General features: G+C 41.4%; 2 protein-coding genes across 4 annotated transcripts; both read left to right on the top strand.

Moving 5' to 3' along the window:
- Window positions 1-36,706: 36,706 nt before the first annotated feature.
- LOC309442831 (1-aminocyclopropane-1-carboxylate synthase-like protein 1) lies at window positions 36,707-55,714 on the top strand. 2 transcript variants are annotated; one of them, XM_082059110.1, is made up of 15 exons: window positions 36,707-37,929; window positions 39,058-39,671; window positions 41,165-41,224; window positions 43,895-43,965; window positions 44,489-44,558; window positions 45,696-45,762; window positions 46,224-46,318; window positions 46,864-46,941; window positions 47,946-48,046; window positions 48,738-48,827; window positions 49,865-49,910; window positions 50,060-50,201; window positions 50,758-50,900; window positions 51,284-51,437; window positions 51,656-55,714. In XM_082059110.1, exons 1-15 carry the CDS (start codon window positions 37,293-37,295, stop codon window positions 51,952-51,954), a joined length of 2,667 nt encoding a protein of 888 aa, XP_081915236.1. In that variant the 5' UTR covers window positions 36,707-37,292; the 3' UTR covers window positions 51,955-55,714. The 2 variants fall into 2 exon arrangements, with proteins under 2 accessions (XP_081915236.1, XP_081915235.1); XM_082059109.1 differs by having other exon boundaries at window positions 36,708-37,929; window positions 46,221-46,318.
- A 5,041-nt stretch (window positions 55,715-60,755) lies between these two features.
- Window positions 60,756-139,097, top strand: EXT2 (exostosin glycosyltransferase 2). Of its 2 annotated transcripts, none has more exons than XM_082058521.1 (14): window positions 60,756-60,899; window positions 62,785-63,344; window positions 63,519-63,608; window positions 68,826-68,942; window positions 72,806-73,001; window positions 76,361-76,500; window positions 77,332-77,425; window positions 96,879-97,010; window positions 108,458-108,647; window positions 121,807-121,973; window positions 130,358-130,501; window positions 131,031-131,159; window positions 132,327-132,409; window positions 138,654-139,097. In XM_082058521.1, exons 2-14 carry the CDS (start codon window positions 62,809-62,811, stop codon window positions 138,790-138,792), a joined length of 2,157 nt encoding a protein of 718 aa, XP_081914647.1. In that variant the 5' UTR covers window positions 60,756-60,899; window positions 62,785-62,808; the 3' UTR covers window positions 138,793-139,097. The 2 variants fall into 2 exon arrangements, with proteins under 2 accessions (XP_081914647.1, XP_081914648.1); XM_082058522.1 differs by lacking the exon at window positions 60,756-60,899 and adding an exon at window positions 61,505-61,650.
- Window positions 139,098-144,179: the final 5,082 nt, after the last annotated feature.

Below are 144,179 nucleotides of genomic sequence, written 5' to 3'. Positions count from 1 at the left end.
TTTTGTCTTTGGACACTTGCACAAAACCAAAGACAGAACTTCTCTTAAGAAACTTACATTACAGTCTGGCAAGCAAAGATTCCTCATCATCATTTCCCGCAATTCCCTTGGTGGAAGTCAGTTCCCAAGGCAAAGGCAGTACACAGTGTGCGCACGTATTGCGGGTGGTAGTACAGAAATGAGTAAGCAAAGGATTGCCTCTTGCCCTGAGCCCAGAGCACTTGAACATGCTGTCCTGGTGGCAGGCACAGCTCAGAGGTGGGGGGCAAAATTTGCTCTTGCCCCACAGGCCAGAGCTGCTTTTAGCATCTGCTTTCCCACCCTCTTTCCTCCACCCTCTTGTACAGGGCACTTGGACAGAACACTGTTTTGCATGAGCTTCAAGAGACCTTTTAAGGCTGTGGGGTTTTTTCTTTATTATAGCTGCAATTTGCTGGTAAAACTTGTCTGAATTATGCAGGCTTTTCACAGTGAAACAGGTTCAAGAACCTCTATTTTTAGTCCAGCTCTAAACAAGTGCAAGAGTTACTCTCTGCTCCTCCCGCAGCCCTCTGTGGCCCCCTCCCTCACCAGGGCTGTCAGCTTTCCATGCCAGGTAGCTGTTTGATGGCAGGAACAGTCAGAAAATTAGACTACCTAGTCTCAAAAAACCCCATAACCTGCTTTTCCAGAATTGTAAAAAGCTAATCAATCCTCTTGATTTTTCACAACAAGATGATGTGCCATTAACTAGCAAGTCCAGGCTGCTGTTAGAACAGGATGTCTGAAAAGCATGCAGGCTTTTAGAAGTTTGTTTACCAGGAGAGAGCATGAGGTAAACGTAACCAGGAAATGCAGGAGTATTGAGGGGGGTGTATGTGTGTATGTCTGTACTGTTTACATAGTGATGTATTTGTGAACAATACGTTACAGATATTTAAAATGCACATTCCTTGATGTGAAGAACTGTACTTGAGAAATCACTTGCAATCATAACAAGGACTCTAGTTGACCTGCGGATACGTTAACCGCAGTAGAGTTTCTTACTCCTGTATCTGTTTATATAAAGCATGTATGTACTCTCCCTCTGTTTTATATACAAATTCACATGGCGTCCACCCCAGGAAGCTTCTGATTTAAGCTTAGCACTAAATGATGCTGACTGTGGCATGGGTACAGCACACAGGAGCCTGCCCTCATGAGAGACGGTGATTACCACACACCTACTGTGCTAATCCCTACCCTCGTGGCCTGTCCTCATTTGAGGCCAGGTTCAGCAGGGATCAAACAATCCTGCAGCACCCCTAAGAGCTGGCTGCCCCAGGAAGAGTCCCATGAAACAGGAATGTCAGGCTACACTTCAGAAAGGAGAAGGTTACCTCTACAGCACGCGCACACACACGTGCCCTATCCTAACCCCAACCCACCCGTGACCACCTCCTCCTCAAGAGCTGAAGGAAACAAAGGCCCTGCTGTAACTAGTTGGCTTGTGCAGCTTCCTTATATTCACCCCCTTAGAGAGAGAATTTTGCATGCTCTTCAAAAGTCATGAAAGCAATTCCAGCCTCTAGGTCCCCTTTTTGGCCCAGGAGTGGTCCTTGGGCATGCAGGAAATGTGCAGCCATTTTGCAAAGCCAATTTATTACTTGCTTCGCTTCCTGATGCTGCCTTCGTGGCTGAAGCTCCCTGGGCTGCTGCTCCTCTGGGCAGATCCCCATGGCAGACGATGGTGGCTTGAGAAGCTGTAAGTCCTGGGCAGGGGGTGATTTGCTTTGGCTGACTGTACTGTGTCCAGGGCTTCTGTGGGTCACTGTCACTTGATGTAACTCAAACCCTGTGGTTCAAAAAGCAACTATAGCAGGGCCTGTGCATAGCTGGTCTTGGGGGGGTGCTCCCTCCTTTTGCTGAGAAAGGGAGGTTTTAGCACATGGAGAAAGGTGTATGTGGAGGCTGGCTGCACTTGGAGGGAGGTGACGTGCTTCCTGAGAGCCTATGGCACTCACCTGTTTTCCCTTATGTGTAAGTTGTGAAAAACTACAGAGGGTTGAGTAGGTAAAACCTGTAACTGGCAAACCAGCTTCGCTTTCTGTCCCTGAAAGCCCAGAATGGGCCCTGTTCTCCCTTCTGCAAGGGGACCTGTAAAAGGTTTGCCTCCTGTTGCTGTCCCAAGCCGGCTCTCTTTTTGTGCCTCACTCTGCTCTTGGGCTCACCAGCAGCTCCAAGGCTGTTAAAGGAAACGACAGCCTTTTCTTTCAGCTCCCACAGCCCAACCATGTCCTGTGCCCCCCCCAGAGGGATGCACACAGTGGCTGGGAAAGAACCAGCAACAGGCATCGGCAGGGTGCAGCTCCCCTGCCCCGGGGCCAGCTTGACATGACACAACCTCCTGGGTTAGAAGTCCCAGGGGTGAGTCCAGTGCTGACGGTTGTCTCTCTGCTTCCTGCAGAGCAGTATGAAGGCATCTGTTGCTGCTTTTCTGCTTGAAATCTATTCATCTGCAGGCTGCAATGAGAACCAGCTGGTGGTTGTTTGGGATTTATTTTAGAAAAAAAAAGTCTTCTGTAAAGCATTATGCTGTTTTGAGTTCCTATTTCCTTTCCCATCTGTCTGAGCAACTAAGTTTGTAAATCTCCCACTGTCCGTGTGTCCTTACTCACAGCATGGCTCCTCTGCTCTGGGGCCCAGCGTGGCTCCAGTGGGCAGGCGTGAGGGTACGTTTCTCCCCAGACTATGTTCAGGGGGGCTTGTGCAAACTGTTTGTTAGTTGGGTGTGTTTTCGTCTGCTTATGGTTTCCGTTCTCCTGAGATTCCTAGATTTGAGTGAACCCAGAAATCTCAAAGCAAAACACCTCTGAAATGCCATCTGGTTTCACATCAAAACAGCATGCTTCCCAGCCATTTCTCTGCCAGCCCGCTTGACTCTTCCTTGCAGGCTGCAACTGTGAGTTGTCACTGGCACCAGCACAAAGTGGCGGTTTTGGTGGTATTCTGCACCCACAAAGCCTCTGCAAAGATACAGAAACACAAGGCAGAAGACCAGATCTCGAAAATGAGGCAGAGCATACCCAAAAACATGTAGCAATCTCTAGACTTTAGTTTTTACACGTTTCTTTGCTTTCTGTGTTTGATTTCATGAGATTACAAAATTCTACCATATTTGTTTAAAAGGAGAGGCCAGATGGTGCTCTCAGTTGCACCAAAATTAATCTGGATTTACTTACTTGGAATTTATGTCCAAGTTTTGCAGACAAGGAATACTACTTTGTGTCCTCTTTTTTGTTTTTCTACAAATGTCCTTTCTCTTTCCTTGAGTTGTTGGCAGTTACATGAAGGATTGTCTCACTGTATTTTTCTTCTTTATTAAAGGAATTGCGGCTTCTAAAAAGAGATTTCACTTCCGTTTGTAACTTCTAAGAGTAATTAAAATGTCTTCTGTAACAAAACGCAATTTGGTCTGACTTTCAGTACTTTTCAGTACTGTCAGTACTTTACCGTTCTTCCTGGTCACTTTTCATATTTTTAAGACTAGAGGGAACTTTATGATTATCTGTTCTGACAATGAATCTTGTCCAATAATTTCTGCTTCAGCATTTCTTGAGATACAATGTGTCTGCGAAAACAGGCTGTTTAGCCTTACAGTTCAAGACCTTGAACTGTGGAAGCTCTACCCCTAGATAAATTTATTCTAGGTAAATTGTTCTAATGGTTAATGGATTTTGTTAAACAGTGCTCCCTACAGCTCATCTGAATTTGCTTGGCTTCTGTTTCCAACCACCACATCAAATTATATTGCTGTTTTTTTTTTTTCTCTCTGCCTGATTAAAGAGCCCTAATACTAATCATTTCTTCTGTGCTGGTAATTATAGATGGTGCTCTAGTCATCGTTTGACCTTTTGTTGGATAAACTTGGATTGACCTTCTTAAGTTTCTTGCCAGAAGTATGTTTTCCAGATGCTGAATCTTTCTTGAAGCTCTTTCTTGAACTCACGACAATGTCTGTGTTGTTTTTAAACTGTGAACACTGACATACAACCACGTTTCTCTTTTGATGTAGCGTAGTAGTTTCTGCTGTTGTTTCAATGGCACTGTGTACTCAGGTAATGCCACCTCTCTGCTATTACATGATACTCTCCTGCCTGTATGTCCAGTAATCACATTTGTCCTAGTGACAGTATCATGTTAAGGGATTGTGTTTAACTGACTACATACCATGACCCTTGAGTAGAGTCAGATTTGTAATGATTTTATGGAGATGCTACTTTGCAAGCAACTGTCTTCCACTGTACTGTACACATGTAACCGTCACCATCCTTTTCTGCTGTATGAATTATCCCAATTTGGATATATTAACCACCATATTGTACAAATCAATTAGTCATGCTGGGCAGTCTTCTAGGTGGGAGCATTCTAGCATGCTCCTTGTCTTTCTAAGCCCACCATTCTTGTCTCAATGCTACCTGCTTTCTACGAGCAACACTAATTTGCAGTTTGCTGTTGTTATATGAGAATGCAGAGTAAGGCTGTAAAATGCCTCCTGATGTATACATACTGATATAGTTATCTACGTTAAATAAACTAGTCATCTTGCCAAATATGGGATCAAGTATGTTTTAATAAGGCCTCTTCCCATAACAAGATATGCACATTTCCCAGAATGGGGAATTTCTGTCTCTGCAGACACTAAAAACTGAACCAGACAAGTCTCTGAGCAACCTGACCACCTAATCACACCTGTTTTGGGCATGAGCTTGGCTGAGACTTCTGGAGGTCCCTTCTAACCCCAATTTTTCTGTAATTACATAATTTTGTGACTAATTAGGTTGCTATTTTTAATAATTGTCACTCTTCTCTACAGTCACCTTTCTGTGTTTCACCCTGCTCCAATTACAGGTTAACTGGAGTAGGCCCTGCAGATTTAAATATCTTTTATACCAACATCTGCTTAAAAAAAAAATATGGATAAAATAGAGAGTACTTCATTATCAGGTAGTCCTACTCATGCCAAATACAAAGCAAGTGTGCTTGCAGAAGATGTCTTTCTCCACAGGCTGATGACATTACAGAGAGTGTCTGTTGTGAGGTGTGTTTCTTGGGGGACATGCCTGGCACTGGGGTGCCTGCAGAGATTTGCCCGGGACCTGTCTTGTGTGCTCTGGGCAAACAGAAGCAACCAAGCCGGTGGCTGGGCTCCTGCTGTCCCTGGAGCGGGACTACTGGGCTGGCAGTCCCCAGGAGAGGTCACTCCTGTCTGCCAGAACTTGCCCATGGGGAGCTGCTTCCTCTCAGAGTGGGTCCTGTCCTTCACCTCCCTGACGTGTGGCAGTTTGACAGGAAGAGAAGTCAACTCTTGAAGGTGGAGGAAGTTGCTGCTCCTTTTCTCCCCAGTCTACCTTTCCTATCCTGGATGCATCCAGCAATACTAGGAATGTCAGGCATGTGACTGGCCTGTGATTTCAATAAGACCTATTTGATCATGTTTATTTTAATAATGAATTATTTGCAGGTCTTCCTGCTTTTGATTTCTTCACCTGAATCGCAGTTCCCTTCCTAAATACTGTAAATACCCATTCCCAAGCTTCTGTTTTATTCAAATGCTTAATGATAACTTGTGATCAAACACAGTTGTAGAATCTAACTTAGGCTGGAAATGATCTCTGAAGATCACCTGGTCCTTCCATCCACTCAAAGCAGCACCAACTTCAGAGCCACATTGTGTTGCTCAGGGCCATATCTAGTCGATTATTGAATATCTCCATGAATGGCAATTTCACAGCTTCTCCAGGTGCCTGTTGTACTGCTTGACCACCCTCATCAGGATTTGGGTCTTGGCTTACTAGAAATTTCCTTTCTTTGTCCTGTGTTGATGCACTTAATCCTGTTGTTGTACCCTTTATTGAGATCCTCTATTCTATTTCTGTCCAAGCCTTCTCTTCCATTTCCCACATCAGTCTTGCTGCCCTTCATGAAGTGCCTAAATTAAAACGTGCCAAGTGTGTACCTGCTGGACTTGAGGGAGCCTGGGGGCACTGCATCTTTGCAAGCGTGCTTTATGTTGAGAAATGTGCTCTGGTGCTAGAGAAGAGAAGTGTGGCAGAGGCATGAGGCAGCTGGGACCCCTGGCATTGCCCAGAGGGACCTCTAGGGTGGCCCAGGGACCACATGCCCAGGGCTGTGTCTGTGCAGCCCTTAGCCCACCTCCATGATACAGCTGCCACTGCTGCCTGAGCCAGGCATTGCGCTCTGGCCGCCTCCTGTGTTTGGTTCAGTTGTTTTGCATCTGCAAGGTTGAGTGGGTGGTTTGTAGTTTCTGTACACTCTGTTCTTTTGGTGGTTTAGTTTAGCCTATGTGTTTAAATGCAGGTTGTGCTTTGCAAAAGGGACATTACTGTCATGAATGGCATCATCCGTTTAAATATCTAGTTTAGCTTTTACACTAGAAAAATCTGATGAGATGCAAGCTGACATCTTCTTTTCTTCATCTAGTTAGAGGAAGTCACGATGTTTTTTTTCAGGGAAATCTTTATTCAAAGATCTGAAAGTGTGTAAACAAGTAGATACTTCCTCTGCTTTCCTTTGTCAGACTGTCAAAATTTTCCCAGGCCGCCCTGGTTTGTGGTTTTCACTTGTTATTCCTTCTTTTGGATGACAACAGAAAAATGAGTTGACAGGCATGGTGTCTGAGGCAGGCAGTTGCTCTGAGGAGAGAAACGCTTATCTTTAAAGAGAACTTTGCTGTGGTTTTGGCAAAGCTGGATCAGTGACCCTGCCACAGAGCAATGGTGACTTACTGGCAAGGATATTCATATTGCTAAAAGAGACAAAATGCCTGAAATAGCTGCTCTCTGGGACTGTCCTTTGTGGCTGGGAAGGTGTGCATGGATTTTATCCAAGGGATATAGGCTACGCTTAAACCTGTAAACATGAGCACGTGCTGACTTATTTATAAAGTCAGTTTCCTGCCAACAGTACAAATAGCATATAGCTTTCCAGACACCTAAGTATAGGTCCATACCTTTATTCTGCTCTCACTTAGCTTTTATTTCGGAACTGTAAAGTGTCGAGTCAGTAGAAGTGCAGGCTCAAGTCCAAGGTTGCTCATCAGTTTGTTATATTTGGACCCAGTCAGCAGCTTGAAGGCTGGGTGCAGGGAGATGATTAGGAGACCTGAAGTCTGTATGGTCTTTGACTTTTAGGATCAGGCCTTAGCAAATCACAGCAGCTAATAAGAGGGAAGAAGGAGGGTATGCCTGAGACTTGCATGGTTGTATTTTGTTGGAGCTTAAAACAGCAAAGGGTGGGGACCAGTGGCTAGTGGTGGTTGTACTGGTGTGTAACATGTCCATGCTGGCTGGAGTTGGTGCTGGAGACAGCAGTCAGTGGAGAAAGGGGCTTTTCTGGGTTCATGAGAGAAGAGCAGGGAGAGCCTTAGCCGTGAGATGGAAAACACTTGACTCAGGTGTAATTGGTCCCTACATTTTGAAAATCCATTTGGTGAGTTGGGAGAGGTACAAGCTGTGAAAAGAGAGAAGGAGGGTGTGGAGTATCAGAACATGAGGGCAGTGAAAAGGGAGTGGGAAAGCAGGATGGGAAAAGCTGGAGTGGTGTGGCCTCCCTGCAAAGGGAGAGGTCAAGTTGGTGAAAGATTGGCTGTGTCACTTTTTGAAAATTGTGACAATATCAAAGTTCTTCTAAATATTTGTTGTTCATTCAGACACAAGGGAACATGCAAGGAAGCTCAGGTCTGAGAGCTATGACTTATCCACTTATGTTGTCTCTTCTGCTTTCCTTCCTTCATCTATCAGCATCACACTATGGTTGAACAAAGGTGGAGCTTTCCAAACTGCTGCACCCAGTCCTGTGCAGAGCAGAGAGCAGGGGAAGAGCTGTGCTACTGGCAGCCACTTTGCCTGCAGCTTCCCCTCCCTGTTCCCATGAAAGAACCCACCATTGCCATGAGATACATGAGAACACAGGCATGCTGGAGCAGCCAGGCGTCCTCTGATCCAGGCAGTGGCTGATCAGTTATGTGCATGAGAAACTGGTGACTGAGAAAGGGTGGGAGAGTTGTGAGGATGGATATCAGGAGCAGGGATAGAGAGCGGTGCACTGTGTGGCTTTAGTTTCTTGAGGTAGCTGGTGAAGCGCTCAACAAAGTGCTATTGACACTGCTTTGCCAACATCCACGATAGATGCCAGTGTTGCCTGGGGATCATAGGCATGGCCATTCCTCTGCTGACCTTCAGCATCCTTTATGGGACTATGTATGGGAGGGAATAAAAGTCAAAGGTGCACATGTTCTCCTGTGGTGGATGTGAAGTTACAGATAAATGTTCTGTAGCCTCATAAGAAGTTAACCTGGCACCTACCTGACAGCATTTTGTCCCCGTAGAGGCAGGTGTTGGGTTGAAACTCCAAAGGCAGAGTAATGCTCTATTAAACACCTGTAATGGTGGTCCTAGACATGACATGCCCTGCTGAGCCCAGGCTGCATGGAGTGGGAAGTCCAGTGTGTCTAATGTCCCTCTGGAGTCTGTACAGAGAGCCCGGCTGTTGATCCCTGGGGGCAGTGGCTGCTATCTGGTAATGGGTCCTTTAAAAGGGGCACCCTGCTCCCTTGGGCGCACCAGCAATCAGCACTGCATTCCTGTAATGCCCAAGTGAATCTTTCACAGACTTTTTTCTTTCCATGCACGAAGAGACACCTTCCTGGTGTAGACTCACAGCCAGTTGCAGTTTGCAGCATGCATCAGCCTGTTATAGTTGTAACACTGCTCATGTATTTCCTCCTGTCACCCACTGCCTTTCCAAGGGGAAGCTGTGATAATGACAGGACTTCTCGTTCTTTGTCACAGAAATTGGGTATAATTGCTCCATTTCAGCAGCTTTAAGAAGTGCAACAAGGGAACAGGCTGGATTCTTTCTTAAGATATCTGTCATCTGAAGCATTTGGTAGATGGCACATCAGAGCTGGGAAATGACTCAGCTGTCTTTGTTAAAAGCAATCTTTGGGCTCTGGGAATAAAATTAGAGGGAGAGAGCTGAAGGAGGGTGTGGGAGGGGAAAGGAGACTGGAGCAGCAGAGACACTGTGTTCTGTGCTGCTGTTGTAGCCTGAGAGTTTCCTCTCACCAGAGCTGTATCTGAATCATCCCTTCAGTCAAGAAGCTATTCATCAGCCAGCCTCCCCACAGTATAAAGGCCAAGGTGTCCCAGAGGGGAGAGGTGTCTGGTGGGTGCAGGTGGGCTCCGCACAGCCACGCTGCCATGGTCAGCAGCACAAGGCTGCCAGGCTGCAGCTTCTCCATGTGTGTGAGGGTGCTGGGGAAAGCCTAGACCTTTGTTCTAGACCTCTAGGATCCCTTAAAGAAGTGTGGTGAGGTGAGCACTCTGACATCTGCTAGGTCTCATATACCTCTTGCTTTCAGCTTAGTGTTGAGCTCAGCAGAAGAACCCAACTTCCCAGCACTGTCAGAGCCCAAGATGGGTAGTTATTAGAGGAAAGCCTCTTTGAGAGGTGTGAGGATTGCCATGAACTTGCACGATCTGATTAAACTAACTCGCTGCTCTCAGCTGACACAGTGTAGAGGAACCAGAGTGGCCTTCAGGTGAGACTTCTGCCCAAGGCCAGGAACATCTCCGTGCTGGTGAGCTGCCTGGACTGACTGCAGCCCTGGTCTCCTGTCGCAACACTGGGAACATTCAGCTTGAGATAATACTAGCCAGGAACGATTTCTCCTCCTGGCTGGGCTCACAAAAACCTTGTTGTGTTGGTCTTGCCTGCTTGTGAGTCTTTGCAGGTCTTGTGTGACAAACTGCTGATGGCAAAACAAGCTGCTTCTCAGTGGGCGTAGCAGGGACTGGCTTTGTTTGTTTTTCCTGCTGCCAAGGCCTTGCTTATCTAACCTCCATTTCAGTCCTGTTCTGTGTGGAGATATTCTTATTTATGCAGCTGGGGCAGAGGCCCTTTTTGGTTTAACTCTTCTATGATTGAAGTTGTGAAAGAGAAAATCTCTCCTAGTGGCTGTCCTCCTTCTGCTGGATGAAATATGGTGCCTGATACAAGGACTGTAGAGACAAGCATGGGTCAGTAAAGCCTGCTATTCCCTGGTCACTAATAAGCCATGGTAATATCTTCAGTGCATTTACACATCTACTTAAAAGCATCTAGTGCAACTAATCCAGGCCTTCTTGATCCAAGAATCACCCCAATGATAACACCCAGAGGCTTCAAACCTGATATAAGCCAATAGCAAGAAACAATCCCTGCTCCAAAGAGCACTCAGAGGTATTAGTGCCACCATGTCTGGAGGACTCTTTCAAGAGTCCTCAGATGTGATCTTGGAGTGTGTCTAGAGGCCGTCTCCTGGGATGTCACCTGCTTGGGCACATTTTTTAGGCTACTCTGCAATCAGGCTGGAGCTGTGTGTGAGGGGACAGGTCACCAAGCAGGCTGTGCTCACAGCTGCTCTGATACCATGTGTGAAGATGTAGCTATGCATCTAGGAGGCCCTATCACTTTGTCCTGCTGTTTCTGCCTTTACTTTTGGTACCAGCACCCCTGATTACCAGCAATGACTATTGTGACAGTGGAGGTCTTCAAGCACTGATGTGACCTCATTGATCGTGGGAACCAAAGTGACTGTTTTTCTGTCAGGTCATTTGCAGAGCAACTTATGCCTGTTAGGATGCCTACTGCAGTGTGAGAGCTCAATGGCCCCAATACTGTGGCTGTACCAAGTACTGTGCATTCCTTGACAGTACTGTAAAAGGATACAGAAATAAGATTTCTTAAATATTGCTTCCTTTTATAGTCTCTCAATGCACTACTTTGTGTTTTTGTTTAAATACTTCAGGCTCTAGGTGTGTTTTGTTCAGCACAATCTGTTTGACACAAAGGCAAGTCAGTCATTAGTGGTTAGTTGAAACGTGTTTTTCTTTCTTAGCTGTTCTGTGCTTTTATGGACTATCCAGGTGTCTGTTTCCAAAACAAAATTGATCTCTTTGCCTCTCCTCTGAAAAACATCTACCTATGCTATGTTATGACCCCTCAGTAGTTAATGAAGTATTGTAGATCTGGCCAATGCTGTCTATTTAGTGTGGCCCAATGTGTTTACAAGTACCATGACAAATTGGTTAAGGGAACACGTGTGCACGATTTGCTGCAGCTGATGCAACTGGTGACAGAATTAGACTGTCCATCTGCATGCTCAAAGGATCTGCATTGATAATGTCCCCATGACAGCTCTCATGAATCCTGTATGAGGAGAAATTGTAATTTTGCAGGTATGCAGAACTGGATAGAGCTTGTTAAGAATGTTTCAACAATGATGATGCAGTTAAAAAATGTGTATGTGCTGAAGCAGAAGTGTTTCATGGAAACACATGAGCTTTCACAAACTGTAGTTGTCAGTCTTCAGTTGGATAACTAGCCTGTTGTATCATATGTTTGATTGTGGCATTGCACAGAAACACACCTTCCAAGGTTTGCCCTGTAGTCACTGTCCTGGCGTCCTCTGGCTAGCTGAGATGGCGTTTCTCTTGTCTGGTAGAAGCTGGAAACTTGGCTGTTGAGTGAAACTGAGTGACTCTTCAGTTTAATTGTTGCTCGCTCCCTAATAAATTTGCTGTCCCTATCCAGTGTTGAGCATCAGTGATATTGGAGAAAACAAAAAACAAAAAACAACTATGGTAATCTTATTCAACAAGTTACTGAAGTCCTGGGTTACATTTACTATTTTGGAAACACTGTGCATCGGTGATTCTGAAAATAAATCTTACAGGATTTCTGTCTGGTAGGAAACTTGCAAATCTTTTGTGTGTCTATTTGAAATTACATTTCAAGCTATTGAAAATTTCTATAGAAGAGGAATTCTATGGTTCAGCTAGCCTGAGATTGGACTTCCACATTATTGTTACTGAGATTTTGTGTAGATGTGGCTGGAGACATTGTGACAACCACTGTACTCCTGGATAGTAGTTGCTTTTATTGCTGCATAAAATACAGTGTATACTGAGTCTTACTTGCACATAGGCTCTGGAGACTCATTCAATGGAGACTAAGCACAGAACGTATTTGGCCCTTTCTAAAACTCTCGCAAGAAAGAAAATTGTTTTACAGGCTCTGGCTAGATATTGCTGTGTTCTGTCTCTACAGAACGAGTTTGAAGCTCAACAGCAAAAATGACAAAAGTTAATATTTTCTACATTCAGGAGATGTTACTTTCTTGAGAGTTTGATCACAGGTATATTTAGTGCTTAAAGGAAACCCGCCCCAGAGAATCCAAACCTCTAGGGAAGTTTGACTATTGCCTAGACATCCTATGGCCCAATTCTATGCAGTTTTATCCTGTTACAAACTGAAATCAAAGCTGAAATATTATGACTTTAAAGCCATGGCATGCCTACCATCTTCATTTCCAAGTGGCTTCACAGGATATTCAAATTATAGTAGCTGTGGGATGCTTAGTTTCTGTGCCACATTTTTGCTGCCCATAAGAAAGCAGAGACCGAGATCTTAATGACATGAATTCCAAGAACTGCAATCCTCCAAGATAAATGCAAAGCTCACCCACATCCATCAGAGCTTACCTTCTAGATCAAATCTTGGGTCAAGCTGAGAGGAAGGTGTTAAGGATTAAAGTCCTGACCTAGGGATAGGCCAACTGGGTTTGAGTTAGCTGCTCTGCTATCATCAGTTTTATGTGCAAATTTGGGCAAGCAGTTTTTTATCACCTATTCTTGGCTCCTTTTTCAAAGCGGGAGCGGTAGTACCTTTCTGTCTCACAGGGGTGGGAATACAGTACGGCTTGTAAGGCACTTGGTCATTACTGGTTTGGAAGTACAATAAATCCACTGGTTCTTCTGACTACACAGATGGTAAAGGAAACACGGTGAGTCGGCTTTGTCTGGAGCTGTGATTGAAATGATGGACTAGTCAGTCTAGTCTAAGAACAACATGTTCTGATGCCAGATCCCTGCTTTGGCCATCCTGTTGCTGTCTCTGCTATACTTGGCTTTGCGTCTGGAGTGCAGAGAATTTCCACCTAAGGGGCTAACTGGAGGTAGAAACCTCTAGTTTCTCTCCTTTACCAGCTGCAATTTGTTCTGGACCTGTTTCAGATGAGTTCAGACATTAGACTCTCTAATTCCTTCCAAAAAGCTTTGTTTTTGCTTTCATATACTGACAACATGCTGATGCTTGTCACTTGACTTGGCTGCATAGCACTTCCCATGACCCCAGTAAAATATTTTGGAAAGAATATTAAAACAAGCATAAACTGGCCCTGAAAGAGAGCATGTTTCAGTAAGCATGTGTTGCAAGCACTTACGTCAAGGAAGCTAGAAATCTGTGCAGAACATTTCTCTCCAAAAAAACCTTGTCATGAGGTAATTTTCTGAGGTTCTGACTGCTGATACAAAAGGACCTTGATGCTGCTTATGCAAGATCTGGTTGGACATTCTGCTAGTATTTACAGCACCCTCATTGATCCCACATATCAGTGGAACAGAGGAATCTTTGCTCCCATCTCTGGGAGCATTGCACATCTGCCTGGTACTGCACAACTCAAGGTTCTGCCACACAGTTGATTTGTCAGGTTCAAAGGTTACTGGCAAAGTTGCATATGGTCAACAAGATGTGTGTCCATCTTGGTCACTGAGCAAAGGAAAGAATAATTAATGAAAAGCTATGAGAGAAAGAAAAACCAGAAATATGTGCATGTTCCTGTTTTGTCCATCTTAGCAATTTTTTTTTAAAGATTGCAGTACCCAATTGCTCAAAATGACTGATTAGTTTAGGTAAAAATAAGCACATAGTTTCAGCTATCTATGGCTGAAGTGCAGACTGACCTATTTTTTTTATGTTTCTGTAAGAAGATGTTTCATTTTGTTCAGGTTGGGATCCTAAGCAGAACTGGCTCCCAATTGCTGTCAGGGTTTCCAGTCCACTCACTAGGGCAGCAGAGCCTTTGGTGTGAGAGACCCATGTCCAACCCTCCTTCTGCAAAGACTGATGCTCAGGCAGCTCAGTCACCAGGCTCTTGTGCTATGCTGTCTCCTTCATGTGCTGTGATAGAAATGGTGGTTTGGTTTCAAAAGAGAAGCCTGAGAGACACATGTAGCGAATCTGACTCTTTGGTGACTGGGACCGTCTTATGGGAAGGGTAATGGAGGCAGAAAAAATACATGTTCTGGCTCACATATATAAGATTTGAACTTGGGATTCCCTCAGACACAATAAACAACCAGTACTAGGGCTGCTCTGCCCTGATTAACAGGGCCCTCTGGACATCTCTAGTGAAGCTGCCCTACTTCATTTCTAGTAACTCCTGAGGTCAGAGTAAGTGTGGTTCCCCAGCCAGCTGCCTAATGCAGCCCATGCAGTACCACTTTTCTTCTGCAGCCCTGGGAACAGTCCCCACTCCCTTGGGAATCCTGCCATTTCATCTGATTCCTTTGGCTTTTGTAGCAAATGCCTCCCAAGGGAAATTATTAGTTTTCCACCTAATAAAACATTTTGCTTAATTTGAATGTTTTCAATTTGCGATATATTTGAAAATATGTCAGTCTCTGGGGGATCCACAACATCGTTTTCCCTTTTTTTTTTTTTCTGTTCCAATACAAAATTAATTGATTAGTGCCTCAGCCCACCTCTGCTTATGCTAAAGGCAAGGTGGAGGAAGTATGGCAGCACTATCTCCGCTTCTCAGTGGAGAGAGCTGTGCAAAATGTGCTCAGGCTGAGGGCACCACTGTGTCTGGAGGCCTATGACAGAGGAGCATCCACTAAAACCCCAAGGGCTGCCTGTTTGCTTCCCAGTGAAAAACAGTCACCCTGCAAAATGAGAGGCGAGCAGCTCACAGGTTCAGGGCTGTCCTCAGATGAACGGGTGAATTTCACACCACCATCTGTCCTTTGGGCACCTTCCTCTCTACCAACTGACAGCTGAACTCTTCAGATCATGCACCCTGAGGCTGCTGAGGTGCTGCTTCTTGAGAGGTATCTGTCTTGCTTGAACAGTATGGATGATCACAGTTCCTACTGTCATGACAGTGACGTTCTTTAGGCACCAAAGAAGGTGTCCAAGGAAGGACATGGTGAGGCTGTGGCCTTGGTTACTTCCCTGCCCCTGCAGCCACTGCCTCTGGCTGTCTTGTTTCCCAGCAACTCTGCCTGCAGGCATGATGCCAGTGTGTTATGGGGATACCTTCACCTCCGCCTCCAGTGTCAAATCTCGGCTTTTACTCATTGGTCTTTTCCCTCCTCATCTGGTCCATGATAACGCCTCTACCCTCCTCATGAAGGTGAGACAGAGGGAAGGAGGAACAAGCTGTCTTCTAAAAATGCATGAACATAAAGCTGCAGCCAAAATCGCTGTTTCCAAGGGCATAAAAGCTGTAATTTCTTTGCCAGTGCACAGTCCCCATCCAGAGACAAAGCCTCTGCAAAGCCCTGCTGGCAACCACTCCAGCCAGAGACATCTGCGTGGCACGTCCCTACGGGGGGGGGGTAGAGCGGAGGGAATGGTACATCTTTACTCTGCAATTAAGGCTCTCATTTTCTCATTTTTATCCTCTTCTTGTGGAAGCTGGCAAAGCGCTTTGCTTCTTCCCATCTCCCACCCCCTCTGCAGTGCTTTACAGAGCTTAGGCACTCCCTCTCCCCTCTGCAGAGCAGCTGTCACTGTGTCCCCCTGTCCCCAGCTGCTCCAGCAGGGCTGGGTGACCTGCCACCCTGCCTGCCTGCAGGTGAGTGATGTTTTCCTTGCTTTCCCAACCGCTGCTGGGAGGCACTATTCAGCACAGGACCCTGCTGCTGGGAAAGCCATGCGTGCAGCCCTGCTCTGGGGCATAATGCGAAGGCTTCAGTATGATGTTTGCTTTGTGGTTTCAGAAGGGCTGCTTTTCCCCACTGAGCAGCTCAGCTGTTGTATACAGGCAAATGTTGCTTTTGGGATATTACTGATCTTGTGTGATTGAATGATTTCACAGAGAATGAAATCTGGACAGACCCTGGGAAGAAGTGAGATCTGCTGCACTTTGCTGTCCCATTACACCAATGTGCATTGCAGGTTTTACCTCTTCTCATCTGAGATATAATGTCGTACATCCTTCATCCTTCTTCCTAGTGCATTCATGTGCAAAGATCATCTCCAAGCAGAGCTGTACTTCTCAGTGTCCTAAACAAGGAGTCACCAGCAGAATGAGTCACTAGTGCAATTTTCCATAGTTTAATCTAAAATTTTAGAGCCTGATTTCATTATTGTTCCTTACATTGAGTGGTTTCTTCCTGCATGCTGAAGTCAGCAGTATTACTTGTGTCACTTGGGTGGAAGTTTTTTTTTAAAAACGCAGGTTGTTTTAGGTCAGGATTCAATTGGGGGAGTGAAGTACAGGAAGAAGTGCTGGACAGGTAAACAGAGCTGGTGATGGAAGATGCCTTCACACAACCTTTCCCCTTTGTGTGTAATTTTATGTTACTTAAGCACTTTTAGGAACTTCTGCAAGCTCCAGGCTGGAGCAGACAGGCTGGAGCAGACGGGCTGGTGTGGAGTGGAGAGGTGGGATTCAGTGGGCAGCTGAGAAATGCCATGTCTCTCACGGAAACATGCAGTTTTTCAGAGAGCAGTGAGTTGGATGTAGTGCTGTTCTTTACATTTTCTTTCCTAATAAATCCTTGCTCAAGAAATGGAATAACTTCCCCAGACCATCAGAGATGAGTACTCCAGGTCTTTGAAATTACCCAAGAACCCGAGTCCTTACCTCACATGCCCCAAAACAGAACTTTGATACTTCCCAGAATCACAGATCATTCCTTTTGTCTCCTTTCCTTTCTTCTGCTAAAACAAACCCAGTCCTTCTGCAGGATTTCTTAGTTTCTTGGCCAGTCTAACTCAAAAAATATTATTGTACTGAAGCTTTCAGTCTTACTGTATTATATGATTTTTCTTTAGTCATATCTTTTTTTTTCTTTCTAGTTAAGTCACTTTTATATGCGTATTTTTGCCATATTTGCAGACTTGCTAGCATATCTGTTTTGTCTCTCAGCCAAATGGCAGACACAGCTCAGTTCTGACAGTCTAACTTAGTCCTCTCCCGTTTGTTTTTCTTCTCTGAATTCCCACTTTGACAATGTCTTACTGGTAACAAGCTACCCGTAATAGCATGAGAGTATCCCAGAGGACATCATCCACAGACCTTAACCAGAAAGATTGTCTCTCCTCTCCTTTAAGACATGATATATTTTCTTAGATTCTGTCAAAAATCTTTTGCAGAATAGCATCGCTACCGCCATTACTGCAGATTTGACTTTTTCACAATTTGCTGAGGAAGGTTTTGACCTGACCAGATCTAGGGCAAGAGACCCCAGGGACAGCAAATTGGGTCCTGGACCCCTGCTGCACTTGTGCCAGAGTACTGGCAAGTCAGGTTGGCTGCTGTGCTCCCCAGTGAGCTCTGTCCTACTTCTTTTCCTTCCTTTATCCCATTTTCTCTGTTCTTTTTCTCATGGCAAAAGTGGTTCAGCCCCTTTTTCTTGAGTCAGTAACTTTTTTTTCCTTTTAATTCAATTCCATCTTCCCATGCTGCAGAGATTTTTTTTTCCCCACGCTGGCTGTGATATCATTCTATACGGAGACCTTTCTTTTCCTGTAACCCCTGAAAGTGTGGGTAAAAACTATAGCATATATTGGAATATTTTTCTAAAGCATATAATGATAAAAAACTGTCAAATTATTACCAGAGGCTTCAATGTTCTAATTTTCAAAGCAATTAGATAAAAGTGTAGGTCAAGAATATGCCTGTCCCACTTCTTCATTTTCTACTTTCCTTACATCCTATTTCTGTAGCTTTTAATTCTCATAACAGATAATCCATTGGGAGTAAGAATGAATCCCTTGAAACTAGTGTACTTGGAAGAACTGGAGTAGATTTTCTCTCCACAAGCACTAGCTTCACCAAACTGCAAAATCTGTGTGAATATTCTCTCTGGCAGCCTATGTGACCCATAGGACTTCTCAGAGTCTTATTTGCAGTAGAAACTGGGGAGTCTAAAGCCTGCATTTCAGATTGAATGAGTCCTAGTCGTTAAGCTGAGGCACAGGGGTGATACAGAAGAATTGCCCTTGCACATTATCCCAGCTACTTACAAACACAGAGTGGTATTTTCTGTGAGGCATCTCACATCAAGGTGAAATCCGGAGTGAAGGGAAGGAGAGCAGAAGTCAGTCAGGGGAGAGACTGGGTCATCAAGAATACATTAGAAAAGGGAAAACTCCCACCTGGATCAGCACAGAGCAAACAAGGGATGATGAGGGGGATGAGCTCCTCTTCCCAGGTCTGTGGGCAGAGCAGTGGTAAGCTGGGGCTTGGGCAGGTCCCCTGGGGACAGCAGCTGTCACTGCTTCCTCTTTGGCTCTCTGTGGACTCACAGCTGGAAAAGTCTACAAGCTTTTCAGGCTCAATCTGCTCTCTGTTTATGCTGCGAAATGCTCCTCAGGGCCATACACGCAATGCACCCATTGAAACACAGAGTCTTCTGCAGAGCAGATATATGCTGTGCTACACGGGACAGGTAAAAAGCTGCCATCTCCTGCCAGGACGTCTGCTGCCTCAGAGCATCCCTGAAAATGCAAAAAAAGCTCAGGTCAGGGGGTTGTTCTTGTTGTGGGTTTGAAAAAATGTTTGTTCTTCACAGTGTCTTCTGTGTTCAGGGATATCACACAAAGCTGTGAAGCTGTACACGGTGCAGCACCCTCTACAATATTTACCAGGCTATAGAAAGCTCAAAGGGTTGTACAGAGCAAATATTCCAGGCCAGGCAGGTCCCTAAGATGGGGCTGAGCTCGCTGACTTCAAACCCTGATCCGAGGCTTCAATTGGCTTCATTATCACTCTGACATAGTTGTGTCTGGAAGGGGGCTTTGGGCAGATCCTCCTTGCTTGTTCTTACAGAGATCAAGACTTTCAGGTGCCTGTCTGAACAGTGACCTGAAATTCTGGGTCAGAGCCTGCCTAGCGATCCAGACCACCCATGGAACAGGGAGTGAAATTCCTGATATCTCTGGCTGTTTGAGCTGCCTGAATATTTACCAAGTTCTCCCACACAAAATCCTCTGAGAAACAAATTAAAAAAAGGCTCCGGATCTCTCTGCTCTGCACGTTTTTTCCTCTCAAAACAGTCAGACTTGATCAAAGCATAACACAGTTTGACAAAACATTTGTCAACTTCAGCAGACCTGGCCTTCACTGCTGCTTGTAATGAACCCTGAAAGCAGTGGTGCCTCAGCTAGTTCCAGGCTGGGTTTGCTCAGCTGCTGGGTTCATAACAGCCTAAGCCAGTTGCGTTTAATTGCTACAGACGCCATACTCTGTGCAGTGGGACACAAAGTAGAAATCAGGCTTTCACTCCCTTATACTCTGAGCAGACGAACATGAGAGGAGTCCAATATTGCCAGAGAGCAGAGGGTTTGGATGGGAGTCTCATGGAATTTGCAGGGGGAATTCTGGTGGAGCTGGGTTTGCACAGGGCCCAAGCGCATTCCTGGTACAACGCTGTTGACGTCAGTGCACCGTGCCTCGTTCAGCCTTGGATTCTCATTAGTTTTTTCTCCTAAGATCATATTGCCTGGCATCTGGTTTGTGCTTTTGTTACTGCAGCTGCTTATTGGTCTGACTGCTTCAATAATCCCCCCCAGTTCCTGGAAAACCCACCCGCAAGCCTGTCTCTAGAGCCATGTGATTGCTCTGTTAAATACATGCTTCCCAGATTGGTTCCTTCTCCCCAGACTAATTCATCTCAATAATTATCCCCTTCATTGGTGCTAGTTTGTCATGAATGCAGAAATTTGGTCATTACAATTTGTTCTATTCTTGCAAATTCCATAGTCATTGAATAACGATGAATAGGAAAAAGTGTTTTGTTAATTCAAATTCGGCAGTGAATAGTAGCAGCCCTTCTGATGGACCCAGAATGTGAGGCTGTCTCTCCCAAAAATGTGAGAATGCAGCAGCAGAAAATTAATCTGCTTTGGGGAAGTTGGGGGCGAGCCTGCCCCATTGTCCCCTGCTGCAGCAGGTACCGCTCACAGGCACTTTCCTGAGCAAAATATTGATGAATCCTTGGGAGATTTTCTAGTGGGAAGGATGACAGAAAACCACTGGGATCTAAAAAGAAAAAAAAAAAAAAGATTTCTCTTAGTATAAGTGTTTTAGAAAATGAAATGTCTGCCAAGGTGTACTGCACCTTCTCAGTGCAGTGTCAGTCCAGCAGGACCCAAAGGCAGGAACTGCCACACTGGCTTAGACCAAGACCTCATCACTGCCCACATCCTCTTGCTTCAGAGGACAGCATGTTATTAAAATGGACACTGGGTAGCACCATGTTAATAAACATTTTTAGCTATGGAGATTACTTGCATAAGCTGCTTGCATAAGTTTCCGCTGGATTTTTTGCATTCTCACAAGCACTTTGTCTCAAGTGAGTTCTCAAGACAAGGGCCGTGTCTTTCAAATTCCTGTGGAATCATCTGTGCAACTGTGCTCTGCATATCATAACTCAAAATACTTTGCTTCAGCTCTGTTATACTAGCGAGTGGCAAGATCTGTGGGTGAATGGGACAGTTTTACACTTGGAGCTGCTTTAACTGGATGCTCTCTGGGTCTTATATTTTAAAGTGAGGTCATTAGGTATGCCTAAATGATCTCTTACACAGTTATGCATGTCTGCCCTCTCATATCCCTGCTTACCTGCTTTCTTTCTCTTCTAAAAAAACCCCACAACATTTATTTGGATCCCTCTATGTTTTTACATGGAAAATTTTCCAATCTTCTTAGTGCCTCCTTTGTCCTTTTCTATTTTGAATTGGCTGCCTCTTTTGAAAAAGAAAACCGAACACAGTTATTTCAGAGGATGGACTACTATAATTCCTGTAATTCTATTGTATTTTCAGTATTATCTTTTTGATCTTTTCAGCATGCCTTGAGATTGACTGGTTTTGGTCACTGCTGAAACTTGAGCAATATTTTTACTGAATAATTTGTAAGTGGTTTAATTTTGGTTTTAAGTCACCAGTAAAGACAGTTGGCCTGTTCTCCCATTGCTTGGTTCTTTCTGCAAGTTAGGACCTTCTGAGACTCTTACAGTTGCCTTTTCTTGAAGTCAGGGGTAAATAATGCCAGCTCTAGTTCAGATACTTCCATGCCAAAAATAATTACTTATGCCAGATTTCAATCTGCTGTCTTTTTGATGAAATGGATATTTTGAATTTATCTGGATTAGCATTCCTTTCCTAATACCACTTAATTATGGGGAAACTGAAAAAAAAAAAAAAAATCACCTATTTATGCATCTCTGAGAGCCACCCCTACAGCAACTCATAGACATTCCTGCTTTCCAGAAGGAATATGGCTACAGTGAGGTTTTGGTTTAATGGAAAGTTAAAGGTATAATTCCCTGAAAGAACACAGCACATTGACTCCAAGTCTGTGAAAGCAATGTTATCTTAGGACACCTCTGGAATAAGAGCAGATCCTTTTTCTTCTGCCATCTTACTCTTTCTTGAGGCCTTAGTGATCAAGTTCTCATGTGCTGCTCTTTCATGGCAGATCTTAATCACGTTCTTAGCGGACAGTTCTGCTCCACCCAGAAACCACCACCACTGCTGATGTCTCCTTGACCATGTCAGAAAGAAAAGTGAAACTTTAAAGAGAAATGGGGTTAACTCCCTCTGATCTGTAGATGAAAATTTGCTTCCTCTTCCACTTGCCTTAAACACTCAAGATTAAAAGAGATCATTTTGTTATTAAAGCAAAGCTATTAACTTTAGGGCTTCTCTTGGTAGGTCTCTGTTAGGTTTCTTCTCCAATATTGTGTGAGATGCAAAGTAACTTTCGCTAAAAATATTTGCTGTGGTTAACTGTAGACAGGATCTGCGAATCCAGAGTCAGCCAATGGTGGGAAAAAAGACCAGTGAGAAGTGGTCATGCAGAAATGAAAAGAATTCCCATGAATGGAACATTTCCCATAAAAGGTCACACACTGTTACCTGCTTATTCCCATTGGTCTCCCTGGCAGGCTTGAGGCTGTGCTGAAACATACAGCATTTTCACATTTTTTTCTGTGTATCGTTTTCTCCTCTTCCTCTGTCCCTTCCCCCCAACTTTAATATTTGGATTTGAGTTAAAGCTGGACACAGTGGGAGAGAAATGTGGGTTTCCCCCTGCTCTTTCCCTCTGATCTCTCATCACTTATTTATGTCTGTAAATGTTTTGTTTTATTTGATGTACATTTGCCAAAGAAATGCCAGGCCCAGCTCCAGGCAGTCTCACTTCACTCTTCCATCTTGAGACATTCCAGACCTGAACAGCATGAGCTTTCACAGCTAAATATTTAGGAGACAGTGATGAAGCTGTGTCACCAAAAAGCTCTGGATATCCCTCAGAATAAAATGAGATTATTTAGGATGTTCAGAAAAAGGTGTATCACACCTTTTATTATGAAGTTTTGGAGCAGACTGGGAAAGGCCTGTACGTAAAACATCAACCATTGTGATGAACACAGCGTCTCACTTGGGTGTCCTATCAGAAGTAAGGTAACACCATGCTCAACTCATCTTGAAATGGTTTGGGAGAGGGAGGACAAACACTGCACACCTGCTTCCAGCCTCTGCCCAAGACATGAGCTCAGCAACATCAAGCATTCCTGCCGCTTGTTTCTGGGTTACAAGCAAGTATCAAAATAGGGCTGGTAGCTACACAGACATTCAACATCTTCGCACCAGCCTAGGCCCAACATTTTACCTGTTAGCTCATCAGTCTTATAGGAAACATCTGAGGCCTGGTCATATGTGAATAAATATTCCCAGTGGATGAGAGGGAGGGAATGGGAGAGAGGGAGAGCTAAGCCAACATCTTGACTGAATGCAAATGGAAAAGTGAACCAGGTCTGCATTGCCAAAGTCTGGAATTTTATGTCAACCATGAGATTGCTTTTACTTTTCTTAATGCCCCAACTCCATGGAAATCAGTGTTTATTCATTCATATCTAAATAATGCATTCCTAGCTCTTGTGTTTGTAGAGTGGAGCTAGAAGTAGAGTGAATCTAAACTCGCTAACATCCTGAAAAAGAACACCCATTTTATTATTATTTCTCAAAAACTGGAGCTTTAAGGCAAGTCTCCTGGAAAAGGGAAAGTCATGATGACTGTTTTTTGAATGTTTGCTAACTCAGAATACTGATAATACAATCTTTGGTGGAAAACAGATGCTGGTTTTAATTTCTGGTTTTATTAATTAGAATGGGGGATACACAGACATCAAGGAATTACATATTTTTATATATGTTAATATACACATTTTTCCTTAATTGAGCAGCTGATGGAGAAAAATCTATGAAAGCTGTAAATTAAACTTCTTTTCTCCCTCCCTTATTGCAAATTTTTCTGTAAATAACTACAATTTGTTTTGGACCAGAGGTCAGGCCTTGACCACTTAATCAATGGATCACCTGTGCTTTTTCCTCAGCATCACTTGGAAGCATCTGGCGGGTTCTCCACGTGGGACAGGCACGTGGCTGGTACCTGAGTTTCGAAGGGAGACAGCAATGATCTCTTGCTTCCAGTGGTTTGGAGCACAAGAGACAGCCTGGTGAGACAGCACAGTTCAGAGCTGACTTTTGCTTTGGAACAGAAGGTCTTCCACACCAGCGCCTTCCACTCCTGGAGACATATAAGTGACAGATGATGCTGCCTCCTGGGTACCAAACAACTGCTGCCATTTAGCAAAAACCCTACCTCAAAGGTTGGTAATGCAAATGAGATTTGGGATGGTTTAGAACTAGCTACTACTGTTAAAGCAGATTAATAGTAACTTAGACAAAATCTGCTGCTTTCTGAAAGAAGTATCCTTTGGTCTGCAAAGAGGTTCGTTTTATGCTAACAGGGAGACCTGGTCTGGGTATCTGTGCTGTCTCTCTGAACATAAACGTATTCTGATTTCTCTCTGTATGTTTGAGCTTGGTGAAGCTTAAAGAGTTTCATGAAGATAGAGTAAATAGAATCCTATCTATCAGACTTGAAGCAGCCTGGGCATAGGCAGAAAGCACTTCCACATATGCTGCCCCTGCTTGCCAAAATATTTCTTGCTTTGAATTGGAAAGAGGCAGGTTTCCTTGTGTGACAAAGAGCCTGCGTCAGTCATGAACACTGGGCAGGCAACAGTCTTAATGTTTGGGTATGGGTTGTTTTTTTTTTTTATGTTTTGTTTGTTTGTTTGGGTTTTTTTGTTTGTTGGTTTGTTTTGGTTTGTTTTGGTTTTTTTCCTCTGAGGTATTAATAATTTCTGAATAACTGGCTTGAAATTTGACTAATTTCCTTCATAAAAGTTACTGTAATTTTGGTCATTTCTGAGCCAAAGTGGTTGCAGCCAAACTGCAAATGAGAAAGCAGAGGGAAGAAGATGGTGATAACACACACATTTCAAAGGGAAACTTTGTGTGCGTCATCTTTGACAATTACCCTATCCAGTTGCAATGGTTCTAAAACTGCAGAGGAGAAGTGGTGAAGGGACATGGAATAAATCTGGCCAGTAAGATAACTTTTTAAAAGTAGACTCAAATCTTAGTTAAATTAAAGCACAGTCTCTTAAGGGTGGGGAAGATACTCCTAGAGTGTACAGTCAGGAAATAACAGGACAGACTGAAAGTCTGAGAAATTGGGAATGGGTTGTGAAGCCTTTTTTTTTGTAAGTCTTTGATAGTACTGTGGGTGAGATCATGTTTCCTCTCTCCCACCTGTCCTTGATTTACAAAGGATGGAGGCCGCCACTACAGTCTTAGTTCTAGACACCTGACTCAAGTTCAAGCCAAAAAGCTCACATCTTTAATACTGGTGATCTCCATTTCCTTTCCTGTGTCAGCTAGGCTGATGATGAGCCTGGACATGTTCCAGTAGTCTGGATGAGACATTTGGGTGGAACTGGCCTCTGCTCAGTTTCTGCTGCTCAACTCCCATGGCACAAAAGCAGTTCCTTTTCTGAAGTCTTGCCAGATGCATTGAAGACTAAAATAGAGGCTGAAAAAATTTCTTTCATCTCTTGTAGTTACCCACCAGTTTCAAGCTGTGCAATGATGGCAGGGCAGCATGAGGAAAGTTCCCTTGGTCAACTGAGCATGACACGCTCCTTCTAGAATATGTTCAGGGCATGAGTACCCTAACTCAGTTCACTGACACTACACTTACCAACTATTTCTAAAAATTATTTACAAAACTAGAGTAGATTTTATTGCTCCCACCACGTATCATATTTGGAAAATGATGTCAGCAGCAGAGATTGGCTTTCAGCAGGCTTGACAGTCCCTGCAAAGGGTGATTGGCCTCAACTTGCCAGAGTTATTAGCATTGGAAAGAGGGGTCTCAGAGTATTCCCTTGGGTTCTGGGATGGGAATTTGCTGTGACAGGTTAGGAGGCTATCTCTGCAGAAACCCTCTAGTCTTTGCAAATCTGAAAGCAGGGGGTGACAAACTTCCTTAGCATTGGCGTTCTGCAGAGAATTGACATCTGATTGTTATTGACACCTGGACCAGTGAGTAGCTGAACAGCTTGTCACTTGAAGATCTAGGAATGTTTTTATAAATGTCTTTAGAACCTTTTGTGAAGTTCCCTAGAATGAATCACTGTTTAACAACAGCTCAGTAAATATCATCATTAAAATGACTGAACAGAATACAGTTTGAACTGAGATTGAGTTCTCAAATAAAAGATTTGCCAAAACCTGCAAAACAAACTCTGTTCTTAATGCATTAAAACCCCCTGTCTGCCTCTGAGGAATCAGATTTTCAGAAATTTCTAGCAATAGCTGTCATTTCTGAGTGTTCTCTTCCACCCCAGAAGGCTCACGCCTGATGACCAGAGGACATGCTGCTCTTTAAATACTGCAAGGAGGGCATATGACCCCAGCCAGGGGTGCAAGGACATGGCCTCTGATCAGGAAAACCTTGCAAGGGGGGGTGTGATTCTCACACATGCTTTTCTGAGAGCTTCTTGATGTAATCTGAGTCTAATGAACACATCTGACAAAGTATACAAACACAAAATAGAGCACTTCCTCAGCCTTTTTCCAGAGTTATAACTGCAGCTGTGCCCAGGATCCTAAGGCAAAATCTGATTGACTGTCCCCCAGCCCATTTCTATTTCTGCCCTCGAAGTCCACAGGTAAGAGCAAAATATTAGTGTCTTACTCCAATTGTGTTTTGCTTCATTTGTAAAGTATGGAGAAATATTTTTGTTTGCTTTAGATGATGGATATGTTTCATTTCTCAATTATCCTAGTTCTGGATAAACAATGTTGCTGTCATTGTGGGACACTGAACTCTGAAGACAGCCAGCACCTCTCATTGGTACTTCTCTGCACATGTTCTTTTTGACTTCTGACAAGTCACCAAATTGCTCTGTGCCTTTCTTTCCTAGATGTAAAGTGAGAGCTAGCTGTATGACTGTGTGGTAGGGTTACAGTCATAAACATGCATGAGACATTTGTCTGTTCTACAATAGAAAACAGGACTGGGATGACCAAAAGCTACATTTTTAAGAGTAATTTTTTTCTCTCTGCCAACTTTGTTGGAACTGGATCAGTGTACTGGGATGACTGTTAGTCAACTCACCATTATTTGGCTGATAGGTGAGAATATGCTGGATATTGGGACGGAGAAGCTGCATGCTGGACCAAACCAGCTCAGGACCGGTAGATCTAATTAGCTTTGTGGCAGCCTCCTGGATGGGTGTGTGCACCACTGTGATGCATGGTAATGCAGGGAGTGAGAAGAAGCTGTGGGGTCTGGCAGAGATGACGAAGTCAGATCCAGCATTGCACAGATGTGATTGTTGTGCTTTGGGGACTGGGTGGGCTCAGGAGCAGCACTGGAGGGAACAGACCTCTGGCAGATTGGAGCTGGCTTTGTTTATTACCTCTCGGCACACAGTGCAATCCTGAGACTGCTCAGGCACTGCTTACATACGTGTCTTCATGTTCATTTGATGAAGTCCAGCATTGAGGGAACTGGTTGAGACAGCTGCAGAAGTGTTAGGAATTGTTTCTGAGATGTCTTGGGAAATGGATGAGATCCCAAAATGTAGGAAAAGGGTGCACATAATGATGGTCTTTGAAGAAAGGAGAGAAAGAGATGAAAATAACTGGTTAGTAGTCACTCCAGTTTGACTTCCTGGAGAAAGTGGAACAAATGAAGTGTGCATAAGTATATAGAAGATAAAAAGATGATAAGTCACAGACATGCAGGCCTGTCAGGAATAAATCCTGTCAGAGCAGTCTGCCCTCTTCTTCCTGACACAGTAACCAACCAGAGAAGAAAAAACAGATGCCTTATATTCTGAGTTGGGTAAGGTTTTTCCGTGCTCCTTCACTCAATACTCATAAGGCAGCTATGGGTATACAACCTAGGTGAAACTCATGGAATGTGGGTGCACAGCCCCATGGAAAACCCTATTCACCGAACAGCCGTTGGAGCTTGGCACCAAATGGGAAGGGAGCAATGAGGGGGCTGCAGGGTCTCTCCCCTGTCTGTCAGTCTAGTCATTAATGGCTTTGTAGGTGCAACAGAGATAATGCTTATCAAATGTGATGACAGTGTCATGCTAGGGGGCATGAAAGCACACAGGAGAACAGGATCAGAATTCAAAGGGGTCTTTAGGTGCTGGATGACCAAATGGAAAATTATTTTATACAGACAGGAACAAAAGAGGTATGAATAATCCACTGCACAAATGCAAGGCAGGCAACAGTTTGCAGGACAGCAGTTAGGGAAGGTTTTAGAGGTTATAAGGGATCACAAAACAAATGTTTCAAATGCTTTGTTACTATTGAGAGACCAACATTATAGTAGGACAAAAAGTCACGAGAATAGTCTCTGAAAGAGTCTCCTTTGTATACTTAGCACTGGTGGGGTTTTGGCTCAAATGTTATGCCTAATTGTGGGTACCACATTTCCCAAAATTTTAAGAGAGTTGACAGAAGAAAAAAACAATCAGAAGCCTAGAGAAGATATTCTCAACTTTTTTTTTTTTAGTTTGTTAGAAAGAGAAGGCTGTATGCTAACCTCTCATCTTGCCGCAAAAGAAAGAAGAGTTTTTTTGTGTCAGGGGTAGATAGGACAAGAATTCTTTCATACAACTTATATTGTAGCAGGGGAGATAAGGGTTAGGCAGTAGAAATCCCTTCTTATGTCAAATGTAGTGAAGCACTGAATAGGTTGCTTAGGGAGGCTGGGAGTCTTTTATGGGAGACTTCAAAAACTTTGCATCCTCCACAGGTTACATTGCAGTAGTGCTGCCACAGGTAGAGATGGAAATAACAAAAGAGAACAACACAGGACCCAGATAGTATAGCTGTGAAAACCAGATAAACCTTTGGGCAAATACGTTTCTCTCCCAGTCTCTAGCTATTGGTAATCTTGCTGTGGAACAGATCAAACAATGCCCCTGCCAGCCTGGGCCAGACAAGTGACAGAGGCAGGAGAAATTGCCCAATAATAAGAAAATAATTTCTTGGCAGCCCTTTTAGGGACAAAGGTAGCAGCAGCACCTGCACAATTTTGATTACTCTTTCTGCCTTATTTTATTCTCCAAATACTAATGATAGGTTGCAAAACTGTCAGGACAAGAGGATCTTCTCTCCAGCTTCAATTTAAGTGTCTGGGGGCCACCGGCTTTAAAGGAATTTCAGGTTCTGGTTCTGAGTCCATGTGGGGAATTGGAAGGATTTCTAGGCTTGGGAGAACTGACTTTCACCTCCACCACTTCCATGTTTATTTCCCTGACCATTTTTTTTTTCATACATACAGTGCTCTGAAGAGAGGATACTCTTAGCAGCATTGACAAATATCTACTTAAAGGTATCAGATCCTTGTGCCATTCTAACTTCTGGTCATGTCTCCTTTCCAGACTACAGTCAATCCAATGGGGTTGTGTGAATTCAAATGTTAGCACAAAATTTCTGCTAGTCTTACTTAAAAATTTATTTCAGGCATCTCAAAAACCTCCCTGTCATTCACTCCCTTGTACAGCCAGACAGTGATGATTTCCCCAGCCAGTCCTCAGGAAATTTGTATTAAAATAGTACTTAATAATTGGAATTTCTTTTCTGGGCCACATCAAGTTCAGATAAACATAGCTTAGCTGAATAAGGCACCAATGAGTTGTACAGATCAGGCAGCTGGTGTTACACAGTTCAGCAGGACTGATGTCCCACAGAGTCTCAGGCTGTTTCCTGAGTATGCTGGTAGTTACACAAGGGCAATCAATGTTCCTAGGAGCAATTACTGACTTTTTAAGGGCAACATCACTGAAGCTCTAGCAGAAGATGGGGAGAATAAAGGAAGGAGAACAGAAAGGTCTCCAGCTGTCCTGAACTGACTGGAAAAAAAAAAAAAAAAAGGGCTATTTTTTAGCAGTTACTAAGACATGATAGATTGATAGATAGCACTGACAATATGTGAGGGGAATATTCCCTTCTGAGGATTATACTTGGTTCAGGAAAGCAGCAGCTGAGCACAGCTGAGCTGGATGGGTGCTTTGATGCTGCCTTCACAGCTCTCAGTTCAAGGCAAGCAGTGACATGAGTTTTGTGGCCTCAGACACAAGGCTACCAGTAAATGTTAGCATCATTTGTTATTCTCAGGCCTGGCAGAGCAGAAAAGAAGGTCAGGATGAGGACGATGATCTGCTGTCAGTGCAGCGAGGCTGGAGCAGAACAGCTGCGGGGCTCCAGCATGTCAGGACTGAGTTGTGCTGGCAGAGCCCCGTGAAAACCAAGGACACCCATAGCAGGGAGTGCTGCAGGCCAGCATGACAGCTCTGTGGGAGTCTTCTTTATGTACATGGTTTCCGACTGTATATAAGTACTTAAATTCTCCTGTAATTGCAAAAAACTATGCTGACGCATCCCCTTCCTCCCAACCCCTCTCTCAGTTAGAAGAGACTCTCTGAATGAACAAGTGTTTCTGGGGGCATGTTGGAAGTATCTTGCTTGTGTTTTAGTGATGCTAGAGGAAATCAGATCTCATTTTCGGCTGATGTAGTTATTTCAGGCAAAAGCAGTGTAAACTGCTTACTATTATAAATGAAAATACAGAAGAATTCTCACCCTTGCTTTTATCTAGAAATTTAATCTCGTCTGTTTTCTGCATCAGACCAAATATGGAGGTCTCTGTGTCTATCTTTAGCATCAGAGAAGGGCCAGTTAGCTGCTCTTTTCCTTGCCTTTGGCTTTTCTCTTGTGAGGCAAATGATGACAGATGCTGAATATGCCTTACTTGAAACTGCAGGGACAAAAACTTATAGCAACTGAAGGGCACAGTATGGCCAGCCACAGAAGGGGAAATGGGCCGATACCAAGTTTTATGGTGTCATTACTTGGGGCATTTTAATCTTTACTGTTAACCTTGGTGATGCAATTTTGGTGTTAGCATGTCCTGATTTTGTAGAGCAATATAGCAACACATACATCCCTGCAGGTTTTTACTGTGTTCCCAAACATATGAGCTACTGTTTTAATGTTTTTTCAGGATAAGGAATAATACCATCAAAATGCACAACTTTCTGTAATAAAACCTGTAACTTTACCTTACCAAGCTGAGATTTTTGTGATCTGTGGATGTGAGTTCAGAGGCCATAAAAGGGCCAGAGGGGTTCTTGGACCAGTGTCTCTGGGTTCTGAAATGACCCATGTTGTTTTCTGGCAGCAGAGAAGGAGAAAACATTTGCATGTCTCCTTGCAAAGAACTTGCAGTACTGACCAGAGCCAGCCCCAGAAGAAGCAGTGGCCAACAAAGAAAGAAAACAGAACAAAAAAAGTATGATTGGTTCATATAAACAGCATGTCAAGGGGGAAACAATTGAGTGCTCATTTTCCAGCTAGAGCCAGTACCTTCTCTTTGCATCTACTCTGTTTAACATGGCTTTTCCCTGCAGCCCTCTTCCAGTATCAGTGACCATGAAGAAGCTGCAAGCAGAGGTCCCTTTGTCAGCTGCCACACTGTGTGTCCTTCATGGTGAGGCCTCCCAGGGTTTCTTTCTCTAGGGCAATCCAGAATCTCTGTGCTTTGGGGAGCAGAAAGGGAAGGCTTCAACCAGCCCTGCAAGGAAATAGAGTGTACATGTGAATCTGCAAGTGACATGTGCCTTTACTTGCCATGGCCATCAGGTGTGTGGTAAGCTTTAGTAGAAGGATGCACAGAACATGAAGCACCGTGAGAACTTTCTCATATAGTATGACATATAGTATGACAAGTGTCAGTGTCATGTGAAAAATTAAATTTATTTGCCCTAATGGATGTATTTGGTTTGATTTCTTGCCCAGAGCATCAACCACTGATACTTCGGGCTGAAGAAGAAATCATAAACCCCATCACTCCCTAGTTAACTGTAGGGTGTTCATCAGTTTAGCAGAAGTGCAATCCACTCCTGCTCTGAAATTTGTCACCATCTGTAGCATAGACTCTTCTTCAGTCACAACTTACAGAAGTCATATTATGACAGCTGAATCTACAAGAATGTAGGTATCTCTGAAGAAGAGAATGGGTCCCTCTTCATTTTAGTCTGTCCAGACCTGAAATTGCAGAAGTAGGCTTGGTCACAGGAATCTGGATCCATTCCCTTTCTCGAATTCCTCCAACACAACAACTGAGACACTCATTAACTTTCTCTGTTTTTAATCACGGGATTAGCTGGTACTTAAAGCACACCCCCAACCCCATCACTGTTTCCTGCTCCAGGGAATACCAGTAACCAACTGCATGGGAGGAGTGAGCCAGCCTGGCTCTTATCAAAGTAATTTGCACGGAAAGTAGGAAAACCACAGTTTCTTACTTGTGTGGATGTTCCACTGACTGTGAGGGTGCAAAACACTCAGCATCTAATAGCTCCCTCTGTCTGCAATGGGACATGTCCTGTGAGTCTGCCCAGAGTTTCACAGAAAATGTGATGGGCTGTTAAATCAGTTAAAAAATTGACACACACATACACACACTACCCTGAAAAGAGAAAGGCAGTCTCATAAAATCTGTGTGCTTCTTCTGCAGTTTTCCGTATCCAGCTCTGCTTTACAAAAGATTTTTGAAGACTGTCCTACTGCCCTCTGGGGGCTTTTCTGTAAAGTACGTTAAACAACCCTTTGGGCATCTGTTAGGCGCATGAGTCCCTCAGAAACTTTAGCTTATTTTCTCTCATCTTCATGTGCTGAAGTTTTAATAAAAAACGATATCTCAATTTAACAAGGCAAACTGTATCCCCACGCTGGCTGCCAGTGCAGTAACAAGCCTAAGAGAAGGCACCTGTTATGGTTGTTGGGGCTTGCTTCTTCTGAAAGACAGTGAGATATAAACTTGCCTCTAAAGAAAGAGAGAGAGATGGAAAAAATAGTAATGAGTTAGGAAAAAAGACCCTGGTACATATGAGGTTTGATGCTTTATTTCAGTGATCATTTTGTGGTTTTCAGGGGCTGGGCTGAGGGTTTTTGCAGGAGGATTGAGTGTATAATCAATATTACTAGTAAGATCTATACATCAAAAACTCTTTGTGAAGCAGAAAGGGTGTTTTCCAGCACTTCTCTACAATGGTCAGTTTTTAAAGAGTATAAAAACTGCTGCTTGATGGCTTCAGCTGCTCGGTGCCCCTTGGTAATCTGGGAAATGAAATGCAGAACAGGCAGGGCCCAGGGATGGTCTTCTGTACCACCTCTGGCAGGGCACTGACTCAGATCCAGAGAAACTAACAGAATTAAGAGAGTTAATTGATTTGTTGTGGTTTATCCAAAAACATGGCAAAATCTGATACTTGCTTATACTATCTACCAAACTAGGGAGATGTAAGAATGTTTTTGTCTCAATGGTCTATTTGGACTTTAATTTCTAAGCTCCAGTTATTGCAAAGAATTTTCACCACAGTCATCTCTTAGGAACTAGACCTGAGTCTGCTCAACTCATCTGCCTCCCAGTCAGTATGAAAACAGGCACCATGTGGTTTCAGCCACAGTGCTGCTGGCCTTCACCTAAAGCTCTGCCAGCAGCCACTACGTATCCAGGGAAAGTAACCTCCCTCTGATCCACAGCATTGCAAAAGCCAAAACAGCATCCTGTTCCACGTCAGACACTGTTGAAAAGAGTTGTGTTTTACCCAACTGCAGCTGAAACTTCCTTTTGCAACAAACTGTGGAGAGCCATGTACTGAACTTTTGGAAAACAGGCCTGCTGGGCAACTAACTCTCCCATTAAACCTCTTGCTGATGCATTGCTGGCCTGCCAAAGGCCCCTGCTTGCATGTGCTCCTTCCCACCTGTGGGTTTCCACGAAGACCCAAAGAAGGTTGCAGACCTAGTGTGGCCTGTGCCAGCTGGAGGAAGGCAGCCAGGGCAGGAGCAGCCTCTGCCGGGACCTGCCTCCCCTCTGCGCCCTGGCTGCCTGCCCAGGCAAGGGGCCTGCCGAAACACCTCCATCCCACCTCCTCTGCTCCCACAGGGTCCAGGGCATGAGCCAAAAGGCCAGAGAGGTTTTGCTTTGCAAAGCATCAGCTCAGGGTGTGTCAGCAGCGGGAACTGCCAAATGGCCTCTCTGCTGGGAGAGGATGCGAACGACTTTCTGGGAGAGGGGTAGAGAGCAGAATGACTGTGAAGTTGCTAACACAAGCTGCTGCATGAAGGTCTCTCTGATTTTAAGGGTTTTTCTAATTATTAAAAAAAGCTGCTATAGTTACAACAAAAGAATTTATTGTTACCATCTGACATTTAACTGAGTTGCAAGGTCTCCATTTGCTTTTGTGAAAGTTTTCACAACCAAAAGCACCGTGATGGTTATCACTTTTCCAAGCTGAAGGCCTTCTTTTCAACACACCACAGCTTGTAAATGTGCTGTAAATAAACAGAAATTTTGGCTTCCAGGGCTTTCCTTTCAGTGCTGTCTGTGACCATGCCATTGAGCTAGATTCCAAATTTAATGAAAATTTATTTTGAATATCATTGCTTATGGCCGCTAGCAGGAGAGCACAGTCCCCTGCTCTTATGCCCTGCAATGTGTAGGGCAAACACTGTTGCCTAAGATTTAGCTGATCGTCGACTAGTCGCATCATTGACTTGGAGACCTATAATCAGCTAAACTTAACAAAATAGTGAAGCTTAACACCATTTCTAAAGGGAGCATTTTCAGGATTGCATGTCACATCTTGTTAGAAAAACAGTTGTGGTGCGCAGTTTGTTCAGGGAAGGAATGCCCTGCAACTGCGGCACTTGGCTGTCGCCTGCTGAGACAAAACTGAGGCATGAAATTCTCTGACAATAAGGAAGGTATTCTATGACAACATTCCTGAGCTTGAAAAGGAGAGAGGGATTTTTGTGAAATGAGTGTCTGTCTTAGATACACCAAGCTAGGTGGCACCTACACTTTTATCACCAAAACAGGTGTACAAAACAGTTCAGAAAATAGTGTCTGTCTTTTTAGTTTTGCAGTTCTCAGTGGCTTGCACTGTGTACATTTCAACACCATCACTCCCTGCGCTTTGGGAACACAGCCCCTGCTAGTTCTCTTTTCTATCTGAATTGGAAAATCAGCTCAAACAACTGGCAGCTGAATTATCTCAGCAATATAAGACCCTATGATATGTTTGTTCTTGATGCCATACATGCGTGACTTATATGATTCCAAGGGAAGCTTTGTTTTAATTTTAAAAATCAAGTTTCCACTTCATACAGCATAAAAAGGTGGAAACAACTGAACCATGAACAAGATTTAGTATTATTGTTTTACATAACAAATCTAGGTTCCATCCTTTTTAATGCTTGTATTTTGAAATGCTGGCTCTGCCTGAAGCCAGGGCAAATGTTGAGTGACTTTTTAGAATGTTCTACTGCTGCCTGGCTAAGTTATGGCCCTCGGGTATAACAGGCTGCAGCCAGGCTCTTAGGCTTCTTTGAAAAGCTTTTAAAAAAGACTAATCCATGCTGCCTTTAACCTATTTATATTTACTACTATACTTCTGTTATCAGTGTCTTTATTCATTGTTGCCTTGGTCTTTGTGTATTCCAGTACTGAGTCAATGTAAATGTCCTTATATAATTAAGTTTGCATTCTTAGAACATAGAGTGCCGTTCCCATAAAAAACTCACACAAAGAATCACAGAATGTAAGGGATTAGAAGGGACCTCAAAAGATCACCTAGTCCAATCCCCCTGTCAGAGCACAAACACCTAGATGAGGTTACACAGGAATGTGTTCAGGTGGGTTTTGAGTCTAGGAAAGTAAAAGCACATCTTTCTTACAAGGGTTTGTAAAAACTCTAGTTAAAGAGACCACTGGAAAAAAATCCAAAATACTATCTGATCATAAGTTGTTAGGAAAGGTAGCATCATTTTTAAAGCCGTCTTGTCTCTTCACCCTCCCCCCCGCCCCGCCGACAGCATTCAAAGTATTTACCAAAATATAATAAAGGTCAATATTTTTATTGCCATTCCACAGACTGAGGAATGGTATTATAGAGGCTGTGAATGACTTATTAACAACCAGAGGCAAGTTTGTAAGAGTTAGATTAAAAGATAGCTTCATCACAGCACTGTGTGGTTTTTATCCAAAGGGAAAATCCCCAACCTAGTATGTGCTTCACAACCTGCACGCTTGTCATGAGAACTGTGATACAGGATAGGGACACACTGTGTTTTGTTCTGGTTTTCTCATCCATTACTGTTTTATGTTTATACTTGCTGCCCTAGGGCTCAGTCTTTATCCTGCCAGGCTCAGGTCCAGACTGAAATTTCCAAACGACAGGCTACGCTGAAAAACGCTGTCCTGCAGCAGGGCTTGAGGCCATCTTCATGGCTGATGTGGCAGGACAGCTCTGTGAAGACTCAAGTTCTGCAATTACAGATCTCTCTAGGGAATTTGACCTGGTGATATTGAGTGAAAGTAAGAAGTCCTGCATCTGCTCCCTGAGTCCTCCACCCCATTCAGGGGTGTTGCTGTGGATGGGGGTACTTGGAAGGATTTGAACCACGCAGCTAACCAATGGGGGTGGTAAATAGAGGAGTGAACTTATGTAATGTCTGGTCCTTCTATACCTGCTGCTCGGGTGTGGGAGGCAAGACAGCCAACCTGGATGCAAAAGTCCTTCGCTGGTGTCCCAGGGACTGCAGGCAGCAACCTGTTCCCGTGCCTGTCCTCAAGCCCCGTCCGAGTGACCCAGGGGGCTGCTGGGGACAGCCGCTACCACCACCGGCTGATGCTTCATACCCCTCGCGCCACGCAGCTCTACCCAAGCCGGGGCCACGCCCGCACAGACCGCCCATCACACACCAGCCTCCACAGATCCCCCAACCGCTCCGCCAGTGAACCGGGCCCGGGGAAGCAGCTCTGCGGGGGCAGCGTGAGCGGGGTCGGCCTCTTCGCCGACGAGGAGGTGCCCTGCCCCGCCAGCACCGCTACCGAGGGCTCCCGCCTCGCCCTGTGCGGCAGCCCGAGGGATGAATGCGGGCGAGGCGGTGCCGAGCCGTGCCTGGCAGCGCTGGGCGGGGACGGGCGGGCGGTGAAGGGCAGCGGGGCGCCTCCCCCGGGCGGCGCGGCTGTGGCACGGCTCAGCTCGGCGTGGTACGGGCCGGCACAGCACAGCACGGCACAGCACGGCACGGTGCTGCCTGCCTGCCGCCGCGCCGGGGGCGGGAAGAGGGGCGGGGCAGGGACCCCGCGGTGCTGCGCGGAGCCCGGCGCGGACCCGGGAGCGCAGCCAGTGCCCGGCACGGACTAAAGTTATCCCGGAATAAGGCTGCACGCATGTGCGTCACCCCGGATGTGAACATGGGGCCCGGCTCCCCGCTAGCTCGCTCCGCCCGGCTCTAGCGGATGGGCTAAACCGAGCCGTGCCGGGGCGAGCCGGGCCGTGCCGGGCCGGCGGCCGTACAGTCCGGTAGGGGCGGGGACGAGCAGGGTCGCCCGGGCGCCCTCGAGGGCCAAGGTGCGAGAGCCCCGTCCCGGCGGGGGGCCTGGCCCCCCGAGCGGGGGTGGGCCGGGGACCGGGGCAGGGGCAGGTGCGCCGCCCGGGCGGGGTCGGGCCGGGCCGAGCGGCGGACGGAACTCCCGGCGCAGCCCGCCCCGGGTGTCCCCGCCGTGCCGCCGCCGCCTTCCCCTTGCCCCCGGACCCCCTCGATCCCCCTTCCCGCCGCTGGCCCGGCGGGGCTCGGCCCGGGGGGGCTGGGCAGTGCGGGGGCTGCGCCCCCGGCCCGCCGGCGCCCCCGGCCTCGTCCCGCCGCCCCGCGGCCGGGACCCGGGAGCGATGGATTTTCGGGGCAAGAAGTATGAGCGCGGCAGTAACTGGTCGGACCCCGAGGTGGTGGAGCTGCTGCAGCTCTGGGCCGACGAGTCGGTGCAGATGGAGCTGGAGAGCTGCTTGCGCAACCAGCACGTCTTCAACCGCATCGCCGAGGTGCTGCGGGAGAAGGGCATCCACCGGACGGGCGACCAGTGCCGGGAGAAGATCAAGAAGATGAAGCTGGAGTACCGGCGCATCAAGGACAACAGCAAGGCCCCGCGAGGCGGGCGGACGTGGAAGTTCTACGAGGTGATGGACCGGGTGCTGACCAGCCGGCCAGCCCTGGCCTACAGCTCCCTGAGTGGCAGCATGATGGCTCAGCAGGTGCTGCAGGGCACCATAGTGGAGAGCTACCACCACCAGTTTCCCTCCTCGACCCTGCCCTTTGGACACTCCCAGCACCCTGAACTGATGGAAATCAAATGTGAGGAGGTGAACTCTGATGAACACTGCTTGACCCCAGAGCCCCCACCGTCCATGTCTTACCAGCAGGGCTCCCCTGAAGAACATGAGATGGAGAGAGCCTTTTTGGAGAGGGCCCAGAATGACTCTCCCATCTCCAGGGTGGAGATTCCCATTGAAACCAGTGTTTCACCTTCAGGTAGGGATAGCCTTTTACATTCCAGCATAAGGTTTCTGCCTGGTTTCCCAGAAAGATTATTTCTCTCATCTGGTTTTTGCACTGGTGTTTGGATCCTTATTTTTCAGTGTCCCAAAAAAGCTTTAAAGGAGAAGGCTGGTATCTGCAGTCGTAGTCTTCTGACCATTCCCAAAACATATCTTGCTGCAGATAAATAACATCTAAAATTACTGCACTAGGCTAAATATTGTATATGAAGTCCAAAGGGATCCTGAATTATGGCATGTCTGCCATAAGCCAGCCTAGGCATTTGAGCTACATTTCTGCGAATAATGCCGACAGTGGGAAAAAAAGAAGCATGCTTATTGGAAAAAAAAATGCATGCTTTTTGGTATTATTTGAATATCAACAGGGCTGTCTGAGGTCCTCATGTTGAATTATATCAGGAGACCTTCTTCTGCCATGGCTACACTATAAACCTGCAGGTGAAACTTTCATTTCATTCTTTTAAAATATTTTCAGGATCTAATCTTCTAGGACAGTCAGCAATGCAGACTATTTGGGAATCATAATTTCCTGGTTTTCTAAGCATTCATTAGGACTTGGAAAGAAGATGGTTTTGAAAGCCACCGTCGGAAACAGCTTATTGGTTTACAGGAGATGAGACTCCTGCACTGAAAGTGCAGTTGGTGGTTGCTTGGCTGCCACAAAGGGAAATCCTGGGGATTTCAGACTAGTCTAGTACAGGTTGATGGAGGATAATGGCATGATGGGGAAGAAAAGAGACAATAGCCAGTGTGAGGTTAATGTCTGAGATCTGGAAGAAATGCTATGTCCTATTTGCTGTGGTGATCTCCTTGCTGCTCCAGTGGAGGGAACTGACAATCATTCAGGGTAATTCAGAGGCCGAGTACAGAGCCAGGGCTGGGGCTGGCAGTGTAAGGAGGAGCCCAGCGTGTGAAGTTAAAAACAAGCTTCAAAGTCGCAAACTTCAAGATGTACCTGACAGGTTTTACTTTGGTTTTCCTGTAAAACCCTACAGTATTATCGGTGTTTTCTAGGAAAGGCAGGAGAAGGCAGCAAAGCAAGTCCACGCCACATTACTGTCTTTGTGTTTAATTTTTCTTCCTTGCTTCTGCATATTGACAGGTTTCAGTGAGCCCAACATGGCAAACTCATCACGGATCCAGAATGTTGTTCCCCGGCCTGGCTTCTCTGCCTTGCATCGGCTGAGAAAAAAGCGGAAAGGCCAGCGCGTGAAGGATCCACTGGATGATCTCTTGCTGAAGACCCTGACATCTCAGCGGGCCATGGAAGAGCGCTTTTTGCAGATGGAAGAACGCCGATTTCAGCGAGATTTGGATGTGGAGGAGCGTCGGATGCAGCTGGAGCAGCGCCGGTTTGAACTGGAGCGGGAGCATGAGTTCCGCATGTTCAATGTCTTTGCTCAGATGCTCAGCATCCTAAAGCAGAGCCATAGTGGCTCCTCCTCCTCCGCTGCGATTCCTCGGGGCTTGGACTTCAGCCAGGCACTGTCTGAAATGACTGGAATGGGAGGAGGAGGGGGCAACCCACAAGAGATGAGGGCTCGGCTGCTTCCGGAGAGGAGGGTTGACATGCACGGCCTCTGTAACCCCAGCGACTTCCACAGAAGCCCCTACCTCTCAGCTCGCGGCAACATTGCCAACCTTTTTTGTGGCTCCACTGAGGAAGGGTACAAAGCTTATCATGCTGACAAGTATGATGAAGACAAGAACCCCAATGTGAGTGAGAGCCTCAAAGTGTTTTTCCTGGTTTTGTTGCTAGGAAAAAAACTTTCATAGAGATTTGCTGACAGATCTGCTAAAGGTATGGGGTTTTTTTGACCTCACCTGGTACACAGTGGGTCAAGTTTTTTGAGGAAGAGAAATAAAAAGTAGCTTTGCAGATCATCGATATATCAAAGATGAATGTCGCATTCAGTTCAGGTTTGCATGCTCTGTATTCCATATCAGGCACCAGTAGCAGTAGTAGACCTTGAAAGATGGAAGAAATCTGCAGGAACAGAGGTCCTCATCACCTCTGTTGCTCACTGAAGACCATCTCTGATTATGATCTCATTATTGCAAGTAATGGGTGCAGGAAAACAAATAAGTAGTAGACTATTTTTTGTTTGGTTGTGTTTTTTTTGTTTTGTTTAGATTACCTTTAACTAATGCTCAGCACTTTTTCTGCCTGTTTATGCTGGGCTGTTCAGTTATAAGTAGCTCATCAGACCCCTCTTGTGGCACAAAGGCTGAGTGTTAATACTTCATGGCATTTTATTATGGAGTAACAAATATAGCAAATATAAGTAATGATTTATATGTGGATTACTTTTAAATAGATCCCACATTCAGACACTGAACTACTTGAAACTTTAAAAATATTTTATTATTAGCCCTGACTCTAGTCACACCGTGTTGGGAGGTGAAAACTAGGTTTAAAATAGAAAAATGCAGTGAAGTTTTTCATACAAGGAGCATTATGAGGAACAAACTGCCTCTTCTACCAAATGTTGTCTATGTAGGAGGTAGGTTTTTTACAGAAATAACCTACAATTGGACTTGTGCTTTAGTAACATCGTAAACGTGCAGTTGCTTAGATTTCCCTTCTCATTAAAAAAAAAAAAATTATCTTCCAATAATGAAAATCTGGTAGTAGATTTGAACTCTTCAAGATCTAATGGAGTGCTAAATAAGCAGGGCCAAATCCTAAACGTGGAACTGTAGGATCATCTTGCCAAAGGGAAAAATTTAATGTTTTAACCACTTTTCATGACTGCATGTTTATGTGGTTTCTGAGAAAATCAGTGAAGTGAAATGGTAAGGACAGATAAATGCTTTTAGATAAAGAAATGTATTCAAAACTTTGTTTAAAACTGCTGCAGAAGGGTAAGCCTCAGTTTTATCAGAATTGTTTTAGGGTTTCTTTTGTAGTTAGGTGTTTACTGGTGAGTGAATTCAAGATTAGGTAAACATATTCTGTAAAGAATTATAAACTGTTGGTACACATTCATTTACAGACAGTTTCTTGACTAAGAAGCTGAGGGCCTGGTGTATATGTGTAAACACACGCACATAGATACACCTTGAGTTATATATGGTGAAGTTTATGTGAGCTGTGTTTTGACTTTTCCTGGGTAAGTTTTTGGGAGATAATTTAGTGAAGTGATAGCTAAGGTGACGTATGCACATGTTTTTTGTGTCTATAAACAATAAATGATTTCTTTTCCTAGGGTATAATAAACTTTGGCACCAGTGAGAATAAACTGTGCTTTGACCTAATGTCCAAGCGGGTAAGTCCTATTCCAAAACGAAATACTGAATTTAGTGCATAGTTCCTCCTTGGTGCTTGCACTTCCCTGCAGTTATTGCTGTTGCTCAGTTTTCTCTGATAAAGTTTGTCAGTGTGAATATTTTATTTGTTGGAAGTCACTTTTCGATCTGGCTATTTGTACATTTATTGATGTTATTTTTCTGGGAGGATAGGAGCAAGAGTTTTTCTGTTCCTCTTCACGATGCGTTTCCCTTTGAGGGTGTACTTGGCTCAGAAAACTAAATTAAAATAAGATGCATTTTATTTTCTCCTGCTGACAGTAGTTAGTTTAATACAGATGTTTTGAAATCAGTTTTGAACTTTACTTGATTTCAAGGATCTTCACATCTGTCCATTATAAAGTCACTCGTTTGGGACACCCAGTTCTGAACTCACCCGCGGTGTGAGGGTGGCAGCAGTGAATGGTGGCAACTCTTGACATCTCTCGAAATCAGACTGGGTCAGCTGCCATCTGCTCCCTTGGTTCAGTTGCACCGAGGCATGAAACGTGGCACAACTCAAAAAGTAGTAAAAGTCAAAAAACCACAACAGAACAGTGCTGTAGAGGAATGTTTCATGGTTTCCATTAGACCCAGTGCGCAGGTGCAGCCTGTGAGGCAGGCAGGCGGGTGTTTCTCCCACCTGGAGATGTCTGTGGGGAGGGAAGGTGGCTCAGGGTTGGACAGTCGGCCTTTGCAGTTTGAAGTTTGTGGTTGCTCCCGTTCCACCAATTCCCACCCTCAAAATGTTCCTTGTTTTATTTCTGCCTGCCACTCCACTGCCTCGGGGGGACGCTACCCCACCACTCCACCTTCCAGCTAAAAGAACAGGTAAGGCAAGGCTACTGCCTGCACAAAAAAGACGCCTTCTAGGCTGCGTAGGTGGTGCCTTCCTTCCTTCACTGTCCTTTTCCCTTAGAACTAACACCAAGCCTGCAGTAAGTAGTGCAGAGGGAGATGGTAGTCAGATGCAGCTTAATTAGCCTTATTATGAAAATGAGCTAAGACTTTGTCGGCTGTAGTGAGAGGAGCCATCACGCTTGTGGCATCACGTTGAACAAATATATTGTTACTACCTTCTCCGTCATCACAGCCTGGAGTTCCAGTGTGGACTCACTGTGTGCAGCACCAGCTGGGATTGTAGGGAGATAATTTGTTGCTATTTGGGATGACAAATACTGTGTCCACTGGATAAAGTAATATATCAGGTTTCTGTCTTCAACTGTTGATGCTTACATTACAGAATATTTTGTGGTGTGAGATCTCAGATGGTCTTAGTTTCAGTTGGCCCATCTGGTTTCCTTAGCCCTTAATGCATTACCTCTGAGGGTTTTCCTCTTTATTATTATATAGTCATTTTTGGCCAAGTCTGCTTATACATTTTATGTTGCATCCTCTAGAAAAGTTTAGGAGAGAGATCTAAAGAGGCACAGTTCTGTGCTCATAGGCTTCAAGAACATCTACAGCTGAATAAAGAAACTTTAGTTTTATAATATCAGGTTGTAATTCTGCATGGAATAAGGACAGTGTCTTTAAACCCCAGAGCTTGGCACCAGTTATTAAAACACCCATACAGAACATTTTGGTTTTGTTATTATGTGAGAAACTCACACTGCATGTTGCATTTCCCTCTTCCCTTTCACTATCACCTACTTGTCGTGTCCTCCCACCCTCACCTTTTTTAATATTAACTCAAAGATTTGGTTGCCATTAAATAGTTGGAAGGTATGTTGTGTGTAATATTTGTTTATTCCATTTCTGTTTATGTAAAATGTCCTCTCTGCTGATATCACAGCTGTGCTTTCCCATGCAACTTCATAGAACTGGATTATGTGAAACACTGATATTTACAACCTTGAAAATTTTGAGATAAGAACAGTGTGCATACTTTATCTAAATATAAACATTTAAAAGGGCTCCACAGTTGAGGTGATTCTGACTTTGAGATCAGAATGAACTCCCAATAAGGAACAAAGTGCCTGCCCTGGGAAAGAAATACGAAGAAGATAATTTCATTTTTCTCCTGTCTTTTGAAAGCTCCCATTGCACTTCAGTACTTATCAAAACTTATCAGAGTTATAGATCCAAGTGAGCTGCAGTAACCTGGAACTGAGATGTAAATGAAAGCTAGAATTCATTTAAAAAGTTAGTATACTGAAAGTTTATGAAAGAAAATATGTGTCTGGCTGTGATTCAAAATCCTTTCTATCTCTTTCTGACAGTCTAGACCTGAGCTTTCACAATTGGGACTTCCCAGCTGAAAGCTTTTGTCACCAGAGCTGAGGCAAAACTCTCTTTGGGACTTTTTGCATTGCTTCATTTGCTGAGAAAGTCTTCTGCAGGCATCTTGGTCATGAGCATTGTGTGTATTGCCTGTAGATCTCCATGCAGCGAAATTTTGTCTTCGATGACTTAGCAGAAGCCCATACTTCACATAACCCGAAGTTATCGCTGATCAGTTTGCTGGTCTTTGCTTCTCCAAGCTGCATTCATTTAGATGGTCAGTGGCTTTCTCAATCCAGTTTTACAACTGTTGAAGTTGCATGTGTGTGTGTGTCTATGCAGGTGTATGCCTGTACTTGGATCCAGTCTATCTCTATGCTTCCAATATGAGTGACTGTGCTTTTAATGGTTCTTCTTGTTGCTCACAGCTGACACAGGCTGATATGAATCTGATGGAGCCTCTACTGCTTCAGTACCCCGACTGGAAGGGACATATGTTGTAAGTCTTATCTTTTCTGTAATGCTTCTCTTTTTGACTACTTACCTGATAAGCAGCATGGATGAATACAAATAGCTTCTGCTACACTCACTAGTTAAAACTTTTATAGGTCATTTAATAATATTTTTCTTTGCAGAACTGTAAATCAGCTGCCCTAGCAGTTCATCCAGTTAAAAATCCTGCTGTGTGAGAGAAGATGCAAGTTTTCTAAAGCAAACACAGTTTAAAAAGCACTGTATACTTTACCAAATCAGATAACTCCAAACAGTTCTCCAAGCATAGTGAATGCTTGAGGACTTCAGTCCTTCTCTTCTGTGCCTTGATTAAAGCTCATCAGAAATATGTGCACCTTTGCTGTGTGTAAAAGTCATGTCTTCGGCATGGGCCTGAGCTATCCTGTTTTCTAGCTATTTTCACCAGACTTTACTGTGTCCTGGCTTTATTTTTCTGAGATGTGCACCTGGGGAAGCCCAGCCTCTTGGAGAATAAGCTGAATCAATATTTGCTTTTGTGTCTTTCTCAGTTTACGGGAGGAGGTGGCTCGATTTTTGACCTATTACTGCAAGGCCCCTGCACCTCTTAAGGCAGAAAATGTGGGTAACCCACTTTCCATTGGTGTCTATTCTAATGTATTGCCATTTCTTGTCAAACAGTTTCATCTTTTTTTTTTTAATTTGTAACAAATGATTTATTAAGATTTCATCATGCAAATGGGATTGATTCATAGCCGTTTTAGTAGCTCTTGATGTACACTTCAGCCAAAATACTTTGGGTCTACTGTATAATTGCTTCACTTTGTCTTATATGTCAACTCCTCATGCCAGTGCTCTCAGGGGGCTTTACGTTTTCATCTCTTTATTCGGCTCTGGGACCTACTGTGCCTGTATCCCTCAGCCTTGACAAAGAATGCCCATTGTTTCAGTTGAGTTTGATTTCATCCCATTCTACTATTAAACCTCAGGACAAAAATCTGTAATTGAGCCCAGAGTAGTTTTAGCCTGTAAAAACAGACCTTTTCAAACTTTGCAGCAGTTTTGTAAGGAAGGCATCGAGACCCAAAACTCTGCAGGACTTGTTGACATGGGAAGGATGTGGTCTGGGCACAGGCAGCAGTGGAGCTCAGAGACTCAGTCCTGCCTCTGTCGAGTGCTGGAGGCAGCAGGAGCTGGTGCAGATGTTGCTTTTCCGGCTGCAATAATTCAGCAGAAGCCCGTAGTTCATGTGAACTGAAGTTACCACTGATCAGCTTGCTGATCACTGCTTCTCCAAGGCAGCAGATTCTGCCCAGTACTTGGAGTGAAATTCATGGGACCTGTGAGCATCCCTCTTGTAGAAGCAGGAATCAAACCTGCTCCTGTACAGGACAGTGGTTGCAACTTTCACACTAATTCGGCAGGAGGCTGGAGCTGCTGTTACCACAAAGAGACAACAACATATATTAGCTGATGAAAAGTAGTTTGCTTTTCTAGCAGTTCAGGACTGCTCCCCAATATTTTTCTAAATTGCTTATTAAAATCAAGAACAGCACCCAGACAAAGTGTTTCTGATGCAAAGAATGGGATTTAAGTTATTTCTGTCAGAAATGGCATTTCAGCAGTAAAATTCTGTGAACATCCATGCTAGAGAATTGGGGAGAAAATATATTTCAGTTATATGGTCAGAAATTATTATTTTATAGCATTTTCTTTCTATGGACAGATTTATCACTAGCCTCTCTCTTTCTTCTGTAGGTCATTGTTTTAAATGGTTGTGGCTCTTTATTTTCTGCATTAGCTACAGTTCTTTGTGATCCAGGGGGTAAGTGGATGGTTGGGAGATATTTTTAATGTTTATTTTTGCTGGGAAATTGTGTGTTACTCTGTTTAAATATTATTTGACAGAAGTGAGGTAGTGGAATTGGTGTTGGCCTACTGCAAAGTTCTTGTTTCCTGCAAGACTGTTCTGTGAAATTCATCATTGCCGTGGTCTGCAGGTGTCACGCACTCACACTTGGTGTCTTACCCTGTCTGCCTTCACTGTTTTCTTGGGGCCCTGTTTTAGTTTGTTAGGTTAAATGTGGGCTATACTGATGTTATTTGGGTTCTTGCAGAAGATTAAAGAATTAATGTAAAAATAAGGTGTAGAAAAAGGCAGTAACATTATGGTGTTTCCAAAGTGCACAGATGTAAAAAAGCTTTCATGTTTAGCTGAAGTACAGTAGAAGAGAGAGAAGGACTGTGGCCTGTTGATAACCACGTTTGTTTTCTCGGTTCCAGAAGCTGTTCTGATTGCTACTCCCTTTTATGGTGGTATCATCCAGAGTGTCTTCCTCTATGGTAATGTCAAGCTGGTGTATGCCTATTTAGACAGTAAGGTAAGATGTGAGGGAAGGGAATGCCAACCTCTGTAGTTAAAATATAGTTGATACTGGAAGGTGCCAAGCTTTGGGAACCTCTGAAAGCCGTCCTCAGAACAGGCATAGGCTGCAGCCCATGGGCGTCTTCCCTGTTTATCGCTGAAAAACTGGACACACAATTTGCAAGAAAGTTGTTCAAGACCATAAATCTGTATTCCAGTCTTGTATTTTACTCTGAATAACTGCTCTTGAGAGGAAAAAAAATAGCCATTTTGAACCTTGGAGACAGAAGTATGTACTGTCCTGCTTAAGATGGTTCCAGGCGTGGAAGAGCAGATGGAGATCTTGCATTGGTTTAGTTATTCAAGGATAACCAGAGAATTCTCTTGTGTGTGGCCAGCCTGTGATGAACATTTCTTCAATTTATTTACTTATTTATTCTCTCTGTAGTTTTAATCTCTCTGGGTTTTTATTTTCTTTTGGGGAACATTCCTCAGGGGATTGGCTCAAGGCAGATTCTATTGAAATAACTTAGCCTTTTTTATCTTCGTGATGTCTTTCAGATAACTGGAACAAGTACTCGGCCTTTTCAGCTTACAGTGGAAAAACTGGAAAAGGCCTTGCAGGATGCCAGAGCAGAGGTGAGTGTAGCTGAGCTTCATATTACCAGTTAAGTCTACAATATGTTTGAAATGGCAGGTCCCAGAAGTTGCCCAAAGATCAAGACATTTTCAAAACCTAGCACCTGGCTTTCTGATTGTCCTTGTAGACCACCTGAGATTAGGCTGCTTGCAAACTCGGGGGCAGTCTTAGGGGGAAACTCTTGGTGTTGTGTCCATCCAGTTTTGGTCGCAGCAGAAAGGATAAACTGGGAAACAGTGTACAAAGCACTGGAACTCATTCATATCACACAAAAAAAAAGTACTTGGGCTTGCATTGAAAGGTAGGGACTACTCAGGGTTTCTCCTTCAGGAAGGCCAGCCGAGTTACCTGAAAAGTGACTGCTCTACACAGTAGTGCAGATGAATCCACTAAGACCACCAAGAGTTTTTGGAGGAGGGAGAGAGCTGCAAATATAGAGGACAAATGCAGATGAGTATTGCCTTTCTGAAGAGTTAGTCTGTAAATTTGACATTTTCCTAAGCCCTATATATGTTTAGCTGCATATTTAGATCATTACTGGCTCTGACTTCTCCCTGAGTGTACTCTCAATGAGAACAGTTTGCATCCATATCACCTAAATTCCTATCTTTCTTGACTCATTCATGGGCAATCTTCAGTAATTTGTTACTTCCCAATTACTGATACAGCTCAGAGAAAGCTCTCTTCCATGCTGAGAATATGTGAGAGCATCTTTCTCATTAATTGGTTGATTAGATGGCAGTGGTTGGGGCAGACTCCCTCTTTTCAAAATTGTAGATTCATTCTATAATCTTTTCCTCAGTTTACTTTGGAAATTATATAATTGTTAAAAAATCTTAGTTTGTGGTTTAAAGTTTTCCCATACAAATCTAATCTTTGAGGTGAAAAGTGAACGTGGAAGCTTAAGGGGAATCTTGTATCACACTCACTGCTGAAGTAGAGTGGCTGATAATTTATCCCATGATGGGTACTCTCTTAATACTGCATTACTTGTGTTCTGCAGGGTGTCACTGTAAGGGCCCTAATTCTTCTGAATCCCCAAAATCCCCTTGGGGACATCTACTCCTTGTCAGAGCTATGGGATTACCTGGAATTTGCCAAAAGGTATGTTGGTTTGAAAGGCTGAGGCATCCTGAGTCAGATACAGCTCTCAGAATCTGGTGGATTGCTCGCTGTTCCTGAATTTATCTGTAAATATCTTCTAATTCAGGCAGTCTGTTCTTCACACACAGTGGTGGGCTTAAGGGAGGAGAGGGAAATGGTGGGGACAAGGAAGTGTGGACCATACAGCCATCTGGGGTGGCAAAGCAGCTTGCATCAAGGAATGCAAGCTTTATTTATTGGTAGTCCTAGCAAACACCATTATGCTCTGCTTCTTTGGTAGGAAACTGAGTTCCTTTCCTTGCAATTTCTCTATATGTGCAGAGGAAAAGAAATAGATGAATATGGGCTTCCAGCTTCATCATGGTTTGTGCATACTCTCTGAAATTTTTCAATTCTGAGCAGACGATGGTACAACTTATTCTAGATGGGTAGTACATGCAGGAGTTAGCTTTCACTAGTGCATTGAGAATGACTGAATTTTTATATTATTATATGGTTGCAATGTGTGACATGTGGATATATCTCAATGTACGCATGATAGACCTTATGAGTTGTGAAAGAAATGCTTCTGTTGTGCAAAACTTGATGTCCCTCTTCTGTGTATAATGCAAGTCTTTGCAGTCCAGAATTTATCTCTGCTTCTAAACCAGAAGCATCCTTCTTTTGTAATCTCCATTTTGTCCTTTTGCAGACATGAATTGCATGTGATAGTAGATGAGATCTACATGCTGTCAGTTTTCGATGAATCAGCCACGTTTCACAGTGTCCTAGGCATGGACAGGTAAAATCAGCTCCTACTTCCCTGGCCATCTTCTAGTGACGGTTCAACATGATGCCTTGCTGAGCACTTGTGACTGGAAGTTAAGTCATGAGCTAGCAAATTCTGAATCTGCCTTAGGCTGATTTATATTTTTTGTAATTTCTGAATGGCAAATGCATTTTGTCAAGTGCAATCTAGCAAGTAAAAAATGGTAGTTGTGGTACACTTTTCAATGTGTGCTTTGGTATTTGCTTGCCACAGTTCCCTGAACTGGAAATAGATGTTACATTTGTTAAGAGTGAGGCTTTTCTTCCTACGTAAACATTGTTACCTTGTTCCCACATTTCTGTTGGTGCCTGTGAAGACTTTGTGTTGCTGTTTACTTTCTGCTTTTTGTACAATAGTCATGGATCAGAGCACTATTACAGACTGGAGAATGGGTTTTATTAGGTATGAATGTAATGAGATGAAAAATTATGTAAATCTCACCTTTAAAAAAATATGGTGTGGTTATTTTCTTTTCTTTTCTTTTTTTTTTTTATTTTTTTATTTTTTTTAATTTTTAAATTGCTAGTTTATACCAGTGGTACTATCTCTCTTTTTGTGCTATCTTGCAAGAAAATAAAATACACTTGATTAAGTGTTAGCTCAGTGTTGCTGGGCTTGCATGTACAACATTGTGAGAGAAGAATTTTATCTCCTGCAAAATATTGGGGTTTGAAAGAAAGAAAATTACTTTAAATTCTTGGCAAATACATTGGCACAGGCCTGCTTTCTAGCATTATATGTGAAAGCTTCATAAGTGGAGGAAATCTGCACATGAAATATAGCACTTGCCAGTACCTGTATATCTGAAATATTTAAAAGTCCTGTCTAAAACTACTTCCTAGCTTCTAAAGTTAGGTTGGATTTGAATTTTCCCTGCTTGATTGATGTTCCATGCTGCACTGTCTGTCGTTGTGTAATGCTGCCTCTCTGTTTCTGCAATGCTGCACTGGTCATCCAAAAGCTTCAGCACCTATGACACTAACTGCCCATCTGCATCCTTCTACATACAGATTGCCTGATCCACAGCGGACTCATGTGATGTGGGGAATAACCAAGGTGAGCGCTGGTTGCCCCCATGTCGCAGCTCCCTGGCTGGCATGGCTGGCCTGGTGTCCTCAGGTTCCTCCTGCTGGAAAGAACAAGGCAGCAGTAATAGGATCCTGGTCTTCCTGTGCAATAAGGTCATCTCTTTGTGCCTCCTGCAGGATTTTGCTGTCTCTGGGATTCGTTTTGGTACTTTATATACAGAGAACCAAGATGTTGCTAATGCAGTGGCTTCTTTGTGTTATTTCCACGGGGTTTGTGGACCTGTCCAGCACAAAGTTGCACAGCTGCTTAGAGACAGAGGTGAGTCAGTAGCTTCATGTATGATCCTCTGCTGTTCTCTGTATTTTGGTATCTGGGGGATCTCCTCTTCTTACTTTCCTGAATGTTTGTACAGCTTAATTGACAGTCTTCCATAATCCTGAAGCTGCCCATGTAACACGTGGCTGACAATTCTACAAAAAAGGAAGATTGCTGCAGAGCTCCTGATCAGCAGAATTAGAAGAACAGCTTTGAAGAAGTGTGATAGCTATTTATATAGAAATAGACAGTGTTGTGTAGAACCAGCTGGATTTCTAGCTTTGTCCTAGATGGAGTGCTACTAGTCCACAACAACTAAGAGCTATGAATGTAGGGAAGCTTCCTCAGAAAGGTAAAAAAGATATTATTCTGTATAGACGTGAAACTATTATATAGTTCTTGCCCCCCTTTTTGCTTTTTGAGGAAAGAGGAAACAAAAATAGGAGGTGAAGGGTGAAATGGAAAAAGGCATTGTGAGTGTTTTGGAATCTTTGACAGATCTGAATTCTTTGTGAATTTGTGATTTGTTTTTTTTTCCTTATCTTCTCCTTCTGGTCAGATTGGATCAACCAGGTCTACCTGAGGGCCAACCACGCCCGCCTAAAAGCTGCCCATACATATGTGACAGATGAGCTGAAGACACTTGGGGTTCCTTTTCTCAACCGCAATGCAGGCTTCTTTGTCTGGATTGATTTCCGAAAGGTTGGTAGTCTTAGGAAGGGCGGCTTCTCCTGGGATGAGGGCAGGCACATGGTGCAACTGCATCTAGAGGAGAGTTTTGTATTGTGATAAGTGTCTTGTTAAAGCCCCATCTGTTTTCTGATAAGCAGAGGGAAGGGCTGCCTGGTACTTCTGTCCATTCTTTGCCTTTCGTCTGTCTGTGCATTTCCCTCCTTGCAGGAATCTTAGTGCTCTCAAGCCACTTTCCTCCCCATTTCTTCCTTTATATCACAACTGCTGTACTTCAGAGGTAAAAGGTGTCTCCCCTGGCCTTTGCAGACCTCATGGGAATCACAAGTTCATGAGGATCTCAGTGAGTTAGCCTATGTGTTACTAACCTCTGACCCTTCTGCTGACTCTCCTAGTACCTTAGGACAGGCACATTTGAGGAGGAGATGCTGCTCTGGAGGCGTTTTCTGGATAACAAGGTCCTCCTGTCCTGTGGTAAAGCCTTTGAATGCAGTGAACCTGGATGGTTCCGCATCATCTTTGCTGACAAGACTCACCGGCTACAGTTAGGTGAGTAGTGTTTTCTTCTCTTTTTCCTCTCACAGGAATTTCTGCAGCACTGTTTCCTCCTCTCCTTAATCCTAAACTTATGCTGTTATTATTATCCTTGTCTTCTCCATTTTTCATCCCTTTCCTTCCATGCTCCCATTGTTCTGTATCTGACAGATCTGGGGACACTTGTGGCTTAAACTAATCCACTAGCATTTCTCCTCTTTATACGACTGCAGGTATGCAACGGATCCGCAAGGTTTTGGAAGAGCGGGAGCGGGAGATACTGGCTGAGGAGAAGGAGCAGCCTTGTCAGTCAGATCAGGATGGCAAAGCAGACAGCACAAATGAAGTCATTTTTGTGTCTCGCCACCAGGAACCTACCTGTGCTGGTAGCTCCAACCTTGGTGACCTCATTGGCCTTCTGCAGCAACAAATGCGTTCATCCGACTGGCTACAGAAAAATACAGCTGAGCAGTTTGCACAGGAAAAGCCAGAGATCTACGAGGTGTTCAGCAAACTGGTGGGGAAGCAGTAGGGTTCAGTGTGCCCTCAGGGGGTTTCCTGAACAGTGACTGACCCAGGGCCCCTAACAGCTCAGCAGTGACTTCCAGCAAATAATATATTTTCTGTATAGCAAGAAAATAACTTTGTAAAACCCCTCTTCTCCCTCTGGTTTGAGATCTCTAATTTGTATTATATAGGTGGATTCCTTGGACTGGGGTGAGGGTAGGGAATGGTGGGGGTCGTGTTCGCCTGCTGCCCCCTGTCCTGCAGCATCATTGTATTTTGTATTTCATTTCTAATGAATATGCTCTTAACTCTCTTATAAGGTCCCGTGGTGTCATTTTTATGCTTCTTATTTCACTCCTTCCAGGGAGAAACTTGAGGTTGTTAAAATGTGTAAAGTCTCCCTTTTCCTGAATGATGATCAGATGTAACCAGCTATTTCAGGGCCAGAAGATGATGACTGCTTTCGCAAAGAGATGTTTGTAGGAGATAGAACCCAGTGTCAGCCCTAACGTAGCCTCAGCTAAGGGTGAATAAGTATGCGTATGGGTTCACCTGCATGCATGAGGCTCTTAGGACTGCGGTCATCTAGTCTGAGTTCTGTAAAACTTTTCATTTTGAGTTGCTTTCCAAGTCTAACCTCAGATTAGGCAGTATCCAACACCCTCAGTTGGTGAAATGCCCATTTTGTTTCTGTCCTTCTTCTTTTGTATTCCTATAAATAAAGAGCATCTGTTTGCCTCTTGGCACAGTGTCCTCAAAAGAACTAAGAATGGAGAGGCCATTGAAAGTAGATGTTCTTTCTGCAGACTTCCTATTCCTGGAAGTCCATCCCTTCTGGTTAGCAGTGAGGTGTATTAGCAGTACAATGCAGAGAATGCTGCTTCTACCACCATGCTAGGTCTACCTACTTTAAGCCTACTTGAAGGCTTCTAAGGTAATACCTTCCACTGTTATCAGGGTAATTAAGGTATTTTTTTGGCTATGTTTGTCAATTTGCAGGGTAGTTTTTTGACTAAACAATGTTCTTCAGTTTCTTCCCTCTCTTTTCTGTTTTAAAATACACTGTTTCTTGTATGATGAAGTATTTAAGTTGGAAAGCTTCTTTGACAGATACAAAGCTCTTGAATATCTGGTACTGTAAAATTTGAGGTGCATCTTAAAGGAATTTAAGCAGTTTTTTTCTGCCTGTGTATTAATCCAGAGTTCAAGGACATTGCCCATGAAAGCTGATTGGAAGTCTGCCTTTCTCCTCCTGTGATTTGTTCTAATAGTAACCAAGTTTCATCCTGACAACATTATGGAATCTGTTTATATAATGAGTTAAGAGAGGTGAAATATAAAATTTAGGCTAAATTCTGTGCTGTTCAAGCAGTTGGAATTTGCTGATCACAAGTGAAGAACTGTTACTACTCTTCTGATCAAGCCTCCAATATGAAATTGGAAAGGCAGGAAAAAAATCCTTGGTCCCATGAAATACGTGCATCTGGCTTAGATTTCTTCTCTGTAGGTCATTTAGGAGAAGCGTAGTGTTGAGAGTTAACAGGAAATTGAAATTATTTTTTGGTTCAATCTTCAAGTAAAACAGCTTTCATTGTATAGTCACTTTGTGAGGTGGGATGTCAGTGACTGGAGACTCACAATGGTACTGTTGTCACTCTTTTGGTTTTGTTCTTAGGCATTGTAGATTTGGGCAGATGGGTGTGCCCTGATAAGTGCCAAAAGCATATGTCTTTGTCATAAAGCAAATTACCAAGGCATACGTAGCAAATAATCAATGTGAGTGCACTTGGGTGAGGTGATGGTGGAGAATTGCCTGGACAGTGAGAAGGAGAGTCTGACCAGTGGCCGAGGAGAAGATGGTGCCGCATGTGGCGGCTGTTAGAAGCAATCAGTCCCTCTCTGACACCAGGGATGAGGCAAGTGTTGGGGAGATGATTAGTAAGATCAGTGTAAGAGGTAGTTACAAGCATCATATTTGCTTATGAGTTGGCACTTGTCTGTGTACAATATTTTTAAGTGCATTCTTTGATTATTATAATTTATTTTCCATTTGCTATTGGTTGTCCACAAATAGAACTATAGCACAAGATAGTTCTCCTTAATGGAATGGGAGGTGAGATGTACAGCCAAAACACAAATGGATTTACTGGCTTGCCCTTGCTTATTTATGTATCCTAAGGAAAGCTCTTCGAAATGAAGAACCAGGTAACACTGTGCAGGCATTGAAGTGTTTTTTCAGGGGATTCTGATAACAACCCATGAATTACTCATTTTCTTTTGGTGTTCTGGTCACCCCTATAGTTGGAGTGTGTCAATATACAATAATATATACAATAATAATGATTAGTATAATATGTTTTTCACCCACGTATATTTACTGCTCAGAAAGCGGGTTTATTGTACTGTCTCTGTGGAAGCAGCTACTAATGCACACCTCTCTGTAGGAAAGAGGGTGAAATACACTTTCAGAATCCTCACAGCTAATATAACATGGCCCGCAGACATTTCCATCTGAGCTTGCTGTAACTCAAAATAACAGGACAAACACACACTTTGTTGCATGGAATATTTTCCATGTTTTTTTCCAGGTTTAAAACCCATCTGAGGAGCTCTCCTCTGAGGAATGTTAGCTTGGTCACAGAAACTCAAAATATTACTGGAAATGAGGCTAGAGAGTAATGTGATGTTAGAAGTCTGCTGTTGGAGTAAGTAACATTTGTTTTGACCACACAAACCCCATAAATTTTGAAAATGGCCTTTACTGGTTGAAAAGAATTGGTAAACATTTAGAAAGTCTTCTGTGTATCTATAAAGAAGTTAGATTGACTCATTTGCTGTAAGAACACCCCGACAGAAATAATGCAGGCTCTGCCTGTACAAATTGTTTGTTCCTTCTGCTGTCTCCCTGTTAGATGTTTTCTCTGCTCACTGTTTCTCATCATTATTATTAATGGTCTTTTAATGTTTATTTGTATTTCTGTATGGCATATGTCTACAGAAAACCGAAACAGGTAGAGAATTTAATAAGGACTCTGTCTCTCACCCTCCCCCCCACCCCAATTTATTCCTTTTACCAGTTTGTCAAGTGATAGACAAACAGGGCAGTACCTGAAATGATGAAGCCAGTCAGATCTATATTTTTAAAAATTGATGCACTTTGTCTAAGACAAGAAATGCCATCAAAGATCAGTATAACACTGTCCCTTCATTGCTTGTGCCTATTATAATTAAACAAGATGATAAAATCCACCTTGCATGCAATTTGTGTGTTCAGGTTATCATTCATTTGAACACAGAGAGGATCCTAGATGATTTCATGATCATTGCCGTGTTCCAGTCTCTCTTTTTCTTTTTCCCCCCTTTTCTCTCGACTCCAGAGAAATGATCAGTGTTTTCAGGTTAGAAGTGGGAATTCCTGCACATCACAGCTCTCAGTCATAGAAACTTCCCTAACATACATTTCAGGTCTACCATTGCTGTGTCCATGCTCGTGGGAGGTGAGAATCTGTGAATCTCCAAATTATTAACTTGTGTTATGCCACAGTTAAGCGAACAGCATAGGTGGGGCCCATTCTAGGTAAATATTTATGAAGGATCATGCACGCTTTAGGAATTAATCTGTAAAGATGAGTTTTCCCTTACAGAAATTTAATATATCCCAAGCCAAATATCTGCAAGGGAAAATATTCACTGAAAATTTAATAGTTCTCTACCTTAACTGAAGAAGGGCAGCTGCTCAAATGTACTGTATGATAGATTTTTCTCTAAATAAATGCTAATACCTCGGTTGTTCTCTTTCTCTATTAGAATGCATCCAACGGAGCATACAGCTGGGCTGACTGCTGTGTGCTCCCCTCGCCCCCCCCCCCGTTTCTTAAAACCTTAAAACCCTTGGGCTCAAATTATCATTTATATTGACAATTTCTCTGCAGTCCTCCTCCAGTTACTTGGTTACAGAATCCCTCTGTTGCTCTTGTGCTGCTGGCAGAATGGTGACTTCATTTCATCGGAGACATGGTGGCACACAAGAGCTGGATAAAAAGCCTTCTCATGGAGGAAGGTACATGAATCATCCCCTGAAAATTTCTGGATCTGAAGTATCAGTCATGCAAAAGGGGTAAAGCTGCTTTTGCACTTTTAATTGCATATGCAGCTATTTTTGTAACATTGGCTTACCTAACAGGGGGCTGTTTTGGTTCTTTCTGAAGCAGCTCAGACCATACCATGAAGAACAGGCAAGATAACCTGCAAGGATACACATACAAAAATATGCATATTCCATCTGAGAAAAGCAGAGTGGCAAGATACACTCGTTCTTCATTCCAATTAATGCTTTATTTATTACAGACTTACATAAAACACTGGCAACTGTCCAATGACAAGATCCTAGATTATGTGCAGCTGACAAATGTACTAAAGAGTCTGAGATGGTTATAAATACTCTACTCTTTGTCCTCAGTTTGCCAGGATTGGTTATTTTTAGCAAATAGCCAGTCGACCTTATCAAAATGAAGAATCAAAAATAGTCTGGAAAAACACTGCAAGGAAAGGCTATTTTTAGCTCTCTGTCTATTCCCTACTGCTATCCAGCAAGATCTGATGGCACAGCTCATGCACGAGTGCTCAGTTATTCTAGGCAAATGCTTGTCGTGACCTGTTCTTTCCCTGAATACCTCACTGCAGAAAGCGTTCAATTGATTAAAGATTAATGCATCTGCAAACTGTGACAGCTGAAAGCTTTAGAGAGGGGAGAATATGCATCGACGAAGCGTTTTTATCTGCATGTCTCTGCCACGTTATAGTTTCTTTGAAGGGAACACTTGCCAACCGCATTCTCCTCATGTCTCACATCCTCCAGTGGGAGCTGCAGCAGCAGACCTCCAAAGTATATTTATATTTCTTTTTCCTTTCAATTCAGGAAGGCAATAGGGGAAGTAGAGTTACATCAGGCAGATCACTGTATTGACCAGCACCACTAGTAACAAATCAGCAGCACTGGGGGAGTACAATGGCCCGTCTCAAGAGATCAAACCATGCAATTGGCTGCTAGATAAAGTTTATTGATCAGAGTAATTATAAACTCAGCTGATACAAATAAAGGTATCATTTGGTTATAAGACATAAATCAACAAAGTGAACCAAGGCAATGATCTGGATGTTACAATATCCTGCTTTCTCTTATACTAGAAACTCTTTAATCTAGTCCGTTACCTTATATATTGGTAGTAGCCATTAACAATTTTTTCAGAAGAACTATGATATTTTAGTTATGTTATGCCATACCTTGCAAATAAGGTGGAAAAGATGTCCCCAAGGCATTAGTTTCCCCCTTCACATTTGCCTTTTAAAATTTTCTCCTTTTATTACAAAGGCATTTTCAGAATATGCTGCTTCCAGCACTGACTGCATAAGGTGTAGCATAATTTCACATGCAGTTGCTTTACATGTCTGGAGACATAGTAGGAAAAGGCTCTCTGAGTGTTTCTTTCTCTTCTGTATACTGATCATCCCAGCAGAAAATACATGATGTTGTATGCGACAGCAGGGAAATGTATGATGTGATGGTAAAGCCCTTAAAAAGAAATTCCCATATGACCCCCAATGAGTCATCTAAGGCTGGATGTAAAAGGGCAAAGGAAAGAGTGGTAAAGTATCTGATTTCTCTTATACCTTTATAGAAATTGATAGCCTGTTATCCAGTTGCTGATGAATATTTTTACAAGCTATAAATGGCAACCAGGAGTCTAAAAATAGATGGTGCACTGCAGACTTGTCTGGCTTAGCTACATCACTAGAATATAAACAGGCTCCCTGATGTAGTTTCAGGGAAATCTCTATCAAAACAGGCTACATTCTCCATTTTTCTTGCTATTTTGAAATAAAATAGCTGATGCTGCTTGCACTTCTTTAATTCTAGCTTTTAATAGCATTGCACTGCTCTCCAAATTTTCCTATAGGGATGAAACCACCATGAAGCCTCTGTGAATGTTGCAGCTGCAATTGATGCGATGCCCTTTCTTCTCCCCGGCAGAGCAGGGAGGCAGAGGAAGCGCCTGCGGGCACTGCCTGGACTGGCTCAGGCTGCGCTTGGTGGCGCCCGGCCCCACGTGGACCTACCACTGTCCCCGTCACACGGGGCGGCTGCAGACCCCCCTCCCCGGCCCGGTCACATCCAGGCACGGCCCGGGCTGATGAGCCCCATGGCTGCAGAGATCTGGCGCTCATCCCAACAGCCCCAGCATGTGAACAGTGCCCCTTCTGATTCACAAAATGGGGCATGGTCCATTCACCATCTGGAAGGAGAGTTCCTGCCTCTGATTTATGAATGGGGCTGCTCACAGCATTTTCTAGTTGATGGGTTAAGACCAGAAACATCATGTGCTCTAACAAATCCTAGTAACTTGCCCTAGGAAGGAAGAAAAAGCTAGTAGCAGTGCTCAGAAAGGATGCTTTAAGATCTATGAGTCCTTTCTGTTGATGGCTTTGAATGTCATAGACAGGATGAAGAAGGTAGCAGTGAATCTGAGGAGCATCCTGCATCACCTGCATCACGTGCGAGAAGAATTGGGAGAAAGAAGAGAAAGCACTGCAGTGACAGCATTTCTCCTTGCTTGTGGGAGTTCTGAGCTGTCTGTGTGCATGCATGTGGATGGCATTGCAGAAAGCGGGTTTCCCAAGGGCAGGTGAAGTGGAAGAGGGTCACTACTGACAGCCAGGACTGCTTAAGGACACTGTACTCTGTGTAAGACAGTGGGAGAGAGAGAGAGACTAATTTTGGAGGTTTAGAGCAGGGATTGGCACTGATCCTTTCACTCATCCTTTCACAAACACACATTATAGGATAGTACACCATCACCTCACCACTGGACGTAAGATACAAATATATAAAAATGGATATAAGAAAAATAGAAGAGGCGAATAATACATTTCAGGCCAGCAAAATCTGACACTCTGAGACACATGTAGTAAGAGTCTTTTAAAAAACCCAGGATTACAGGACAGATCGAGAGTTGGCCTGTCCTGTACCCCAGGCAGCAGCAGAGAGCAGGCAGCAGACTGGGGATGCTTCTGGCCCAGAAATCATGTGACTGAAGGGGCTGCAGCAGGAGAAGTTAGAATGGCAGGATGTCACCGAGCCCTGTTAGCTCAATGGCTGTTGCAAAGTTCCCTGGAGACCTGCAGTTTTAAAAACAAAGGACTTGCTCCTCAAACAGCCCATATCTGTCCTCAGACTAGCAAGAGAGGACAGCCAATAAACAGGTGAGAACTGTTTACAGGTGGGAGATGTAAAGTCAGCCTTGTTCCCACCTCAGTGGCACTGCTGGTATCAGCCCAGATGGCAGGGAGAGGTGGAGAACATGGGTGCTATGTGCAGGAACACTACACTGCTACTGCTGAAACACCTCTGCTGCATGGTTGCCATGTGTGTGGTTCAGCTGTAGCATCTTACTTTATTTTTGCAAACGATCAGTTTGTCTACAGACCAAGACACCCCCTGTTCTTGAGAATGAAGCCAGTTGTCTGTGATTCCTGCATAGCTGGAGTTCTGTGCCATACGTTTGTCCTGCTCTGCCTTCTGTCAGAAGAGAGGTTGGTTCAAGTAACTCTTGAGAAGGATTTGGGGAAGGTGTGGGGTTTTTTACCTCACTGAAGTAGTGGGATCCAGCAGGCTGGGAGGTGACACATGACCCAAAAGGGTCTGTGAGAAAGCCCAAAATAGTTTTGGAAAAGATGCACAGAACTGAAAGGGACCCAAGAATGCAAACACATGGAAAAACAGGGCAGTGGTGGCTCATCAGTACAAACATTGCACCCCCAGATAAACATTGACGTTGTCCCAGGACCCTTCTGACTAGAGAAGTGCCTTGTCAGCAGGGAGAGGCCTTTCCAAACCCCGCAGCCAGGCTTCAGTCACTGAGGGGGGCTAAATGTTGTGCAGTGTTGAAAGCAAAGTCACCAACAGTCAAGAAATCTCCCCAAAACATAAATCAGGCTTGGGCATGGAGCTGGGGCGAGGAGGCTGTGCCATGTGCAGGGCTGTGCATGGGTGCTGAGGCTGCAATGTGAGTTTGGGGAGGAGGAGAGGGCACAGCCTTCATAGGATCATAGAATGTCCTGAGTTGGAAGTGACCCACAAGGATCATCGAGTCCAACTCCTGCCCTGGCACATGACAGCCCCACAGTTCACACCGTGTGTCTGAGGGTCTTGTCCAGTCTCCTCTTGAACACTGTCAGGTTTGAGCTGTGACACCTCCCTGGGGAGCCTGTTCCAGTGCTACACCACCCTCTGGGGGAAGAACCTTTTCCTAATATCCAACCTAAACCTCCCCTGGCACATCTTCCTGCCATTCCCTCGGGTTCTGTCATTGGTCACCAGAGAGAAGAGCTCAGCCCTGCCCCTCCTCCTCCCCTTGTGAGGAAGCTGTAGACCACGATGAGGTCTCCCAGTGTCCTCCAGGCTGAACAAATCAAGTGACTTTAGCCGCTCCTCACACAGCTTGCCCTCCAAACCCTTCAGCAACTTCGTAGCCTTCTTCTGGACACCCTGCAGTAGCTTTATATCTTTTTTAATACTGTGGCACCTAGAACTGCACACAGTTTGAAAATGCTATTTTTCTTCCCCTAAAAGGGCTAAAGCCGCCGGTGAATTCAAACGGGTGTCACACCCCGGCCCCGCCCCGCCCCGCCCCGCCCCGCCCCGCCCCGCCCCGCCCCGCCCCGGAGCCTCCGGGGCCGCCCTCTCCCCCTTGCAGACGCGCCCTCCCGCCGCAGGGAGGCGCTCTCCGCGGGGCCGGGGCCGGACGGCGCCTCTCTCCGGCCCGGCGGGTGGGGCTGCCTGGGCCGCGCGTGCGCACGCCGCGCCTCGGGCCGGGCGGGGCAGCGGCAGCAGCGGCCGGGAGAGCCCCGCTCGGTGGGGCCGCCTGCGAGCTGGCGGCGCGGGCCGTGGGGCCCGAGCGACTGCGGGCGGAGGTGAGTCTGGGCGGCAGGTGCCGTGCGGGGAGGCTGGGCTGGGCTGGGCTGGGCTGGGCTGTGGCGGGCGTTGCTGGCAGCCCCGGCCGTGCCGCCGCTCCGGCGGGCCGTGTCTCCTGCGATCTCGGCGCTGCAGGTGGCACGGCAAGCAGGAGGCGAGGCGGGCGGGGTGGGGGCTCGGCTGCTGCCGGTGGTGTCCCGGGCAGTGCGGAGCCGGGGCATCCCGCGCCTCCCGCGACAGGCGGCTGGTTCCGCCGCTGTTACCTCCCGGTGGTTTTCTGCCACCTGTTATCGGCTGCTTTATCTTGTACCTCTTGCTTCTCATCCCCGAGTGCTAGCAGACCTCCTCTTGTGCCTGCAGGTGGCCCAGGAGGGTTGTGTGCGGTGTGGAAGGTGTGGAGCGGTTCCGTGGATGGAGGGTTACGCCTCATTGAGGTCCCCCCCGGCTCAGGTCTAGACAGCTGTGCTGAGTGACTCAAGTGCTTGCAGCAAATGCATGATCTTTGTCATAATGCCAGTGGCTCTGGCGCTCTGTCAGGAAGAGGAAATAACATGGTTAACTATCAGAAATGTATGGAAAGTTTTAAATTATGAAACGGATACTAGCGTAGCATTCTGGCATCTGCCCTGATAACAGCATCACACCTGAATTGTCTTGTACCATAGGTTTTAAAAGCTGTCTCCAGAATCCATGAGAGTGACTGATAAAAGTGGAATATTTATTGGTGTCTGAGATTATTTTTGTGCTTCTGTAAGTACAGTCACTTCATGCATTAGCCACCCCATCCTAACAGTCTTTTGTCAATAACTGCCATATAAACATAACCCAGTTTGTTATGAAGACCATTTAATGCCTCATTGATACTTCTTTTATTCATATTTGTTGTCTACTGTACAGTTGATTGTCAAAGCAAGAAAACATCCTATTTGTCCAAAGGAAAAACACATAATTATGCCATCCACATTCTTCTTCAGGAAAAATATGCTTACTAGATTTAAAAAGCTTCCACTGTGGAGAGTTCAGGTTGGATTAGTTGCAAACCTAAGCAGGTTTTTGCATGCAACAAGTAACTGATTCTTCAGTCTGTAGTTAATATAAATTGCCTCTTGCTGCAACCACGATTATGTGTGTAAAACCTTTTAAGAAGCATCAAAGATGATGGCAGTTGTGTGATTTTATGATACTTCATATTACATTGTGTTTTTCACTACAGGTGTTATTCAGACTACAGTGAACTATTATTTAAATGCTTAATGTGGCTGCAGTGGCAGCTCATACAACGCTTTTTTGCCCCAAAAGACATATTGACAAAGACGACAAATTAATTTCTTTTTCTGGCCAGAAGCAGTTTAGCATCGTTCTAGTTGGATATGGTGGGGCTTCTATAAAATTGTGTTTGAAAGCACCTTTACATTACAAGTGGTATCATGATCCTAAGTTCTCTATGATGCCTCATGATAAGCCCATTGCAGGGTATCCATGTTGTTTCTCTTTACTTGTAGATGAGCATTTTATTTTTTTATTAGTATTCACTATGAATACACTTAGATGGAGTGGCACCTACGAGGACTCACAATGTCTGTAGTGTTTGAGATTTCTTCCTCCCCTCACTGCCCAAGCCATGTCCTTTTGTCACTTGTTAGCTGGCCAACATAATTCTATTACAGCCAGGCCCATCAGATCAGCTTCATGTTGTCCTTGCTAAGTGGCAGTTCTGGTTGGCATCTTATGTTCCAGCGGCACATGTGAGCATCTGAACAAATTTTGCTGTAATCTGCCGAGGCAAAAATCCTTGAAAAGGCTAACTCGATGTTTCTCTGCATTGTGATAACGATGTATGTCTTCCAGAGTTGATCCTAAAACCTCTCTATTTCTGTTTTGTAGAGACAAGAGATAATTGATTCCATTATGTGTGCGTCAGCCAAATATAACACACGGGGTCCAGCCCTCATCCCAAGGATGAAAACCAAGCATCGCATCTACTACATCACTCTCTTTTCCATAGTTCTGCTTGGCCTAATTGCCACAGGAATGTTCCAGTTCTGGCCTCACTCCATTGAGTCGTCCAGTGACTGGACCATTGAAAAACGCAGTGTCCATGATGTGCCTGTGGTCAAGCTTCCTGCTGATAGCCCCATTCCTGAGCGGGGAGACCTCAGCTGCAGGATGCACACCTGCTTCGATGTCTATCGATGTGGCTTCAATCCCAAAAACAAAATCAAGGTATATATCTACTCACTGAAAAATTACGTGGATGAATACGGGACATCAGTGAGCAACACCATTTCCAGGGAATACAATGAGCTGCTAACTGCCATCTCTGACAGTGAATTCTACACTGACGATGTCAACCGGGCCTGCCTTTTTGTGCCATCCATAGATGTCCTCAATCAGAACGCGCTCCGTATCAAGGAGACAGCTCAGGCTTTGGCACAGTTATCCAGGTACTTGTTGAAACTTCAGTGTGTGAATTTAAAGAACACAAAGTGGAAAAAACAAAGGTTAATGCTGGAGGGGAAGACGCAACGAGTCAATGTAGAGCTAGACTTTGATGGAATTTACCGTCTGTGTGTAGAGAACGCCTTTCTAATTGTTGTCTGTTTCTTCTTTTGCCTTAGGTGGGATCGAGGCACAAATCACTTGCTCTTCAATATGCTGCCTGGAGGGCCACCAGATTATAACACTGCCCTAGATGTTCCTAGAGATAGGTATGTGTTTTGCGGTGTTTGAGTGCACAGGTCTGGCTTTAAATGCCATTGAAGAAGCAACAAGCTCAGAAGTGTAGGTGATAACAAAGGATGTGCTCCTTAACCTTTACGAAGCTGGAATACAACTTCATTCCTTCTCAAAAAAGGGAAGTAGAGAAGTCCCTTTCTTGTATAGGACAAGTGTTTGCTCCTGAAATCTGATGGTTTAGCCCCGTCCTTAATTTTGTATGGGATGTAGCTGGCAGAGTTTGCTCTTAACTGTTGGGTTTGCTGTAAGGAGGGAGAATCTTGAGGTTGGATTTGTATCTTGTGTATTACCAAACCTGAATGCTTCACAGAATATCTCATTGGATGCAAATTAGAAGTTCAAAGATTGATTGTAGATGAAACTTTTTGATGATGCTTCAAGGGCATCTTAATGCAGCTGCTATGCTTAACAAAACTGTGGTGAATTTCAATAGTTTTTGTTATCTAAACAATTACACTGTGTTAGTAATTGGACAAATGCTCTTAGTTACTCTCTGGCAAGTGTGTTTTGAAATTATTTGTCAGAAACTTAAAAGGTGTGAATCTTGAGCTTAATTTTCACTTGCAGAATAGTTTACTTTTGGAAGAGGAAAGGAGGTTATAAGACAAAGGAAATTGTTGTAAGAGTAAGACAAACTTTTTTAGCTTAGATACTGTTACTGAATATGTTTCTACTAGATTGTCTATATGTACTTTGTTTTGCTGAGTAGCTGGTGTAACCAGTCCCTCTCTTGAAGATCAAGGTTAACTTCTGCCAAATGTCAACAAAATCTTGCCTGAGGTATGGAATCTTTGCTAAAATGATTTTGTATGGAGTGTATCTTGATTTCTTTCCACCAGAGACAATTTAAAACGTTCTTCAGTGCCAGAGCAGAACATGCTTTTTCTGGACATGTTCAAAGAGTAAGTTTACTGACTGTAATTACATCACTGACCATGAAGTAAGGCTTTAGCTTTTTACTTAGAATCATAGAATAGTTTGGGTTGGAAGGGACCTTTAGAGGTTATCTAGTCCAATCCCCCTGCAATGAGCAGGGACATCTTCAACTAGATCAGGTTGCTCAGAGCTCCATCCAGCCTGGCCTTGAGTGTTTCCAGGGATGGGGCATCTGCCACCTCTCTGGGCAATCTGTGCTGGTGTTTTACCACCCTCATTGTAAAAAATTTCTTCCTCATGTCTAGTCTGAATACTTCATCTCTATATGAAATATGTTATAGGCATGTGGGTTAGCCGAAAGAGGGCAGTCAAGCATCATTTTTGTATAACCAAACCTGTTAATGTGTTAGTAAATGCTTGTATTTGATATCTCAAGATTTATGCTTCTTAAGGAGAATTTTCACTTGACAATGCTGTTTAATGGAATGGACTCCTCTGGGCTGTGTGTTTGTGGATGTGTGTTTCTATCAAAGAAAGAGATTTATTAATTGAATGCAGTAGATTTCTTACACTGCACAACTTTTATTTTTTTTTGTCAAATGTTTATTTATATTTGGCCTTATGTGTCTTAGCTTAACATGCAGGAAATACATTATTTTGGTGGGTGTTTGTTCTAAGTGTTTGTCATGCTAACATGGAAAGACGAGTAATTTGAATTAAAAATCAAATTTTTTTTGGCAAACAGCTGCTACTGCTGTAGCTTGCCAAACTGACTCACCCTGCAGCTGTACAATCACCAGCTGTAAGACAGAGAGGCAATAACAGTGCTTGGGACAGAGAAAAGGTAGAAACTTTTTTTTGTAGGCAGCAACAATTAGACTGTACTCAGTGTAGTACAGAACTTGTACTACAGGTCACAGGCGTAAACACTGTGAATCTGTGAAAAAGTCAGTAATGTGGACCTGGTCCTGGAAGGGCCTGAGTCGTGCAATATGAGCTTACAGGCTGATTTTGGAGTCCTCTGGAGATCTTAGTTCATGTCCAACAGAATAAGCGAGCTGGGTGTGTTCTCAATATGAGAATGTCCGCACATGTTACAAGTGGGTGAAGGACAGTTGTAGCATCATGTAGTGAGAGACTGCAGGCCAAGAAAAAGGTGTGCTGGCAGAGTTGACCTGCTTTTGTACCAGTACCCCACCAGAAGGACTGGATTTGTGGGATCGTGTGGATCGTTGGTGAACTACACAGGTAATATTTGTGAAGTTTGCACAGGGAATGTGGCCTGCTTTCTCTATTTGATACATTTGATACATATCAGAGATCATACATAGCTCAATGATAGTGGGTCATGGGTTTTGATAGAGTTGTGTTCTGTTGATTTGCTGTAGCACATTAATCCAGGTAAAATAAGACTTTATGCTCAAGGAGGAGTTCAGTTATAAGGTATTTTTACATCTGGAAAAATCTTTAGTGAACCTACCTCGCTAAAGGGTTGTTTGTTCATGAGATCTTTAAATCCAATTTTCAAACAGAGTATAAAAGCATTTTATTCCATTTTTTTCAGAGATGGAAGTCTGCCTTGTGGGCATGGAGGCTACATTGCTGGTATTAGCTGCCAAAACATATGTAACCTCCTGACATAAAACTTGAAAAAAAAAAACCCTTCGTTATATGTTAATTTAGTGCTATTGAATTTGGTACAATAATGAGGATGAAAGGATTTCTTTTGCAAAGCTGCTCTGTAGCTCTAGAATGAAATGTATGAATTATGATACTTTTTCGTTCTGGTTCAGTTGGTGAATTGGGTTTCAGTGACTTGTGAAGTTTGGCAGAAAGCTGCTGCTGATGGAAGCTGGGCAGAAACATTTGGAATACAGAACAGTTGGGGCACTATCTGGAGACAAAGGAGGATCAATATCTGTAGAAAAAAAAATATCTGTAAAGTGGTGAAAAGTTGCTCAGGAACAGGCTCATTCCTCACTGATCAGTGCAATTTAAAGACTGTTTGTCTTGAGTACATTAGGAGTTAATATCTCTACTCTGTTACTGCCCCAAACAATGAAAATCTGAGTGGACTTATTTAACTGGTGTTGGTTCCCTGTGGGTTTATTTTGGTATAAGTCTGCATGACACACACCTGCTTTCTGAAGGCTGATGAGGTGCTGTCATGTTTTCACCAGATCCAATTAAAACAATCTGGTTGTAGTTTCCCAATTAGGGGGGGAATAAAAAAAGAGGAAGGGGATATGAAGTGCAAGAACAGCAACACCCAAGCCAGCTTTTTCTCCCTGCTTGTGAGTGAATTAATATGGGTAAGACATGGAATATGCAGCTTCAAGGGTGAGAATGAGTCATAGCATTGTACGTGTCACCAAAGGGGAGGTATTGGAAGGGAATCCAAAATCATCACTTGATTAGGAACATAAATTCTCACTCAGCACACACTTGATTTATCATCCTGTTCTTGAGTTGATTTCTGCTTCTACCATAGTTTGTGTTCTGAGTGAAGAGTAATAAAGGCCAAGTTGTTTTGATTTTGTAATTGTCATCAAGGTGGAACGTGTCTGTAATGCAGAGCTTGAGATTTTCAAAGAGTTTCTTAAATGACATGACTGCTTATTTGACTACTTGGGTGAAGTCACATGTATGGCAAAGTGGGATTGTGGTGTTTGAACACTGAACAACTGTGCTGCGGGTCAGAGCAGGAAGCAAAGTACCCATGGGACATCTGATGGGGGTTAGAACAGGCAGAACATACAGGTGTTTATCTGGGATGTTGTGTTCTGATGGGAAAAAATGATAGGTCTTGCATGATAATTAGGTATAACAATAAACTCTTGTATAACAGCTGTGGAAAAGCTGCTTCTGCAAACACTATTCTAAGGATTTCATTCAGTGATACCTGAAAACAAGCGTATCAGCTAATGGATTGTCAGTGCCTCTTCCAGTCTTGCCTTAACTTTTTGCTCTGATGTGTCTGTTCTGATTACTGATGAGACGTGTCTGCTCTGATCTGAACTGTGACAGTATGCAAGCTTGGGTTAAGGTTTTTGGCTATAATCATACCTGCTACAGTGGGTATACCTTCTCAAGATGGTTTCTGTAGGGCCTAGTGTAGTGGTGTGTGTTCTGCTTCTTTCCACAGAAAAGGAGAGAAACTGGAATTGGAGAAATATTTTTCTCCAAATTGCTTTGTATGGTACCTTAAGCAGACCCATACCTGGGGCAATTTAAAGTACAGCACGGCCTGCTGTTTGGTGACAAAGGACTGAAAGTTTGTTCATCTGTTTGAGAAGTCTCACTAAAGTAGCTGAATCCGAGCTTCTTTTCAAAATAGGATTATGTGTTCATGGTGCCACTTGGTCACTGGAGATGAAATGGCAACTAAAAAGCTGGTGTCCTCTACTAGCATATTTCAAAGAAGCCTGATTTGGGATAGGAGATAGTAACAAGCCTGTTTTTTTTTCTGGCATTGTGAATGATGCATTGCTTTCTTCTGTACATGTTGCTCTTTTCTGTTTCTTAAAGCTCTTGTGTGTGGCAAAAGGTTGTCCCATCTAGAAAAAGCCACAGACAATCAGGGTCATCTTGTTTGGATCTTAATTTATCTTTCTTGATTCCCGTGCTCTCTAGCCCATACTGTCCCAAGCAGCCTCTATGGTTGGAAGTTAGTTTCAGAACATATGGCGTTCTTGTTGTCATGTGTTTTGTTTATAGCATTTCTTGTGTAATACAGAAATGAAACAAATTTCACTAGTTTGTATGATCACTTTGAAAATACAGTTGCAAATGACTCCATTTTATTTTCTAGCCTGAGAAGTGGAGAGACACTGTAAGCGGCCAAAATATTGTGTTATTCTGCTTGGAGTTGTATCTGAAATATAGCTTTTCTCTAACACTTTGAGAGCTGAGCTATACCCTATTGTAGTTCAGGCATCGAGGAATATGTTAACTAGTATAAATACTTAAGAATATATTTATTTGAAATTGACTTAGGACATCTAAGCTTGCAAAAAAAGCAGAATTATCATAATGACTGCAGTAGATTAAGTTTCCCTATATTAATGCAAAAATTCTTCAGTGATCATACGCAACTGTAAGCACTCTGACTAGATCCAATCTAGCAGTAAGACCAGTTCATGAAAAGTAAAGTGAACCGAAAAACTGCGTGAGAAATGTCACCAACAAAAGCTGAGGGGAAAACCTCAGTGCATGCATCTTCTTGATGTTCTGGTAATGACAATCATTAAATTGCACTCAGAGTCTGAATGGTGTATGTACTCTGTTTAAAATTGCTTTCTGATATTTTTCAGAGCTCTGCTGGCTGGTGGAGGCTTCTCCACATGGACTTACCGGCAAGGCTATGATGTCAGTATTCCTGTTTACAGCCCATTGTCGGGGGAAGTGGATCTGCCAGAAAGAGGACCAGGGTAATACAGTTCCCATGAATTGGGCAAACTATATTCAATATTGTGTTTGTGATTGCTGATGAAATATAAATATAGCTGCTAAGTTGATGGTGGTCTTGGGCAATTTTGTAACAGTTGCTGTGGTCATGCCTGGCTTGTGCTATTAAAATTTATGAAGATTCCGATGCTAACAGCCTTGGCTTGTCTGCCAATGTGTGTTTTAGCTATGAACTGAGGATTTTTTGGAGAGTAATTCTGTTTTTTTCCCACTCCAGAAACTGAGGTGTGAAATATGACAGCATGACAATGTTTCTAGTAGAGCTAGATTCAATATTTCCAGTCAGCTGACAAGATATTTCGGATATAAATAAAGCTAGGTGTTAATATGTTTGGTTTCTCTAAAGTAAGGCAGGGCAGTAATTCAAAGCAATATAGATTCCCTAATAAAAGATTGCTTTGGACAATTTATTTTAGGATGCTTAAAAACAAAGCAATAGCAAAAGATCACTGTTGCAATGATAAATGAAGCGTGCTGTGCCTCTGTTGTGACTTTAAAAGAGACAGAAGGGATCATGGGGATCAACACAAGTGCCTCAGATGGTATCAGCCAGTGCAAACTTTGAGTAACAGGAGCGAGGATGTCATCTTTACCTCTGTATGTCTTATGGCCACATTCTGTGTAAATCAGTTCAGATGTTTTTGTGGTTCTGAAGTCCTTTCAGAATGACATTGAGAGTTTGGAACAGTAGAAGCCTGTACATACAGCTCTGAAGGGAAGAAGTTCTTGCAGAATGAATCTTAAGGAGGTTTGTGTGGTTAGCTCATGAAAAAGAAAAACAAGAGCTGATTTGATTATGAGAATAGTTGTACCCGGGGCTTAGAACACTGACTTTATTTTTTCTTTTTTAAAGTAATGGAGTAAGACACAAACACTAACAACCCCTGCACCCTTGTAGTTGGAAGTAAAGCCAGACAAGTAGGAAAAAAACCACCATTTTCAACAAGGAATGTAATTAGCCATTAAAATGAGCTACATGGGAAAGTGCTGGTTTCTCTAATCCTTTTGTATCTTCAGAACAAGAGTCGGTAGAAGTCTGGAAGACATGTTTTAATTGATTATGGAAGACTGTTCTTTTAATATTTCATGAGTGTCTTAATTACATAGCTGAAAATATTTCACTGGAGCAAAGTCTTACCTCTGTGATGGTTTAAAAAATGGGCAGACTGAGGCAATGGGGGTAAATGACTTGTCTGCTGATTGTGAAGGTAAATTTAGAAGTGCAGAAGCTGTAGGTCCTCTTTTCTGACAGCTTCCTGTAGAGAATATGAATTGTGAAAGTTGAAAACTGTGAAAGGGTGCTGCCACTGTTGGACACAAAAAGGTATTGTACTTTGCCTTCAGTTGTCTTCTCCTCTGGTAAGAGCAATGCTCTTGCAGTCGCTCTGGGCTGCTTCGAGTCAGATATCGCAGTTAATTACAGGAGAAACTCGTGTGGCAGCAATTTGCTTTGCTCACACTCCTGATGTTCCTGCTTGTGATGCCCCTGGACCAGGCCAGTGTAGGGGCACCTGTTTGCATTGCAATTGATTCGTCATAGAGCTCAGGTACTATTGCAGTCCGACACAGAGTGAAAGCTGCTTTGTGCTTCTGTCTGGAAAGCATGGGTGTGCTGATAGGCTTCGGCATGTACAGAACCCATTGTAAAGAGAAATGCATTCAAATTGTTCATGTCCCTCTAGTCACCTAAATGCTGTCTGGTTTTGGGTTGAATAAGAGAAATGGTTATGCAGGAGCTGATGCAATGCACGAGGCTGTGCTCAGTGAACGTGTTGGAGCTTCCATGTTCTTAAAGTTTGTTGTTTGGCTGGTTTTGGGTTTGGTTTGTTTTTTGTTTATTTGGTGGTTTTGTGTGTGTGTGGTTTTTTTTGTTGTTGTTGTTTTGTGTTTTTTTTTTTTTTTTTTTTTTTATTGTTGTTTTTTTTTTTTTTTCTCCTGTGTGTGATGAGCAGACTGCAGGCCCTGGACTACCATCTAGTGGCCAGTTAGTCTTGCTCATGGAAACGCATTGACAGGCCCGATGGCTTTATGCAGGAGTGTGACAAGGGATCGATGCTCAGAATTCAACTTGCTAGGGATAAATTATTACATTGCACTACACTAGTGTGCTGTTTCCTGGGAGCTGGGACCTACTTTCTTTTGTAGCACGATTTGATAGCTAGATTTTAAGTGTCATAGGATGATGACAGTTTCAAGGCAAAATTTGGTTTTAAATACATATACAAACCTGCATAATTTTTAGCCGGTTATAGGCACTTATTATCGCTCATCTGCAGCAGTATTTCCGTTTTTTAAGGCAAATCCTTTTTTGTTTCTTTTTTGTTATATTTTTTTATTACAGAGTTGAACTGAGGGGTTTTGATTTACTCTCCTTTTTAGCTGGATAGTTTAAAATATTTTAAATCTATCTCTGCTAGAAAACAATATTATATAGAGGTGCTGGTAGCAAGTCAGTAGCGGCTGGAGGCTTGGGAAAAAAAGTTTAAAAAAAATTCTATGCAAGTCTGATCTGTTAATTGGAGCAACTAAAGTGACCAGTGTGAAAATGAGTAGAAAAGGTGAGAGGAGCCACAGGAGAGATCTGACTTTTTAAAGTGTATGTTTGTATGTTGTGTTTTCAGAGCTGTAAATTAAAGATAGCATCATGTGGGGTAGAACTGGAATCTCAAGTGCAGGCCTTGTGTTTCCTGTGTTCTTTTGGCAGCATGAGGGCAGGCACTTGCTGTGTGTTCCTTTCAATGGGAAACAGCCTGACTTAGCTGACCCATTTGGAAAGGAAAACAAAGTAGATGAGTATAAAAATTAAATGCCATACTGTTTTCCAAAATTAACATAATTTTCTGAAGCTGTGAGCACTTGATTTGGGACAGTATTCTTGTGTGTTTTACATGCAATGGTAATTAGTGCCTTGAAACGCTTCAGTATTCATAGAATCATAGAATAGTTCGAGTTGGAAGGGACCTTCAAAGCTCATCTAGTCCAACCATCCTGCCATGAGCAGGGACATCTTCAACTAGATCAGGTTGCTCAGAGCCCCATCCAGCCTGGCCTTGAATGTCTCCAGGGATGGGGCATCTACCACCTCTCTGGGCAACCTGGGCCAGTATTTTACCACCCCCATTGTAAAAAAAACTCTACTTCATGTCTAGTCTGAATTAATTTCTAATATTAAGGCATGCTTTAAATATTCATGGAATTTGAAACATGGTGGGACTTGAGAGTGAACGGGAAGATGGACTTTCAACTTTGTCCTGAAAATGTTGCTTTATGTTGTCCAAAAGGGACAGGATTGAATCAGAGATAGTGAGGTGAGCTTGTCCTGTTGTTGCTGTCACCATATCAAGACTGAAGAAGCACAGGGTAGCTGAGTTGTCAGTTCACTGACTTTTTTCAATTAAAATTGATAAGAAAATACATGGGAGGAGAAACTAGCAGCAGCATTCAGTGTCCTGTCTACTTTGTTATAGTACACAAATACGAAACAAAAGGACAAACAATTCTGGCATCAGTAGCAAGTTGTTTTAATATGTAGCTAAATAACGTTTATTTCGGTCTATAAAAGAGGTTATAGTGCAAGTGTGTATTCTAATGTATTAAGCACTCTTTCCAAGTACAAATTTATTTGAAATCGTAAGTAATGCTGAGCCACTTACTATCCGAGATTTAATTACAATGCATCATTGCCCTTTCCAGCTCTTTCTGAAAATATGGTCTTGACAGTGTGTCCACATTTAGTTAGTCTTGCTCTGCTTTCCTGGATGGAAGGAAATGTGTTCTAGACCATCTTGGAATTAAACTCACAGGTAACCTTGCTGTGGGATTTCAGTCCTCGCAGGTATTTCATTCTGTCATCTCAAATGGCTCTGCACCCAGAGTACCAGTCTGAACTGGAAGCTCTTCAAGCTGAGAATGGGGAATCAGTGTTGATCCTAGACAAATGTACCAATCTGTCAGATGGGGTCCCTGCTGTTCGCAAGCGCTGTCACAAGAATCAAGTTTTTGATTATCCTCAAGTGCTCCAGGTAAGGCTGTCTCTCCTGCAAACTTCTCTTCCCCTTGGTGATTGCCTTAGCAGCGGAACTGCTCCTCTTCAGCCCTGGTAGGGTGCTTCCTTGTGTTTAGTTAAGGTGCTGGCTATGTTTTGAAATGGTGTAATTCATTATGTTAGCTTGGATACTATATTCGAACTTTATTATTTTTAAGAGGGCCAAGAACTATGTACTGAAACTTTTATGCAGACTACACTGCAGTTTGAAAACACTGCTTATATATAGATCAACTTAATAAGATGGGTCATCGTAGTCTTCTAGCTATACATGAAAATGTCATGTAAACTTAAAGAATGATACAAAGATACTACCAAATCCAGCTGCAATGGGAGGAGAAACTTTTGGAGGCCAGACAAAATTGCTTACTTTAAAATGGAGGAAGAACATTGGAATCTACACCCTCCAGAATAACTGGAAAAATGACCTTCCGCAGACATGAATTTGGAATTGATTTCTTACAGTCCAAGCCTTGCTAGGTGGAGCTTGGAACAGAGGATGGCTTTGTCAATTGGAGGGAAGATTAAAATGAACTTCAAAGACTTTATGCCTGGACTTATTTGGGGGCAAAAAAGAGTACTACATTTAAGGAGAGTTGGTCAGATTATATTTTTTATATGCAGCTTAGTAGTTAAACCCTACAAAATTCTCTGTATAGATATGACAGACTAAGCTAGAAGACTTGTCAGCATACAGCTATGAAAACATCTAGGTGAAATGTCTTTCATGGCCTTGGCCCAACTTCCAGAGGCCTTTTGATGTGTGAGTGAAGATAAAACTAGATAGCGTTCTCAGACCCCTGTGTCTCTTGGCAATTCACTGACAGAGAGGTGCTTTGGCATGCACTATGGTGAAGGGAGTTATGCCATAGGCCACTGTGCTCTGTCTGTGGCCACCAGCACATAATCTGTCTTTGAACTTCGCCAAATGATGATAAAATAACAAACAAGCTGAGGAAAGGCCAAGTTTCCACCCCTTCTGTTATGTTTTGTAGGAAATATGTTTAAAATGCCTTGTGGAGGAGGGGGAGAGGGAGGAAAGGGTCACTCCAAGTCCTAAACTTCTAGCCGAAGGAAAAGAAATATTTATTTGCTTTATTTCTTTAAATACAGACTAGATTGCTCAAGGATAGCAAGTCAGGGAATCTATATCTGTATCTATATCTTGCTATATATGATTTTATAACTCAGAAGAGAGCTGGCACATGCCGAGATCGTTAAAATACTTTCCTTTGCAGAGCCCCGCATCTCCCCTTGGAATGTCTGGCTGATAACAGTGATGATGCGAGAAGATGTATTTATAGTAACCTTTGTCTAGACAGGAAAAATGGTTATCTGGGCAGATGAGCATGTGTGTCCACATGTGGGCTTCTGTTTTTTTTCTCTCCCAAGCTAGAGACTAGAGTCTCTTCCACCTGCTGCTGTGTGATCTAGTGAGTCAATGGTTAAAATATGTGTTCATTCTCTCTGCTCCTTCCATTCCCTGCACCCTCTTTTCCTTCTCTTCCTGTCAGAGTTGGGGGAGGGGGACTGTGATTCCAGTTCAGACTTTCCAGCACTGCCTTTGCAGACTTCCTTGTAGCCAGGCTCTGGGGCTTCTAGGTTGTTAAGTCTTCCTGTTCGCAAGTCTTATCTTGGAGCCTTTTAGTGCTCTATGGGTATGAACACAGCTCTCACAATTGCTTTAGGAAACAAGTGAAGAGCCAGAAAACCCTCTTGTATTTCCTAGTTCCATTTTGATGTTTTGCTGCCTGCTGAGCCTCCTGGCTCCTTTTCCTCAGGCCACAGAACACAAGTGGGAAAGATGTTTTCTTATCTGTAGGAGCCCCTGCATCAACTTCAGAATTTCTTTCTTAGACCTAGGGATAATAGTGACTTGGGCTTCTTCCTTGTTTGTGTAGCTGAACTCTACAAGCATTTATTTTGCAATCTTGAATCTGTAGCAAGGTTCCTCAGTGGCAGTGAGAACTGAAGTCCCTATTTACAGGGTGAGTGCAGCATAATCAAGAAGTCTGCTGCAGTTTAAACTCATGACTATTTGTCTCGTTTGTTGTGGACCTGAGTAGGCAGATTATATTCTTACTTTTTGCATCAACTTTTTATATCTTTGGAGCTCCCTTTAGCCAACTTCCTCCTGCCCTTACCCCTTCAGAATAAGTAGTATCAATATAGTCAGTCTTTCCTTGTAGATCATACTTTCAAGGTAAGTAATCATCCTTTTTTTTTTTTACCCCTGGAAGTGCATTGCCCAAGACTGAAGACACTACTCTGAGGTCTTTTATTGCTGAGAAGAGTGAGCGATTCCTTCAGCTCTCTTATATTGTACTTTTTTTTTTGCGTTCTAATACAACCTGTGGGTGGAGTGGTTTGTTTTTTCAACAACACAACGTTGCCGACACATGAATATCCTTTCTTTTTCCTGTCCTTTTGTAGGAAATGTCCTCTTCTGCAAAGTGCAAAATCCAGCCAGTTACTTCATGCTTTATATTTGTGCAGTTGGTTATTTTTATCAGTGTTGAACACTATATGTATCAATAATTTTTTAGTCAATTTGTGCATATAATGTCAAACTAATCATGTTATCCATTATGCTTGCTAATCCTACAAAAGCCTAGGTATTTGATCTAATAAGAACGGTCTTAATTCTGCTACTTGATTAACTGAGGGATCTGTTGGATACTGTTGTACCTAGGAAAGGATATTTGGCCATCACTGTTTTACCTGTGAGCCACTGCTAACTGCTTTATACTTAGAGTTCTATAACTATAATTTATGTAACTACAAAGCCTATAACAGCTTTATCTAGCCCATTCTGTCTGAATTTGCCTATGAAAATGCTGTCAAAGATGATGTCAGAGGCCTTTTGATGTTGAGATATGACATCTGTTACTTGCTATCCTGGAGCTGGATTGCCCTATAAAGGAAGAAAATCAGGCTGACCGTATACAGTTTGTACTCAATAAGTTCATATTGATTGTCGCTCCTCTTGTTAGGCTAAACTTTCAAAATGTTTAACTTATTTTTACCCTTGAATTTTTTCAGTTAGAGAAATCGGCCATTAAAGCAAAGCATAGAATAGCCCCTTTTAGCTGATTTCTCATCTCTCCACTCATATTTTTGAGTATCTGAAAGATAAAGTCGCGCAATTATGTTGACTTAGCTAATAATTCAGAATACGTTGCTTGCACAGAGCAAGCCGGTTTTTCTTTTGACTGTTTTTTTTTACGAGGTGGCTGGCAGGAAAGCATAATGCATACATGCACACACACACTTATAATACAAATCTAACATTTTCTTATTTTCCTCATCTGTGTGTTGGATACCATCTGCTGACAGGAGTCTACGTTCTGTGTTGTTCTACGTGGAGCCCGCCTGGGGCAGGCTGTGCTCAGCGACGTTCTTCAAGCTGGATGTGTCCCCGTCATCATTGCTGACTCCTACATTTTACCTTTCTCTGAGGTTCTGGACTGGAAGAGGTCTGTATCTTCACTATAGTACATCAAACCACTGCATAAGAGACTTCATTGCATTCAGCAATTTGAATAAAATCTGTGTGATGCGTCAAGAGTACTGGGGATTACAGGGAATAGAATATAGAGTAAGATACATGCAGTGTTTGCCCTTAATATATTACGCATCAAAAGTCGGAGAGGAAGACAAGTGAGGCAGAGATGACAGCGCATTTGGTTATCCTGTAGCCAATTATATTTCTTCTGAAACAGACTTGCTTTATATTGTATTTGAATTCAGTGGGGGCTGGTCTGCATCCAGGCTGTTTTAAGAAAAGTATATGCTAAAAATTGCATCATGTAAATGCTAAATTCTCTGTATTGTATCATGATCTCTAAGTTCATCTGAGACTGAAAGGTAAATTATTTATAACTGAGTACACTGTTACTTGATCTTAGGTTGACACGTACAAAAATTACTAGTTTGTATGCGTAGCACTGTATATTCTATTGCTGTTTGGTCACTCCAAACATTCAGCTAGCAGCAAGTCATTGGCAATCCAGATATGAGAATTCAGGATTTCTGGGTCTCCTTGTCTTCCATGTTTATTAAATTGTCTGTACAGATGAGTTTAGACTTTCATGGCATTATCTGTGGGCAGACTGGCTGGTATTGTGAAGGAACTGCTACATAATAATTAGTTACACTGAGAGAAGACTGTTTCTTTTTGCTAATATCTTCTGAATGTGTCTTATTGGAATACGACAAAATTCTGAGTTTGAAAAGCTGTCAACATCTTTTATTGCAGAACTTCTTTCTTCTCATCTTATCATTTGTTTTCTTATGTTTGTGTATAGGGCCTCTGTTGTCATCCCTGAAGAAAAGATGCCTGAAATGTACAGTATTCTGCAAAGTGTCCCTCAGCGACAGATTGAAGAGATGCAAAGACAGGTAAAATAATGTACTGTATTTAAATTATTTTCCTTTATTTATGGTTGGAATGTAGGTTCACACACCTGCCTTACTGTGAAATTGGTTGGAATGCAGAAGCATCCATTGTACTCTCACATTGATATTTTGGTAACTCAACCCTCTTCTTTCTTTATGCTAAACACACTGATTCACCCTTACTTTTCAATGTTGTATCTCTACCCATCACTGGTGCAGCTAAATGTGTTGAACAGCAGCTGTTGGTCAGTACTACAGTACCCATCAAGTCAGGAAGTTAAGAATATTGTGTATGATTGCAATTGCAGGAGAACGCTTCAGTTGGCACATTTCAGTTACTCTGAGTGGATTTTCTCCCAGCTGCTATGTTAATATACATGCTATTGGGAAATATATGACAGGATCTTTAGCATCCACAGTCAGCGGCAGCTCTCCTGAAATGTGAAACTGAATTTTTCACTATCTGCTTGTTCATATAAAGATCATATGGTATTTGCGATGAGTGGAGACTGACAGTTTCTACTAATGTAGTCAAACTCCACTTTCATTAATTTCACTTTTTCTTGTGTCATCTCTGCTTTCTTAACATACCCTGGGATGGAATCTCTCCCTGGATGCAGGTGTACTGCCTACTATCATATATTAACACGTTTCTGATGAAATCACTGTGTATTTTTATTTCTTTTTATTCTACATGGTATTTAAATTGTATGAAAGAAGTTCAGGAGTCTGGCTTTATCTCAAGAGCAGCTTTGGTTTGTAGATAAATTTTAATACCTCAAAAAATGAGAGAAGCATTAAGCGGAAAAATGTTTTAAATATTTAAATTAAGTTGATAATTCCTGTGAAAGGGAAATTTTACTTATTTGGTGACTGGAAGAGTTGATACCGTGAACTGTCCGAACTCGTGAATGAAGTCCGTGTGGGCTGGGTGTATGGTCAAAAGTAAGTGTCTTCTAGTTCACTCCATTTGGTGCCGATTCCTGTGTATTAACTTTGCTGTTATGGACTCCGCCATCATCAGTTGCTTTAGTTCTAGAGCTCACATGTAAAGTGCAAGCTCAGCAGATAACGATTGTTAGCCATGTGAGGATTTTCACAAAGTATGAAGAGTTTTGTCCTCAGGTTAGGAGACAGGATTCAACTATGTTGTTGTTTTGGTGTCTGGAATATATAGGTGACATTTTTGGGCTGGAGAAGAAGAAAGATGTCAACATAGGTTGTAAACTTGTATCTAGGATGTTTTGCCCTTGTCACCTTATTGTACCTGACCAAATATTGCTATAAGGTAGGGAGATACTGTTACTGTTTTTCATGATGAGTAACTGAGGCATAGAGAATGTAAGAGCTAGGTATGTAGGAAAAAAGTAAATTATCTGATCTCAGGTGACTTTTCAAAACACATGGTATTTCTGTCATTGAATTTCTGCAAAAATTGTCAAGACATGTTTCTGAAATTCCCTCATACAACCTTAGTGGCAAAGTCATCTTTTGTGTAGTCCTTATTAAAAAAACCCAAAGCATGGTTTTTCAGGGTGTAGCCTACAACACTCTAGTTACTTCTACCTAGACAGTGCAAAAGCTGCACAGTGTATATTAATGCTGGGTACGTGTGGAGGAAATACTCTCAAATTAACGGGTAAACCTTTTCATGCCTGAGCTGGGTTGCCAGCTTCACTTCATTCTCTATACAGAGAGTCTGCAAATATCACAGCAACCATCAGGGGTCTCCTTTCTCTTTAAGTCCCTTCACCAAATGCACTACTATATTTTGGTGAGGCCCACTGGCAGCATCAAGTTGTCACCAGGGATGGCAAGTGAAAAAGTATCTTTGTTGTTACAGCTCCTAGAAACGTGATTATTTTTCTTTTTCTTTTTTTTTCCTTTTTTTTTCTTTTTTTTTTTTTTTTCTCTGACATGAATGTAGAAATGTTAACAGTAGGGAGCTTTGCTCAATAAAGCTTTAAAGCTGATATTAATAGTCTGTTAAAGCATGTATTGATTTTTCTTGTTTGTTTCACTAATATAATCAAATACTCAATTCAGGATAGTGTTCTCCTTCTACAGAGAATGCACTTGACAAAAAACCGCAAACAGAAACAGAAAAAGAAAACCCCGAACATTCACAATGAAACAAACCAACAAAAACCCCCTTTGATTCAGGCGATCTATAAATTACCTATATTATCTATAACTCCATAATATTAAGTTAAATTAGAAGAATATTTTAATACCCAAAATGTAATTCTAGTCTGTGTCTGCAGTGAATTTTTGTGGTGCGTGAAATTCTGTGAGGGGAGACAATATGTTTTTGATAAAGACTTGTGAAACACACTTTGCCAGTACCTGCTGATAAACATACTTTTTCAGTAAATTAAGAAACCAGTTGACATATTCTGACATGAGTGTGTTTGAGATCATCTTCTTTTTAGCCAAATAGAACAGGTCCTTGCTCTAAATTTCTCCCGGTTTTTAGTAAGATGAAACATGCATTCATCATACCTATCAGACTTTCTGGGTCTGATAACCTTTGTGGGATTGGAGCCTTGCTGTCCCACTACTGTGGTTTCAGTGGTTGTCTTGATTATGACATAATTCTTATCCTTAGTTGGAAAACCTCATAATTAAAACAAATTTTATTGTAGATGTTAACTTGCCAGTTTTCTTTGTTGATTAGGTACTCTCTTTGTATAGTATTTTATTGCAGCTGATTCTCCGGAGATCAGGTATCAAGGTTAATGTGTGTGTTTATAAATATACACACACACATATATGTATATATAATTTATTCCAGGTTGAAAAAGATTATACGTGTTTAATGAATAAACTTTTCTCTATGCTTAATTTTTGCTCTGTTTCTGGAAGTACTTCTAGCCATGCATCTGCTGGAGAAGAGAGGAAGGGTCTTAAAGAGAAGTTGTTACATTTAAAATATGTAAGAACCTGTATTTGAAAATACAGCTTGTATATTTGAAAATATAGTTTGTGCACTGATCATGAGCATCGCACAATGCTGTAATGAAGAGGGTGAAATACAAGTGCTTTAGCTTTGGAGTTATCATCTGCTTGGATCTACAGCGGGTATGACCTGGGCTGTGATTTCCTATGACGCAACTTTGTTTTGCACAATTGTTTTGTCAGACAGTACATGGTATAAATCAGGAAAGAGGTTTATTGGTTTGAGCAGAGCTGGAATGTGGGAAACCAAAATTAATTTCTACTGTTGTGCATTACGCCTGATTGTGCTGAGACCTCTGGAGATTAGCCATATTACCTTATGCTTTTATTGTTCAAACTTACAGAACACTTTCCCCTCAGCAATTCCTGGTTCAGGTCCCTGTATTTTGTCATAAAAAGGAGTAGTTTCTGTGCTCATGGCCTAGTTGTGAGAAATGGTTACATATTTCCAAAACTACATGTACAGCCTATGTCCATGAAAACTGTAGACTAGCATATGATAGCTCTTGTAAACTCCAACATACTGACCATCACAAAGAGCCTCTGCTGGTTGAGCTGCTAAAATTAATAGCAGTCTGGATGAAACTTATGCATCTCTGGGATTGCTGTCTTGTCTGTTTTCTACAGTAATGTTGTCATTCTCATTTTCTTTGAAGCTTCCTTGAACCATCCCCCTCTCAGAAATAGTTCCATATGGTGTCTGAAACCCTGGCCGAAGTGCCCCGAGGCGAGTCGATAAGCAGCTTAGCTGTACAGCTACTGATCGAGCAGACTTCATGCTACACACTTATTCTTTCATATTCTCTGCACCACAAAGCAGCACCCAGGTAATAGCAAAGTTGTAGAAGTGGAGGGACAAGAAATAGCAGTAAATGTAGTAGACCTCTGATAGAGAGTGAAATTTGAGATTTCCTCTTGCTCCTGAAGAAGAATAAAATAGGTAAAGAAAGAAAGGAAACAAAACGAAACTTTGCCGGTATCTGTTTATCCTGTGCCTTGTATAGTTTCCTTCCCAACAGTTTTTCAAGTGCTTTGCTTTGAAAGCCTGTGAATCTCTGGAAACATATATCACTGCTGTAGCTGATACATAAATGTCTTTAACTTGTATGAAAGTTTTTCACAACTTATATCTGAGTCTCTGTGCCTTTTTTCCCTTCTTTTCGTGAGATGAATCTGTCCATCTGAATATACAGACATTTTGTAAATGCTTTTCCTCACTAAGTATCAACAACTTGGCTTGTTGGTAGGCTTGTAAAGGCATAGGATCAGAGTATGAAAGTACTCTGCTATGGGAATAGAAAAGTTATTCCTCTGTTTATTTAGGCATTCTTTCTCACTGAATGGATTTTAGGTAAGGAGTTTATTTTCAAAAGAAGGTTTTGTGTGCCTGTTCCATTTTGACTTTATAACACTCCCCACCTCCCAAAAATAAAAATTTGGGTTGATATCTAGTCTGGAAGACTCTATGACTTTGAAGAGCTAGTGTTCTTGAGTGCAGGAATTCTTTTCATCCTAGTTTCCTAGGGAAACAGGGGTATGATCGCATTAAACAGACATGCTCTTTTCTCTTCTGGTTTCTGTTATTGTCCAGTTTTGACCCAACTTACAGAGAGACGGAGCTCTTGGAGATAAGAAATTCCATAAAATTAAGTAGCTGTGTAGAAGATGAGCACCCCAGAAGCGCATGGTTTTTAAGGAAGAAGTTGCAGCTTCACCTAACATTAATAGAAAAACGCCTTGCAGCCACCCCTTATGAATGATTCTGCTTTGGGAAAGGTTTTGTTTGGAACTGGCACATCTTAGGCCAAAGAAATTCAGGTATAGCATGACCAAATGGTAAAGTGACAAACAAAATTCACTTAGATTAAAGAAAGGGGATATGTGAAAGGAAAACCAGCTTTCTCATAGGCAGTGATGTCTTGTCAGCTAGGTACGGTCATTGGAAAAGAATTCTTAGAGCCGTAATTAATAGTTATGTGGAAAAAAAAAAGTTTATTGGTCAGTCATGGTCAAAACAAAGTAAAATAAAGAATTTTTAGAAAAGTAGTGGAGAACAAATGGAAAATACTGTGTCACTGCACAAATCTGTTGTATGTCTGCACCCTGAATGCAATTCATAGTTACGGTGCTCCCATCTTTAAAAAGATATCATAGACAAGGGTGATCAAAGATTTCAAAAGAAGAGTGATTGAACGTGAACGCTCTTCATCTTGAAAATGAATGATTTGGGATAAAATGAGGAGCAAGAATATGATACATAAGTATAAAATAAGAAGGTCATGAAGAACACAGAGAGACGTGACTGTAAATTGTTTGATACAGTTTGATTTGGTGTTCCCTAGGAATTGTATAGTTGGGAATCTGGTCTAAAAAATAAAAAAGGAGATGATCTTTTCCCAGAACTCTAGTAGGTAGTCTGTGGGACTCACTGCTTCGGCATTTGGTATGGGTGAAGAGTTTTTATTGGTGTAAATAGTAAATGAAGAAATCCAGAGAAGGAAAATCTGTCAGAGATGAATGCAAAGGTGTCCCTCTGGCTTAGGAAGTTCCTGAGTTGCAGACTGCCGAAGGCACGAGAGGACTTTGGGGCGGTGATGCAGCTTCAGGACTCAGGTTTGATATTATAATGCCTTTGGAAATAACCATGTCAGATCATCAGTGTTGTTTTAAATGCATCTTAACTTCAGTGGTTGCCAAACACTTCAGTGAGAGAACGTTGACCCTGGTGTAAAGTTTCCTCCTTTGTATGAATGGACAACTCACTTTCCTGAAGCCCCACAAGATACTCTTGTCAAACAGTGGCCATGCAGCATTCTTGATTTAGATAATCACGATCTCTCATTGTTTCAACCCATGTGGACAATTAAAAGCTGAAAAGGGAGGTAAATGAAGTTTAAAAAAATGTGGGTAGAAAACATGTAGTTTGCAATGTTTGTTCCCACAGTTGGAATACCTAGACAAGCTATTGTGTTTTTTCTAGTGCACGTCCCATGTGCCTCAGCCCTGACCTGACAAAAAGTTCGGACTCTGGGTCAAACAGAGCTGAAGACACACACATAAATCAATGACTTGTTTTAGTGCCACGTTAAAACAACATGAGTGGCTGGCTTTTCTGACCCCTCCTCTCTTTCATTTAATGTGCTGCTTTGGCTCTTCTTTAAAGAGGGCTCTGTAGAGTAATTTCAGCTCTTATCAGCTTGCTGACAGCTATATGAGGCTTTCTGCTGGCTCCAGGCAATCGCTGCCGGCGTGTGAAACATCCCATTCTTGCAGCGAAATGGTCCTGGCTAGAGTTAAAGCAAATGGGTGGTGGACTTTTCCTGTGGGTGGTGCAGCTCACATGAAAGGGATGGGATTTAGTTCTTGTTAGCCAATTAAACAGAACTTCATTTCAATATCTGGACACTGGGAGCTCTTTGAGCATAGTTAGATTTTTACAAGTGCTTTTAATGAGAATATTCAACTTCCAGCTGCAGTTCTTGCCCTGACAGGGAAGAGCTTCTGTCTCGGGTTCTTTAGACTCGTCATTATCAAATTTAAATGAACTTTCATCTGTCTGCCATTTGTAGCATTTTAAGGAGTGTGATTGGAGAGGCTAACCCTGCTTTAATCCTCCCAGAGTGCTTCAGTGGGGCTCTGTGTCCTCCATAAATGTCAGGCCTGGACAATTTGCTGTCTTATCAGATGCAGTGAAGTTAGTTCCAGCCCTCTCACCCCTCCCCCAGAGGAGAGATTTGTTGCTGCAAACAGCAAAGGAAAGAGAAAACTTTTTCCTGGCTTATTGCCAGGATCACCAGGGGAGTTGCAGAATCCTTGGCATTTATATATGAGACTTTCATTGCTTTCCCCCCTTCATTTGTTGCAGAGAGTATCCTTAACCTATCTTTTTTTTTTCTTTCCTATTGTCTGTTGTGCCCTGTTACTTTCCAGGATCAAGAAAACTGGTTTTGTGCCTCTCGTATTACAGAGTGTTCTTCATGTCATTTCTAAGAGCTCAGAAGTTTGAGAGCAGTCAGCAACTAATAATAAGTCAGCAATTAATAATTTTTATAGGATGCAGTTGTGCTGCCTTTGTATCTAGATTTGCATCCTCTAAACAACAGTAGGATAAACTTCAAGTCTAAGAGGGAAATTATGCTATTTTAAGACAAAATTATTTTCTGGTTAAGATTAGATTTCAAGAGTCTATATGTTGTTGCAAAGTGGGCTTTTGGTGCTTATCCTTTGCAGATTGCTATACACAGCTCGGATATACTACAGATAGATCCAGATGATCCAGAAATTGGAAAGGCATGTACTTCTTTTAGAAAGAATGTTTGAAAATATTTTGCCATGCATGCGGAGCAGTTAGCTGCAGATAAGTGGATGATTAAGCATCTCTCCTGGTGTGTCACTCATTCTTTGTTACTCTGTGCTTTCCCTCTGCTGCTGCTTAGTCTTTACCACATCACATTTCTGTATAAAATTCACTTATCCCTTCATTATTGAAAGTGTTACAACTTTAGCATTTACGAATATAATATAAGTACTCTGCACTGCTCTGGTAATTGGCATGTGAGTATATTAAATATTAGTAGTAAATACACGTTGGTCTTGTATTCATTTTACTGATGCATGGATAGAGATATAATTAATTTGTACAAGGTTAATAATATTAGTAATGGAATTTAGAACTCCTGGATCCTGTTTCAGTGACTAAGTCAAATGTATCTTACAACAGAGTAGGAAAGTTTGGCTTTTAAGTTGCAAAGGTTTTACATGTTCTATAGAAACAGTCTGCTGCCAGATAACCTTTAGGTGGCTTTTCCTTTAATTGTTGTCTGTAAATTGTGCAGAAATATCTAACAGTTTCTTGGATGCCTGTCTATAGGAAAATTATGTAAGTTTGTTACAAATGGAAAAGTGGGCTGTGCTAGGGATATACTATAATGCCCTTTGGCTTGCAAATGGTGTAACTTGCATCTGGGGATTGGCTCCTTCTTTTCCCCTCTGCTCCTCTTTTTTTTTTCTCCCCATTAGCTGACAATTTTGAATGCTCTTTAGAAATGAAAATGGCACCTTACATATTAGTTGTCTTTGAATACATATTCTGTGTTGGTGACTTAGACCTATACAGATATTCTGGAGAGGAGGATTATAAAGGGCATTCATATTCCCGGGTACTAATAGTGGAGTAGGGAATCATGGATAGAAGTTGTTAGGTTATGGATAAGCTTAAGAAATACGGTTTCCTGCAACTGGACCTAGCCAGTAATGGAACTCTGGTCTCAGGGTGTCCACAGAATTCTTCATCTCGGTTCCCCCACACAACACCGTTAAATGCTTCCCAACGCTGTAGCAAACAAAAGCAAAAAATATCAGTGGTGCCTGTTGAGACACAGGGAAGAACTCTCCTGATCCTGAGTTTGGTGATTGGGTTAAGCCTTAGTGTGAATGCAACAGCCATCTACCAGCTGTCTGAAATGCTGCAGTCAGCCGGCAGCGCCAAGGCTGGGCTCTGCGCTCTGCCTCTTGCCACTGTTTTGTTTCTGAACTGTTTCCACCTGTGTTTAGTAGCCAGTTCTTCAGGGAATTTCCCAAGACGTGAGTTCCCTCTATTGCAGAGGCCACGTTATCTATGAGTCGAGGGGAGAGGGAAAACAACTCCTTCCTCATGTTTTTAATTGCTTAGATGAAGCAAAAGTTTAATACAGAATAAATATGCAAATGATGATCAGTGGCATACTTTCCATCTTTTTTGGGGGGGTAGCAAGGGCTTCTTTAATAAGCTTTATCTTTGAGATTACTGTATGAAGGCAAATTTTGTAAATAAGAAAAGCAAAGAATACTCTTCAGCATGCTATTTCAGTTGTTTGGCAAGATAAAATAAATAACCCTTGTTGATGTCTATCTATTATTTTGTTCATGTAAAATTATTTTCAACCCTATTCCTTTTCAGTGTGACCACCACATAGTATTATCACAACCAGCAATTATCAATTAACTTCCCTACTTCATCAGACAGCTATACAGCCATGCAGTTTGAGTCATGAAGTATGAGGTATTTTTACATAGCTTGAGCTTACTTATTTTTAAGGTGGGAGGAAAAAAGCAGCACCATGTCCTAAATGGAGTTTTCCCAATAGATATTAAAAAACCCCCAAACACCTCAAACAACAAAACACCACTGCCAGTCGTTCAGCTTTTATCCTCATAGAAGTCAGCAAGATATATCTCTGTTCAAGCAATGCTGACAGTAACATCGGTGGTTAAAGTTGTCCAGTGTTGAGAACTCTGTGTATGGGAGTATGTATATGTTTATGCTTGTATAAAATAGAACTATATAGCTTACAGGAAATGGAGTAAAACATCTCTTCATCAAAAGGGCAAGTTCTTCCTGAAGTTGAGGTACATGGTGATTTTTTAACTGCTGTAATATGGTGGTAACCCTACCTAGTTTTTTCTTTTGCTTGCTTCAAAAAGCTATCCTTTCATGTGTGTGATTGGCACTATGCTTGCTTTGTGTTTAACTTCTCTAATCAAGGGAATTTAAGCTTCTGTTCTCCCAGCATTAGTACAGCAGTCATGGGAAATCTCAAACAAGACAGATCTTGTTGCAGCAGTTGACACAAATAAAAGCAGTTGTGCTTTTATTTATTTATTTTTGATGCTGGATGCTGATTAGAAGTTTCCAAGCATCCTTTAGCCATGTTATAAAGCCAACCAGCAGAGAGCAGGGCAGCTGCTGAGGAAGGGAGATGCCAGCAGACATAGGACAAGATCACAGTGGGAAGCATCAGTGTGTGTAACTCAGAAAGCTGGGAAAGGTGTAAACAGATCCCCAGTTTATCTGTAGAGTGGGCTCTCCAAACACTGTTTTATTGGCCAGTGGCTCCTGCTTTACTAACCTCTAACCTCTGCAAAACTCAGAGGTGCTGCCCACCAGCCAGCCTTGTCTTTGAACCCCCCTTGGCTCCTGCCACCTCAAAGGCTTGCAGTCAGATTCCTCTGTTTTGCTTGGGACCTCGCCTCTCAGCAGGATGCCCGCAGCAGGGAAAACCGATCTACCCTGAGAACATAGACATATTTGAAGGCAATGCCCCTGGGACTAGAAACCTATTGCTTTCAGTTTCAGGAGCTGTCCATCATTTGTCAAGAAATGTGGCTAAAACATCCCCCCACCTGCCAGCTTGTGGTCATACAGTAGTTGAATGTTCCCTGCAGTTACATACATGTATTTGTTTTCTATGATTTTCTAGACTGCTGTTGAATCAGTGATAACATAAGTCTAGCCCACTGTAGATCTGTTTTCGTGTTGTTGACAGGGAGTGTGTAAAGATCAAACATCATAGAAAGGATGATACAGATCCAAGTAATTTTGGTGACACCTCAGGTTAGGTGTGCCTGCCCCTTCACAGCAACAGCCTGGAGTAACTGGATTAATTTGGGAGCCCTGAAAACTCCTGGGAACTGGAAAGAAGAGAGTAGGCTATTTTTTGTGTCTTTACATCGTTGTCAGTGATGATTATGTAGATACAACTATCTGGAAGCCACATTAGGATATATATTACTCTTACAGCTGTGTTATTTCTGTGGTGTCAACATGTCATTTGCCTCCAAGTAAGAAGACAGAACTGAGAGCTCTTTTGGAGCGAAGGAAATTCAGTAAATGGTGGCCATTTTTACATTACATGTTTTTAAAGCTCTAAGTGCTTTATGAAACTTTGCTTTTTTTCCTCATTCTGCTGCTTTATTTGCTGGCCCTGTCTCAGTGCTTTGTTTTCCCAGCTGCAGCTGAGAATTGGGGCAGGTCCTTGCTGCTCGTAGTGTTGCTATCTGCTTGTTGGCTCCATCACTGAAGTGTATTTTGGCAGTGAATTTGTAGGGTGCCAGGGCAGAAAGTCAGGTTTCCTAGCTGGTGCAATGTTGCCTTCTGCAACAGAGTTGTGAGGTTGACACACTCGTTAATCAAAGAAGCAAGTCTGAGGTGCAGAAATAGATGGAGGAAGGTGAGAACACCAGTGCTAAGTGGTATTTTTATCTATTCAAGTCTTGTGTTCTTGCTATCTTTAAAACTAAGTTACTATCACTAGGACAAGGAATAGTGGAAGTCTATATTTTAGGGGTCAAGATAATGCAGGATTTCAAAACCATATAAAATGTTACCATTTCATGAGAGAGAATGAGAACTTGTCTGTTGAAAACAGCTTCTTCTATGTCATATATTTGAGCCGTATTTTAAGCAGAACAAGGCTCTTGTTCATAACAGAAGATGGAAACCTTAAAAAAAAAAAAAACACAACCACCAACCAAACAAAAAACAACCAAAAACCAAAACAGCATCCCCCAAACAAACAAAATCAACCCCCCATAAATTATCTGAAAGTATGGAAGCAAGACTCAAAATGTTAACTTTGACAGATATGCTTCAAAGAACCATTGCCATATATGCATGGTATGTGTTGTTGTACATATGGATTGCTATAACTTATACAAGTGGTTCTTTTCAAAGTGCCAAAGAGGAGAATCTGAGGAAAACGGCAGTGCAAGAGGCTTAAGATTAATATCTGAGCTTGCACTAACATTTTCTTTTACCTTTAGCTCTTATGAGTCAGCATTTGTCAAGTGGTTTACTGCAATAAAACTGAGAGCCAGTAGAAGTGAGTTACTCCCAAGTGGCTGGTATCTGAAGAGTAAGACTAGTGTTTTGAACTCTGACCTGTATCCCCTTATGAATCGGCAGCTTCAAAAAGAAAAAGAAATTTGAATAGTGGAAAGATTTAGTTTTCACTCTCTGTTGTAGCTGAAGTAGGCAAATGTGCTTGTTTCATGGCTGAAATTACTACAGTGGATAATATTGACCCAGGTGATTAAATCTACCTACTGCTTTACTTCTGAAGGGATTTTTTTTTTTTGAGGCTGAATTATAATAAAAATTTGCACCACCAAATGTCCGTCTAGAATCTCTTTCTTAAAATATAGCACTGGCATGATACACATTATTGTTTTACTTGCTCATCCTGCAGAAGCATCTTGTAATTAAGGAATATTCCTCTATAGGCCACTCAAGTCAAATAGATTAAGAGAATATTTTCAAGGCTTTACTTGGGGATAATGCATATGTCAGAAACAAGAGTCAAATAATGGAATGAAAATTCAGAAACAATGTTAAAAGAACAACTCTATATACCCTGCATTGTGTTCTACTGTTTTTCCCTTGTAGAGAAAATTCTAGTTTGAGGTTTGGGAAAACTTGATGTTAGATTATGGATTAGTCTTTATATGAAGTGATCAGACACCCACAAAAGTGCAGTTCCTTGCTACTCCCATTTTTTAGCCTTAAAGGTGGCATGCTAATGTTATAAGCACTCTTCATAGAATTCCTCCACTGCTGCTTTGCTTGGATAGGTCCTCATTGACAAACAGACACAACACAACCAGCTTAGGATGAATTTGAAATGTGCTTTTAATCTGATCTTCTATAAAGCGTGAAAATCATTCAGAAAACTTTTTGGTTTTAGGCAAGTTAGCATGATTTTACCAGTATTCAACTGATTTAATGGATTAACTCTTAAAATTCATGCATAGTAGTCTGTGTATGGGGACAAGAATCTAATTTTTACTTTGATTGTGATTTCTAAAGGGGTTTTCTCCAGTTTGGGGTAGTTCTACTGGCACCCCAAAAGTAAGCCAACTTTTCAGAGCATGGCTATCTTTTTTCTGTAGCCTAAAACACATGAATTATTTTTTTTTTTAATGTAGCCTACATTCTTGTTTCTTTTTATTTCAAATCTTTGTGCCTCTCTGGGAAAATGAGAGGGCCTTCAGATTACTTTCGAAGACTGGGCTTCCAGGGACAGAAGGATCATGGCCCACTGCTGGCCACTTACTGTGGCCTCTCATGCTCCCTTAATAAGAAGGGAACAGATTGTTCAGGAGGTATTTTAAGGTACCAGAGCTCTAGATTTCTCTCCGAGTAACCCTGTTGTTTTTACCTGTTGATTACAAAGAGAAGATTGGGCCAGCTAGCCTTAGGTATATTGGACTTGATTGTGTGATATTGCTAAGGGTCCTATACCAAATAAACACTTTTTTTTTTAATCCTGAATTCTTATAACTTTCTAGAAACAATAAATTACTGTCTAATTCTTAATAGTGTAAAGTGTTCTAAAGGTTTCTTGTAAACCTGTGTAAAGAAACAAAGGTGGCACTGGTTTTAGCTGAGCCAGCTGGTATCATCTTTGCTGAAGAACTGCGTACTAGAAGGGATACATGTGACCAGCAAGGAAGTTGTTGGAACAGCGAACCAGCTGTAGAAATGGTAAGACGATTCAGAAAGAAGGGGGAGTTTACAATTCATAGGCAGAAAAATGTGGGAATTTGGGGTTAGAGGGGCCTCAGTCTGAACCCAGAATTTGTCTTGGGAAGCTTTTTATAAAATGCTTGTTTCTCCCAAAGAGGAACTTATGCTCTCTTGAGTCCCATTTTACCTTGGGGTAGGGGGAGTAGGGGGCTTGAGAGTTCAAGCTTGTTATCTGATTATTATATATCATCAGCTATCCTCTTATGCATCTTTAGTAAGGGGCAAATAAAAAAAAAATTTGGTTTACCTTGAACCTGAGTAGCCTATCTAATCCTACTGCACAATGGAAAGAGGTTATGGGGGAGTGTTGCCTGTGACCAATCATAGTAGCTTGCTTGATGGCAAATAACTTGTTAGGTCTCAGTAACTTTAAAAACATTTGGTTATATTACTGTATCATGTATTTTAAGAGCCTGAAGGTCTTAGTGGACAAACGTCAATGCCCAGAGCTATTAGATAATGAAGGTACACATTTTAGCAAAGTGTTGCCACAGTCAGTTACTTTGGTAGCATTGATTAGCTATTAGTTTTTTTACGTTAAGGTTTCTTTTTACAAATAACAGGAGAATAAAGTTAATTTTTTCATGTTTTTCTAGAATGGTTAAGTCTCACAGCATCTCTGTGAGTTGAATATTACACATATTGCTGCGAGGCTGAAGCAAGAAATCAAATGCAGCAGCTAGGCCCCACTCTTTTCTTCAGCAAAATTCCCTAACCCAGCTGCTCAGGGAGTAAAAATCAGGAACATCAAGAGCCATTGAGGAGGGAAGGCATTTAAGTAGAGTGTGAAAATAGTTATATATCAAGGCCTCGTAAACCTTTTCGAGGCATTTTGGAAACACTGAACTCCTGCAGTGGGGCAAAATCTGACAGCATCATGGCGCCTGACCTAAAAGCTGAGAAAAGTGGTGGTGTATGGGCAGTTAACTTTTACTACTCTTTTGCAAATCTTGTTGTTTTTTTTCCCTTTTTGCTAACTTTACCAACTCTTACCAAATCATGGGCTTTCAAAAGACATGAGGCTAGAAAGTACCTTTCATGGACTGTTTTCCCCTTGATGTAACTGTTACAGAAAGTATTCCTTTCCTTGCCTCATGCCCAGTGTTTTTCTTTTCACAAACTAATCAAAAGATTTACGTTGATCGGTCTTGCACTCTACACTGGAGCACCATTAGTGGCATTAACACTGGAACTTATAAACATTATATGAATGGACTTTGTAACCTGATGCTATGCTGGCTTGTAAAGAGCTTATAAAGAGATGCTAGGCCCCCAAGTGTATTTATTTCTAAGGAAAATAACACCTTACCTAAATAAATGTTACTTTCTGTGAGTAGGCTACCCTGTTGCTGTGTGCTGCTGCCTGTTGTCTCCTATGAAAATAACTCCAAATGCTTCCATTGCAAGCTCTTGCCTGTACCAGTATGTGCTGAGTATTGTCAGTTTAGTTTCTTCATAGTCCACCTAAATAAAATCCTGGAACTGTAAACAAGTGGAATTGAACTTTTGGGTTGTATGCTTGCTTACTTGGTTGAAGGAATGCAAATTTCCCAATCCATCTACAATTTCGAGGAAGAAAACTACACAGTTTCTGAACTTTTTTTCTTACAGATGTTGCTAGGGTTCCTCGAAGTGTGCATATGTATTTGTAGAAATAAATTAATACCTCTACATTATATTAAGCAATTTTAGCCTTTGTATAAAGTGGTAGGTTTTCATGGCTGATCTCATGAGGATGCAGCAGTTGAAACTGGGGTTTGCAGTAAGGAAGAGAAACAACTTAGAGCTGCCTACTGGTATGCCCAGGTTGGTGACCTTTGTCTGCAGAGCTCATCTCTTGGAGGGAGAGTTTGCTCTCTGATTCCATCAGTCTTTGGCTTTTGTGGTGAGGCTGTCTTGACTTTGTAAAATTTTCTGCAGAGACTGAATTCAGGGAAATTAGTTTCATGGGGAATCTGTTGTATTTTAAGAGATCCCAGCCACTTCCAACCCATTGGGCAACTCAATAATATGTATTTCTCATTCCGAGTCAAGTCATTCAGTACTCTACATTTGACTCTTCCACACCTTGGGAAAATTTATGTAGACATTTAGAAGCTGTATTTCTTAAATACTTGCTCGAAGTTCCTGGTAAGCCATACACCCAGATCCCATAGGTTAACATATGTTCATCTGTGTTGTTTTGGCAGTTGTACAAAGTACGTGTTTGATCTTCGTTTACAATTTAGAGTGCCTGCAACCTAAGCAATATTTAGATGTATATAAAGTTAGCATTCTCTACAAGTCTGTGGTTCACATAATGTGTTTCCTTAGAAAATTCTGAAACCTCATCAAATAGACTAGTAGAGTAGTAGGAGTTAGTTTCAGTTCAAGTTGAACAGAATGGTAGCTTGACTGTATCATAGTTGTAGGCTGGATAATTAGTGCTGTGTGGAAGACAAGATCTGTAATTATGGATCATTTATTTCAAGATCCTGAAAGGCTTTCAAGTAGCTTTAGTTAGTATGTTACAGTTGCAATACCTTACAAACATTACCCACTGTATTAAAGCTACTCTCAAGTATATAACCATTAGTCTTCTGAATTCATGAATATTGAAAAGAGAAATGGACAGCTCAGAAAAAAATGTGTAAGAATACTAAGGCAGAGGAGTCAGGAACTGATCTCTCTCCTTTTTTTTTTCTTTCTTTCTTTCTTTTGTTGTTGTTTCTCCTGTATCCCGAACGTGTTCACAGGATTCTTATCCCTCCGAGGTATCTGTTACATTCCAACATAAGCTTTTCAACCACACCAAGTAGAGCAGAAAATACATTTCAAATGGAATTGACATACATCTTCCTAATAGAAAACTTTCCCAAAATATTTAGTAACTTAGCATGCTGAGCAGCAGACACTAGCAAGCCATGTTAATCAGTTCTGCTTTATAAAAGCAAACAAGGTGGGGAGGAAGTAATGAGACCCTGAAACATCTGTTCGGAGACTTTGAATCCCCTTAGAAGGTTTTGAGTTCTGCCTTAAAGAAACACAACTCCAAAAAATTACAACCAACTGTGGGAACATTTTCTAGCTCTTTACAAAAAATTAATTAGATAAATATTAGTCTATAAAAAGTAAATTCCCTCTGCCCTCTTCTCCAGTTTTGCTTCTGGTATAAAGGGGTAATCTTGCCTGACATTGCAAACATTCTTTCAGCAAAGAGAAGCTAGATCAGATCCATTCTAGTTTTGCCAAAGGAGGAAAAATAGCTTTGATTGCTATGAAGCTAGATAATCATAGCTATTACCATATTAGTAAACAATCAAAGTTAGAACAGTAGAATGTAGAATGCTGTCATTTAATAACAATGAAATACACATTTCTTTGTTTGTTTCACTCAACTAATAGCTACGTAATTGCTTTATAAAGTTATATGGTAAAATATATTCTCCTTCCTATTTAGTGCCACTTACAGCAGTGGTTCTGTTGTGGTTTACCCCTGGCTGGCAGCTGATCATCACACAGCGCTGGCTCGATTCCACCCTGCATCCCCAGTGGAGCCGCAGAGAGAATTGAAGAGTGAAGTGAGGAGGCTCATGGGTTGAGATAAGAACAGATTAATAATTTAAGTAAAAAATAATAATGATAAAAGAACATACAACGTAAGTGATGCACAATGCAATTGCCAACCTTCCACCGACCAATGCCCAGCTGGTTCCCAAGCAGCAGCCCCTTGGCCAGCTTTTCCTTAGTTTATATACCAAGTGTGTGGTTGTATGGTGTGGAATATCCCTTTGGGCAGCTGTCCCCTCCCAGCGCCTGGTGTGCCTCCCAGAGCATGGGAAGCTTGACTTAGCATAAGCACTACTTAGCAAGGACTAAAACAGCCCTGTGTTATCAACATTATTCTCATGCTAAACCAAAAACATAGCACTATACCAGCTACTAGGAAGAAAATTAATTCTGTCCCACCTGAAACCAGCACAGGTTCTAAACTGTTAGCCAATGTGAAAATGAAATTTGAAATCTGTGTTCTTATTCTTGTTTATTTAGGGTACTTTAATAGAGAGGTTTACTGTTCTGCTCAATTTTAATTCTTAATCTACTTATGGTTTTCTTTTTAAATCAGTTGTTGCTGAGTTCTAGGGCATAGGAAAAGGAACACTTAAGTCTTTTCTTAGCACATGTTGTTTGCTGTATTTAATGTATTAGTGGAACTTTTGGAAGGCAGACATTATTTATGCTTACCTGTTCATTGATTTTGTTCTATGTTCTGGTCATCAGCCTGTTATCCAGCTATAAAGTCATACCAGAGAGAGAAATAAGGAGAGAAGTGATTCTGTTCTACCAGTGGAATTGCTTTATGCTCTCTCTGGATAACAGGCTCCAAAGAAGTGTAACTTTTGGACATACTCATCAGTGTTCCTTAACAAAATTTTGAAATACTTCAAAGTAGTAAGGCTTACGGTTGTTGCTGTTTTCACATAATAAAAGTAGTGCTCCAGAGAGCACTTGTCTCTTTCCTAGTTTGCTTTTTAAATTATAACATGGATTTTTTTTATCTTAAAGATTTACAGAACTATTCTGATAAATCTATTTTATAAACTACACACAGAATAGTGTTTTAGGGCCAATGTTTCAGCACCAGGTCTTTAGTTCTGAATCCCATAGGTTGCTCTCAGACTAAAGTACAAGGTGGCATATGCTTGAATATGTGCACGTTTGCTTGTGAATGTGCATTTTCCCTACTTGCAATCTTTCCTGTATACTGGTATTTAGCCTAGGAGTGCTGCAGCATGAAGTGTACGGTAGGAATCACTCTCTGTCCTAAATGAAAGTTATTTTTGGTTCATCTTAAAGTCTGTACCTCTGAAAGCTTGGTATTCTTCAGTAATTTAATATTCTATATTATATTATTTCATATTCTAATAACATGTGATTAAGACCAGCCTGTCTGTAGAGCCTTTTTACTGTTAAGGAATCATAGCAAGAGTAAAATAGCACTTGCCCAAATTTGTAGGTTGTCTTCAGTTGTATTCTAGCTCTGAAAGCTTCTTAAGCTTCCAATTATCGAAAAAATGTCTTTTATTTTAATTGTGCCACAACTTACATGCAAACACCTATTCTCATAGTTGATACTGAACCATAGGGACACCGCAAATTACATTATCTTCTGTGCACTTCAAGGTGCTGGCATTTCCTGGAGAAAAATTAAGTTGGAAAAAATTAATATCTCTTGGGCCAAAACACTCAAACTACATTTATTGGCAAAGCGTGTTTTCTTCTGGATTGGCTGGGGTTCTACAGGATCATTTGATAGTTGTAGGCATTTTAAAAGTATGTTTAGGTCTCTAACAGAGAATCGGATAAGTCAGTGTTTTCATTTCCAAAACCCTACCTTTCTTCCAGCATTTCTGTCTTATGTGGAAACTGGGACGAGATTAAGACTTGCCATACATGACCTTAACTTAAAAGTGACTCATCTGTGAAAATCAATGCATCTGTGTATAAGAGAATCTCAAGGTTAATTTCAGCAGTTTTACACTGCCTGCCTTGTAAATTAGCCTAGATTAACGGTTATAACAAGTTGGCATATGCATGTACTTTTATGTAAAAATCTTTATATTTACGTGTATAAATAGTATTTGTTTTTTGGAAGACTTGGGAAGCTTGTAGTTTGGTAGGGTTCATGAGTACTGAAGTTCTCTAGCTGATTAGCTGTCTCTAATACTGATGTTAAAAAGTGACTTTCAAGTTCCATCTTTTAGGCTGCATGCTGTTATTTGGCTATTTAGCTGCACTGTGGTTTCCTCTGCCTTGGAAAAACTGAGTATAACAGGAATTTTTTCAGTTCTGTGGCCAAACTGCTTTTGACATTTTCAAGAGGAAAACTTATGATAAAAGCATGAAAGTAACTGTTTTCTTCAAATATTCTGTTCAATCTCTTGCAAAGTAATGCTGCTGCTTCTTTTCATTGGCCATAAATAATTTTTTTTTTGGAGGGGTAGGGTTGAGTTTGAAGCCTTCAGACTCTATGGAAAAAGCTACAATAAACATGCCTCCTAATTTAATTTCCACCTGACTTGTAGGCTGCACGGGGCAGCTTGTCCATGGCAAGCCAAAATTGATTATTAAGCACTGGATCTGTGCAGTATGAAAGTGAACTTATTCTCTTTACAGGCAAGGTGGTTCTGGGAAGCATATTTTCGATCAATGAAGGCAATTGCTCTTGCTACTCTTCAGATTATCAATGATAGAATTTACCCATATGCTGCCATTTCTTATGAAGAATGGAATGATCCCCCGGCTGTGGTAAGTAAATTCGTTTGATTCACTCATAAAACAAATTGTGTGTTTGGTTTTTTCCTCATATAAAAGGTATGTGCAGTGAAACTTGGTAATAATTTTGTGTACGTGTGTGTGTGTGTTGTGTTGGTAACTTGCAATACATTTTATGACAACTGGCAAAATAACTAGCAGTTCATTTTATGTCCTGGCAGTGAAATATGAACTTTTAGCTTTTGCTGTAGCACACACTAAATTGCTTGCCTGTTTATATATTTATTTATTTTCATGCAAGCACGCATACACACACACACAGATTTCTTTATGCCTGTTGACTTCAGTGTGAGTTTAGTGCTCTTAAAAATGAATAACTGTAGTGGAAATAGTGAAAATACTGAAGATCTTAAACAATCTGAAGGGCTCTTTCATGTAATTCTGATGAAATAGATAATTATTCCTATGCCTACAATTTTCTCCATGTTATTTCTACATAATTGCTCTTACATAGAAACCGGTGGTCAAAGTTTTGCTGTGGTATTTTTTATATTAAAGAAAAGAAAAAAGTTTCACCAGTTGAACCCACCTCTGTTAAGAAGAAACACTGGAGTATTAATTAACCTTCTGCACCAGGCAGCTGGTTCTGATTTTTTTACTATATAAAAGACTGTGGATGATTTTCACTCATAATCAGGTAATTTTCTCTGTGTCGAAATATAAAAAATAGTTTTGTTTTACTAATAAAACCAACCTTGTTAACTGTGTCACTTCATGATGGTTTAGAGAGAGTTTCTCTGAAAGTTAGGCAGAAGTGTGTTCTACTTCAAACTTCTTGGGCCAAAAGAATGTGAACATTCGCTGACAAAGAGTTAGAAGCTCATTGCTGGGTTTCAGGAGATGATTTTTCCATTGCCTGCCCAAAGGCATTAGTAGTCTACTGTTGTCGTTGCCTAGAGAGCAAACATGGCACATGTCAATATTTAAGGAAGAAATAAAGCTGCACAAGAAGTAATGGGGAACAGAACATCTTAACACTTTCAGATTATCCTAGCAAAACAAGCACCTTGAAACACCTGTTAAAATGAAGAAAATGGCTTTAGGATTGCTCAGTCTTTAAAGGGAATGCAAAAACATCTTCTCCTGGGGTCCCTCCTATACTGGAAATTCATCTATTTTTGGGGAAGCTAATCTTACTGCGAGCAACAAACAGCACCTCACTCCCCCCCTTTTTTTTTAATATATACGTGGAAAAAGAAGTTATATTAGTAATTCAACCTAGAGGTCCTTAAGCAGAAGGTTTATGACCACAGACACAGCAACATACAGAACAGAGCTCTGGAACTGTGGAGGAACACGTAAGAGCGGTACCGTGCTGGGGCAGTGCAAGGAGCAGGCAGGAATATTGTCTCAATGTGCCATTGCAAAGAGAAGCGAGAAGGCTGACTGCAGCCAGACGAGCTGGAATTTGTCCAGGACGTTGGAGTTAACACCTCGTATTGTGCCTCTCTCATGCCATGAACGGTCAGTTCCTTGGTGGTTTTATGTCTCAGTTGAAAGAATTTGATGTTTATCCTAGTCTATGAAAATTGCTTAATATGTGCATGAATTCATTTCTTGCTTCAATATGAAACAGAAATATCATTAAAAGTTCCTTTATGGGCTGTGTAAGCTCCATATTAGCCAGCAATGCAGAGTGCTTGTGACCCTTTCTCAGAGGGTCAGTTAAAGAAAATAGAACTCGGATTGGGAATTGTTCAAGAGCAGTTAAATTTGTAGAACAGCAGTACACAACCCTGTGCTATCTTTAACTGGGGATTTTGATAGCTACTCTGAGCATGTAACCAAATTTCCTTCCATGAGGCTCCTTTTTTTTTTTTTTAAGCCAGCTAATACTCTTTGGTTTCAATCCTTGTTGTTTCATTTGAAGCAAATAACTGAAGCCTTCTCCAACTTATCTTTGAGATTTCTTGTTTTTTTTTTTTGGTTTGAATATGTTTTATCTCTTTGAGGTGAGAGCATATTACAGTTGTGGTCTATAGAGGAACATATTTTTCAGGACTGAGCTAATTTCTAGCTTCAGACAATTTAGAAGGTGATTATATGTACAGTATTTGCTAGGAAATTTAATAAGTCAATAAATTTAATAATAGTTATTTTACCGTTGTTGCTTTGTTAAATAATTTTGCTAGTTGAAATTCCATAGTTAGCGTCTGCTTGTCAGGGGAATAATGATGCACTTGAGCTGGAGTATGTTTCTCATCTAAGCTCATGCCTAATGTCCACTCATAGCAGTGTAATGATTTCTAGTAAGCCTGGATGAAACATCCAGGAAAAGATGGAAAGTAGGTATATATTTGAGTTAGCAGAAGATGGCAACTGTATCCTTTAACTCTGATAAGAAGACAAAATAACTAAAGATTACTTGAATATGTTCCTCATTTACAAGAAAATCACCATATTCTTCTTTAAATAAAGTCCTCCAAGACCAAAGCATTTGAAGCAAATTCTTTCAGGTTGGCCTCAGGGCCAGGATATTGGTAACTGTTAAAATGAAGCACCTGTGAGTTAACATTAGTACCACAGTGAAATGTGTGAGTAACTGGCTGTCGTGAAAGCTTATGTTCCTGGCCAGAGCCGTACCTCCAGAACTTGCCACGTCTGTTCTGCCTTCAAACTCACCTGGCTCAGCATCTACCTCTGCTTGTTGTTCCTCGTGATGTTGTGGTCAGTTGAATTAAGTGCAGTGGTCCTCTATATGCCCTCTTTCCCCTTACTCACTTTAGGTAGGACTGTGGACCTGCAGAAAGAGGATGTAGAAGCTGCAGGCAGGTGACCAGAAGGTGCAGAGGTGCAATCACCATTTTAAGGCAAGGGACTTACTGCAGTTACCCAGTGATTTCTTTAATCAGTACAGGGCTGTAAATAGACCTCAGACCCCTGTGTTCTGAACAGTAAGGTTTTGAAAATGAGAGCATTGTTTTACCTGTTTAACATTTATACAGAAAAGCTAGCTTTAATGGTTTTATGAGCTTACTTGCTAGGACAGATACACCTTACTAACAGATAAAGAGCTTGCTGTCTGTGCAGGGTCATCATGCAGAGGAGAATCCTTAGCTAGAGAAGATCCTTGGCCGTAGTTGCTTACTTGCCTGTTTCCTTGGTTTAAAATTTCTTTTTCTTTATGTACTTACAGGAGTTAATTTTGCTTAGTGTGTCACTAGGATCCTGGGAAGTAGTAGAAAAACAGAGCTTGATAAAATGTCCTGGTTGTTAATTGTTTTGCTGCCCAATTCTTACAACTGCACCAGCTGTAAAATAAAGCAGTAAAAACATTATTTCTACTTTGACAATTAGGGTAGCTCATAATTCTCTCAGGCATGCATTTTGCTCTGCTTTTGGTTGAGCTATTGAAGCCTCATGAGTTTGCTTCCAGTTTTAAGATTCATCATCTAATTTCAGTCTATTTCCTATGAAGTACTGACTTTTATTATTTTGATTATAGTACAGTAGAATTGAATGTATTTTGAGTTAGCAAACATTTAACAGATTACAGCCTGTAAGTATGGTAGATAAAAGAGATTTTTAGGACCCTCATATATATGATTAAGTAAGTTTGTAAGAACAGCACCTGTGAAGAGAAAGCTGCATCTTTCACAAAAGGCTGCCTCAAGTTTGATGTCACTTGCAAAGTAGGACCGGTAGGGACTTATGGCTATTTTCTGAAGATTTTCTCTTTGCTTTATTTTGAACTCTGATATTGCAGTGCAGGAATTAAAACATATCTGCAAACATAATAATGTTTATTCTCTTTTGAGCATTGATGTTTGTATCTGAGGAGATAACTATTGTCTTGGACAGTCAGCATGCAAGTGATATTAATGCATTTAAATGCAGTGAGGCATGCTCGTGGCTAGATCTGCATATAGATAAGCTTTATTCCTGTTCCCCAGATATTCCTCAAGTCTCAACACAAAGAAACACCTTGTGTTGAGTCTGTAGTTTCCCAAACATTTGAAACCACTATAAGCAGGTATTCTTGCCAAAAGAAGCAGTTCTGCACTCTTCTACAGTTGGATGACGATTTCTGTCTCTGTGTGCTGCCTTCTTTTTGAATTTTCTAATTCACTTGTGGTGATTTAACTGAAATAATTTTCCTCATATAAAACTTACCCAGCAAAAGAAAAAAAAGAAGGGGTTTGGGGGAAGAAAGGGAGCAAGGGAGGGACTGGGTGGCTGGAAAGCTGCTTTTTTTGGCGTTAGTTTGGCTTATATTGGCTCAAAATATTAGTGAGAATGTTGCCTGAGTATCTTCACCACAGTGTGGATACAGCAGCAGTGCAGAAGGGCGTTTTTCCAGCAGGAAGGAGTATAAGGTACACAGAAGATAAATGCATATGCAGTTAACTCTGTACTTAGTACATTAAATTTTTGGATCGCTTCCTCAATGTAATGTGTTTGTGTGGGTTGACTGAAAACTCTTGGCTTTTTCTAAAGAAAAAAAATACTTTATAGAATGGATTATTTTCCTACTCATCCATTATCCCATTGAGGAACTGGAAGAATAGGAGGATATAACATGCTAATATGTTATGGTATAGTACTTCCAGTAAAAATGCACTGCAAGATATTTCTTCCTTTTAATGAAGAGGGGCAAATGGTATTTTTGGTGCCTGAAAGTTATTCCTGGACCTCTTGAGTCCTTTATGTCTCAGACAGTCTTTTGCTGCAGGCATGAGAGTTCAATGCCTTTTGTATTTCTTGGCCCAGCCATTACCCATTAGGCAGAGACAATCAGTTACGTTCAAGTAAGCCAGAAAATGACCACTTTTACAGTGTGCATTCCCATGGCTACCAGTTTGGGCTGGATTCAAACTAATGACCTGGGTTTGAGGCTATCTTCAATTAAATACTTTGTTATACTTTAATAGTCATAAATTACTTTCTCACTTGTGCTTTTTTGCTATTTAAATTCTCCTCTTACTCTGCCTTATACCTTGCTAACATGTACATGGGTTTCTGAAAAAGGAATAAGACAGGGTTTTTTCCAGATTTCTGTAGTTGCTTTGGTTGAAATTCTTTCAAGCCTGTTTATATGTAGAGCTATAAAACATTAGAGGGTTTTTTTTTTTGTCAGGGGCTGCTTTTGAGCTTTGACCTTGAATGATAGAGACCATAGTTTAATAATCACTTGAGAATATCACTATGCCGAACAATAAACATACCAGATTTCATTTCTCCCAGTGAGGCAGAAAACAGCACTGTCATTTGGTTTAAACTAAAATAGCCAAATTAACTTAGGGTAAAAGTGCCATTCATTTAATGAAGCCTAAGTAGGATGTTCAGTTATAGAATACTTCATGGGCTTCTGCCAATTAGCAGGCAGTTGACACTTGTTAAGCAATTAAACTATTTCTGAGCTCTTTGACTAGTATTTTACAACCCTCAGTCTCCAGATAATGCCACTGTTGTAACTGTACTTCTGTCCTGGTACCATTCATCATCTTTAAAGCATCAAACAAGTATCAACATACCCTTGTTTATTTACCTGTAAATGCGAACAAGTTAGCACTTTTTTGGGCAATGAACAGCTGGTATTTTTTTCCATTGAACAGCATAAGTTTCTGTTCCTCCTGTGTTTACAGCCACCCTGTGTGATGGTTCGAATCAGCTGGGTGAAATTTTGCTTTATTTACTGTGTTGGAATATAGATATTCTTTCTTATACTAAATAAATTTCAGTTTATGGATATGCTTTTCCAGTGTTGATATTACGGACAAGTTGAGTATACCATATGTATTCAGCTATAAATATTGGTTGGTGTGTGTGTGCATGTGCGTGCACGTAACATGATTTAACGGTTATTTAGCTTATCTGCCCAGAGATAAGGATTCTTCTCGTACACAGTCGTAGCTAGCTTCACAGTTATATGCTGTGTGGCTAGTATCAAGTGTGTAGGTTTATTTCCATTGTAAATTATATCCTTTGAGGCATGAACAACAAATTTTTGGCTTTGGTTGACAGAATCGGAAACTGAATTTCATGTATTTCACTTGAATGACATTTTAGTTCTTAAGACTACATCTAACCATTTAATACTGTTAGATTTTATTTTCTCTACGAGATTTTTGCTTTGTCTTTAGATTGGAAGTAGATACCTAAACATACAAGTGAGAGACACGTTTTTAATCTTAGCAAAGCTGGTTTTGAGATGCACCCAAAGAAACTGTACAGCTTTGCTGGCAGAAGGCAAGGGTTTCATTGTTATTGTTCTAACCTTGTTTGTTGCACTGCCTGATGCCACCTGTGCCTTCATAACTGTGCAGCTATATTTTATGTAATGGGCATCATTAACTTAAAAAAAGAAAAAATATAGGACCTTTTTGCTTTGGATTCCACAAGTCATCCTTTCAGTGCTGCCTGTCCTTTCTGGCTTTGGGAGCATGAAAGGTATGTTAAGCTCCATTTTCCCAATTCAGATTATGTCATAGCCAGGGTGTTTTGGGTCAGGAGCTGCTATGTTGACTTACAGCAGGGGAAGGAAAAAAAAAACCACACAGAGAAAAACATGAATCTTTTTCATAGTTCTCTTTCCAATTATTTGAATGTTCTTTTTAAGGTTATAATATTATTACTAATAATCTTACAAAAGAATGGCAATAAAATTGATGGAAGGATTAAAAAAGTGTAAATATTATGGCACCTGTAAATATGAACTCAGTTCTTGATAAGTCTCCTCACTGCAAATTAATTTCTTTGACAAGTTACTGAAATTAAGGAGTTGAAGAGATGAGCCTGAAGTTGAGTTTTTTTTGTCTAAGAATGTGTTCAGCCGATAGATTCTGCCAGAAGGGCTCAGACAGCTGATTAGATTGAAGTGGATAAACAAAAAAAAAGGTGCTGAATAACTTAGTTACATGCTGTATTTTGGCAATCAAAATTCGTGCTTCATGGCAGTATCAGATTTCATCACTCAAGAAGGAATAGGTAGAAACTCCTGTTTGTCCTGTGGCTAAAATGTTTTTGAGGAGGGTTTATGATATTCATCGAAACATGGAATGCCGGCCACTGCAGTTTGGCTCGTGATTCTGCAGAATGTGAGCACTGTGGCTGGTGCTGGAGAAGCAGAGAGGGTTAATTCCTTTGCTTTTGCCCTATGACCACTTGAGGATGGGAAGCATGATGAAATACTTTCTCAAAGTATTCAATAGAAACTTATCATGAATAATTGGAGCAAAATAGAATAAATCAAGGCTTTTTTTTGGTCTGGTAATGCATAATTGAAACCACATTGAGGTTAGGTTAATATTCAGAACAACCCAGCTGAAAAAGCCTTACCCGCAGAGGAAGGGGATATACATCCCTGCTTTGCTTGGATGTGTAGAAGAACTGCTTAGCTACTGTTTAAGTTCAACACACTGTTGTTCTTACCTCTGTGCTTTTAAAAGTCAATGGGTTGTTGTTGTTCCAACAATGTGTTTTCACTAATGTGATGGTTACAAAAAGCACTGAGTCTAGTTGTTGAAAGTAAAATAGACAGGGAGGAAAGCCCACGGTCTTCTTCATGGGAGCAGTGAAATGTTATTCTTCTGAAGTGCTGTTGCTGAGTTTTCCCACTGAATGAAAGCTGGGATTTTTTTAACTCGCTTCTATGATATGGGACATCTTACACAGCCTTGTTTTCCTGGAGACCATTCTGGGATGCAGTTTGTAGTGTGTCTGCTGTGTCTTTCTTCAAGTCTCTTTCAGTGGTACTTAGTGTACACCCAAATAAGAAGTTTTGGAGTAGGACCCTGTCTTAGTTATGTCTGGTATTTTTCCAGTACCTTCAATGCTCTGTAGCATTTATAATGATTGGCCAGTTCTCAGTTCAGTTGTGTTCATTGGTGCCGTGAAGCTCCCATCTATCTCACTTCTGTATCCTGTGAAGAACAGTCTGTTTAAAACTTCTCTGCTAACTTGTACCTGAAAACTCCACATCGAGCCCTGTCTTAAGTATTCCACATAATGAGAATTCAGCTCCCTTGATACATTATCTTAATGTATCTTAATGTATTAACTTTTTCTAAAATAGAATAAAGTTGGTTTTAATAACCAAGAGGAGAGCAATATGTGATATATGTATAGCAAAGTGTCTTATTTCTAAGGCATTATTACACATGCACCCTTGTGGAAAGCATGCACAGGACAACTGCAGCAGTCTGAATCCTTTCCTGTTTATGTGCCGATTCCTAAATTCTCTTTTCTCCCCAGCTTCAGGCTATCCCTGAGTTCTCACTGTCATTCAGGTCTCACTACTTTGACTTTTCATGTGAGCTGCAAAGAGCTGTCAGACAACTGAGACTGTGAGACTTAAGTGACATGAGATTACTCTTAGGAAACTGGCATTTGAACTTGATCCTTTTTGCCCATAAAAATGATTCACAGCAAACTACCTATTAATCTTAGATTAATTATCCTGCCTTCTCTAATGGTATTAGCTGGAGGGCAAGAGCAAAGGGTTCTCTTATCTGCAGCTGAAGTGTCACCACTTTGTCAAAGAAAGCTAATGGATGATCAATCCAGCATTGCTGTTTGCTCTTATTTCTGAGAGTGAAAGTTCCTGTGAATTTCCATCAAGAATGTTAATAAAGATGGGACTGGAGCAAATATTCCTTCATCACTTGGTTTCTTGAGCAGTGACTGGGAGAACCCATCCTTATGTCATTATCCATTTCATGCTTTGCTGCCATAATGGAGATTTAATTAGGTTGCTGTTGAATTAATTGCCTGTATGGTTTGCTTTTCCCAAGCAGAAATCTGGAAGACTTTAGCAAATTATGGAGGCTTGAATTTGCCCGATTTCCTGCAGAAAGTGGGGTCAATAGGTCTCAGACTGTAGACACACTCTTCAGGCAGGCAGCAGGGGGTTGGCTCTTAATGGCACTTGAGAGATGCTTAATTGCCTTTTTCAAATGTTTTTCTCAAATGAGAGGCTTGGTTCTCCCATCCATTAGTGAGTGTCTACAGGCTTTTCCCTCCCTCCATCATCCTTTAGTAGATGCATGAGCAAAAACACCCCAAAAGATGCCTTGTTTTTCTTAAGTTATAACCACCGAGGGAGAATTTTTGTGCTTTTCTGAAAGCAGTAAAAGTTGGAATTTAAGTAATGTACCCGAAATAGTTGTAGATGGTAGAAAAGGAATAATCCTTTTCTGAGGATATTATAACAAGTAATTTGTTAGGAAATGCTGTGAGCAGAGAGAAAAGGTTGCTAGATAAACTTCAAGTGGGAGCCATTCATTTAGGTGGCAATACTCACCTGTAAGTATGAAATACAGCATTGCCCATAGGTTACTCTGTTATTTTTTTCTTTTTGGGCAGAAATGTAGGGTTTTATTGGCACTCTGCTGAGTATGATGTTAAACCTCTGCTTCAAGTGTTAACGTGAAGAGATTTCTGAAAGTTGTTTTAAGAAGCTGCTCGACGTTATTACAAGGGTCATTTGGGTAATAACAGTCTTGGGGTGGGGGTTGTGTGAAAATGAGTCTGTAAAGCTTTAATGAGATGGATTATGCTCTGGTAACATTTAGATTGTGATTTGCTGTGGGAATTATTGAAGCTGGAGAAAAATCAGAGGACTGTCTTGGTCTAGTACCGGTCTTCTTGTAAAATTAGCGGAAGTATGTATAAAAGCTTTAATTTTAGAAAATTGAGTGATCTGAAAGCAGATTTATCTCTGCACATATCAGTTGCTGAAGTAATAGTTATATATTTTCTGTATGTCTAGTCCTCTGCTATAACAGCTATATCCCTTCCATGAACCGAAGTTCCATATTATGCTGTTACTATTTCTACATTATCCTATTACTCCTGTTGGATAAAAACTAGAACTTTATGCTTCCCATTAGGAACCTCACAAACAGTTTAAGTTGTACTGGACTTGATAAAGTACGTGTAGCTGAAGACTAGTCCCTCTTTCCAACTATTTCAGGAAGTCTACTGAAGAGTATTACTCCTACTGACAGACTCCTGCCTGGAACATACCCTTAGACTATCCTGGATAAAACAGTGTGCCAATGCTGTGCTTAACTTCAAGTGTCCCTTTTTCACCTCACATATTTATCCCCTTTTCAGTGTTGATGTGTTTGTAGAAGGAAATCATATATCTTTTTTTTTTTTTTTCCTTTACCAAAATGGTCAAAATGTTATGCTCTCTTTTAGTAAACAGGCTCTCTATTCACCTCATCCTATAAGTTATTCTAATAAGAGGTGTCTAACCACTAAACATGAGGAGGGTGATTGTTTGGTGTATAAAGTAACCCAAAGACTAAATCAGGATAAGGAAAATAGCAAATATGAGCTGATAACTTTGAGTCTGTAAAACTTACTTTCCTCCTGATACAAGCAGGCTCATGGTGTGAGTTTAGCTGGAGATTCTCACAATATTTCTGTAAACGGCTGGCAGTTACTAACCTCTTCGGAGTGTTCGTAGTTTTTACAGGCTAGGATTCAAGACTTTCCTGCAAAACAGCATCACTCTGTTTCTGCTTTCCCAACTCCCCTTTTCACCTCATCCCAAAATGTCTTGTTATTCCCTTTGCTTCTCTGTCCGACCCTGCTCAGAACATTACCTGGAATGGAAAAGTTGAGACTGAAATGCCGGCGCTTTCAGTCCTGTTGAATGGTTCCTTCTCTGCTTTATCCCCTGCATTGTTGGTTCCAAAGGAGGTTGGCACAGTCAGTGAGAATTTAGTTGTCTGTCTTGCCTTTTGCCAGCTGAGCTGGCTTCCTTATTCTGGCAGTGTATCGAAGTAGAACCTTAAAAGTCTCAAAAGGGATGCCCTAGTTAAAACTCACAAGGAGCAGATAACTCTCTGAAGTTCATATTTGCATCTCATGCCTCTTTTTTTTTTTTTTTTTTTTTTTTTTTAAATGCAATAGGTGTTATTTCCACCATAGAACCAACACAGTTTTGTGGAACCTAGTACATTATTCCTTTTAGTGCCCGCTTTTACCTTTTTTTTTGCTTGGGTACACATTTTATGTCAGGTTTATGTTTTTGCTGCTTTGGTTTTGTTGTTGTTAACTCTTTTTCACTTCTGAAGTTTTACTGCTGGTTTCTCTGTATTTGTTGAGTCCTGACTATCAATATAAATGTCTTGAAACAATAACTAGTAAATGAGAACTGAGTCATGCTTGCTGGGTTCAAAATTCACCATGGTTTTCCTTCTCTACAAATCTATCTGGCTTTTCCACTTTATTTTTTACCTAAAACCCCTCTTGTTTGCAATGTTACAGCGAAGCAAAAATGATTTAAGAAAGAGACTGGAATAAAGTTTTTGAGAAATTGCTGGAGTCCACTTTTGCCAGTATTGGAGAGTCAGCCTGCTTGATTTGAACCTGACTAAGTTAATTACTCACTGCTGTAATAATTACTCCCTACTTTGAGAATTCACTTTAATTGAATTGTTTTCCTTTTTTCTTGTTTTCTTTCACAGAAATGGAGCAGTGTGAGCAACCCACTCTTTCTACCACTGATCCCACCTCAGTCTCAAGGTTTCACAGCCATAGTTCTGACCTATGACCGGGTGGAGAGCCTTTTCCGAGTCATCACAGAGGTGTCTAAAGTGCCGAGTCTGTCCAAACTGTTAGTTGTCTGGAACAACCAGAATAAGAATCCACCAGAAGGTAAGACCTTGTGGTAGGTGTGGTAGAGGAAGATATAATTGAGGATAGCATGCCTACTTGCACTTGTTACAGAATGACCTCTCTTCTACTTCATTAATATGTCTTTGAAAACTATTTCATGGTTACTTCAAAATAATAAATTTCAGAGGGGCTTTTTTGTGGTGGTTTTCTTTTGTTTGTTTGTTTGTGGGGCAGTTTGTTTTTTGGTTTTTTTTTTGGTGGCAATGTTTTTGAAAGCGAAATGAGAAAAGCCAAAGTAGATTAAAAGAAAAAATCAAAGCATACCAGTTGTTTTGCTGCTAAATTCTGAATCAAAGGTAGCAGATACAATAGTCACAGCAGCACTTCTGTACTTTATTTTGGGGAGTGGTAAGGAGAGACCCATCTTTGATTCATCAGTGCTTGGTTTTATTTCTCTGTAGACACTCTCTCATTGCAGTGAACACTGCTTCTACTAGACTGTTTTCTAGGACAAATGTGGTTCAAAGCAGCAAAGTAGTTTGAAGCAGTTTGTGCTATAAAACAAGTGAATATTTTGACTGATTAAATGAAAAATCAGGACATTTTGAGCGTCTGAAAAGAAGGTCCCACACCACTAGACTATCACTAGCCCAGTAAAACAAGACCAAGTGCCTGTATTTAAATGTTTCTGTTTCCAACACATATGATACTATGTTGTTGTTTGTAGTCTTTATGAATGAGTCTGGTGAAGTCTGCATGATATTTTAAACTTTTTGAATTAATGGTTATTGTAGTTTGAGGGCATATTCACAGACCTTTCCTCAAATGATTTAAATATGTAGATTTTTGTAAGACGATTCAGTTTCAAAAATGTATTAACGACTCCAGCGTGAGCTCAGTGCCGTAAATCTCCGAATTAATGTGTTTAATTTTCAGTAGCTGAGGCATGCTTTGCTGGCATGGGTGCCTGCTGGCCGGGCCTGCTGCCGTACTGTATCCCCTCGTGCTAGGGCCTCAGCCTCAGGCTGCCTGGTCCTCACACCTTGCTGCTCAAGATCCTAATCCCATCTTTTTTCAAACCCAAGATCCTCATCCCATCTTTCTCCTGTCTCCTTCCCCAGAACAGCCCTGCACGCACCGTGGCTGCTCTTCTTGCACCAGCTCCCTTTTCTCCCAGCCTGGGCTGTCTGCCTCACGAGACCATGTTGCTCTTGCTCTTCTCCCAGGTCCTCAGCAGACATGGGTGAATTCCTTTGCGAAATCTCCATGGTGTGGCTGTGAGAGCCAGAAGGCGTTGTCCCGTGTGAAGGAAGGTCTCTAGGCTTGGCCTGTGTAATCCTCTCCAGTGCCAGGCAGCCGCTCCAACAGTGCTCATTTTATTTCCATGCTTATTGCTTGCTAGGATGAGCTTCTTCCAAGTTCCAAACACTAATACTAAAATCCTGAGCATTGTTCTGGGCAACTAAAGCCTCCTCTTCATATTCTTGATTAAATACAGTAGAGGCAGTAGCTGTAAACGAGTTTGTTTCCTGTATGCTGTGCATACGGATCTGTCATTCTCGTCTGAAAACATGGTGATTTTGTGGAAGAATAAATGTTGCCTTCTAGAAATATGTGTTCAAAAAATTGCTATATTTGATGGTATAGAACCTTGTGGATTCTTTTGTAGTGGATAAAGCATGTCTTTAAGACTCTCTGCTTTATAATTCTCTCTTCAGAGGCCTCAGCTGCTGTCATTTTCCACTCTTCGAAGTTAGCTATTCTTTATAGCGGAAAGATACAATGTACGAATTAATCCCTGACCACTTGTCTCAATTAACCATCTTCTAACAGCTTCTCAGAGCCAAGCTACTGCTACCGTTCACTTGGCTCATTTGCCATTTTGGCAACTTCCTCCAGCTTAAAGCAGAGTAGTTTTATTGTTTGCTTTAAAAATTATTCTGTAATACTGCTGTACTAAACACCTTTAGTGGGTTTATTAAATGTTTTGCAGTCCTTTAGAGTAAGAAGTGTTGCATATAAATTGATAATAACTGAAATTTTTGCACCAATAAGTTTTTTCTAAAAGCAGAATGGCTTAGTGTTCTATTTAGTTATGTGAGCACTGAATTCAAGTCGATTAAACCCAAATGGTTTGTTTCCACATTTCCCTTGAGCGGATCTGAGATATAGGAGAGTCAAAGCAAATAAATCATTAGAACGATGTTTTTTGTTAAATCATTCTATTAATCTTGCATTTAAAATTCTTGAAAAATGAAGTGTGTTTGATTTTTTTTTTCTGCCTCGATTGCCACTAAGTCATAAACTAGGTGTTTTTTAAAACAAAACCAAAAACTTTTACTTGAAGAGCATAACATTGTGGATTTGAGAACACAGTTGAAACCACAGGCAGTTTTATCCTAAGCATTGCGTTGAACCAAATAACTATTTGTTTCTAGTGTCCCTTGCGCCTTTATTACTGCCATAACCATTGTAATCTCTTGGCCTATGGCTAGAGAGAGGTCAGTTTGATTAAATTAACTTGTTTTATTCCAGACCCATGCAGGGCATTCCACTTGCCTCTTCAGCCAGCCTCTCGTTCAGTCTGTCTATTAGTGATCCTAATCCTTGGACTTCAAAGCTTCTGCTGTTTATAGCCTGTTAAAGCCAGGAAGTTTCTGATGGATTAGAGCAAGGAATGAGTTTGAAGTTTGTAATGTGCACCACTGTCACTGATAAAGTCTGGTTTATTACCCTACAGTAGTATCTCTACTTCTATGGCTATTCACTTTTAATTGGTTATAGTGAAGCTGAGGTGCTTAACCTCCTAGAGCATCAAGTGCTGGATTTCCCAGCCCTGTCCATGTAAGGGACACGTTTCGGTACAGAAGCAAATCTTGGCTTTTGTTGTTGCAACCTTTTGTGTGTTTGTTTTGTTTTGCATGTGTAAGTGGGAGGGCTGGGTCAAGGACATCCAGGTTGTCTCCCTTAGTGATTATGTGTGGTAAATGGAGAACTTGATTTAGGTCTCCTGAGATGTAGCTGCCATAGTGCCACACAAATATGACATGTGGCTGCTCCTTTCTTTCCTCTGCCAATGCCAGAAAAATATTATAATTGAAAATGATGTTGTCATTGAAGCAATATGTATTGGAAATACAGGGAATCTCTCCCTAGAAATGGAAAGTTTTGAAGTACATGCAAACTCTCAAATTAATGTTGTTTTTTCTGGCTTTTTTTTGTTTGTGTGCTTTTTTTTTCCCTGTGGGGGAGGTGTTTTTGTTTTTTGTTTTATTTTAATGAATGCTTATGTACTTGTGATAATGCCTTTGTGTAATGAACTCAGCAAACTCAGGACTTATGAGGAAAACAGAATAAAAATGAAATATTCTATTCTAAATATTGTACAAAATTTGAGATGCTGCACCCCTCAGCAAATGTAACATTCCATAAGATAATACTCCTTTTTTGCTTGCCCTCAGCATTTAGTAAAGTTTGAGTGAAAAGATATATTTGTGAACATGACCTGAAAATGACCTAATGGTGGTTTTTGTCAGATGAGTGACAGGACTGAATGGTGGTCACTGTGCCACCAGTGCTGCTGAGCATCACTCAGTGATGGTGAGAGGCTGTTGCTGGGCTGGGCTGCTGCGCTGCAGAATGGTGACAGATGTGGAGGGTGTGCAAGGTGCATGGACAATAAACTCCTTGCCAGTCTAGATCTGTCAAGGCAGATGCAGCCCTGATACAACCAACCATTTTTTGGCACATTGCCTGATAATAAATAAACAGCTAAGAGAGCAACTGATTAAATGAAGACCTGACTGGAAAATTTTCAGCTAAATAATGTACAAAAATATAAAGTTGTTGAAAAAGTAGTTACATATATATGGGCTAGAGATCAGTAGCAATTTAAGGAGTATTTTCCCCTTTGTCTCATGAGTTTGCAAGGACCACTATTGTAACTTGAAATGTTTGAAAGCTGCTTGTGCAAGTCTGAGCTCATCACTCTGCATTTCCTTTAGTCAGTGAAAAGAAACAAGCACCTCAATCTAGCCTGCATTAGGTATTTATTTTAGGGTGAACTAAATCATCCCTCCAGAAATACCCTTTTTTCCTCCACTGAGTATGCAGGAAACACAAGGTGACTAGTACCAGTTTAAATAACTGATCTTCAGTCACCTGTCTGCTCCGAGTTCCGACTTGTTTTGCCACACTGGTACCTGAACACAGTAGAGGACACACAGGCTATCTCGCAAGATTCTTGAGAAATAAACAAAAATTAATGAGAACTAAAAAATGCGATATTTCAATTATTTTTCTTCGGCAGATAGTTCTTATAGCTAAGGCACTGACAAAACACAACTTCTGCTTGCTGAATGGGAGCAACTCAATTCTTAGTGTGCCACAGTTTCCATGTCTATAAGATCAGTACAACAATATTGTCTTTGATAAAATGCTTTGAGACCTATAGTTTAAAACTGCTATGTAAGTAGCATTATTCATGGCATTGTTAATAGGTAGATGCTGAGATTTCTAATTAAAAAGTTAATGTCTGCTTTGAAATCAAAGTAAAATATAAATACATTAAAATATAAATAATAAAGAAAACTAATTTTATAGATTTACTTGAATCCGAGTACCTTCAAAACATTTACAAATAGGTATGTGTCTTGGCTATATACCCAGTAGATTAACAAGTTATTCCCATTTTACAGCTTTAGAAACTGGGGTACGCAGATATGAAGCCTTCACCATCACTCAGTAATTCAGCTTCAAGGCAAGGAATTGATTCAAGAAGGTCCTGTTCTTCAGCCTTTATTTTGCTTGATTCAGCACACTGCCTGACCATACTTTCTGTTTGAGAGATGTATAGATGTAGGTGTATGTACAGGGGTAGAAGTTTTACTGTGTATTTTGAGGACATTGCTGAATCTGCTGAATGTTTGATCTCATATGTGAAATAGCAGAGAGAAAATATCACATATGATGATGATTTTAATCTGGAACGTTAAAGCTTTATAGAATCATCTTGCTGATCTCAAGTGCTCTCTGGATTTAGGGGATGTGATCTTTGCTCTGTGTCTTTGGCTGAGTTTTGCACATAGTCTCAGCTGTACAGGGTATGCAAGGAACCTGTCAACCCAGCAGTAATATCAGCAGACCCATGACTGCATGTATAATATTAATAAAAATATTAGAAGCTTTTAAACATTGTAGGAAAAAAAACCAATTTTTTTTCTCACTCACTCTCCATCCATTAAAATAAACATTGTGGTCCAAGTGTCTACTGCTGGGAATATTTGTGTAGACAGAATGTTTTTTCATTTTCTCCATCAGCCAAGTACTCTTGCTCTATCATTTGTAGTTGTATGAATTGCTGGTTCTGAAATTCAGGAAAATAGTCTGTGATAGAAATTTCCACTGACATTTTATCATGTTTCAGTCAATTGAAGAAAACATTTTCTCTACAGCATAAATGGCATAAAGATTTGTAAATGCACTAGTGTTAGTAAATATGCAGCAACCAAAAAGTGTGCGGTAGCTTGATTCCTTTTTAGGTTCAGTTTTATAAAAATGAAAAGTGTATTTTAAAGAATGTGTACTTTCTCTGTAGTTGTATTGGTTCCTCGGAGCTGTGTTGCTGCTAAACTCAGAATAAGATACAGACTATAACGCTTATGGGTATTACTGCAATAATCAGCTTTTTTCAATTTGGTGCTATTAGTGGACAATGTTGCTATAAAACACTGGGAATAAGGAACCTGAATGTCCTATGGATTACTGTATCTTAAGAAAGTATTAACTTAAAAAAAAATCTTCAGTGGTGGGGGTTTTTTTTACATACTGTACTTTTAATAGCACTGGTAGGAATGTTTTTTTGAACTTCTCTTTAGGTTTTGAATTCATTTGGTGTCTTGATGATGGACTTAATGTCATTTTCCTTGATTAGCTAGAGGACTAATTAATAATGATGTTAGTCTTAGATGAATCATCTTGCGAACATTTTGCAATCTTTTTTTCCCTAAGGAGGTCTAGAAACTTATCTTAACAAACCCAGCTTAACAAAACTGGGCTCTAAATAATGTCATAGAAACCAGTATTCTATTTTGTTCTGTGCGTTACTGTAGACCAAGAAACATTGTAATATAATCAGAAAGCACCTGTTTTGAACAGATAGTTCTAAGTTGAAGCAGTTGAAATGCCTGGACAGACATTTTCAGTCAGCCATTATTGAAGTAGTTCTGGTAGCAGATGTAACAGGATTGATGATGTTGTTTCTGAAGCTTCAGATTCCAGTTAAGTTCTGCCATTCAGTCTTCGAGACTGAAAAGTACTTGTTAGGTTTCTGTCATCCATGTTCAATTAGTTAAATTCACACCAGCCTCTACAGACGAATTAGAATGAGCAGCAAATAAAGGATTTTATAAAAGATCAGGTATGAGAGTCGAGTGTGGTGTATGCGATTCTGTGCAATTGCAGGTACATACAGAGGAGCATGTTTAGAGATGTTTTCTGCCAGTTTTTTATTGATCTTAATCTACCTTCCACAACTTCTTTACAGTTCCTAGTGTGCTCCATAGAAGTCTGAGCTTATTATGAATCAATACTCTTGTGCCAGGTTATCAGCAGTCATGAGATATTCCTAGCTGTTGGTACTGGGGAAGTAAAACAGGAGAAGCATGTTTGTGTGAGCGTCTTTGTGTGAACCATCGGAATGCCATTTTAGACAATAAATGGATTTTTTTTTAATTTTTTATATTGCTCATAAAACTGGCAAGCATCCAGTTCTTGCCATCAAGAGTGTGCACTTTATTTCCAGCTCCGGCTCATAATCTTCACCTTCTGCTTCCAATTGCAAATTCAACAAACCATCTGCATTCAAGTATCACTTGCTATTTTTGATCTTATTACTACTTAGAATGGGTGTCCCAAGAATACTGGTTAGCTCTGTACAGCAGCTGTATGGATTCTCACCTTCCCTAGGTTGAAATGTTGAAACTGGAAGTGAATGATGAATAATTAGAGCAAGTAATTTCCCATGTAAATACACTTCTGTGTGCTGACTAGATAGATAGTAATGCATCTGCTGCTAAAGGACCCCTTCAGATGCTATTAACTTCCCAGTTTCTCAGAAGCAAGGATACAGAGAATGGTGCTATTTAACAACATGATGGTGTGGTTTCTCTTTGAAAAGAGATAATATACTCCATAGAAATATTACTGTAGTATTTTTAGTGAGAACTCTTTTATGTATGATTCAACAGTTAATTTAGAGATGAGAAGTAGGGTTGGATTTCAGACTAAGAATTCTTTCTCATATATATGCATTTTGCAAGCTTATGTTACTTGCCTTTTTGTTACAAACATCTGATGGCAAGCCTAGGAAGGTGTGGAAAGTGAAAGGCTTTTTTGGTGTGAGAGGGTACTCCTTTGGGTTATAATGAAGTCACCTCTTTCTCATGTCTTTCATGTAATCCACAGGGAATTGTAGCTGAGAAATGCATATTTAGAAGATGTGGTTTCTTGCTGCTCTTCCGTATATGAGTGTTTTAAATGGGAATGTAATTACAGCACTTCAATCCTGCAGTTTGTGGAAGTCATCTTGACATCATGCTTGAAAAATCTGCTGTGAGATGTGCACTTGCAGGAATAATGGTGGGATTGTGGCCTGGCCTGAAATACAGCTATCTGTTTGGTTGGTGGGGATTGTAAGCCCACTGAAGTGAGAGCTGCGTTTGGAAAAGTTGGGAAACTGCTGATTTTGTGTTTAGAAGACTATGTGCTGTTTTCTGTGGGCAGCTCCTGCAATCAGTACATCAGTATTCCTGAACAGCACGAATTGCCAAGAATGCCCTGAATCTTCTTGCCAAAGAGCGAGTGTGTCACTCAAACACTCTTCTCTTGCAATTGTTTCAATACAATGTGCAATAGGAGGTGCATGTAATTATTTTCAGACTTTGTATATACATAGGCTTTTATACCCTCCAGAAAGCTTTATTTTCATGTTTTACCTCTGTCTTCTGCTGCATCACAGAAAGTCCTCCCTGGTTTTAAAAGATGTAAGAATAATTCCCGGTCCAGACACGCATTTTGACTTTTGTGTGGTTAAAAGTTCTCCTTCCGTCTTGTGAGCCTTCATCTGCCTTCTTGTCTTGGGGTCATTTTATCTTTGTCATACTCTGTCAAATGATGCAGTGCCCTCCTACTGTAAGATTGAAGCATGTGCTTTTACCTTGGTTGTAGTAGAGTCTGCTAAACTGAGAATTTCCACCAAGTAAGTTTTGGTAGTGCTGAGGTTTCTCATAACTTTCTAAGCAGTATCTGTGAATTCAAACTGTGGTATTACAGAAGTGGCAGACTCTCGTGATCTTTTAAAATAAATATAGACTGTTTTAGCCTTCTTGATGAATTCTAAAACCTTGACTTCTGAAGCAGCTGTTGTCTTTTTGATTGACTACATATTTCTTTTGAAGTTCCTGCAGCAGGGCTAATTTAGAATACTTGGAAAAAGCCTTGCTTTTCTGAATTATTATTCTTCAATCCTAGTGACTTTTCAGTTCCAACTTTTGTTTCAGTGTATTCCTGTACTGAAATAAGATATTTGTTGCAATTTGGTTGTCTTTTTTTTTTTTTTTTTTTTTTTTTTAGTGTGTAGCAGACATGGAAGAAAATAAAGCCCGAATAAATAAGTACTCAACGTGTATAAAATGTAAGATTTGTTGATACTGATCAATACAAATTTACAAATGCATAGATATCTATGGCAATTCTGATTGCTACTGAAACACTTGTGACAGTAGAGTCTTTTGGGGATCTAGCAGGCCGCTTAAAATTATTTGATACCAACACTGGGATTACAATTGGATAATTTTAGGCAGTTAGCCTAAGGTCTTTAAGTAGCTTGCAAATGTTAAACAATCTGCAGTCTTTATGAAGCCATGGTATGTGTCTTTGTGAGGTACCTGTAACTATCTTATAAATAGGGATACTTGCATGTGGTATGGTAAACCAGTAAGAAAGCAGGGAGTTGACCTGAGAGTACTAATTTGCAATAAACAGTTCCAGTCATTCAGTGTTACTGCCTTCTGGGGTTAGGAGGACTAGTAAGGTGAAAATTTTGGAATTCCAGTAGTGTCCTACTGGAATCATTGTTTCAGATTGTTTCATGACTCAAGCAGGGGATTTCAAAGACCTTACAATGCTGAGAATAAAATGAGCTCATTGCACTGTAGTTGGAATCTGTGGCTCTTGAACATTTTTGTGTGTCCTCAAGGCACTTGCTGTATCTCCTCAGCTGCTGGCTGATTGTGATCTTCCATTGCAGCCCATCAGTAGCACAGTTGAATCCTTCCAGCTGGCTGCTAATCAGTATCACAAGCCACTCAAGTGTGCATTGGTGTTTGAGGTGATGCCTCTTGCCTTCTACTGGAAGGAAAAGAGGGATGAGAACCTATCTACATGTCAAATACAGGCCATGGTCTACAAGACCACCCAGGTAAAGGTAGATTTTACAGTCACTTTTCAGTCTCACAGGAAAAGCCTTGGGATAGGAAACTGAATACAAATTTTGCCAGTAAATATAATTTTGTATTTCTTCTCCTTTCTTTTGGCCACCCATGCATGCCAATCCATCTTTCTAAAATAGAGCTCAAAGAAAAACAGGCTGTTGAAGACTTACTGTGGTTTGGAAATACTGCTTTGTTTTCCCAGTGAAGCAGTGTTTGGACTCGGGTGTCTTTAAGAAATGCACAACTCTGTGTTTTATTTGAGTGTCTTGTGTGAGCTGTTAAATCTGAGAGGCCCAGTGGCAATGAGGACATGGACACTTCTTCCTGGGAGCGAGTTTTACTTGTATGTGTTCATAGGTTCACAGAGTTTAAGGCAGAAGGGACGGTAAGAGCATTTGGGTTGACCTGTAAGTCATGAGTCACCACATCATCTTTCTTTTCAATCCAGTGACTTCTGTCTAACTTGAGCACATCTTCTATAATAATACCTAGTCTTTTTCAAAGACAAGATGTACAGAATCAGCTGCTGTCCTTGTTAACTTCCTCCAGAGGTTAACTGCTGTTACTATTTAAAATGTCTGCCTTATATTTTGAATTTGCCTGGCTTCAGATTCCAGTCATTTTTTTTTGTTGTGTCTTTCTCTAGCTGATTGAAGATATGTGGCATTTTACTTCCTGTGTAGATACTTGTACATGTTAATCAAATCCACTTTTTGTTCCTTCTTTTAATAAGCTAAGCAGATTGATCTCCAAGTTCCACCATAACACATTTTCTCCTGCCGTCAAATAACTTAAATGGTTCTTTCCCTCACTGTTTCCAGTGTTTTAACATGCTTTAAAAAATACAATCACCAGAATCAAACAGTATTTTAGCATCTATCTGACTATGTCTGCCTACAGGGAAAATTTCCCTCCACTCCCCCACCCCACTTCTTACTACTTACCCATCTACATACACAAGAATTACATTAATTCATTTTGCCGCAGCAGCATGAGGAGAACTAAGGCCTACTCTGACCCCTTCGTCCTTTTCAGCAGCTGCTGTTAGGGAAGAAATTGTCTTGTTCCTAGTATTTAACTGTGTGTTGTGTTGCGTCAGTCTGGTTTTTGTTCAGATGCACCTAGTTTTACTAAGCAGTCCAGAGTGCTCTGTAGGACCTTATTGTCCTCACTATTTTTCATGTCTCCAGACTTTGTGTCACTTGAAAATTGCACTGGCAACTTATATGTATTTCTGATCACTGGTGAAAATTTCACTGGCTTCAGGCCCAGTGTCAGTTCTCATAGACTTTGCTTGCCACAGTATCACAGAATAGCTGAGCTTGGAAGGGACCTCTGGAGATCATCCTGTCCAGGCCCTCTGCACAAACCGGGTCACCTGGAGCAGGTTGCACAAGACCATCTTCAGATGGCTTTGATTATCTCCAAGCATGGAGACTCCACAACCTCCCTGGGCAGGCTGTGCCAGTGCTCAGTCCCCCTCACAGAGAAAAAGTGTTACCTGATGTTTTGAGGGAACCTCCCATGTTTCAGTTTGTGCCTGTTGCCTGTGGTCCTGTCACTGGGCACCAGTGAAAAGAGCCTGGCTCTGTCTTCTTTACATCTTCCCTTCAGGTATTTGTACATACTGAGACCCTCTCTGAGCCTTCTCTTCTCCAGGCTAAACAGTCCCAGCTCTTTCAGCCTTTCCTCATAGTGTTGTCCCAAAACCAGAGTTCTGTCACCTAGTGCACAATTAAGCCAGATTTTAGCACACAGCGATCCAATATTGTTTATTACAGAGTTGCACAAGCCTGGATGCTGGAATAAAGCTAGCACACCAGAAAGCAGCCATTATATACAAAGTCTTATCACTACATTCACACCCTAAAGAGCCAATTGATGACACATTTGCATATTTGCTACATAATAATGTTAGCATATAATGAGCAACGTTCAGCTAAGGGACACTTTATCAAACAGTCTTGAGGTGTATGTTAAAGCAAGACAATTGTGCAGGCTTCAAAATGTCTAAAGCTGCAAGGTCAGTAGTCTCTGTAGTTTCTTATTAGGTGTTTTGCAAGTCACTCTCATCTTTGTTAGAGAAGCAGACTGACCTAAAACTGAAAGGATTTATGTATCTTTAGGTTAGCAACTGCCAACAGGATTCATTCTTTTAAGAGGTAATGACAACAATAGGAGAGATGCTTCAGTCCCTTCATCATCTTTGTGGCTCTTTTCTGGACTGTCTCCAGCATGTCCATGTCTCTCTTGTACTGTGGAGCCCAGAATTGGACAAAGTACTTCAGGTGTGGCCTCATCAGTGCTGAGTAGAGGGGAAGGATCACCTCCCTCAAGGTGGATCCTTATATATGTTTTCATTTGACATGGAGAACAACTTATAAATTATCTGAGCAGTCACTTTGTAGTTGATTTAATTTTTTTTTTCTTATTTTTTTATCATATACCATTGCCATCCCCTCCATTTAAGCAGTGTAAGAAAGCTCAAGTGTTCATCTGTCTACTGTTCACGGGGTACTTAGAGTCATCTTATGATGTTCTTTTTCCCCTCAATTTTTCATTAAAATGTGTGTTTATTGTGAAAGCTGGGAGAAACCAACAGATCACATTTGCACTTGTTTAGCAACTTGTTAAGATATTAATTAAACTACCTTTTGATGAATTGGTGCTTTTGGGATGCACCGTACTGTAATTATGGCTACTTTTAAGCTTTGTGCTAGAAAATAGATATGGTAGAATATGGGCATTTAGAATAAATGTTTAATATTAATTCCTTAGTTGTGTTTCTTTTATCTTAGTGCTCTATAGTTATGCCTGCCATTATACTTTTGTAAGAATAGAATAGGATTTTCAAAATTTTTGAATAAATGCAAAAGTCTGCTGAAACTGATAATGTGACAGTTGGGGTGCTACATTTTAAACACATAGTAAGGAATGGTAACCTAATCCAGTTGTAGGGTGAATTGAATTGGGTTTTGTGTCTTCAGTTTTTTTCATTGCTATTTAAAGAATCATTTGACTTGTGAATTTTCATTAGTATGTACTTCAGGGCTCTATTCTATGTGTAAGGATGATGTAGGGCACAAGTAGAATTCTTTTGCATTTATGTATCTTAATTTATCACTGTCGCTTAAGACTTCAAAGATGGAAGAAATGACTCGTATGCAGTATCTACTTCTTAACTGTCAGTAGTGATTAACATTGTGAGTGTATCTAAATTTGTAATTGATATAATAAAATTCATTTTTCTCAGCACTTGATGGAAGTATAATAACTTTCTGTTCCAAATTCTTTATGGCCCTAGACTTGCTGACAGTGATTGTATACTGCTGCTTCAAATTCTTTCAAATAGTTGTAGTTGAGTCAAGTATCTTTTCTTGCTGTATGTCCTAAACCAATACATAGTATTGCTGACTCTTGTCATGTGATTATTGCAGAGTGCTGTTTTGGGTAAGTTGTCCCCCATACAGCTGTCTGTGAAGCTCTCTGTAGAAAGCAACAGAGGGAAGTGTAGCTGGAATTCTGTCTATTATCTTCATATTCTTACATGTTTGCCTAACTAAAAGTCAGGTGTAAATTTGCCATCAAGGAGCTTTTGTTTAAGATGTGAAGAAGAAAAGAGTAAAGAGAAGCAAAAACAGATGTGCAGACTTGTTCAGAAGTAAAGTATAATATTGAATTTGATTTCTTTTAATTTTTCTCTCTAGATTCCCTCTGGCCAAAGATTCGTGTTCCCCTGAAAGTTGTTAGAACTGCAGAAAACAAACTTAGTAATCGCTTCTTCCCCTATGATGAGATTGAAACAGAAGCAGTGTTGGCTATTGATGATGATATCATTATGCTAACCTCAGATGAACTCCAGTTTGGCTATGAGGTAAGAGAATTGGTTTTTTTCCTGTCTCTTAGGCTGTTCACTTCAACATTGCATGTGTTTATAAAGTGGAAGAATCACTGCCCAGTCTGCTGATTCATATTGTTGCATCTCTCTTTACTGTAACAGTTCAATGCTGACTGAAATATTTTTTACAGATAGTCATTACTTCATGAAAAAACTACCAACTAACAGAGAATTTTCAGTAACTGGCACAGTAATGCCAAGAGACTCCAGAAAATATTGTGTAACTGGTGTAATGGAGGCGGTCTGGAGACTGTCAGTTGCGTTCTTAACAGTTTCAAAGAGTTTTCAGACAAATCAGAAGTGCTATCCAAGTTAATGTGTCTTGATGGACAAGACAAGTTTCAGAGATTAAGTGTTGAGAACAGAGGAGGCCTCTTGAGGACATGCCACAGTAAGGTGGAGTGCAATGAAAAGAGGAACTGAAGAATGTCAGGGCGGGGACGCATGTGTCATATGCTTGAAATGGCAAAGCTTCAACAGCTGCCATTGCAATGAGTGACACAAAGAAAGTTTGTCCAAATCAGTTACCCATGGCAGTATGAAGAGTTGAAGTCTTCATAGGCATTTGAGTTGTTTGTTAGAAAGTGCACTTAAAACAACGCTGTTGTCTTCCTTCCAAAACTTTGGTTTGAATGAGTTAATTTTTGTCTTCCGTTTGTATTTGAATGTATGACACAGTCCATAATCTGACATTACCGTTATATGTGTGTATTTAAGACAAGCATGCTAGATTTCCAAGTAAATCAGAAACATTAGGAAAAGTAATATCATATTTTAAGAAAGATTTGAATAATTTATTTGCACCTGTACCTACAGTATCAAGAGCAAAACAACACTGGGCTTCATACATGAGAGTTAGAATACAAAACTATTACCTAAATTGAGTGAAAAATTAAAACCACTTTTGTAGAGGGTAGAAAGCAAATGTGATAGTTGTCTCATTTTTAACAGTATTAAGTGTAGTTGTTAACAAAAGAAGATTTTTTTAAGAGATGTTGGAAGTATTTCTTTACTGTGAATACATACGTGGTAAAATACAGCTCTCCCTTCACAAGGGAAAGAGACTGTTAGTGAGTAACGAGCTTTTGGACTCAAGAAATGACTTGCAGTAATGTAGGTATGCTGATGTAATAACAAAGATGTTAAGTGGTGGAGACAGAGGTTTAATCTATCATGTGTATCTCCAGAAAGGAAATATTCCCTTGCCGGTTTAAGAATAACGGCTTAGTACATGAAGTGTGAAAGATGGAAGAAAGAGAAGACAACTGAAGGAAGGGGGTTTTTGGCCACATATGCCTTCTCTATACTCTGCTGTCTGCGCTGAATGTTTTAAGCCAGGGATGTCAAACTCATTTTCACCGGGGGCCACATCAACCTCACGCTTGCCTTCAAAGGGCCGAATGTAATTTTAGGCCTGTGTCCTACATTTATACAGGCCTAAAATTACATTCGGCCCTTTGAAGGCAAGCGTGAGGCTGATGTGGCCCCCGGTGAAAATGAGTTTGACACCCCTGTTTTAAGCGCTGCACCAGCAGAGCAATCAAGTGTTGGCAGTTCTGCAAGCTGGCTTACTTTTTTTTCTGTGTTGGTGCTTATAACTACTGGTTTTGAGGGTAAACTGATGGGATGAAAGAGAGCAAATCCATAATGTGCGTGCTGTATAAATTCTGGCTCGATTTGCAGTTTGATCACAGAATCACAGAATGTTAGGGATTGGAAGGGACCTCGAAAGATCATCTAACCCAGTCCCCCTGCTGGAGCAGGAACACCCAGATGAGGTTACACAGGAAGGTGTCCAGGCGGGTTTTGAATGTTTCCAGAGAAGGAGACTCCACAATCTCCCTGGGCAGCCTGTTCCAGTGTTCTGTCACCCTCACTGAGAAGAAGCTTCTTCTCATATTTAAGTGAAACCTCTTGTGTTCCAGTTTGAACCCATTGCCCCTTGTGCTGTCATTGGTTGTCACCAAGTAGAGCCTGGCTCCATCCTCGTGACACTCGCCCTTTACATATTTATAAACATTAATAAGGTCACCCCTCAGTCTCCTTCAAGCTAAAGAGACCCAGCTCCCTCAGCCTTTCTTCATAAAGGAGATGCTCCACTCCCTTAATCACCTTCGTGGCTCTGCACTGGACTCTCTCCAGCTGTTCCCTGTCCTTCTTGAACTGAGAGGCCCAGAACTGGACACATTATTCCAGGTGTGTCTCACCAGGGCAGAGTAGAGGGGAAGGAGAACCTCTCTTGACCTACTAACCACCCCCTTTCTAATACACCCCAGGATGCAATTGGCCTTCCTGGCCACAAGGACACAGTGCTGGCTCATGGTCATCCTGCTGTCTACCAGGACCCCCAGATCCCTTTCCCCTACACTGCTCTCTAATATATAATTTCCCAACCTATACTGGAACCTGGGGTTGTTCCTGCCCAGATGCAGGAGTCTACACTTGCCCTTGTTATATTTAATGAAATTTTTCCCTGCCCAACTCTCCATCCTGTCCAGGTCTCACTGGATGGCAGCACAGCCTTCTGGCGTGTCAGCCACTCCTCCCAGCTTGGTGTCATCAGCCAACTTGCTGACAGTGCACTCTATTCCCTCATCCAAATCATTGATGAATATATTGCATAGTGCTGGTTCCAGCACCAGCCCTTGAGGGACTCCACTGGATACAGGCCTCCAACTAGACTCTGCCCCAACTCTCTGGCTTCTTTCCTTCAGCCAGTTCACAGTCCAGCTCACTACTCAATTGTCCAGACCACACTTCCTCAGTTTAGCTGTAAGGATGTTGTGGGAGACTGTGTCAAATGCTTTACTGAAGTCAAGATAGACCACATCCACTGCTTTGCCATCATCTATCAACCTGGTCATTTTCATCTAACTGTCTCAAAGTAAATAAAAATAAGTTTTATAAAAACCCAAGTTTCCTATGTAAGTAGTTCCAAATGAATCTCTGCTACTGGCAAAACAGGCTTGGAGGGCTTCAAAGCAGAGATTCAAAGTGCAGCTGAGTCTCAGCTGTGTCAGACAGAAGTTGTGAGAAATACAACTGTGGTGCTCATGTGTCTGAAGCATTAATTTAAACATCCTCAGTGTAGAATATCTGTAACTCCACATCTATTGTGTCTGGTCACTTAGGCAGGAAAGGGTAAGAGAGGCAAAGAAAAGTTCATGTGCGTTCCCCTGTAGTCAGTGTGATTAGGTGGTCGTTGGGACTTAAACTCCTCATCCCCATGTCTGGCTGTTGGACTGTGCTGGCTAGTTTATTGGCCTTCTGTGACCCATATGCATTGGTTGCAGGGACTGAGGAACAGTTCTTATATTCAGTGTGTGAATGAAACTGTTTGGACACAAGATTGTTTAGCCTGGCAGACTAAAAAATATGGCTTTTGCAGGGTTTTTTGCATTTTATTATAAATCCTATTCCGTTTTGATTCTGGGAATTCAGCTTACTATACAGCCACATGGAAAATTAAAATGCCTTATTGAGCAGATAGTTGAGACAAACCTGTGGTTAGTTTGAATCCTTATATTTTGAGATTGCTTTTTTTTCCCCCTGTAAAATAAATGAATAGAAATGTCTTTGAATACATGAACACAGCGAATTATTTTACAAATACACAGTTTTCCTCATATAGAAGGTAGGTGATGTAGTTCCTACTCTCTGGCACAGAAATCATGGGCTGAAGATTGATCTTTCCTGTCCCTGAGTGTCTGTGACTTGCTTGACAGGCCTGAGCTGGCTCCCAGATGTTTAAATTGTCCTCAGCCTGTGATAATTTATTTATCTGTTTATGTGTGTTACCAGAAAAGTATCTCTCAAGCTCTTGACTCATTTGCTAGGGAATCCAGAGGGAACAGTAGCAGCATATAATGTTACTAGAAAGTTTTCTTTTAAAAGTATGTCTGCTTGTGCTTTGATTATAAAAAGGGCTGAAAACGTGACATTCGGTGATTTTCTTTTCTCCTCCTGACATCCTTGAGACTTTACATTTGAACACGTGGCAAAACCCCCTCTGTCATAGACTTGTCTGAATGTATAGAGCAAGCCTGAAAAAAAACAGAAAACTTTGATCTCTGTACACTTTCAGCCATAAAAAATTATAGTAACACTCAAAGTGTCAGACATTTTTTACTTGTTAAAAGTGAACTATTATGGTACAGTGATTTATGACATTGCATAAATCTATTGGAGCAAGCAGAAAAATAGTCCCTGTGTGCTGCTCTGTTAAAGTAGCAGAAGAATACTCATGACATTCTGACTTTGAAAAACGTATTTCTGTTAAGTTACATGATGAAATCACAAGTATAACTTGGGGCACTGGAAAAAAAACTGTTAGGACTAGACATCTTTTCCACCACTTACTCATCTTTGTTATTCACAGAGGGACAATCAGAGAGACCCAAGAAAAAGAGTGAATATTTAGATTGTGATAATCCTGAAAACTTAAAGCAGAACTGTTGGCTGCTCCTGACGTGTTTGAATGCAAGACTGAAAGCACACGTTGCAGTGTTCCCACCTCTGTATCTCAGCTGAGCTCGGGGCAGATGGCTTTGCATTGCTGTCACCCTGAAAAGTGGGGATAACAGTTTCCAAGTACAAAGTTAATGAAGATTTCTTATTATGTACTTAGGCAGCACTTTGTCCCTATGAAGACAAAGTATTTTTGTTACAGCAATAATAGAACTAATCTAAATTAGGATTATTGCTATGAATCCATGTTTTTATTCATAGAAAATATTGTTTGGTGAATCGCTAAGTTTGTGGGTTTTCTGTTGGAAGCTCTTTGCCTTCTGCTAGTAGATGATCTTGTTCTGTCTCAGAGCTGTTTTTCAATGCTTCGTGTCTCTGGCATTCTTTAAAAAAAATCAACTCTCTGATGAATTGCATATTTCACTAGGCCAAAATCATAATAAATCTTCTTTAAAAGAATTCTTCTTTAGAAGAATCTTTAAAAGAATTCTTCAATACCCATTTTGACTGTTAAAAGTGTATTTTTCAGGATTCCTGTATTGGAAGAATAGTATAACCTGCTTACCAAAAGACATCTCCATGGGTGCCTCCTTGTCACATTCAAAGCTCTTCTTCAAATTTAAGATATTTTGCAAATTGTGTGCATGTGAAGGATTGCTTCTCTTTTAATGGGCTTTGTGTTTACATTTTGCTTTGTTTTTTACTACTAGCACAAGCCATCCCTTTGAGGACCAGGGGAGAATTAAGAGTGGATGGGATTTTAGGAGTCAAGAAGGAATACTCATTGGTTGGGTTTACTTTTGTTCATAGGGGATAGGTAGCTGTAGCGTTGCCATGGTAGCTCTGAAAACGCTGATTATTTTTCTGTTTACTAAATTAAAAAAAAAAAAAAGTTTTAATTAGCTAATTTCTGAAGTTGCCTGTGACTTAATATAATCTGATAAATGTAATGCATACATGCTGGAGTATATTCTGGAAAAGCAAGAGCTGCTGTGTCCTCTGTGTCCCTGGAGAAGGAGCAGTGGCAGCTGTGCTGGTGGCACCGCGGAGCAGCTGAGCCTGGGGAGGCGGGAGGGTGTTCCAGCCAGGCTGGTTGCCCCACTGGGGGAACTTGACTTGGAAACAAAAGTACTGTTATTTTCTCTTGGTGTCTTTTACAAAAGTTTTAGTAAAAACTAGCAGGTCAGAACTTCTATTTGACATTTCACCTGGGAGATGCTTCATCCAAAAACATATTTTTCAGGGTTGTCTAGCAGAGTCATTGGAAAAGTGTCTGCAAAGAAGTGTACCTCCTCCTCACTTGGCAATATGGTTTTCCTTGGATGTGTCCCTTACCAGTATTAAATCAGGCTATCCTTCTTTAGTCTCAGAGCGCTAATAAGATCACTGGCTAAAATGGAATGTATTCCTAACAGACTAATAAATTATAGGCAACCATCAAACAAGAAAATGGACGGTAGTATGAAATAGAGAGTAGTATAAGAATCATTACCGCTATTTTTATTCTGAAAGCTTCCTCATAAACAGTAGCTGTAGATATTAATTTTGGCACAAAACTTAAGTATGGATTTTGGCAATGAGCTGGATGTAGCTATTTGGAGCCTTTCCGGGAGTTACCATTGAATGAGCTAGTGATGAACACTATGAAAAAGCTAAGCTTTTCCACTGACTTTGATAGAATTATTTTTAAAAGGAAACTTTGTTTAAAGCAACCAAGTTATTTTTTTAGATGCATCAAACTGACAGTTTTCAGGGGCCAGAGTCAGGGTAGGGCTGAGCTTTATGGTGATACAAAGAAATCTGTATGAGTAATATGCATTATAGTTGGCTTTTATTTTATGTTGTTTGGACTCTTGAAGATGACACCGAGGGCAAAAACTGGAAGGGATATGAATCTATGGTTCTGTGTTGCAAAGGCACTGAAGTCCCTTGGGAAGCAGTAGCTGAGTTTAATCTTTCAGCTGCCTTTAATACACATGCCATTCCCTCCACAAGAATTTTTAGGCCAGTACAGTGCAGATCTGTAGTGTTCTGTCAAATCATTTGCTGAGCCTCAGTAGCTTATGTGGTGTTGCCTTCCAACAGCTGGGAGACGGACGTTTTAACAGTTAGGTTAAAAAAAAAAATTAAAAAATAATTAATTTTGGGGACTTGGAAAGTGAGGAATAAAATTTTAGAAGAGGGAGCATCCACACCTTTTTTTTTTTTTTTAGTAGTGTTTTTTATATCATGTCGAAGTAGGTATCTCAAGACCTCACTGGCTTGCCTGCCAAAAATCTGTATTTTTTTTTTAATTAGCTGATGGCGCCAACTTGTAGCAACGTCCTATGAATTATCTTCCTTGGGTTCCAAATCATGTCTGCTTTCAAGAGCCCTGTGTTAGAGCATTGTCCTAACTAAATACTATCCCAGTACTTATGCCCTAGAACTGTCTAGAAAGATTGATTTCTGGATAAAGTACAAGTTGGAGAGTCAGAAGATCTGGTTCCCATTCTTGTTTCCTGTATGATTTTTGGCAGGTTTCCTCATCTGTACATTTTAAATAATAACCGCTCTCATCATGGGATTCTGAAGCTATATTAACTGACAGCAATAAAACGTGTTGAGATATACAGATGAAAAGGTATATAGTGATGCAGAATCACAGAAATGTAGATACAGAAGCTGTAACTTAAAGCTGATTGTTTTATCCTATTTACTTTGACAAAATACTTGCATAGAGTCCTTATGGTCCAGGCCTCGCAACTGAAACATACTGACACATCAAAAGTGCCCGACGTGAACTGCTGGCGAGATGAGGTTTGCAGACTGTTGGAATTCCAGATAACACTTTCTTTACTGCAAATTGAACTGTAGAGTTCCCTTGCCTTTTGTACAGAGCAAAGAGGTTTGCCAGTGAAGAGGCCATTGGGGATTTATGAGATATTTAGTTGTTGTTGATCTTGCATACACAGTGAAATTTGGGTGTGTGTTTATTTATACACTACCAGCTTGAATAATGCTGTGTGTCAGTCAAGATTCTTCCAACAAACCTAACAACTATTTGGATTAAAGGGCAAATTTTGAGTAATTTGTCTGCAAATAATGCAGATAAATACTAACTTCAATATTGATCAGCAAAAAGACAAACTGTATTTAGCAGGCAGATAGTGTTCAGACCCTTCTAAATAATTATAATGCTCTCTCCCTTTTTTCCTAATGCAAAAAATGACCATTTTTTAATGTGGCCAGCAGTGTGGAGAACTGGGGTTGCGTTAATGATGCCCTTCTCCTTGTTCCTGTCTACTGTGTTTGATCCTGTAGTCAGCTACAAAGTAATGTATGGAGTGACAAGGATGGTATCGTGATTGTATCCAGCTGTCTGGAACAAGTCAAGGGCAAAGAGGCCTTCCACGCAGCAGCAGATCCATCCAAGCACCCACTAAAGAATACCAGAAATATTAAAATACAAGCCTGTTTTAAAACTGTTCCTATGAAAGGAAGCAAGTGGTTAGATCCAAAGTCAGCTGTGGAAGTAGTTAGGTTGTAGCCATTATCTACTGAAGCTAACATCAAAAGTTACATTTTAATCCTGCTTGATTTTAGTTAGTGTTAAAATGTTTTTGAAAAGCTGGTTGTATTTCTCTACAACAAGGAAGTCAGTGTTGCCTTAGTGGCCTTTTGCCCTGGGCTGTGGCTTCCTTGAGCTGTAGGGTCCTTCCAAGGCAAACTTGGGCTTTTTCGGACTTCTTCCAGGCAACTTCCTATTCCAAGAAGTGGGACTTAGAAGAATCAAAGTGATCTTTGCACCACTGTAGCTCTCCCCTCCAACAGCAGATGTGTTGCATTTGCAAATTTGTGTTTGCTTGCTGTGCAGGCCAGCTTAGCAGTGTGTCACATCTTTTCCTCTTTAGGTTTGGCGTGAGTTCCCTGACAGGTTGGTTGGATATCCAGGCCGCCTGCATCTTTGGGACCATGAGATGAACAAATGGAAATATGAATCAGAGTGGACCAATGAAGTCTCAATGGTGCTCACTGGGGCAGCGTTCTATCACAAGGTAATACACAACTTCTAGTGTACTAATGTGCAACATTAACCTTTTTTTAAGAGCTGTGCATGTTTCTGAGCGTGTTTTGTGGTGCCATGGTTATATGTTCCACAACAATCAGAGAACCAGTTGCAAACTTTCTCTAAGCCTCTTTCAGTTGCTGTGAAAACAACTGATTTGTCTGTGCCTGTAAAATAAAACTTCTGCCTTCATGAACTTGCAGGAGAACTCTTGCCATTTTGCATGACCTGTAACTGCGCAGCAAATTTTGCAGTGGATGTAGCTTTGTAGCTAGCAGTTCAAGAAAAGAAAACTGATTGTGAAGAAATTTGTGTACTGGTCAGGAAAGGAGTAATTATGCAATTAAACACACAAAAATTATTTTCTATCTGCTAAAGTAGTCCTTGGCTGAAGGCAGTATCACAATTTGCCGATAATCCATCCTTAGGTGCCTACTCTTCAGTGACTGAAATATTTAGTGTCTTACAGTTACTGCATCTGTATTTAAAATTATTTTCTCTTTTTATCTGTCCTGCAGTATTTCAACTATCTTTACACCTACAAAATGCCTGGAGACATCAAGAATTGGGTGGATGCTCATATGAATTGTGAAGATATTGCCATGAATTTTCTAGTGGCAAATGTCACTGGCAAATCTGTCATTAAGGTGGGACTTCTCTGCAGCTTAACTTTACAGAGTTTAAAAACATGATGTACATACTCATGTAAATGTATCATATTAGTGGGCTTCAATATATTACTTAATATTCCTTTTTCTCTCATTTACCCCGATATAATGTCTTGTTCTCCTTCCACAGTAGAAAAGCCCTTTTACTAAAACTTTTGTGCTAACTGGGAACAGAGAATTGGTTTTTTCTGGTTGTTTCTCGTGGTTATTTTAGCCATCTAGATGAGGTATGAAACAGATAATTTAAATGATAGTGTATATATATGTGTGTGTATATATGCACGCCCACATACATATATTTTAACTATTTGAGATTACTAGAGGAAAGAAATTGTCAACTGTCCACAGCTCGCTCTGTCATGGCCTGGCAACAGCTGATTTATAGGAATGTTAATTGCAAGAATGTTAATTGAAAGATCAGCTTTAAATGAACTTTTTATCCCTGAATTAATTTCCTGACATGTTTCGACACGTTTTCAGGTCTGGACATTCACTCTGTACATTCATTTCAAAGTGTGTCAACTTGGAATGAGATTTAGAGGCCACCAGGCATTACTTCAATTAGCAGGGTCCGTTTTCCCATCTGTCCATCATCATTTACTTGGACTGGTGGCTGCATTTCCTAGAAGAGTCTTTAGAAGATAAAGTGTGTATTTTTGCTGAAAAAATTTTTGAGCTGTATGAGGGCACAGCAGAGTAATTTGGCACCTCTGTGCAATTCGGAGAGTCTTGCAGAGTTTGCCAGTCAGCTATTAACTGGAGTGAGCAAAAGAGCGTCTGTTGGATTAATGTTACGGTGAAGTATGGGAAGCTATATTTCATCGCTGTTATGGCTGCAAGAACAAATGGTGTTTATACAGGGACCTTGGCAGTGAGAAAACAGTCATTAAACAGGAATTAAGGAGCTTGTCATCACCACTTCTTTTCAGTTACAGAAGGAAAAACCCCTCCAAGCCGTTTTTATTGGGCCCCTGTGAATTTTGCAAGTCAGCCAGGCCAGATGGAGCTGAATGGAGTGGCTTTTTTTTTTTACCCCCCCTTTTTGAGTCAGCTCAGCTTACACTGAAGGCATGTTCAGAGATATTGCGCTGCTCTCTGTGCAAGGAGATTAATGTCCCTTCTGTTGATAATTGATGATATATGCAGGTGACCCCACGAAAGAAGTTCAAATGTCCAGAATGCACAGCAATTGATGGGTTATCACTGGACCAAACACACATGGTGGAAAGGTGAGTGGCCACCTTTTATTCCTTTGATTACCTTGTTCTCATCCCTAGAATCTTATCCTGTGCCTCATTAAATTAGTATCAAAAATGCTCGCTGATTGTATTTCTGTAAATTACTAATTTTCAAAGAATGTTGCATGGATTTGATCAGCATAAGTCATTCCTGCAGTGGATGATGTGATACTGAAAAGTGGACTACTACAAGAAAGGACTTAAGAAGGGCATCTTTGCTGTAAAGTGTAAGGGACACATATGACATTCAGGTTGTTGGCAGTGCTTTCAGTAATACCACATTTCTCTTTTACTGTGGAACATCAACTGTAATGAGTATGAGATTTATTTTTTTTAACCAGACAGTTGCTAGCTTACCAAAAAGTAACAAGGACATAAATTATTGATAATGTATTTGAACTGATGTTTGTACATTATCTTTCCTCCAAAGATTGTGAAGCATATTGCTTCCACTAATGAAGGGCATTTTCCTGCACAATTGCATGTCACATTTTTAACAATGGCAGCATTATTATATTTTTGTGATAATTTAATTTTGAAATGAAGTAGGTATTTGGAATGTTTAGAGTGAAATATTGAAAGTTGGTAAGTATAAGAGTTGCATTCCCTGGTTTACAGTAAAATGGCTTCCCAGCCTTGATCAAGACACTGAACTTCCCTCTGCTTTGGCTTCTGAATGTGTAAAATAAGGGAAAGTTTTTTCACTTCTACAAAGCCGTTCAACACCCATGTTTGAAAGGGGCTACCTGACAGTAGATGTGAATACTAGTTATTAGGTGGAATTAACGTGGGATCTAAGACTGACAAAGGCATTTCACCTTGGGCTTCTTGGGCTGCTGCACCTCTCCTTCAAACTTTGGGAAAAATAGTTTACAGCCACGGAATTGATGAGGTAGATAGGCAGGAGTAGCCATAGTGCTGGAAGACACCAACAGAAGAGGTGACAAAGTAAAAAATAATCTGACCTGCATTTAAAATAAGCCATTTCAGATTTGAACTGAGACACGTAACATGGTCATCTTACCAGTTACCATGGTTATCATCTTAACAGTGAGCTTTTTTCTGGCCTTCTCTGCAGTACTCAGCAAATTTAGAATGTTGTGTCCATTTATTGGCCTTTAGCAATGTAAGTGATATTTATGTATTGTAATATGTGCAGTGAACTAATGCAAAACTGGTTATTAGGTTGGGGTCTTATGTGAAAAAAGAATGCATACATGTGTCTGTCTGATGTGTAAACACACATTACACAACACACACAAACACATACATAGTTTGGATAATTGATTATTAACCAAGCATCGTGCCAGGCATTGAAGAGCATAACTGCCCAGGTTAGTGACAAGGTATTTAGACTGGATGTATAATAAGACTGAATTTAAAAAGGGAGTATGCAAATCAGAAGTAAAATGTAACCCATAAGCTGGTAAAAATGACTCTGCAGAAAACTACTTAAGGAAATGGCTGAAAGCTTTTTAGATCTTAAATGTTAGCTGAAGGGGAAGCAGAAGAGGTTGTTGCTTGTCCAGCAGTTCTGCACTGGCTTACATGATGGACTGCCTAAAGCCAGTTGAGCTTTCCTGTGATCATCCTAGTAGCTTTACAACAGTACACAGGAATTTTGGTCATGAACTAGGTTCTCATTAAGGTAAACAGTATAAAAACAGAAGATGAAAAAGTGCATTTTGCTCTGAAATGCATTATGATGCAGGGTAGAGGTCATGTTTCCGTGTCTGTGGCAATTTTTTTATCCTCAGAGTTAAGTATCATGGACAGTTTATTGAGAACATGTTTAAACTGTTGCTTTGCTTCTCTGTAGTTTCCAGCAGAGGAGATAACTGGGTTGTTGGAAATGTTAGATTGACTGCAAATCCACATCCCTTTATTTGCCCAGCCAAAGGACTACATGCAGGGATAGAGTCTGGGGGCAGGAGAAAATCTGGAGGGATATACAGTTTGGGTATATTCAGACTTCATTTTGAAGATCGTTAATATACCAAAACTGCATGCTACACCTAATGCCTTCTTGCCCTGTGTTGTTATTATCTACCTTCAATATAAGGGAGTTATTTGAAAATCTGAAAGGGTTTCCTTTTTTGAATCTTCTAGCTATTCATTTTAAGTGGATAATAAACGATAGCAACTCCTAGAGAAATTTTCCTACCTTAGCAGTGAGTAAGGCTCTTATGTCTCATATATATATATATTTTTATACTTTTATATATACATATATATGTATGTATATATACACTAGCTGTTTTCAGGATCAGGAGAGAATCTGAATGGAAAAAAGTTAATGCATCAGGAAATCCTTGTCATATTATAAAAGAAAAACTTTATTCAGATAACTTTACATTGTTGGGTACTGAGAATGATACCTGGGGCATAAGGCAAAAAGCCATTATCAGCTTCACTTGCAGCTTCCCAAAGTGCCTGACTCCTTGTTTTTAACTTTCAGAAATAGCGACTAGGTAGTCTGAGCTAATTAGTTGCCCAGATACTCAGGGATCAACCTACTGTTTGTGAAACAAAGAGTTTATCAGGGTTGTCATGGGCATGCACAACATTTAGTGTTAGGTTTCTGCTTCAGAAATAGCAGAGAGATGCTCAGCAACTGCCTGATGATTGTTTTGTGAGTGTAAAAGATTTGAGAAGTCAGTTGTGGAATCTGTCCAGGAGAGACATGTAACTAACCCGTTCTGTTGGGCCTTCGGACACTCAGCAAAGACAAAGGAAAGGTGGTCCAGTTGAACTCTCTCTCTTATGAAGAGATTTTTTTTTTGACCAGTATTGGAGGATATTAACAGTGAATCATGGGAAAGCCAACACTGCTATTCTTCTTGCCGTGTAATTTCTCTGAAATCAATAAAAGACTTCAGTCACCAGTGTTATCAATCTCCATCATTAAAATATATTCACTAAAGAAAGCTTTGAACCTAGAATCCCCTTCTTGCCATAGGTTAGCCTTTACCTCAGGTCACAAGAAGCTGTAGGAAGATCTCACAATCTCTGTATTTACAGGTGCTATTTAAGTAGCAACAAGTTTTCTGCCTTTAGCGTCTTTGCATCTGGCTCTCAAAAATTGAGAACTCTGTAAAATGCAGCCTAGAGGGCAACTGCCTGTACAGTAAATACAGCGAAGGGCTGAAGTGCTTCTACAGTGACATTAGCAGCAGTGTCTTATTAGGACCTGGAAGCAGTTGTTAGAGTCAAAATAGGAAGCCATTCCCTTGAGATGCAAACAGACCAGGTAACAGCCAAAGGCTGCAGGTGCTGAGTTACCCTGCCAAAAGATATTTGGGTTATAAGGAAGAGGAGACTGATGAAGGGAGACCTTAACAGACCCAAAGTTCACCCAGTCTGCCAGGGGCAACAGGGCTCTCAGTTTTTGAGTTCACAGAATCTTAATTCCTTGTTGAGCACAACTGCATCTTGTCGGCAGAGCCTGGAAAAAGAGAAAAAGAATAATTCTTGGAAGCAAACATGCTTAGTATGAATTTGCAAACTATTGACACAGCCAAGAAAAACAACTTCCCTCCATATTAAGGTGAGATGTAGCATTCTCTTGGCTACCTAGCTTTGAATGTTTAACGTTCTAGTTGTCCTAGGAACGGCTTTGGAATGCAAGTGATTTAGTTCAGTGCAGGAGATGAAATTTTTGGAAAGAAGCAGCTTTTTTGAACACATTCTGTGGCTTGTGTATGACATTTTTAATCCAAAAAAACCCTGTTTCTGATATTTGAATTTGATATTTCCTGAGGACTAACTTTTCTGATTCATCCAGAGTGATTAGAACATACTGATTTTTCTTTTTTTTTACTTTCTTTAACAATTATGTACTTTATTCGTGGTTAAAGATATTGTACTGGTATGCCTGAATGGTCTTGCCACCAGAGCAAGTTTGGCTGTAGAAGTATTCTACCTTGATATTTTCTTGTAAAACCTCATCTGTGATTTAGGAGTATAACCTCTGGAGGGAAGAGGTCAATTTTGTCTCCACTATCCGCTTAGTTTTGTCATTTGCTCTGAGGGTGCTGCTTCGTTCTGGTTGTGACAACGGCTGATGCGATGTGGACACCTGCCTACCAGGCAGCAGGCTGAGATAACTAATTCATTTCACACCGACCACCAAGCAGCTGTTACATTACAATGTCTTTCAGTCATGACTGGCAGAGGCAGGATTTGAACCAGTAGCCTAGAAGTATTCTTGTATTCCAGAAAGCAGTGAGGGCCAGCAGCTGTGCAAACTTCTCACATGCACATCTCCCCATGCATCTACCTCTTTGCCTGTGAAGTTTGTGCTTTTCCTGCTATGAGACTTCTCCAATACACACAACTTGCAGTTATACACGTTTCTGTGAAGTAACAGATGATTTGGAAGTCTGATCTTATGCTGAAAATCAGATGTCTTTAATGTATTTCATGTTGGGCATCTTGAGGAGGCAACAGAAACTGCTTAGTGATCCTGAAGAAAACACTTGGTTCCTGTTCTCTGTGTTGCTGTAACCTTTCTGTGCCCAGGGCCCAAAGCTCACCCTCCTGATGGCTCCCTGTGTTATTGCAGACGTTGAACAGCTACTTGGGTCTCTTAGCTTCAGTCCTGGCCGATGGCTCCTTTGCTGGTTCAGATCCGTGCTGCCCGGGAGCAAATTGTGCTTGTGTCAGGTCTGGAAATTGCTTCCCACTGTACATGGTTTCCTCTCACACTTTGAATTCCTCTTCGTTTATTTCCTAGTCCAGAGATTTTAATCTGGAGGTAGGGAGAAGTATGAGGGGATGAGAAGGCAGCAGAAAGTAAAATACCTGAATATTTTATTCAAGTATCACCCATATGAAGTAGTTTTCTGTCACTTTACCCAGGCCAGAAAATAGCCTGAAATATGACCATTATAGCTTGAAACAGCTATGTAGAGATGTAGCACTTCAGCAACCCGGGCTTTGTGTTTTCCCGTCATTTACTCTAGTTAAGGAGGGAGACGTGGAATGGCTCACAGGCTGAGGAATTAATTTTGAAAACCAGTCTTGCTGTCCCATCTACTTCAAAAGAGTGTTTGGGGCAGTGTTGAGCAGTCCCCATCACAAAGCTGTCACACTTAGTTGGTGTGATTGACCGGGTCTGTTGAGGAAAATTATCCTGGAGCCGCAGTGACCCCCTCCCGCTCCGAAGGGGTCGAGAGAGGGTGCAGTGGCTGGAGAGCGAGACCTGCTCTGGGACTGCCTGCAGCATGTTAGCCCCTGGAGCCAAGTGCTCATTTCTTTTGTGTTTTCCCTTTTAAATGGCAGAAGAAACGTGACCTGTTTTCTTGTAGCTGTCTGTTATTTTATGTGTTGGGGCACTGCTGTCACAATTCTTGGTGTCTGAAATACTCACAAGCTGTTTTATGAAGTCCGCAGCTAAGGTTAGCTGAGCGCTGGCTGAAGTGACCGCTTCCCCTGCCTTGCATCCACAGGTACTGTGCCTTTCAGTGAAAGAGTTAAAGGAGCGATGTAAGGTTGAACATCTGTTTGCTTGTTTTCTGAAGCACATGGCTGTTCCCTTCCACAGCATTACTGACACCTGAGATTATTAAAAGTGAAAGAGTCATCAGTAGTCTGATCTTTGTTGTGCTAATGTGATGCCTTACTGCTCAATATCTCTTTATTTAGACAAGGAAAACAAACTAGTTGGTTTCATTTTATATGTTTTTTTCAACTGCACTTTTAAGTTACAGTACAGTCAGTGCTGCCTATACACTGAGGCATGTTTATTTTTGTGGGAAAAGATAGAGCTTCTGAAGAAGCCTGAAAAAAAACAGATTTTTTTTTCTTTTTTAGAACTCCGTTTTCACAAAGGCTTGGTTTTTGCAAAAACTTTGTTATGAGCCAAACTGACCCAACAGTGGCCCTTTAAGAGACATGTTGGCAGTTAATCTGTTCTGGTTTACAGCATGTACATTGCTTTAAGAATGACTGGAATTCTAGGGGGAGGGAGGAGGGAAGCTTTGACCTCCATGTGCACATGTGCTGCTGCCAGCATCCCCTTGCTCGTCTCCGTGATTAAATGGATAAATCAAAGAGCACCAACTTCTTTTCAGTTCTCTCTGTAGTGAGGCTCTCTTTTTATTTATTATTAGCTAGCATAGCTGAACAACTTCCAAGCGCAAGAGGGAAGGTTTCTACTGGTTGTGTTGGTATGGGAGCTGGTAGCCAGCCCAGTTGTTGGCATTCTTAATTACACTGCTTTCCCTTTCACCAGATCTGAATGCATCAATAAGTTTGCCTCTGTCTTTGGGACCATGCCTCTGAAAGTGGTGGAGCACCGTGCTGACCCTGTCCTGTACAAAGATGACTTTCCTGAGAAACTGAAGAGCTTTCCCAATATCGGCAGCTTGTAAAGGCAGCTGTGCGACAAACCTGAGTGATGAAAATGATGGCTGAAAAGGTGCTATGAGGAATATAGGACCTGAAGAAAAATCACTAGAGAGTGGGTTACATCTGAGGGAGATGGGAATTAATGTTGTATTTTGCTACCTTATCTTCCCTTTGCATTGCACAAAGATGTAACGGAAAGCTGAATAACTGCTTCTCTGTTGCTCACAGAGGTTTGAATCTATTCATGGGTCTTCCCAGAAATGTCAAACACACACTTTTCTCCAATGGAGGCCATGCAACTGGAAGAATAAAAGAGAATCTTGCTCTCTGTGGTCTGACTGACATGACTGACCTATCGAACATGCTGCAGTTCTCTGGTTTGTAAGCATCCATACATTCAAAGCAACTGTCTGCAATGTGTAGCTGTTCTCTTTCGGGAAGGGCTTATGGCCTGTGTGCTCGGTGGGCCTCTGTCTTTTGAGCTTAATTGTTGGCCTAGATAACTGTGTAACTTTTTTTTCTACCTAGTGAGACAAATGTTTATTTTTTTACATCATTATCGGCAAAAATCTGTGTGTTGTCATGTGGTTTAAAGGGCAAAGCATTTTGTTTTACTTGAATTATTTTGATGTGAATTGAGATACACAGCAGCTGGGTGGATGGTCTCCTTCAAAGCACAGACGTGCAGGACAGAACTCCAATTGCTGCACTTCTTCCTGGATAAATCTCAGGTTTTCTGCTGTGTCTGTGCAAGAGACTGTGACTCAGTGTCAGAATTAGTTGTACCTTTCAGTCTGTTTTTATTTTTGCTTTTCATTATCAAAACAAAGCAGTCAGGTTACAGTTTTATATTATAGCCATACATTGAAACAACCGCCATGAAGAGACGTTTTCACATCTGAATCCTCTTCAGCAAACTTGCTTTAGTACTTATTTGTAAAACACTTCAGTTCACAGAAATTCCCAGTTAACAGCTTCAATGCACAGGGATGTGTGTCTGTGCAAGACACTGTTAACACACACTTAACAAACTCCTATAAATTACCGTTATTGGAAAAGCTGATGGATCTTTGCTTGAAATTTAACTAAGGAACCCATTGCCATAGGCTGCCACTGAAACATCCAGCTTCGGAAGGCTTTTGGAGAAGCTTTAATGCAGCAAAATTAGAAAGAAAATGGCCTGGACTACTGCCTCTTGCCGTTCAGTGTTAAAGATGATCCCTAGTTAAGCTGAGAAAGGAATCTCTGTTGCAGCTCCACTGATGAAGTGTTTGTTACCGCATAGGGTAATTGACTGATATTGTTGTGGGTGGTTGGACTGTCTTTTGGAACCTCCATTGCTGCCAGTTACAGAGACATCCTACTTGATGGGCTGTTTTTCTTTTACTCTGTGAGCAACCTTATTCCTCGGATTTTGCCAAACCCCAAACAATAGGACAAGTGTTAGGCATCACGGTTCACCCCCTCGCCTAAGCTGGATAGGCAGCAATGACAGGAACCAAACGAAAATCAGGCTGGAAACAGGAAACATCTGCTCCTATTTGTCTCACCCCCACTAAGACTTATCTTATTGCCCAATGCAGTGGATGTGCTGTGAATGAAAATCATATTGGAACAATAGCTCTGAGGGGATGCTTCACTTCATAACTCCCCTGGGATGTGCCTGTAAAATGGATCGTCCGATTCTCTGGGAACGTTTAATTACTAGTAAATTTTTTTTCGCTGCAGTCTTTGTTTCATTCCTCAGTTGCAGCAGGAGGGGGTGTTGGGGAGCTGGGAGGATAGCTGTTGCAGTGACAACAACTGCTGGCTGCACAGTGGGTGTCACAAGATAAGAGGAAGGTTTGTCACTCGCTGCTTCTCCATTGCAGCCCTTTAGGTTCGTTCACATGAACTTTCTTTCTGAATCTTCCTGTTGATTTATGTCCTGGTGCTTAAGCATCAGGAAATACCAGCATATTTCCCTTTAAAAGCTTGCTTTAAAAGGGTAGCTATGACAGTGTAGTAGTCACTTCAGTTTTGGACTTTCTTTTGGGGCCGATCTCCAGTCGGCAGGCCTTTGCAGTATAACTGAGTTTGTAATATCTTCCTTGCATGGACTTTTGAAGCTGCTGTGATTTCGTGGTTCTTTCTCAGTAAGCCAGGATTTTTGCACAGTGTCTTAAAAGACATGGAGGATTTTAAATAGTGGGTGGAATATTTTTAGGTGACAACAGCCTAACCATCCCTCCTAAACTGATCTATGGTTTCAGGTCCATAAAAGGCAGCAGGTCTTTGTGCCTGCATCCCAGACTATCAGAGTGGATTCCCCTTCCACCAAATGTCCCGTGACCCATATCAGTTGTGTTTGGTCCTTTTGCATTTTACAGTTGCTTATATAGAGCCATCTCATTTAGATGGTAATTTGTCTCTGGTTTGTTCCGTGGAAAAAATTGGGCAATTGACTGTAAAAGAAAAAAAAAGTAAAATCTCCAGCTTACCCTCTACATTTATAATTACGATGTTCTTGATGCAAAATCAGTAAAGGTAAGATGTACATGTACATCTGATTTGGAATGCGTTTGTTGTCAATCTTTAAGATTATTGTTAACTTTTCATTGTGTACATGTTATTAAAAAGAAAAAAGGTTAATATTGGTATATTAAAAAGCATATCTGAAGAGTGTTTGTTGTATTTCACCTCTGGAGTGGCACAAGGAAACATGGAGGCATTTAGAAGGAATAATTGCAGTGACAGGCTGTTTTGCTACATAAATCTGTGTTAAACTTGAATATGTGGAGTGTACTTCAGAAAGATCTGTCGGTATTTTGTCTTTGCCATAACTGGAGTTGGATGGTTGTCTTTGAAGTAGAAGTTTGCTTTGCACAGATTCATCCTAGTCACCGTTTTGGAAAGAGCAGTGGTTGCTCTAATTTTCTGCCAAGATTTGACAGTAGCATTTATCTTGGAGAAATAGGGAACAGACCCTTTCTCCTTTTGTGAAGAAAACCAGCAAATGTTGAAGAATTGTGCTTTTGAGAAAAGCTTTGGCCGAGTCATAGGGATAGATGGTGGCCTCGGGTGTGGTGGCAGCTGTGTGACCACAGCAGTGCAGTCCCTGCAGAGCGTGCTGCAAAGGGCAGCCCGTGTGCGTGGCCACCTCGCTCCTCCTGCATTGCCAGGGCTGCGATGTGCCGCAATGCTTGCCCTGACAATCATGGTGAGTCTTACGCACAGATTTTTAGCATCACCAACTCCCCCTACAATGTGTTGACTCTTTCCTTCCTCGCAGCTTCGCTGTCTCATTACAGGACGTGCCAATTCAAGCCCTATTGTGCCATCTCCAGCTCCTGTTCCTGGACTTCGTGCTGCCTGTCATCCTTCTGCTGGTGTGGTTCAAGTATGCTTTACTGCAGCAACTAGTTTATCCCTGTCAATTATCAGTGCACAGGCCTTTTAAGCTTAAGGGTGTTGGAGATACAGATATCAAAATAATTGTGAGGTAGGATTTAAGAGATGCTCAGCACTTCTGACTCATTTTGCTTTTAGGTTGTATTGGTGAATGTTGAGCACTGTGGGAAAATGCTGTACTGAGAAACATGAAAATGGATTTAGGTGGGCAATTTTAATGTTAAAAATACCTTCAAGATTTGGCATGAATGCCCTCCATAATGGGTGTCTGCTACCCTGGGTAATTCTCAGAGGTAGAGCACCTTTTAATCAGGAAGTATCTCAAAGTGCTTAATTAGTACTACATAAATCTTCTGTCTGACCCTTTCACACGGAAGCTGCTGTTATAACAGGACTGCAGTACAACACAGGAAAGAAAAACTGAAATTGATGGTGCTGATGAGAAAGTGGATTTTAAAAGCTCTAGCCAGCCATCAGATAGAGTAAGTATGATTTTTTTTACCATTCTTCTTAGGCTTGCATGTTTAAATTTTACTAGGACTGCTGCAAAGCATGTTTTCCCGTAAACTAAAATGTAAACTGCAGGTAGTTCTTGCAATCATGGATAGTCTCCTCCGTGTACTTAAAGTAAGAAAAAAACATTGTGCAAAGTTGTGTTAGATTAAATATATGCCAGAAAGTGAGCTGGTCCTACTGCAAACCTTGGTCTGGTCCTGAAGACCTGGCAAGAGCAGAGCAAATACTAGGCAAATGTTCCACCTACATTGTCCTTTCAATTTTTAGACTGAAAGAGATAATTTATGTCAAAAATTGCCAGACAACTCTGAACACAGTATTCTTTGCATCTTTCTGTGGGATGTGAAAGTTACCCCACAAGCAGGTAATCATGATCCATAGAGAGCATTTGCCTAACAGGGAAATCACCTGGAGCACTTTTGCTTTACTGTCGCATCATGGATCCTTCAGTTGTATCTGATGCTGTTGGCAGTGGATGTAGGACTCTGGAAGTTCTTTCTGTGATGTTTGCCACTGCTGCGTCTGAACTCAATAAATGGAGCTTCACAGTCCTGCTTGAGTAAGATCAACCTCTTACCTGTTATTGCAGATTAGCAAAAGGAGAGAAGCTGTGATATACCCAAGGCCTTAGGAGTTGTGTGGATAAAAACAGGACTGAACACAAGTATTGCAAGCCTGTGTTTTTGCAGAATGGCCACACTTTGTCTGAACTGATGTTTGTTTGGAGTTTTGGGTGGCTGAGTATCAAGGCAGGGGACCGTTAGCCTTGACTTTCAGTGTTGGCATGCTTCAGCCTGCCCTGGCTTGAAGCCATTTAGAGACATTCCTGGTGCACTCTGTGTAATTTCAGCCTGATGGAAATGGCTGTAAGGCAGTCCCACTTCTGCTGATCTTCAAGATTCCCCTGTCTGCAGCTTCTTGTGGCTGGTTTGAAAGTGACTTATGTTTCCCATTAAAGGATAACAGCATCAATTGAGGTAATTAAGTAGGGTGGCATGGAGATAGCGACGTGCAGGGAGTTTTCTGACTGAAAACAGTGCAGCTCAAAAGTTCTCCCTGCAAAGTTGCCTGCTTGCTGTCTTCATTTGTCTGGAAAAGGATCCAGTAATTCTACTTCCAATTTCCTTTACTCATTCTAAATGCATGTTTACTTGCATATGTAGGAAGTTCTCTTGTTCCAGACAAGCATGACAGCTCTGCAGTAACTGTGGACTGAGATCAGGGCAACTTGATCATGTTTTCATTAGGTCTATCACCTTCAATCAGTGCTCAGTACCAGACTGTATGCAGGGGAGGAGACAACAGTTAAGTTGGGCAAGGAGGGAACCCAGTGTCTCTACAGAGAGAGAATAAGTTTTGACTATTTCTACAGAGTCATAAGAAAAAGAAAATATCCGTTCAATTTCTAAGTCACATCTATTGGATTTTTTCCTCTAAATTTTATTTGGTGGGGGACTGAAAAAAGGTAAAAGCTGGACCATTTGACCAGCAAAGGTGTGAAGAA

This window comes from Streptopelia decaocto (genome assembly GCF_964273445.1).
Source record: "Streptopelia decaocto genome assembly, chromosome: 7".
Lineage (NCBI taxonomy): Eukaryota > Metazoa > Chordata > Aves > Columbiformes > Columbidae > Streptopelia > Streptopelia decaocto.
Note: the sequence above shows the minus strand (reverse complement) of the source record. Positions and strands in the feature narration are given on the sequence as shown.

Bases quoted from the DNA above. Each gene is read 5' to 3' on its own strand.
- LOC309442831 (XM_082059109.1), top strand. From the start codon at position 37,293: ATGGATTTTCGGGGCAAGAAGTATGAGCGCGGCAGTAACTGGTCGGAC. The intron at 41,225-43,894 runs GTAAGTCCTATT...TGTTGCTCACAG, and splicing joins TTGACCTAATGTCCAAGCGG to CTGACACAGGCTGATATGAA. The intron at 46,319-46,863 runs GTAAGATGTGAG...GATGTCTTTCAG, and splicing joins ATGCCTATTTAGACAGTAAG to ATAACTGGAACAAGTACTCG.
- EXT2 (XM_082058521.1), top strand. From the start codon at position 62,809: ATGTGTGCGTCAGCCAAATATAACACACGGGGTCCAGCCCTCATCCCA. The intron at 68,943-72,805 runs GTAATACAGTTC...GTGGGATTTCAG, and splicing joins CTGCCAGAAAGAGGACCAGG to TCCTCGCAGGTATTTCATTC. The intron at 132,410-138,653 runs GTGAGTGGCCAC...CCCTTTCACCAG, and splicing joins CAAACACACATGGTGGAAAG to ATCTGAATGCATCAATAAGT.